This window comes from Guyanagaster necrorhizus (genome assembly GCF_019112545.1).
Source record: "Guyanagaster necrorhizus MCA 3950 unplaced genomic scaffold BT62scaffold_19, whole genome shotgun sequence".
Classification (NCBI taxonomy): Eukaryota; Fungi; Basidiomycota; class Agaricomycetes; order Agaricales; family Physalacriaceae; genus Guyanagaster; species Guyanagaster necrorhizus.
In genome coordinates this window covers 695,817-837,526 of record NW_025064898.1, presented here as the reverse complement: position 1 = coordinate 837,526, position 141,710 = coordinate 695,817, and the positions used below count along the sequence as shown (strand labels likewise).

At 42.5% G+C, this 141,710-nt stretch overlaps 15 protein-coding genes across 15 annotated transcripts; 7 read left to right on the top strand and 8 right to left on the bottom strand.

The window, feature by feature from the left end:
- Positions 1-34,420: 34,420 nt before the first annotated feature.
- Positions 34,421-35,047, top strand: BT62DRAFT_921495 (uncharacterized protein; the record flags this gene model as incomplete). Its single annotated transcript, XM_043184304.1, has 5 exons — positions 34,421-34,448; positions 34,480-34,492; positions 34,557-34,685; positions 34,720-34,936; positions 35,030-35,047. The coding sequence occupies 5 exons, from the start codon at positions 34,421-34,423 to the stop codon at positions 35,045-35,047; spliced, it is 405 nt and encodes a 134-aa protein (XP_043037760.1).
- Positions 35,048-35,113: 66 nt separating this feature from the next.
- On the bottom strand, positions 35,114-37,001 carry BT62DRAFT_934432 (uncharacterized protein; the record flags this gene model as incomplete). Its single annotated transcript, XM_043186731.1, has 7 exons — positions 35,114-35,368; positions 35,420-35,472; positions 35,522-35,685; positions 35,731-36,358; positions 36,411-36,436; positions 36,484-36,716; positions 36,773-37,001. 7 exons carry the CDS (start codon positions 36,996-36,998, stop codon positions 35,286-35,288), a joined length of 1,413 nt encoding a protein of 470 aa, XP_043037759.1. The 3' UTR covers positions 35,114-35,285.
- Positions 37,002-37,024: 23 nt separating this feature from the next.
- Positions 37,025-44,460, top strand: BT62DRAFT_934431 (uncharacterized protein). The gene is made up of 28 exons (XM_043186730.1): positions 37,025-37,217; positions 37,272-37,506; positions 37,557-38,341; positions 38,390-39,003; positions 39,054-39,470; positions 39,520-39,620; positions 39,679-39,880; positions 39,935-40,011; positions 40,068-40,215; positions 40,263-40,427; positions 40,480-40,584; positions 40,635-40,840; positions 40,897-41,089; positions 41,141-41,287; positions 41,334-41,771; positions 41,817-41,927; positions 41,977-42,120; positions 42,172-42,265; positions 42,319-42,491; positions 42,539-42,632; positions 42,683-42,847; positions 42,896-42,980; positions 43,032-43,167; positions 43,224-43,401; positions 43,453-43,790; positions 43,839-43,984; positions 44,033-44,183; positions 44,237-44,460. The coding sequence occupies exons 1-28, from the start codon at positions 37,097-37,099 to the stop codon at positions 44,303-44,305; spliced, it is 5,838 nt and encodes a 1,945-aa protein (XP_043037758.1). The 5' UTR covers positions 37,025-37,096; the 3' UTR covers positions 44,306-44,460.
- Positions 44,461-45,367: 907 nt separating this feature from the next.
- On the top strand, positions 45,368-48,046 carry BT62DRAFT_971626 (kinase-like protein). Its single transcript, XM_043189030.1, has 9 exons — positions 45,368-45,516; positions 45,569-45,639; positions 45,688-46,010; positions 46,066-46,157; positions 46,206-46,360; positions 46,408-46,486; positions 46,542-46,624; positions 46,676-47,139; positions 47,190-48,046. The coding sequence occupies exons 1-9, from the start codon at positions 45,412-45,414 to the stop codon at positions 47,942-47,944; spliced, it is 2,127 nt and encodes a 708-aa protein (XP_043037757.1). The 5' UTR covers positions 45,368-45,411; the 3' UTR covers positions 47,945-48,046.
- Positions 48,047-48,137: 91 nt separating this feature from the next.
- BT62DRAFT_934428 (uncharacterized protein) lies at positions 48,138-51,648 on the top strand. Its single transcript, XM_043186729.1, has 4 exons — positions 48,138-48,300; positions 48,352-49,815; positions 49,865-50,340; positions 50,400-51,648. Exons 1-4 carry the CDS (start codon positions 48,166-48,168, stop codon positions 51,502-51,504), a joined length of 3,180 nt encoding a protein of 1,059 aa, XP_043037756.1. The 5' UTR covers positions 48,138-48,165; the 3' UTR covers positions 51,505-51,648.
- On the bottom strand, positions 51,570-53,252 carry BT62DRAFT_934427 (HAD-like protein). Its single transcript, XM_043186728.1, has 6 exons — positions 52,942-53,252; positions 52,828-52,893; positions 52,654-52,770; positions 52,495-52,599; positions 52,347-52,448; positions 51,570-52,298 (listed from the first exon to the last, which is right to left on the bottom strand). The coding sequence occupies exons 1-6, from the start codon at positions 53,128-53,130 to the stop codon at positions 51,696-51,698; spliced, it is 1,182 nt and encodes a 393-aa protein (XP_043037755.1). The 5' UTR covers positions 53,131-53,252; the 3' UTR covers positions 51,570-51,695.
- A 163-nt stretch (positions 53,253-53,415) lies between these two features.
- BT62DRAFT_1078043 (proliferating cell nuclear antigen) lies at positions 53,416-55,060 on the top strand. Its single transcript, XM_043179350.1, has 5 exons — positions 53,416-53,534; positions 53,587-53,853; positions 53,914-54,419; positions 54,476-54,703; positions 54,760-55,060. The coding sequence occupies exons 1-5, from the start codon at positions 53,483-53,485 to the stop codon at positions 54,823-54,825; spliced, it is 1,119 nt and encodes a 372-aa protein (XP_043037754.1). The 5' UTR covers positions 53,416-53,482; the 3' UTR covers positions 54,826-55,060.
- Positions 55,061-55,497: 437 nt separating this feature from the next.
- On the bottom strand, positions 55,498-56,353 carry BT62DRAFT_1078042 (uncharacterized protein; the record flags this gene model as incomplete). Its single annotated transcript, XM_043179349.1, has 4 exons — positions 55,498-55,694; positions 55,758-56,100; positions 56,157-56,177; positions 56,234-56,353. 4 exons carry the CDS (start codon positions 56,351-56,353, stop codon positions 55,498-55,500), a joined length of 681 nt encoding a protein of 226 aa, XP_043037753.1.
- Positions 56,354-57,124: 771 nt separating this feature from the next.
- BT62DRAFT_900863 (nucleic acid-binding protein) lies at positions 57,125-57,646 on the bottom strand (the record flags this gene model as incomplete). Its single annotated transcript, XM_043183437.1, has 3 exons — positions 57,125-57,249; positions 57,307-57,409; positions 57,461-57,646. Coding segments are annotated over 3 exons (414 nt in total), but the record flags the coding sequence as incomplete, so codon positions are not given.
- A 419-nt stretch (positions 57,647-58,065) lies between these two features.
- Positions 58,066-62,615, bottom strand: BT62DRAFT_901051 (calcium-translocating P-type ATPase; the record flags this gene model as incomplete). Its single annotated transcript, XM_043183444.1, has 10 exons — positions 58,066-58,279; positions 58,338-58,701; positions 58,750-59,749; positions 59,808-60,622; positions 60,681-60,760; positions 60,824-60,977; positions 61,035-61,344; positions 61,409-61,516; positions 61,574-61,711; positions 61,767-62,615. 10 exons carry the CDS (start codon positions 62,613-62,615, stop codon positions 58,066-58,068), a joined length of 4,032 nt encoding a protein of 1,343 aa, XP_043037751.1.
- A 2,659-nt stretch (positions 62,616-65,274) lies between these two features.
- On the bottom strand, positions 65,275-67,567 carry BT62DRAFT_971612 (glycosyltransferase family 20 protein). Its single transcript, XM_043189029.1, has 4 exons — positions 66,630-67,567; positions 66,377-66,584; positions 65,932-66,327; positions 65,275-65,874 (listed from the first exon to the last, which is right to left on the bottom strand). Exons 1-4 carry the CDS (start codon positions 67,286-67,288, stop codon positions 65,530-65,532), a joined length of 1,608 nt encoding a protein of 535 aa, XP_043037750.1. The 5' UTR covers positions 67,289-67,567; the 3' UTR covers positions 65,275-65,529.
- Positions 67,568-67,697: 130 nt separating this feature from the next.
- On the bottom strand, positions 67,698-68,875 carry BT62DRAFT_971611 (60S acidic ribosomal protein P0; the record flags this gene model as incomplete). The annotated part of the gene is made up of 5 exons (XM_043189028.1): positions 68,835-68,875; positions 68,712-68,787; positions 67,944-68,662; positions 67,769-67,897; positions 67,698-67,718 (listed from the first exon to the last, which is right to left on the bottom strand). Exons 2-5 carry the CDS (start codon positions 68,776-68,778, stop codon positions 67,698-67,700), a joined length of 936 nt encoding a protein of 311 aa, XP_043037749.1. The 5' UTR covers positions 68,779-68,787; positions 68,835-68,875.
- A 186-nt stretch (positions 68,876-69,061) lies between these two features.
- BT62DRAFT_934422 (uncharacterized protein) lies at positions 69,062-72,202 on the top strand. The gene is made up of 3 exons (XM_043186727.1): positions 69,062-69,264; positions 69,316-69,716; positions 69,767-72,202. The coding sequence occupies exons 1-3, from the start codon at positions 69,209-69,211 to the stop codon at positions 72,124-72,126; spliced, it is 2,817 nt and encodes a 938-aa protein (XP_043037748.1). The 5' UTR covers positions 69,062-69,208; the 3' UTR covers positions 72,127-72,202.
- Positions 72,156-73,024, bottom strand: BT62DRAFT_981831 (uncharacterized protein; the record flags this gene model as incomplete). Its single annotated transcript, XM_043189634.1, has 3 exons — positions 72,156-72,331; positions 72,382-72,598; positions 72,647-73,024. The coding sequence occupies 3 exons, from the start codon at positions 73,022-73,024 to the stop codon at positions 72,156-72,158; spliced, it is 771 nt and encodes a 256-aa protein (XP_043037747.1).
- Positions 73,025-73,155: 131 nt separating this feature from the next.
- Positions 73,156-74,529, top strand: BT62DRAFT_1008449 (uncharacterized protein; the record flags this gene model as incomplete). The annotated part of the gene is made up of 8 exons (XM_043177443.1): positions 73,156-73,202; positions 73,250-73,393; positions 73,438-73,479; positions 73,536-73,552; positions 73,606-73,679; positions 73,730-73,885; positions 73,941-73,994; positions 74,041-74,529. 8 exons carry the CDS (start codon positions 73,156-73,158, stop codon positions 74,527-74,529), a joined length of 1,023 nt encoding a protein of 340 aa, XP_043037746.1.
- Between the last annotated feature and the right edge of the window lie 67,181 nt (positions 74,530-141,710).

Genomic DNA, 141,710 nt, shown 5'->3' with positions numbered 1-141,710 from the left:
TGAAGACATCATTCATTATCTACTGGAAAGTCATAGAAGAGTTTATTAGTCCAAAAAACATGACTGTGAGCTTGAAGAGCCCTCAGTTGGTTCTGAATACTGCCTTCTACTTATCTCCTTTCTTGATTCATATATTGTTGTATCCCCAGTGGACATTGAGTTTGGTGTAATATCTGGTGCCTCTGAGTTTGTCTATTAGTTCAGAGATTAACAGGAGTAGGTATCAATTTTTAATTATCATTTTATTTAATTTCTGGTAGTCTTGGACTGGTTAAAGTTTTCTGTCTTTCTTCTTTACAAAGAAGAACAGAGATGCCATAGGGGATTTAGATAGTCAAATCTGCCTGCTGAAGAGATTTTCTTTTAGGAACTTGTTGAGTTTCTATTGTTCAGTATTACTGAGGAGATATGTTTTGCAGTCAAGGTTGGCATTTGCATTTGATATAAGTTTGATGGCCTGATCCCAGGGTTTGAGCTGTAGTAGTTCATTGAAACTTTCTTTCTTGAACAGGTCTCAATAGTTATAGGCTCATTCAGAGACTATTTCTTCAAATATCCTCTCCTTTTTTCCTTCATTGGCCTTGGCAGTGAGATTATTGGCATGGTGTATAGCTTGTATATGGGCCTCTTGTTGCATATCAATGGCAAGGATGGTTTTGCCATCTTCTATTTTCTTATCCCACTAGTCTTCTGGATCTTTATCTGATAATTCAAACAGGAGTTTGCAGCATTTGCACTATGCAAAAGTGATTCATCCAATCTTCCAGTTTACCAGTGGGTTGTGATAGATCAGCCAATCATGGTCTAGGAACACTTCTTTTGTTCCTAGATCAGTGATGGCTAGATTGATCCATTCTGTATAATCACTGATTATAAGTTGTAGTTCAATGAACTTGGTAATTAAGCCAGCCTGGTTCTTGGCTTTATCTGCATTATACACTAGAATGGAGGCCATGGTTGCTTAAGTGGAAAGCTGATGCTTGTTGATGAAAGTGCAGTTGATTGAGCTCCCAGTGCAACTGCTGTCGATTAAGGCAGTAATAGCATAGGTGATCCAGTTTGTAAGAGTTTTGATTTGTGCCTTAGCAGTTAGATTGTGCTCAGGAGTCTTAGTTTGTCAAACATATCTCTAGAGTCTGTGATGATCATCCAACCACTCAAGTGCATAATACTATTTGGTCCATCACATTCCTCCTACTATTTCATCAATAATTTCTTTGGCCTTAGTTTTGTGTACTCAATTTTTGAGTACTGCTCTAGCCTCCTTCTCAGTTCTGGTATTCTTGATGGCTCATCAGGTTTATTTAGTATTGAATGGTTTAAGCTATCCAATGGAGTCTCTCCTTCTATTTGGCTTATAGGCTTTTGAGCTGTTTTATTTGATGATTCATAGTTAGTGTGTGAGGTGGGGAATCTGGGTATATTCAAATACACACATAATTTAGGCATAGGGGTAGCTACAGAAGTACTATCAGACTGTTCAACAGCTGTATGTCACACACCATAAAGTCTTTTGGCTGATCTAATAGAATTGCTCACTGGTCAGCTCTATCTTTTACTTTCTCAATCTTTGTTTCTGCTTCAAGTTCTTCTGTCTCCTTCTGTAATTTAGTGATCTGTCCTAAATATCTTCATAGGTTCACTTTTTCTTTAGGCAATCTTTTACCATGTATCTCTTTTGTTCACAATTAAAACACTTTCCTTCCTTCTTGAGCTGGTCAATGTCTATGGGCTTGCCAGCTTTAGTATAGGTGGTCTCTGTTTCTGTCTTCTGAGTGCTGTAAGAAGGTGTTCCTGAGGTCATTGATTCTGCTGGCTTGGAGTTTTCAGATTGATTCTTCATTATCAAAGGTGGGTTTGGCTTCCAGTAGTCCTGCAGATTGGACTGTTCCACCTTCTGCTATTATTATTCTTTGTACATTTCGATAATTTGCTCCTTTTATTTATCATACTCTTTCAGAATGAATTTTTCAATGGCTGAGATCATGATGATGTAAGAGTTAGAAACTCCTCTTTTTAGAGCTTCTACTATTCTTCTGTCATCAGCAATATCATTCTGGATTCTGACCAGTTTAATAAGCTGAAACAGCTTATTGAAGTATTTGATTGCCACCTTTTCTCTCATCTTGTATTTCTTGATCTTTAATTTATATACTTCTTGTATCATCAGGTTAATGAATTTATTGTTCAGCATTTGTTTAAAGACTGGCCATAAAGAGAACTGGTGATACTGTCACATGATGGAATAGAAGTTGGATGATATCAAGATCCACCATATTTTTGCCTTGTCTTCAAAGTAAGAGGTGGCAAAAACAACTTTGTTTATGTTGGTACTGAGATAAGCAACATAAACCTCAAAGTATTGTTTGCAGTCAATGAGAAACTGGTCAATGTTATTAGAGGCTCTCTTGAAGAGGCACAGCTTTCAAAGGAGATTTAGCTTGCATTAGAGCATGGTAGCATTTTCCAGGAGGGGCCCTATTGAATTAGGCCACTGATCAAAGGGTGGATATTGCCAATCAGATAGCAGCCTAGAGAAAGAGTGGAGAGAATTGTCATCAGCAACCAGATTCTCTTGTAGAATGGTCTTTTTTTCCATGATGACTTCATTCTATATAGTGAATCTGTTATGATTTTTCCTATTTTCTTCCTTTTTTCCTTTCTTTTCCTCGGAAATGACCCCTATCTTACTTAGTCAGGGTGCTTAGCCAGTGCTCAGGACCATGGGAATGCTTAGCTCAGCAACCCAGTTGGTCACTCTCCTATCGCGTTGTTGTGTGCTGTGAAGAGAGAGACAATACTCCTTTCATCCTCGACTTGCAGTGCCACATCTGCAGCACAACAGCAAGACAACAGCTTTTGTGGAGAGCCTGGCAATGGTAGGGGAAACAGCTCTACAGCAGACAATATCTTTTGTAAACAGTTATTTATAGCAAGATAACAGAACAGTATTTAAGTAGTCTAGTTCTTGCTGTAACACCCCAGTCTTGAACTAAAGTTTTACTTCACCATCTTATCTCGAGCTCCTGCTACTTGCAATGCCTTGACCCCACAATGCTATTATCACATCAGTGAACTCAGTCAGTTTAACCTAAAGTGCGAGGTTCTGAACTGTTTATCACATGTTGATAGTCACGTGGAATTTGGGCTTAACAGAATCTCAGTTTGATTGCTTCAGAATTGCCTTGGACTGGCTCCTTGCCAGTCCTGCTTCTTTTAGCTTCATCTAGCAGTGGTTATCCTTTGAGTAATCAACTCTCTTTGTCAGTCCAGGGATTTCAGAATCTGATAGTCTGAGTGAACAGCTGTGGTCAGAAATGAGAGAGCTGGATCGCCAAAGACTGGATGGACAGTGTGGAATATAAATATTGGCTTTAGCTTGATTGAATAGATGGTGCCATATAGACAGCTCATTTTGGAGCTATGGATAGCATTCATAGCATTGATTGGATGTCAAATTTTGACTTGTAGGCCAGCAGAGCAGCAAGCTGATCTTCAGGATGTCTTCTGTTATAGATGTCAACTGCATGTTTTATGGCTGAATACTGTAAAATTTCCTGCTGCTCCAGCAATTCTGTGTTAATATATAACTGTTCTATATGCAATGCAAGCTATTTGGCATCATGCTATAAAAATATAACCCCTCTTTCATAGAGATCCTGGTACTCCTCTTCTCTGTTTCTTTGTATTTCTTTCTTCAGAGCCTCCTTATCTATATCTTCCTTAGCATACTTCATAGATTCTTTCAGTCTAAAAGGATCTTTATTCTCACTCATTTCTCTTTTATCTTCTTCATAAGAGAAATTGGTGAGCTGGTCAAAGATGCTCACCACAGCTAGTCAAAGAGTTGCTGGAGAGCTGGTGGTCATATTGGATGCTGAGGCCTGCTCTATTGTTACTGGTCAGAGCAGATCATTGAATGGGTCATCTAGCCTCAATGTCAACATCATATCAAGTGCTACCATGTGCTTGTGCTGCCTCCAGGTCTTCACAATAGACTTAGAAGTTTCTATAAAACTCCAGATTGAGAAATTGTCCTGTGGCCTTCTCACTAAGAAATCTCCAGAGACTGTGGTCAGGAATATAGGCATTCAGAGATACTTGAAGCCTATAGGTATTAAGTATAGACTCAGTGTCCAAGAGGATGGTATTGGGGCTGAGGATGCAGGTGAAAGGAAGACAATTCTGCCTTCTTGGTGATAGGACTGGCTGGTTCTGCCCATAGGTCAGTGGAAGTGCTGAGTTCTCAGAATGGGGACTGGGAGGACTCAGTTCATAGTTTATACCTGCTGAGGGAGGCAGAGCCCAGGTGGGTGGCTTCTTGCTTATGCTTCTGTCATCATCTCCTTCTGACTTCTTGTTCTTCCTCATACTATCACTGAGCTTCTATCCTGGTCTGCTCAGCAAGCTCAGCTTGGGCCTGCTCAGGGTCTCCTCATGCTTGCTCTTCTTGTCACTGCTGCTGCTGTTGTACTGCTGTGTTATAGTTAAAAGAGACTCAGAGGTCCTAATCTAAGAATATTCTGTAGATGATTTGGTCCCAGACTGCTTCTCCTTATTGTTGGACCTCTTCACAGGCTGACTGGTTGCTTTCCACCCTCTGGCTGCTGTGGTTGTGAGAGGATGAAGCAGAGGAGAAGTTTTTGTCAGGGTTGCATATAATGAGTCATATTCTGAGTGCAGTGAAATACTTTGAGATCTTAGAGCCATCCAAAGGGCATCAAGAGAGTCTCTAATATGGTCTCCAATGCTGGGTGTTCTCATAGTGGTAGAAGAATCAGGGGACAGCAAGTTGTTAAAGAAGTCCTCAGAGAGATTCTTGTTCTTATAGTTAGGGATAGAGAGTGAGACTCATGAGTTTCAGAAGCCCATGAGTTGATTGTTGCTATTTCTGCTGTTGGATTATCAGAGTTGAAAGAGGTATCTGTGTTTTTCCTCTTCTTGAATGTTTCCTAAATGTGGGCTGTGTTAGAAATGTGCCAATTGGCTGGGCTTGAGTGCACATGTGAAGACCAGTGAAGTGCATGGGCATCAACAAAGCTATTGGCAACATCCCCCTTGAGTTGAGCCTAAGGATTTGGATGGACAGAACAGAGTTCTGTTGGTGGAGTGAAGAGTATCCTTCAGAGCAGAGTCCATTGGATGAGGTAGAAGGGAGTTGGAAGTGAGCATGAAGTGTGAATGGCTATCCAAGTTGATATTCAAACTGAGTAGTTACAATGGTTATACATGGCTTTATATACTAATGGTAGCTAATTCTGAGTCAGGTTCCATTGGGTTCTGATGTCAATATTTGCTACTGAGTTCAGAGTCTAGATATTACAATGTGAAATATGGATGTGAAATGATAATAGTGAAAATGAAATTAATAGATAATAGAGAGTGGCCAGAATCTGGTGAGTTTCTGTGATTATATTCATGGTTGGTTGAGGTGACACAGAGGCTGGCAGCATGTGTGTAACAGGCTGCTAGGCCTGGCTTTGGGTATGATTTCTGCTGTGGGCTGGAAGGAGGGTCAGAGAGTATGAGAGATGTCATGTAGAGGAAGATCAGAGGTTATGTTTTATAGAATACATTAGATTTGCTGAAATTCTTGATAGTGTCTGACTGTCTAAGCAGTGATTGATTAGCATTTTCAACAAAGTTGGATGATCACTAATAATCTTAATAGCATTCTAATAATGGAAGCTAGAAGATCAAAGAATTTGCAGTCAAAGTTGAGAGAGTTCAGATTGATGGATAGCATTTGATTTTCTCTGCTCTTATTATGCATAAGAAAAAGAAAGCTACAGCTTTGAGCTAATTATTAGACCTAAGCTGTATATGATTGTAAACATATGATAAACTGATATCACTTCATGCTTGAGTGTTCTATCAGAGTTCACTAATGTGAATATTGATCATTATACTTTAAGTCTTTATGATTGGCTCAAAAGTAGAATAGTGTGAAGATAAACTTTAGCTTAAAGCTGGAGTTACCCCAGTGAGAGCTGTTTTACTTATATACAATCTGTAGTTGATGATATAAATACTACTGCTAGTTATGTCTTTTGTGGCTATTATGCTCATTGCCCTTGAGTGTCATTACCATCTACAATAGTATAGTTGTGCATCATCAGACAATGCTGTTGCATCAAAAGACAATAACTGATTAGGCTTGTTGTGATGACTAAGCCTGTCTCATAGTCTTAAGCACTGGTGTAGATGCTCTGACTAAGTATAAATAGGGGTTAACATGAGAGAAAGATGAAAAAATCTTAATACTTCTCTTCAAACACTATTTAGTTTGATCTATTATCTGTGAGCTTTGTTGTGCTGACTAGCTTTATTTCAGTTGTCATGGACATGCTAGTAGTGAGGCCCATAATCTGTTGAAGTTAATAAGGCAAATGCATAAATGTGATGAATGAGAAAGAGTTCAAAAGAGAATAGTGCTAGAATAGGATATTATAATATTACTATATAGATAATGAGTAAATGTAATTAAACAGAGATAGATATAGAAGATACTTATATCTCAATATTGCAGTTAAAAGCTGAGATATGTAGAACAGTGTGTGATACTGAAAAAGAAAAGAAAATCAAATAAATAAGAGAATATATTCATATCATACTAATTCTACATCTAATATAAAGGATATCTCTCTTGTCACCTCTCTGATAGACTCTATTCTGTCATTTTAATTCTTTGGGCTTCTGTTAGGAATGTGCCAATTGATTGAGCTTGTGCACATGCAGAGACTGTGTTAGGAACATGCTAATTGAGTGGGTTTGAGTGCACATGTGAAGACTGGCAGAGTGCATGGGTGTCAACAAAGCTATTGGCAATATCACCTTTGAGTCAGGGCCCAAGGATTTGGATGGATGGAATGGAGTTCTATCAGAGAAATAAAGAGGAGTATCCTTCAGAGCAGAATCCAATGAACAAGATAAAAAGGAGTTGAAATGAGTATAAAGTATAGATGGCTATCCAAGTTGATATTTGAACTAAGTAGTTACAATAATTATACATGGCTTTATATACTAATGGTAGCTAATTCTGAGTTGGGTTTCATTGGGTTCCAATGTTAATATTTGCTACTGAGTTTGGGGTCTAGATATTATAATGTGAAATATGAATGTGAAATAATAATAGTGAAAATGAAATTAATAGATAATAGGAAGTGAGTGGAGTCTGATGGATTTTAATGATTGAATCCATAGTTGGTTGAGGTGACACAGAAACCAGTGGCATGTGTGTAGCAGTATCCTCTCATTAGTGTTCTTGCTCTTAAGAGTGCAGATCCCAATGGCCAGTGAGACCATATGGAAAATTGTTGGTAGTCATAGGAAATTTTGCAACTTGATTAGATATCACCACTATTGCTTAAACTTTTGCAACTATGTTGTCTCTCACTGTATATCATTGCTCACACACTCCTGAGACTTTGGTGAGAGAACCCACCCCCAATGGTTCTGAAGAGACTAAGAAATTATTCTGTCTAGAATGGCAAACCACAGAGGAAGAGTATATAGAGGCTGTAGAAGTCCACTTGGAGTGAAAAAGAGAGTAGGAGAGAGAGGAGAAGGTCTGAGCAGACTGTGTGGCCTGAGAGGCATAGAGAAAGAAGCAGTAAGAGGGGTTGGAGAAGAAGAGAGAGGAGGTTTGGCAGGCAGCAGAGAGGCAGACAAAGAAGGTGAAGGAGATATTGAGAGAGGCAGCTCAAAGGGAGGCTGAGGAGAGAGAGGCTGCAGTGAGGGCTCAGGCCTTGGAGATAAGGTAGGAGAAGATGGTTATAGAGGATGGATTGCAAATGACTCCCACAGAGGCTGTTGATTTTTGGCTGCATCAAGTGCTGATGAAACAATTTGGTCCTAGCTCTGGTCTTCACTTTAAGAGGGTGACTGGCCATACATCTCTGAAGTCCAATGATGAGCAAGACAAAGAGACTGAGAGGGATAATGAGTTGGAAGAATCTGAGGAGACCCTGGAGAAGAGAAAGAGTGTGTGAGAGAGGAAGAGAAAGATGGCAGGTCTAGCAGAGAAGAGCTATAAATACAAGTTCAGATTGAGGAGTGTAGTGAATAGTAGTGAGACAGAGATGATGGCCAGTCCTAAGAAGAGAGCAAAGTTGGAGGTTGTGGAGTCAGTGGAGGGGGAGAAGGAATTGAGCAGTGAAAGTAAGTGTGTTATGATTTTTCTTTACTTTTATCCTTTATTTGAGGGATTGACCCTTATTTTTGCTTAGTCAGAGCACTTAAATCAGTGCTTAGGACCATAGAAATAGGCTTAGTCAGCACAACAATGCTCAGTTGGTCATTGTCCTTTGACATGATGATAACTGCTCAATGACAGATAATACCCTTTTGTAGATAGCTTAATGACACTGAACAAAATGCTCTATAATGCCAGAATGCACAATTAGATAGTTGTATCTTTAGACAGATGATGACTAGTATATAAGTAGCATAGCTCTCACTGTAGTATCCCCAGCTTCAAGCTAAAGTTTTATTCTTCACTATCTTATCTTAAGCCAATCTAAAGACCTTGTGATACAGAGCCACATAACACATCAAGTGAACTCTGACATCATTGTCCAAAGTGCAAGACAGTGTCAGCTTATCATGTGTATAGGTCATATGTCATTTGGGCTTAACAATTAGCTTGAATCTTCTAGCTTCTCTTCTCAAGTCTAATTGTGCTGAGAAACTGAATGCTGCCCTCAATCAACTCATCAGGCCCAAACTTTACTCACAAGTTCTTTGAACTCCTTGCTTCCATCATCAGAATATTATTAGGATTATTAGTGATCATACAGCTGTGCTGTGAACACCAATCAATTACTGCTTGGGTGATTAGACATTATTAAGAATTCTAACACATCTAATATATCCTATGCAATGTCACTCCCAATCCTCCCCTCTATGACATCCCTCCCTCTGCCAGACAGTCCTTTCAGCTTCTGGAAGGAACCATATCTGAAACTAACCCTGAGGACACACATTTGCAGCATCCTCAGAAAGAAGAAGAACATCGATACTCACTCTGATCCCTGACAGCAATTGTCAGAGATGATAGCAACCCTTGGGCTATAGGGTTTTGAAGACCATAATCCAACATGCCTTTCTTATACATTGAGCACACAAATATCACCAGCAACATCTATATGATAAGAGCAACTCTCTCAACTGCACTCTCTGAGCCTAGCATTGGATGCCATGCCAGAGACTCCCTTAATGCTACTGGAATAGCTCAAAGGAGTCAAAGTATCTCTCCAAATGATGGCTACAACTCATTATATGCAACACCAACAGGAAGCAGAGAGGAGTTCTCTGCTGAGCTATATGTTAGAAACCAGAGCACCAACAGTGAGAGAGGAAGAACAGGCATCATCAGAACTGATAATGTATATTTTGCTGATAACAGCAACAAGCAGCAGTACTGAAGGAATGCTGTCTACAAAGTCAAGTGAATAGAGCAATACTAGAGATGCTGCAAGGCTCACTGAGCAAGAAGCATACAAAGCCCACTAAGTCCAGTACAACCAACTGACCCAGTTGACTCAGTTCCCCTCAGTTCTCCCCCCAGAGGATGAAGTTTGATATACTGACTCTCTTGCTGAGTACATCCAGAAGCAGACATGAGTCAAGTATGAGACAGCTTCAGAGGATGCCCTCTTCAGATAGTATCTCTGAGCATGAGACAGAGCAGACTGAAGGAGAGGCTCAGGAAGCCCTGGAACCTCCACCATTGATTATACTCTTGTCAACTCCCCTACTCCATTCTGGGAGCCTAGCACTCCTGCCATATCTGAGCCCAACCCATGGGCAGCACCTTCTAAAGGCATTATCCATATGGATGATGTCTACCAATGAGCATTGCTTGACCTCAATAATGACTGCCCATTATCATATGAGACTGACTCAATTGCTGAGACCAATAATATTTCAGGCCAGAACAGAGACCTTCCTAGTCATGGAGGAGATCTCAGGGGTGACAATAATGTGCTTGGTAATGGCTAAGTGACTAAGAGAGGTGAATGAGGAATGAACTCTCAAACACCAACACCTAACCACTCAATACACAATCACTAAATACAGTTGAGGTTGGTTGTTTCAAGTATAATAGAAGCACTCTTGCAGTCTTAAGTAAAATCAAAGAAACAGTCAATAAAGACAGTTATTCAACTCTATCTTGTTTTCAAAGATGCAATACTTGTGAGAGTAGTTTATAGCAATGTTTAAGTATAATTAAGACTTAGAATCAATGCCAAATTGTGCTCCAAATCAACTTAGAATATTCTGAAACCCAATAAACTCTGAAACCCAAATACTAAGTCTATTAAGCACTTAGGCTTAACTAGCTGCACTCTTGGCTGGCTAGCAGTCCTCAAAACTGAAGAACTTGTATTCTGATGCTGAAACCCTTATAGTTTGAAACCCAAATTAATTCAAAACCCAAAATACAGTTATTATTCTAATCTAGTCCTCTCTAAGTGATAAAGCAACTTAAATAAATCACTAAGTCAAAGCAGAACTCAAAATCCATTATCCCAAGGACTAGCTACAGTGGGCTAGAAGGCCTGAACATGGGGGTGGGTCGCTTGCTTGCTATTTTCCCCCCATTCTCTTCTTTTATACACCAACAACAGGTACAGAATCTATAAATAAAGTATTCAAAATAATATTTCTCCTGTTTAAAGCGGAATCACACTGTTATTCCAGAATGGCAGCACTCCTGGACTCCCCTAGGCTTGCTCAGACCCACCTGGCCACCACACAGCTTTATTTTAAGCCTACATTGCCTGTGGGTATCTAACTCCTTTCTGTCTACTCAAAGTTTTAATCCTCTGAGTTATTCTTAGTAGCTCAATCAATCAGGCCCAGTCAGGCTTGGTCAACTGGTCCTATCCACTCTATTCCTCTCAATTCTAAGTCTCTTAGATCATCTGATACTGAGAAAATTTAGACTTAGGCATTTCAGTCAAAACTCACAGTGCTAGCCACAGATCATTGGGTGTCACTTCTTACTGCTCCTGGATGATGCTATCTCTACTCAATACTCCACAACTGGCTATGGTATTATACCTCTAGCTGTCTTAGAATATACTTGTCTTAGTGGCATGTAAAATTGGCCTCATTTGAGATACTATTTCTAAGTCCAACTTGGACTTAGTATTTTCCAAGATGTGGTGTCAAACTTTTCTAAGTTCAAACCTGACTTAGGATTTTTATCCTTAGGCTATGTTATTTTTACAAAGTCCAATTTGGACTTAGTATTAGTAACTCACATGACTATCAGCTCAGAGCCTCAGCCATAGTCCTCTACTGGCTAATGATCCTCAGTTACTAGCATATTCTAGTGTGTTATGCAGAATTTGCAAATTATAGGGCTGAACATGTAGCCTGCATATCAATGAAGAGTACATCGACCCCATTGGAGACCTCAAGTGGGTCCTGAATGGACATATCATATCTCTCTTCCTCTGACCCTGTTTCTATTAAAACTTCTGCCAATATTGCAGAGCAGTGGCAGTGGAAGCAGCAAGAAACAAGGTCCTTAAGGAGCAGCAATAAAATCAGCAACCTTCTCCTTGACTTAGACTAAGTGATGCTGAACCTAGCATCCAGCAGCAGCCTGGCCAACCTAGACATCTATGACCCATGCAACAGTTCTCTTTTCAGAGAGGATGGAAGTGAGGTGAATGATGAGGATGACAAGGGCCAGGATAAGGATCCCCTCTCTGAGTGAGAGAGCATATTTATGAAACAACTAATAGAGGAAGAGTTAGCCAGAAGCACACAGAAGGAGTGCTAGAGTGAATTCTTATAGCTGTACCAGAAAGAGGCAGCTAAGTTATAGATAGATAACACCTGGTTGATGTTGTCCATAGGCTTAAGGTATATCACCACTAACAGAGTCAAGCATGCAAACATCATTCAATATGCAGCTACTAAGCAGGCCATTTCTATTTACAATAAAAGATATTTAGGACATCAACTTGTGCCACTACCAGTATATAAGTCCAGATTCAACATCACTCTAATGCCATAGATACCAAGTGTAGCATCCAGCCAAGCTGTTTATATGGCACCCTCAATCCAAATGATATCCTCTCAGTACATGTTCACCACTTTGGCCATCTGCAGTATGGCATCTCAGCTTACACAAAGCCAACCTAGGCCAAGGGACCTCTATTAGAACCCATGAGCTCAGCTGATGTGCTGATCTTTTACCAGCCAACCACTGCCAGACAAGGCCAAAGATAGTGGCAAAGCTCCAGAAGTGCCTCTGCCTGAAGAAGATGATTCTGAAGCCCTCAAATTGGGGTTCACTATTCAAAATGGACATATAGTATGCAAGAAGGCTCTGTTACTGGAAAGTCTCATCACCCATGATGGCTCTCTCCATTCCATTCTAGGACCTCTGATATTCTGGAACATCCCACTATTTAGCAGGATCTCAAACCTGATGATGGTGCTTGCAGCCAATGCCACCATACTTAATTGCAAGCTAGTGCTTGTATATGAGCCTCATTCCTTCTAAGGAGCATCTGAAGATATTGACTGATTCGTCACTGACTGCAACTAGTACTTTCAGGTATTTGCCTTGTACTTCCTCCTCAACATGTTGTACAGGAAATGATAGTGGCAGAAGGCAGAACAGATAACTCTGTCTACTGGGAGACAGAAGCATCAGGGACAGGATGTAAAGTCTATCTCTCTCAATCTGACCACATCTGCTAAGCCCAGTGGCCCAGCCCCAACTTTCTCCTATGGCAAGAAGAAAACTGGTATAGGCACAATATTCACTAGAATGGGTAAGCTAATAGATGTGGATTGGCTCAAGAAGGAAGATAAGTGCTTTAGCTGTAGCTAAAAGGGCCATATGGCATGGGACTGCCTATAGAAGAAGAACAAGTGCACTCAAAAGGATCTCAGAGCATTGATTGCTGAGTTACAGAAGAAAGAGAAAAGCATCAGACCAGAAATGAAGATCAAGGAGGTAAAAAATAAGGCTGAGCAGTGAGCAATGCTGCTGACTCAGCCAAGATAATGAGTGGTGTGTCACAAGCAGATGCTGGACAGACTGATATTATCTCTGTAGTACCATCTATATCTAAATTATGCATGTATTCAAATATACCCAATACTACCACTCAATCATTGGAATTGCTTAAAGAAAACACTCAACCACCTATGGGCTGAATAGGAGCAGCAAGCCCCACTAATTGGCTCAAGCCATTCAATACCAAATGAACTTGGTGAGCCATCAAGGATGCAAAGGACAAAGCTGTAGTAAAAGCTGTACTTAAAAACTGGATCCACAAGACTCAAGCTGAAGAAGTAGTTGATGAGATGATCAAAAGAATAAAGAAGGCTGAGTGCTGTCAAGCCTTGGAATGGCTTGATGAGCTCTAAGAACTGCAGAAGTTTATCTGACAATTTAAGACTCTAGACTGAGACCTCCTGGCCAAAGCTCAAATCAAAACACTCACATCTCAAAGTATTCACACAGTAACTGCATTGATCAACAGTGGCTGCACTGGCAGCTTGATCAATTGTGCTTTTGTCACTAAGCACAACCTTCCCATATGGGCCACAGCAGCCCCAATCTCAGTCTATAACATGGATAGAACTAAGAACCAAGCCAGTTTGATTATCGAGTTTGTTGAGCTAAGGCTCACAATCAGTGATCATTCTGAGAGGATTGACTTAGCTGTAACTGATTTAGGAACTAAGAAGGTTTTTCTTGATCATGATTGGCTGATTTGATATAATCCACTAATCAATTGGAAAACTGGCCAAATCACATTCACAAGATGTCATTGTCAGAAGATCTCTTTTGAATTACCTGATGAAGATTCCAAAGACTGATAGAATGAAGAGATGGAAGATGGTGAGACAATTCTTGCTGTGGACCTGCAGAAGGCTATACATGTTTGTGCTATGCACTACACCAATAACCTGGCAGTGAAGGCCAATGCAGAGAAGGAGAAAAGGACATTCAAGAAGATGGTATCCAAGTAGGCATAAGATTATAGTGACCTATTCAAAAAGGAAAGCTTTGATGAGCTACCAGCTCCAAAGCCATTGGATCATGCCATTGAGCTGATCCTCAACACTAACATCAACTTGGATTGCAAGACATATCCTCTTGGCAATAATGAACAGCAAGAACTTGATAAGTTCTTAGATGAGAATTTGTCTAGTGGATACATCTGGCCATCAAAGTCTCTGATGGCCTCATCTTTTTTCTTCATCAAGAAGAAAGATGGCAAACTTTAGCTGATACAAGATTACTGGAAGCTTAATAAAATGATGATCAAAAATTGTTATCCACTTTTATTAATCTCTAAGCTGATGGATAAACTCTGCAGTGCCTGATACTATACCAAATTGGATGTCTGCTGAGAGTACAATAATATGCATATCAAAGAAGGTGATGAATGGAAGGCTGCCTTCTGCACTAACTGAGAGTTGTTCAAACCTACTGTCATGTTTTTTGGACTCACCAACTCACTGGCAACCTTCCAATGGATAATAAACAATATATTCAAGGATCTCATCATCACAGAGAAGGTCACAATTTATCTGGATGACATCCTCATTATGTCCAAGATGAAGGAGGAGCACTGGCAGTGTTATGTGCATGCTGCCAGCCTCCATGTCATCTCAACTAACCATGAATTCAATCATGCTACTCACCAGACTCTAGCTGCTTCCCATTATCTACTAATTTCATTTCACTATTATCATTTCACATCTATATTTCACATTGTAATATCTAGTCTCCAAACTTGATAGCAAATATTGACACCAGAACCTAATGGAATCCAACTTGGAATTAGCTACCATTAGTATATAAAGCCATATATAACCATTGTAACTACTCAGTTTGAATATCAACTTGAATAGCCATTCATACTTTATACTCACTTCAACTCCTCTCTACCTCATCCAACAGACTCCACTCCAAAGGATACCCTTCACTCCATCAACAGAACTCTGTTCTGTCTATCCAAATTCTTAGGTCTGACTCAAGAGAGATGTTGCCAATAGCTTCATTAATACCCACACACTCTACTGGTCTCCACACATGCACTCAAGCCCAGCTGATTGGCATGTTCCTAACAGTATATTTAAACTCAAACTCTTGAGTCAAAACTTTTATCATGTTCACCACATTTACCCAACCCACAGAAGCCAATCCTGAATAAACTCAGCCTACTCATCACAACATGTTTTTTATGAAAGACATCCCATCATCCATCTCAAAGAAACAACCAGGTCTTTTTGGATCAGCCTCCAGTGAAGGACAACCTTCCCATAAGAAAATCTACACTGACTCTAGCTTCACTGCCCACCAACCTAATTACAATGATTCCCTTAACCCTTTTGATGCCACCAGCATCCCAACCAATGGAGCCCAATGGGTCAGCCTGATATACAGCATCTGAACTGATACTCTGACAGACCTCTTATCTCTGGGCAATGTACATGGAAATTCAGACAGCCCAGACTCAGAGAGCAGAAATGAAGACACCCCTACTCATACTTCCATCTGACAGAAACCAGGTGGTAACTCACCAAACCCTTTTCCAAAAGGACCAAGAGGTCTAGATGGTCCCAATAGCTCCAGCAGCTCTGACAGCTCTGCAGGAAACAACAACCCAAATCAGCAGGACATGTTTCTAGAATTCATGAACCTGTTACAAGGAGTCTCTGCTTCCCTCAATAACTCTAAGCCAGCAACCATTCACACTAAAGTCAAGGAACTGAAATCATTTGATGGCTCCAACTCTCACAAACTGAAGGTCTTCATCATCTCTCTTCAGTTCAACTTCAATGACAGACCTACTGCATTCACAATCAATGCTAGCAAGATCAACTATGCCATTTTCTTTTTGGCCAGCATCATGTTTAACAGGTTTGAATCAGACATTCTTAACCCCAATCTGCAGAATCTGCCAGCCTGGCAATTCTCCTACATGGCTTTCTTGAATGAGCTTCATAGCAACTTCAGCCCCTTTGATGCTATCAGAGATGCTGAGAATGCATTAAAACACCTCCAAATGCATAATAGAGATCAGATCATAAAGTATATAGTCTAATTTAACCAATATGCCTTGCAAATTGGGTACAGAGACAACTCCCTCTGCCACACCTTCTACTGTGGTCTCTGTACCTGCATAAAGGATGACATGGCTCACCATAGGAAGCCCAGCAACCTCCATGACATGTGCCTCCTCACCTGAGAACTTGATGCCCATTACTGGACCTGAAAGACTGAAATTGCTCATGAAAACCAGAATAATAAAGCCTCTAACCAATCCTCCAATCCCAAATCTAAGGGATCCAACTCTTCTCCAGACTCTGGCTCTACACTGAAATCTACCACTATCAAGTCCTATGCTGACAAGCTAGGCAAAAATGGCCATCTGACTCAGGAAGAAAAAGACTGTCAATACCAGAACAACCTCTGTATGTTCTGCAGAGCCAAAGACAAGACCAAGGATTGCAACAAGTGGAAGGCAGCAGCTTCTACCAAGGGTTGTGCAGCAGAAGTAGACACCATTCTCAAGGAACTGGCTCTAATCAAGTTGGAAAACTAAGAAGCAACCCTGTTCTCTCCATGCAAGTTCAGGGTTGCATTGACTCTATTCACACATCAGAGATCATCACTCTCAACACAACATCTGTTTTCAACCAATCCTTCCATCTTCCACTTTCAGCAGAATTACCAACTAGTATAAAGCCCAATGGGTCTCCAGCTTCTACCATTCTGCATTTTCTTGCTCTTATTGATTCTGATTCTAGCCACTGCTTTGTTGACACTAAGTACATAGCTGCTAATGATATTCCTGTTAAAACCATCCCCAGTATGCAACTCCAATTATTCAATGGTTCTGTTAGAAACCACATATCTCAAACTGCAACTATTTCTATCTATTTCCCTTCTAGAGACACCTTCCCCTTTGAGTTCTATGTCACTCATCTGGATTCATCTTGCAATCTTGTCCTAGAATACAACTGGCTCTCCTGCTATAATCCACTGATTGACTGGGCTGAGAACAGTATCACTTTCTGCTCAAGCTATCAGGATTTCATTCTAACCAATTTCATGGCCTCCACTGCATCCCCAGAACTTCTGTGCTCACAGAACAACAGTCCACCTCTCTCTGAGCCTTCCAGCTCAATTCCAGGACTTCTATGCCCACTAGACTCAATCAGTCCAACCTCTGGGGCTTCATCCCATTTCAAATCTCCTACAGGTAGCTGACAGGCTCAGTTTCCATATAAACCCATCTATTTCTATCTCTTTTCAGAGTCTTTTACTATAAAAGCACACCCAAAGATCTCCATCATATCTGCTGCTGCATTTGTTCAAGCCAGTGCAGAAGAAGGTGCTCAGCAGTTCACACTGCAGCCTTTCTTGCCTAATATTGGAGCCAAAGTCACATCCATAGAACTAGAAGATCTTTTATCAGTGCCAGTAGAGTACTACAATTTTGCAGACATCTTTAGTGATACCCTCTCTGAAAAACTACCTGAACACAGGTTGTATGACCTCAAAATCAATCTTGAGGAAGGAACATCTCCACTGCTTGGACCCATTTATTCTCTCTCAGACTCCAAACTCAAGGCTCTACAAGAGTTTATTGATAACCTGCACAATGGGTTTATTACCTCATTTCACTCTCCACATGGGGCTCTAGTCCTATTTGTCAAGAAGAAGACTGGTAAACTCTGACTTTGCATCGACTACTATAGCTTAAATAAAATCTCCAAGAAGGATCACTATTCTCTTCCTCTCATTTCTGACCTCCTTGACTCTGTCTGCTCTATGTGCATCTACACTAAGCTCGACCTTCGATATGTCTACCATCTCATTTGCATAGCTAAAGAGAATGAATAGAAAACAGCCTTCTGGATCTGTTATAGTTTCTTTGAATAGTATGTCATCCCTTTTGACCTCACAAATACTCCAGCAGCATTCTAATGATTTGTGAACAATATATTCTCTGACATGCTTGATATATCAGTAGTGGTCTATCTTGATAACATCCTCATATATTCTAATAACCCAGAAGATCACCAGAAACATGTTCATGAGGTTCTACACAGATTTAGAGCTCATGGACTCTACTGTAAAGGTTTCAAATGTGAATTCAACTGGGACCCTGTGGAGTACCTAGGCTACATCATATCACCTAAAGGACTTTACATATCTGAAGAAAAAGTCAAGATCATTGTTGACTGGCTGGTGCCATAAAAAGTTAAGGACATCCAATCCTTTCTTGGCTTTACCAACTTCTACCATCACTTCATACATGGATATAGCAATATCATCATCCTCCTTACATGACTCACCCACAAGAGAACTCCATGAAAATTTGATAACAAATACTTGGCTGCCTTCAATGATATGAAACAGGCCTGTATACATGCTTCTATCTTTACTCACTGGGTCCCTGATTGAAAGATAGTGGTGGAAACTGATGCCTCTGATTATGCCATTGCAGCTATCCTCTCCATCTACCTTAAAGATGGTGAGATTCACTCAATTGCTTTCCACTCCTGGAGCCTCCACAATGCTGAACTCAACTATAATACCCATGACAAGGAGCTCCTGGCCATTTTTGAAGCTTTTAAACATTGGCAGCATTACCTTAAAGGCTCTATGGACTTTATTGAGAATGTCTACCCTAAAAAGGAGGATAGCCAATATGCTCAAGTTAATTCCCACAATTTTCAACTGGTGTTCACTCAAGAACAACTTTCTGCATCACTCCATGCAACCTACCTTGAAGGCCCTACCCTCTGAGCCAGTGCTATTATGGACATTGACAAGCTTCATATTGATATCACATAAGCACAATCTTCTGACCCTACATCCTCTGACAGTCTCCACCAAGCTAAGGCCACTTCAGAATCCTTCCTCTCTCAGTGATCTATTGATGAATCAGATATCCTCCACTTTGAAGGCCATAGCTATGTCTCAGAGTCTGGAGATCTCCATCTCCATATACTACAAAACAATCATGACCATATCTTAACAGGCCATTTTGGTCAAAACTGGACATTAGAGCTCATCTGGTGAAATTACATCTGGCTAAAGATGTGCAAATATATTTGACACTATATTAAGTCCTGCATAGTTTGTGGACACAACAAGGCACCTAGACACCACCCCTATGGGTTACTCAAACTTCTATCAGTCTCTGAAGGGCCATGGGATTTCATTTCCATGGATTTCATTAAACAACTACCAGACTCCAATGGATTTACCACTATCCTAGTAGTCATTGACCAGGCTAGCAAGCAAGCCATCTTCATCCCCACTCACAACATCATTAACTCCATGGAGCTTGCCCAACTTTTTTGTTATCTATGTCTTCTCCAAACATGGAGTATCTAGTCATATCATCTCAGATTGTAGCTCTAAATTTGTTTTCCAATTTACTCATGCTTTAGCTATAGCTCTTGACATAGAACTCCATCTTATTTCTAGTTACTATCTGAAGGCTGATAGACAAACTGAATGGGCAAACCAAACTCTGAAACAACACCCTCCTACCTATTGCTGAGTTCATCTACAACAATGCCTCTAATGTATCCACCAGAATTTTCCTATTTTTTGCTAATAAGGGTTACCATCCCAATATTACTATTCATCCTGAAAGGGTCATTGTCTCTGCTCAGGCCTGAGACTTCACAGTCAACCTTGACAAACTCCATCAAATACTGAAGGATAAAATTTCTAAAGCTCAGTCTTGTTACAAGGTCCAAGCAAATAAGCATCAGATTCTGATGCTCCCATTCACAGTAGGTAATAAGGTCTATCTCAGTTCCAAACATATCAAAACCACTCACTTGACCAGAAAATTCTCAGAGAAATACCTTGGTCCTTTTGAAATCATAGCCCAATCTGATTCCCACTCCTTTATGCTGAGGCTTCTGCTGGATCTTTAGTCCATTCACCCAGTCTTCTATATATCACAATTGGAATCCATAGAAGAAAACACTATTCCTAACTGAATCCAACCACCACTGCCTCCAGTCAAAGTTAATGGAGAAGAACATTTCAAAATAGCTCCAATTCTCAACTCTAAACTAGACTGCTGATTCTGCTGCCCACTGCTGTACAAGATCCAGTGGCTAGGCTACAAAGGTACCAATGAAGAGTTTGCTTCATTACTGGCCTCTGAGTTTTTCACCAACAAATTTATTAAAGAATTTCACTATCAATACTCAGGTAAATCAGGATCTTTATTCAAAGTTACTCAATTATTTTATTCTTGATACAACACTACTCCTGATGCCACCAGTGCTCCACCTTACTATTTTAATTCTAACCACTAATTACCACTATTCAATCACTCTTTTTACACTTTCAAAGTCAAAAATCATGTATTTACATTTTTGTCTACTATTAACATCTGACACCCTTTTCTATATATATTTTATACAAAATCTTTACAAGGAAGCAGAATCTGACAGACCCACACCAGAACCCAAACTCTTCTCTCACCTCTTCAATTCCTCTATATCCTCATCTAGCCTCTTCAATATCACCTCCTGCAGATTTTTCACCTCCTGATCCTTCTCATTCTTGAAAAGCAGATGAGCCTTCTTCCAGGCCTCCAATTCAGACTCTGAAAACAACTCCAAGAGAGACAACATATCATCTAACCTATAATCATCTTAGAGATCTGCTACAGTACTGCAGACATCCACCATCTCATCTGCCAACTCATCTATATGACACATCAACTTGCATATTAACTTTGAAAGTTGGTGGAGGCCAGCAGAGATCTCCATACTGCTGATCACCTCACTTGCAGTGATGCCTTTGTTGAATGAACAGACAGTCTTCTTAACCTTGCAATGAGCACAAGTCTGCCTATGGCTAGCATCTTCAGTTACTGAGTGTGCATAACAGGGTGCACTATCTTGATGGCAGCACATGCAACTCCCTGAAAACAGAACTAAGACAAGCCAACCAGAAACAATAAGACACTTACTTTCACTGCTCAATTCCTCCTCACCCTCCACTGATCTCACAACCTCCAACTTTGCTCTCTTCTTAGGACTGGCCACTATCTCTGTCCCACTGCTATCCACTACACTCCTCAACCTGAACTTGTGTTTATGGCCCTTCTCTGCTGGACTCACCATCTTCCTCTTTTCCTCTCACACTCTCTTTCTTCTCTCCAGAGTCTCTTCAGATTCTTCTAACTCATCATCCCCCTCAGTCTCCTTGTTCTACTCATCATTAGACTTCAGAGGTGTATGGCCAGTCACCCTCTTAAAGTGAAGACCAGAGCTAGGACCAAATTGTTTTATCAGCACTTGATGCAGCCAAAAATCAACAGCCTCTGTGGGAGTCATTTGCAATCCATCCTCCATAACCATCTTCTCCTACCTTATCTCCAAGGCCTGAGCCCTCACTGCAGCCTCTCTCTCCTCAGCCTTCCTTTGAGCTGCCTCTTTCAATGTCTCCTCCACCTCCTTTGTCTGCCTCTCTGCTGCCTGCCAGACCTCCTCTCTCTTCTTCTCCAACCCCTCTTACTGCTTCTTTCTCTATGCCTCTCAGGCCACACAGTCTGCTCAGACCTTCTCCTCTCTCTCCTACTCCCTTTTTCACTCCAAGTGGACTTCTATGGCCTTCATATACTCTTTCTCTATGGTTTGCCATTTCAGACAGAATAATTCCTTAGTTTCTTCAGAGCCATCAGAGGTGGGTTCCCTCACCAAAGGCTCAGGAGTGCATGAGCAACAATATATAGTGAGAGGCAACATAGTTGCAAAAGTTTAAGCAATAGTGGTGGTATCTGATCAAGTTACAAAATTTTCCATGGCCATTAACAATTTTTTATGTAGCCCCACTGGCCATTGGGATCTGCACTCTTGAGGGCAAGAACACTAATGGAGGGATACTGTTACATGTATGCTGCCAGCCTCCATGTCACCTCAACCAACTACAGATTCAATCACCAAAATCCACCAGACTCTGCCTACTTCCTATTACCTATTAATTTCATTTTCACTATTATCATTTTACATCCATATTTCACATTGTAATATCTAGACTCCAAACTCAGTAGTGAATATTGACATTAGAACCCAATGGAACCTGAGTCAGAATTAGCTACCATTAGTATATAAAGCCATATATAATCATTGTAACTACTCAGTTCAAATATCAACTTGGATAGCCATCTACACTTCATACTTGCTTTAACTCCTCCTTACTTTGTCTGTTGGATTCTGCTCTAAAGGATACTCCTCTTTGCTTCTCTGATAGAGCTTCATTCTGTCTATCTAAATCCTTAGGCTTTGACTCAAGAGTGACATTGCCAATAGCTTCATTAATGCTCACACACTCTGCCAGTCTCTGTATGTGCACTCAAACTCACTTGATTGACATGTTTCTAACAATATGTTCCTTCCTTAAGGTTGCTTTTGAGGTTGTATGGTCTGTGTTCAGATAGCTTTTCAGAGAGAGTATTGCTGAAAATGTCTGCAAAATCATAATACTCTACTAGCACTGATGAAAGATCTGCCAGTTTTGCAGATGCAGCTTTGGCTCTAATATTAGGTAGAGAAGGCTGCAGTATGAACTGCTGAGCATCTTCTTCTGCACTAGCTCAGATAAATGCAGCAGCAGATATGATAGAGCTCTTTGGATATGCTTTTATAGTAAAGGATTCTGAGGAAGGATAGAAATAGATGGATTCATACAGAAACAGAGCCCACCAGCTACCTGGAGCAGATTTGAAATAAGATGAAGCCTTAAAAGTTAGACCAATAGTCTGGTGAGCACAAAAGTCTCAGAATTGAGCTGAAAGGCTCAGAGAGAGATGGACTATTGTCCTGTGGGCACAGAAGTCTCAGAGATGTGATAGAGGCTGCAGAATTAGTTAGAGTGAGATTCTAGTTGCTTGAATAGAAAGTGATACTGTTTTCAGTCTAGTCAATCAGTGGATTATAGCAGGAGAGCCAGTTGTATCCTAGAACAAGATTGCAAGATGAATCTAGACAAGTGACATAGAAGTTGATGAGGAAGGTGTCTCCAGAAGAGAAACAGATAGGAATGATTGCAGTTTGAGATATGTGGCTTCTGACAGATCTATTGAATAATCAGAGTTACATGCTAGAGATAGTTTTAATAGAAATATTATTAGCAGCTACATACTTAGTGTCAACAAAGCAGTGGCTAGAATCAGAATTGATAAGAGCAAAAAAATGCAGAATGGTAGAAGCTAGAGACCTATTGGGCTCTATACTAGTTGGTAATTCTGCTGAAAGTGAAAGGTGAAAGGATTGGTTGGAAACAGATATTGCATTGAGGGTGATGACCTCCAGTGTGTGAATAGAGTCAATGCAACCCTGAACTCATATGAAGAAAACAGGGTTGCTTTTTAGTTTTCTGATTCAGTTAGAGCTGGTTTCTCAGGAGTGGTGTCTACTTCAGCTGCATGATCCTTGGTGAAAGCTGCTGCCTTCTGCTTGTTGCAATCCTTGGTCTTATGTTTGGCTCCACAGGACATGCAAAGATTGTTCTGATGCTAGTGGTCTTTTTCTTTCTGAGTAAGATAGCCATCTTTGCCTAGCTTGTTGGCATAGAGCTTAGGGGTGGTAGATTTTGATGTGAAGCTGGCATCTAAGAAAGAAGAGTTGGATCTCTTGGATTTGAGGTTAGAGGATTAGTTGAGGGCCTTATTGTTCCAATTTTCATGGGCAATTTCAGTCTTCCAGATCCAGTAGTAAGCATCAAGTTCTTGAGCAAGAAAGTGCATGTCATGAAGATTGTTTGGCTTCTCATAGTGGACTATATCATCTTTGATGTGGGTGCAGAGACTATGGTAAAAGACATAGCAGAGAGAGTTATCTCCATACTCAATTTGTGAGGCATACTGATTGAATTAGACTATATACTTTATGATCTGGTCTCTATCATGCATCTGAATGTGTTCTAATGCATCTTTGGCATCTTCAATGGTGTTGAAGAGGCCAAAGTTGCTACAAAGCTCATCTAAGAAAGCTGCATAGGAGAATTGCCAGGCTGGTGGATTCCATGGATTGGGATTAAGAATGTCTGGTTCAAATCAGTTAAGTGTGGTGTTGGCCAAGAAGGAAATGGCATAGTTGACCTTGCTAGCATCCATTGTGAATGTGATAGGTCTGTCATTGAAGAGAGACTATGAAGGCCTTCAGTTTGTGAAAATTGGAGCCATTAAAGAGTTCTGGTTCCTTGACTTTAGTTTGAATAGTGGCTGGCTTAGGGTTATTGAGGAAAGCAGAGACTCCTTGTAACAGGTTCATAAATTTTAGAAATACATCCTGCTGGTTTGAATTGCTGCTTTCTACAGGGCTGTCAGAGCTGCCTGGGCTATTGAGACCACCTGGACCTCCTGGTCTATCTGGCCCTCCTAAAAAAGGATTTGATGAGTTACCACCTGGTTTTCATCAGATAGGAGTATGAGTAGGGATGTCTTCACCTCTGCCCTCCAAGTCTGAGCTGTCTGAATTCTCATGCATGTTGCCCAGAGATAAGAGGTCTATCAGAGGGTCAGTTTGGGCACTGTATATCAGGCTGGCCCATTGGGCTCTGTTGGTTGGAATGCTGGTAGCATCAAAAGGGTTAGAAGAATCATCATAATTTGGTTGGTGGGTAGTGAAGCTAGAGTGGATATAGGTTTTCTTATAGAAGAGTTGTCCTCTACTGGAGGCCAATCTGAAAAGGTCTAGTTGTTTCTTTGAGGCAGAGGCTGGAATGTCTTCTATGAAAAACATGTTGTGATGAGTAGGCTGAGTTTGTTCAGAGTTGGCTTCTGTGGATTGGATGAATATAGTGGATATAATAAAATTTTCAACTCAAGGGTTTGAGTTCAAATATACTGTTAGGAATATGCCAATTGATTGAGCTTGTGTATGCATAGAGACTGCCAGAGTGCATGGACATCAATGAAGCTATTGGCAACATCACCCTTGAGTCAGTGTTAGACCCAAGCATCACATGAGCAAAACCACATGATAAACAGCTGTCCCTTCGCACTTTAAGGGATCAGCTGAGTCCATGGATTTGGTCTTCCTTCTCTGTGACTCAAAGTCTGTGGTAGACTCAAGGTAGAATGGTAGTTATAAACTTTAGCTCAAAGCTGAGTTTATCCAGTGAGAGCTGCAGGTCTTAAATACAATGCAGGCTACTCTAATAATACTACTACTAATTGTGTCTTTCTGTGTCCATAGTGCCTATTGTCCTTGAGTACCACTACTGTATATAAAAGGCCAATTGTATCATCAAGTGTCGTTGTTGTATTGAGAGATAATTAGGCCAGTTGTGATGATAAGCCTTTCTACAGTTCCTGTTTTAGTGTTGACTAAGCATAAATAGGAGTAAAAGCATAGAGAAAAAGATAAAATCATAACATTACTCCCTCCTTAAGACCATCATCCCAATAGTTCAATTTAGGGATAATTTGTAGTCCTGTATTGCATTGTCAGCTGTCATGTATTTTTCGTTAACCCATTAGTTTGATTCAGGCCTGTAGCCTTTCCAGCTGACCAAATAGTCCACAGTAGTCATCATGCCACCTCCTTTGGCTTTAACTTTTTGGAGTTTATGGTTTAGAACTTGATTGATTTCATATTGTTCTTCATCATCGATTAGGTCTGGTGAAGGAGGGGGTGGATGTTCCTGGTTGGGAAACACTAGCATGATATATGAGGATAACAGTGTTTCATTGAATACATCATGTATTTTCCAGGTCATTGATAGCTGTAACCTGTAGACGCTTTGTCCGATTTTGATGAGAATCAGGAAAGATCCTGTACATTTGTCAGAGAGTTTTTTCTTGGGGCATGGGAGATGTAGATTGGTGGTATCTAACCATACTTTGTCATTGACAGAGTATGTGTGTGTGAGTTGACAATGTTTGTCATACTGGATTTTCATTGAGGTTGCAGCTTTTTTAAGTGTCACTTTGGTTTCAGCATGGATTTTTGTCATGATATTTGCAAAATCTGACGAGGCTGATGTTAATGTATGATGCTGACTTGTTTGACTGACTAGAGGATGTTGGCCATAATTGATGAAAAAGAGAGTCTTTCCAGTTGCCAAGTGTATATGGTTGTTGTGTTAGAATGCAGCAAGAGCTAGCCACTCAATCTAGTCGTCTTGTTAGTAATTGATAAAGAGGTGAAGGTATTTTTCCACTTTTTGGTTGACATGCTCTGTCTGCCCATCAGTTTGGGGATGATATGCTGTTGACACATTTTGTTTAATGTTCAACAGGCGATATAGGTTGGTGATGAATTTGGAGACAAATTGAGAGCCTCAATCAGAAATGATGACCTGTGGCATGCCATACTTTGCATAGACCTCATCACGTAGTATTTTTGCCCACCCTTCAGAGTTGAGTTCTGTGGAGCAGGCAATTGGGATGATTGCCTTTGAGAATTAATTGACAATGACCAATATGGCATCATAACCATTGCAGTCGGGTAGACCCATAATCATGTCTATGAAGATGTGGATCCATGAGGATGATGGGACCTTATTTGGATATAGTGGAGCTGCACAGGGTCTCATTGATACCTTACTCCTTTGACAGACTTCACATTCTCAGATATATTCAGTGATGTCATTCTCCAGTTTGGGCCACCAGTATTCATGCAAGACTAATTCCTTTATCTTGGCGATTCCTGGATGACCAGCGGTCATGTGGTCATGGTATGTAGCAATGATTTCCCTATATAGATTTTTATCTCATGGAACATAGATCTGTCTATCGTAACTGATAAGCCCACTTTCTCAAGTTAACCCTCACTCGTGGTTTAGAGATGGCACAATGCATTGGTCTCATTTGTGACTATCTCAGATTGCGCTTTTGATATGCTCATGTATTTCTTTCTCCATTGGCATTATCATGGCTCAGAAATATTCAGACGATAGAAGGATGACCCCTTCATTATTGTCTCTCCCCTGGTTATGATCTGTGCGGCAGCTCAGGAGGTCAGCCTTCTTATTGGTTACTCCTGCTTTGTGATGAAGGGTGTACTGGTATTGGCTGAGTTCTGTGACCCAGCAGGCCTGCCAGCAGTTTAGCTTCTGGGGCTGTCAGAAGTATCTGAGATTTTGATGATCAGTCCAGATCTCGAAAACTTCAACAGCGCTGATCAGGTAATGTCGCCATTCTTCTAAGACTAATATTATTGCCAATAATTCCTTGTCATAGATCTCATAATTCCTTTCTGTGATAGTGAGGGTCTTGGAGAGAAATGCCACAGGATACCACTTCTCAGCCTGTTCCTGCAAGAGCACCACGCCAATCACCCCTTCACTGGAATTAGCCTCTACTCAGAATCTTCCATTCTAGCTGGAAATAGTGAGTATGATGTCTTAGGCAATGCATCGTTTTAGATCATCGAAGGCCAATTGTTGAGTGGGTCTCCAGATCCATGGGGTGTTGCTGGTGAGCTGGGTCATGAGGCATACTACCTTGCTGTAGTCCTGAACGAACTGTCAATAAAAATTGGTGAAGCCGAAGAAGGATTGCAACTCCTTCTTCTTGTTCAGCTCTAGCCATTTGATTACTCTGGCCACCTTAACAGGGTCCATCTGAATGCTTCCTTCACTGATGATAACACCCAGGTATTCTGTTTTGAGTATCTCGAACTCGTATTTCTCTGCTTTGAGAAATAACCAGTGCCTTCTCATGAGATCTAGCACTTGCCATACTATCCTCCAGTATTCCTCCCTCGTTCATGACATGATTAGGATGTCATCGAGATAAATCGTAACCTTTTCTGTGGCGATGAGATCTTTAAAGATATCATTCATCATTCATTGGAATGTTGCAGAAGAGTTTGTGAGCCTGAAGAACATTACGATGGGCTCAAACAGCTCTTGGTTTGTCCTAAAGACAGTCTTCCACTCATCCTCTTCCTTGATGCAAACATTATTATATCTCTATCTGACATCAAGCTTTGTGTAATACTTGGCACCCTGAAGTTTGTCCATCAGTTCAGAGATAAGAGGAAGAGGGTATCGATTCTTGATGGTTATTTCGTTAAGTCTCCAATAGTCTTAGACTAGTCAGAGTTTGCCATCCTTCTTTTTTACAAAGAAGAATAGTGATGCCATGAGGGATTTAGAAGGTCAGATGTGTCTGCTGGACAGGTTTTCATCAAGGAACTTGTCTAGCTCTTGTTGTTTCTGGTTACTAAGCAGGTACATCTTGCAGTCAAGGTTGGCACTTGCATTCAGGATCAACTTGATCATGTGATCTCAGGGTTTTGGGGCAGGGAGTTCATCAAAGTTCTCTTTCTCAAAGAGGTCGTGATAGTCTCGCACCCATTCAGACATCATTTCCTCAAAGGTTTTCTCCTTCTTCCCTTCATTGGCTTTTGTGGCTAGGTCGTTGGTATGATGGATGGCCTAGATATGCATTTCCCTTTGTAGGTCGATAGTGAGTATGGTCTCTCTGTCTTCCATCTCTTCATCCCACCGGTCCCTGGATCTTCATCAGGCAGTTCGAAGAGGATCTTTCAACATCAACATTAAGTGAATGTAATTCGCTCAATTTTTCAGTTTACCAGTGAGTTGTGCCATATAAGCCAGTTATGGCCTAGGAAGACCTCTTTGGTCCCAAGGTCGGTTACAGCTAGGTCAATCCACTCCAAGTGATCTCTGATTGTAAGTCAGATTTTGACAAATTCAGTGATCAGCCCTGCCTGATTTTTTGTTCCATTAGCATTATATATCAGGATAGGGGCTGCAGTCACTCAGATTGGGAGTTTGTGCTTATCCACAAAGGCTTGGTTTATGGAGCTTCCGGTGCAGCCACTGTCGACCAGAGTGGTAACAGAGTGTAGTGCCCGTGAAGTTAGGGTCTTGATCTGAGCTTTAGTGGTTAAGTCTCGCCCTGGGATCTTAGAGTGGCAGATGAATTTTTGGAGTCCACATAACTCATTGAGCCACTCGAGGGCTTGATGTCACTCTGCTCTTCTTAGTCCTTCCACTACTTCTTCATCTACCTTCTGGGTTTGAGTCCAGTGGACCCAATTCATCAGCATGGCTTTTGCCACTGCTCTGGTTCCAGCTTCTTTGACAGCCCTTCAGATCCATTCAGTTTCGAATAGCTTGAGCCAGGTGGTGAGGCTCTCTGCCCCTGTTCGGCCTGTAGGCGTTAGAGTTTTTTTCTTTTATGATTCATCAGTGTGTACAATAATTGGTCAGAGTATATTTGAATGTATATGTATCGATGACATGTTTGTAACTACAGGAATTCTATGAGTCTGACTAGCAGCTGTGAGGGGCACACCTATCAATCCTTTGGCCAGCCTGGTGGAATCACTCACTGGCTGGCTGGGTCTTTTACTTCTTCAATCTTTGTTTCCATGCCAAGCTCTTCTTCTTTTTATAGCTCGGCGATCTGCACTCGTATGTCTTCATGGGTGTGTTTCTTTTTTTGGGCAGTCCTTGACCATGTGGCCTTTCTGCCCACAGTTGAAACACTTTCCCTCCTTCTTTATCCAGTCTATGTCCATTGGCTTTTCTGTCCCAGTGTATGTGGTGCCAGTTTCTGTCTTCTGGCTCCCATAGGATGGGGCCGAGGATATCCCTTGTGATTTTCCAGCAGTTTATCCCATCTTGTTCAGGGTTGGTGGGGTCGGCTTCTTGTAGTCTTGCAATGTCGATGATTCCACTTTCTGTCTTTGTCATTCTTTATACATCTTGATGATTCACCCCTTCCACTCATTATATCCAATAGGCATTAAGAGTTTAACACCCATGGTGGAAATCATTATGAGATATGAAGAAGGGACCCCTCTTTTGAGGGCCTCGACCATTCACCTGTCGTTGGTGACATTTTCTCGTATCCCTGCTAGCTTGGTGAGCCTTTCCAGCTTGTCAAAGTAGTCTGTCACTACTTTATCTCCCATTTTATACTTCTTGATCTTCTGTTTGTGTACTTCTTGCACTGCTGGATCAATAAACTTGTCATTGAGCATTTGCTTGAACACCAGCCAGAAGGGATACCAGTAATGGCCCTGTGTGATGGACCAGAAATTCAGAGTGATAAGGATCCACCAGGTTTTGGCTCTCTCCTCCAGATACAAAGCAGCAAAGATGACTTTGTTTATGTTGGACTCTAGGTATCTGACATATACCTCGAAATATTGCTTGCAGTTGATGAGGAACCTGTCGATATCATTGGAGGCTTCTTTAAAGGGGTGGGGTTTTCGAAGCAGGTCAGGGCGACATTGAAGGACATTGGCATTTTCTGGTAATGGTCTCATGGGATTGGGCCACCCATCGAAAGATGACTGCTGCCATTCAGTGGATGGACCAGGAAAGGAATAGAGGGAGTGGTCATCAGCTACTGGACTCCTCTTCGGTTCTTCCATCCGGATGATGACCCCATCTCAGACTGTAAATCCAAGGCAGATAGTCTTGGGATCATCTCTTATGGACTCCTTTCTCATCCTGCTGGTCCCTGCTTGGTCCAGAGATGGTTGTCCCCCCAGGAGTCGGCTTCTCTGGCCCATCCAGGGAGTTGGGTACCTTGTGCTCAGCTGGACTCAGGTTTCAGCAAGCCGAGTTGCCATAGTTCATACTGAGTAGTTGGAGTTTGTAAAAGTACTTCAAGATGATGGAGCCTAATATATGGCTCATTTTAGAGTGATGGAGGGGGTACCTGGCATTGGTCATATAGTGCGTAGTGCTGGATAAGCCAGAGATCAGCTGACTGGGTATTCAGGGTGCCGTTGATTGTATTGTTGGGTGGCATAGTCTGTTGCTGCCCACTTCAGAATTTCTGTTTATTTATTAGTTTCTGAATGCATGTATAATTGTCCTATTTGTGATACTACCCAAGTAGCATTGTGCCATAAGAACTTTACTCCTTACAGGTAATACTCCTAGTATTCCCATGCCCTTTCCTTCTGTGTCAGTCTTTTTACTTCTTCTTTGTTCATCTCTTCCTGTTCATTGTATGGTGGCCCTCTGGAGGGTTCACTGTCCTCTGTTTCATCATCCTCATTATCCTCGTCTTCTTTGAGGAGAAAACTGATGGGCTGGGCATAAATGCTCTCTGTGACCTCTTGTAGTATTGTCACCTTGCTCCCCTGGCTGGGTACTCATTCTAGCAGTGATAGTGACTTCATAGTTAGCAGCGGGTTGGCTTCCAATAGACAGGTCATACTGGTTTCCCCCTGTTGCTCTTGTTGCCTCCACTCGCTCACGATAGAGGTGGACGTTATGCCTATAGTTGTCATCGATGAGCTGCCTGACCACTCTACTTCCAAGAAAGCCTTGGAGGGTGCGGATGGGGATGTGAGTGTTTCTGGGGACCCATAGTCTGTAGTGTCCAAGGACAGACTCGTCGCTTCCGAAGGTGGTATTGGTGCTGGGGATGTGGGAGGAGGAAGGATACTCAGGGGTTGGAGCCCTTGGGTATTGCCGGGTCTGAGTGCTATCTGCCCAGTGTTCTGAGAACCCACTGCTTGGGGTACTAGACTCTCGGAAGACAGGGGCTGGTGCTGAGGGGTTGGCTTATATGAGGGTGAGAATACTGATACTCTTGGATTGTAATCTGTACCAGTTACTGACATTGGCCCTATCCAATCTGGCCCTTTCAATGGCCCACTGCTCTTCTCGGTGAAGCTCATCATACTGAGCCACCTCTTGCCTCTGCTGCTCACTGTCTGGGCTTGTCCTCTCTGCCTCATGATGTACTGGCTGTGGCTCATTCCACTGCCTTCACTCCTCCTGTCAAACAGCATTGTTGTAGTCAAATAGGAGAGAGAAGTCTCAGGCTGGGAAGTACTGACAGATGGTTTCTTCTCATACTTGTCATCATTGCTTTTCTTCTGTGAGAACCTGCTCCATCCAGGAGCTGATCCTGGTGAAGGGACAGGGGCTGTGAGGCTGACTTTGAGGAGTTCCAGGGCAGGATCGTCGAGCCATTCAAGAGGCATCGAGAGAGTCCCTGGTATGGTCAGCAATCCCATGGGTACAGGAGGCAGAATTGGAGGAGGGGGACTGCTGGAAGAAGTCCTCTGAGAGGTCTTTGTCCTCATGGTTGGGGGCCGGTCTTGGTACGAGTATACCATACCTTCTTGGAATGCCAATGTCTGTGTTTTTGGGTCGGGGGGAACATTGTTCTCTCGTTTCTTTCTCACCATTCCTCTGATGCATGCCATTAGGCCTAGCTTCTGAAGGCTGGTAGGTTGTTCTTCGGGATTCGGAGATGTCATGGAGAGGGAGGTCAGAGGTTATATTATGTAGAATGTCATGGATATGTAAAAATTCATTGTAATGTCTGAGGGCCCAGGCAGTGATTGATTGGCATCCTCAGCACAGCTGGATGATCACCAATAATCCTATCAATGTTCCAACAATGGAAGCAAGGAGTTTGAAGAACTTGTGATTGAAGTTCAGGTCAGTAGAGGTTGCAGGGGGCATTCAGTTTTTCAGCACAATTGGGCTTGAGAAAGGAAAGTAGGAAGCTTTGAGCTAATTGTTAGGCCCAAGCATCACATGAGCAAAACCACATGATAAACAGCTGTCCCTTCACACTTTAAGGGATCAGCTGAGTCCATGGATTTGGTCTTCCTTCTCTGTGACTCAAAGTCTGTGGTAGACTCAAGGTAGAATGGTAGTTATAAACTTTAGCTCAAAGCTGAGTTTATCCAGTGAGAGCTGCAGGTCTTAAATACAATGCAGGCTACTCTAATAATACTACTACTAATTGTGTCTTTCTGTGTCCATAGTGCCTATTGTCCTTGAGTACCACTACTGTATATAAAAGGCCAATTGTATCATCGAGCATCGTTGTTGTATCGAGGGATAATTAGGCCAGTTGTGATGATAAGCCTTCCCACAGTTCCTGTTTTAGTGTTGACTAAGCATAAATAGGAGTAAAAGCATAGAGAAAAAGATAAAATCATAACAGTCAGAGCCTAAGAATTTGAATGGACAGAACAGAGTTCCATTAGAGTGGCAAAGAGGAATATCCTTCAGAACAGAATCTGATGAACAAGATAGAGAGAAGCTGAAGTGAGCATGAAGTGTAGATGGCTATCCAAGTTGATATTCAAACTGAGTAATTATAATGATTGTACATGGTTTATATACTATTGGTAGTTAATTCCAAGTCAGGTCCATTGAGTTCTAGTGTGAATTGTTCACTACTGTTTTCAGAGTCTAGATACTACAATATGAAATACAGGTGTGAAATGATAATAGTAAAATAAAATTGATAGTTAATGGGAAGTGGGCAGAGTCTAGTGAGGCATAGTGATTAAATCTATGGTTGGTTGAAGTAGTGTGGAGACTAGCAGCATGCACATGACAGCTTCAACTCAAGGATGACATTGCTAATAGCTTTGTTGATGTTCATGCACTCTGCTGGCCTCTATGCATACATCCAACTTCATTCTTTTGGCACATTGAAATGCTGAGAAGTGGCACTAAATAAATCAACAATATGCAGGATGCACACCATCAGCTTTCTTTAATCTAATAAGCTGTCTCCATATCATGATGACACTCTCAAGACCCTCAGTAGTATGGTAGGACTTGATGTTGTCCTAGGCCTCCTTGGCTGAAGTTGCATTTCAAGTCAGATGGTATTGAGAAGGGAGGATATTGCTAACATTGGTAGCCAGAGCTTCTTTATCCCATCTAACCCAACCCTTCACTGCATTGGAGTTAGAGGACCCAAGTGGCTTGGGCTTGCTCCTATCAGTGACAGCTCAGAGCTTCTTCTTGGTGAGATCCATGCACTGGGCATAAACTCAATCAAAGTAATTGGTGTTGTCAAGGGGAGCAAACTGGTATTTAGACCATGCAGCTATGACAATGGATGTAGTGATGGAAATAATAAAATAACAAGATGTCAGATAGACACAGAATAATAGTAAAGCATGAATAAACACAGGAAACACTATAACAAGAGGCCATGGCACTACTGACAGCAAGCACAAGCAAGATGGTGAATGAGTGGGATAGGGGCAGGACCAAGAAATGAGTGATAGAAGTTAGTGGGGCTCAGGGCCTATAACCTGTTGGAATTTAGGTGCTAGTGATTCAGAAGGTGTATTGGACTCAAAGGAAGGGTATATTTCATCATATAGAGTAAGGACAGTGGTGGTTCTGAGTCAAGTCAATAAAGTACAAAAAAGATGTCAAAGTATAAGATAAGCAGTAAAATATATATAAATAGAATATGATATTAAAGCTGTGAAAACCAAATCTCAACAATATGAGCTCATATGCAGCTACCTGGTTGATTGATCAGACTAGGCCCCAGTCTTTATTGACATGCTGATCATTCAGGTCTCTATTCCCAGACCTGGAAACCTCACATACTGAACAGAGAGGTCTGCTAGTGCTCCAGTCTCTGCTAGACACTGAGACATCATGCTTGAGAGAATTGTGCCCTTATCAGGTAATTACTTGCTCATTATATCTTACTATAGTTGTGGTTACAAGGTAGCTAACTTGGTAAAAAAAAATGATAAACACACTCATTTCTCTACCTGGTACAGCTGCCTAGTGTATCAACATTCTTAACAGAAGGAAAAAAAGATGTGAGAGGCCACAGAAAAGAAGAGATTGAGGCTGGAGGCCAAGAAGCAGGAGAAAGAGGCAGCATGGGCACTTGCAGCAGCTGCAGAGTCATAGAGTGAGGGTGTCATGCTGATGGGGGTTTTCACAAGGTTTTCAGCTCTTGTGAGGCAGCAGATCATGATGGCAGCTGTGGAGACAGAGAAGGACAAGTCAGTGGCTATCATAATTCCCAAGAAGAGGGTGAAGTTAACTATAATCATCAAGTCTAGTGGTGAAGAGATGGGGCAATCAGGGCTAAAACAGCCTACTAAAAGGATAAAGTTGGTGCCTGAGATAAGAGAAAGGGATTGGAGTGGACTGCAGATAGTGAGTTTTCATTTCTTGTTGGTAGTTTTGTTGACTGGTTGTAGAATGATGTGAGCATTGTTAATTGGACAGCTCCAAATGTTTTGTCTGCAGCACTGGTTGTACTTGTGAGCAGTGTCAGATCAAAAAAGCAAAATGTACCTTCAACAAGGAGGAGGGTGCAATGATTTACAGTTCCACAGAGGTTACGAACCTCCTCCAATTGATGGCAGAGAAGATAGACCTAATAAGCGGTCTACTCTAGGCTACAATTGTAGGTTGTTTTTTTTGTACATTTTTTATTATGCAAACATAGGATAGGACTCCGATAGGAGTATGGCATAGCTAGCGCGCCACCAGTACGTTCAAACTAATCGTCGTCCTCCATGGTTAGAGTTAGTCTGTCTCGACATAGTCGAGCTACCGCTTCTCCATCGATAGGAATAGCGTTTCCTGAAAGTGAAACTATTAATCCCTATCCACGGGGGAGCCGTGAAAACACACCTTGAAATCCTTCCACGTACTTGGGGAGAGGTGTGCCGGGGCTGGTGAAAGACCTGAAAGATCCTCAGTAGTTTCACAAGAGGGACTAACGGTGCAACACACTGTGATCCCCAGAATCCGTAGTGTACCATACCGAGCGCGCGAGTGGTATATTCATAATCGTGGGCGAACCCTCCAGGGAAGAAAAACTCGATGACAGTTGACCTTGGAGAAGGATTCATCCACAAAAGCGACGTAAGACCATTTCCATGTACACCCATCATAATCTATGACAGTGAATTTGAGCACAACAAATAAAGTAGGCTCCTTACGGTCGTTCTTGCAGCCAATCTAATCTGCTCTTTTCGTGATAACTTGTCCATGCTAACAACGTTCACCTCGTATCCATATTCATCGCGTAGCTTATAGAGCTCTCTAACCAATCTATCGTGGTCCTCCGGAATCAACATACGGCGGCCCCATTCTTGTCTCGAGATATACGTTATAACGGGGGTGCTCAGAGTGCCACTACCAACGGCTGGTTCCAAGCCAGTGTATTTGACGACGTTGTTGCGAATTGGCATCCACCAATAAGCACTGCCGGGTAAAGGGAAAGCCACAGCAGCCGTTCTTTGGAAACGGGCATAATTGTGACCCATCATCGTGGCAGAACGGTCGGCTATGAGGACTCTTTCGAAAACAAAGGGCACTCCCATTGATATGCGATCTTTCCAGTCGTCTATGAATTCCATAGTAAGCGACGGCCAGGCTGATCGAATAAACCATTGGTTCATGGCTGCATAGTCACGCCAACGGGCGGCGTCAATGCGGTTAAACATGATGCGACGTGGAGGCGGAAGTGTTGTGTTGCCATCGTGGGTGATATAGTGGTCAAGAGAGCTGTACGCTCGCCAAAGTCCAAATCCTAGCTCAGCAGACCAATGATAGTAGTGGGTAATGCTACAATAATGCTTTAGTATAAGAATGAATCAGCACTCATAAAGGCACACACAATTGCTGGGGATCATTTATAAGAAACTAGAGAAATGTTAGCAGAGATGGAACAAATAAAGGGGTCGACGTACTGTTACTCCATCGATGACTTGGGCGGCGGTTCCAAATACAGCCCTGGCCTCCTTGGAGCTGATAATTTGGATGTCCTCTTTCGTGGGGAGACGAGACTCTTCTGCTTCCTTGCCGTTTAAGATTCGGATACCTTTAGAATAGAACTTGGAGACGTCAGGGATTTTCTGGGGGGCATCGCAGACGACATAGATGGTGCCATTATAAAGATAGAGCTTATCGAAAATGGTCCAGCCTGCAGGAATATGTTCAGAGAAAGAAACAACAGGGGGTCAAAAAGGAAATTCTCACCGGGAGCATGAGAAATAAGTTGGGTCTGCGGAACAGCTGAAGTCCCCCAAATTAACTGGGCGCCAAAAGGAGCCACATTGCTGGGCTCTGCGATGGTAATGTCTCCGTGGAATGTCAGAGGAACTGTCTCTATTCTACTCCGTCCTGAGGAAAAGAAATAGAGAACAGAAACGAGGACAACACAGACAAGGGCGAATTCCCGGCGCGTGGGGGGAGAAAGAGACATGTGTCACGCGTCACCGTCACGCACCAATTTAGCTTCACGTTCCTCAACCAAGGCAACAGCCCACCGTTCCCTGCATTGGCTGCGCGCATACATCGACCATGGACGGCAGAGACCAGTGGTATACGGATGGTAGCTCTCAAAGGGCGACAGATTCTGTCCACGAGTCTCACAAGCTCCTGGCCGTCTACCCTATGGCATCCGCGACGCCATCGACACACGGTGCGTATTATGCTTCTCGTGTAGACATCGTTGAGCTCACAGGTATCGATGCAGTTGCGCGTCATTTGAGCAATATGAGCTCTGTTGTCACGCCGCCATCATTCGTGCAGCCAAATTACTATTCTATGCAGCCGACTGGGTATCCTCAGGGCAATCCTCCACCATACACAGAGTACGCTCAAGAGTTGACATATCTCAACAACTCACATAACGTTTCTGCTGATGACTCTGGATACTGGGAGAGTACGAGAAATGACGCAGTCCGTTTGATACAAGAGCAGGCCGGGCCGTACGTTGTCTTTTTATACCATGCTGCTGAAAACTCAACGGACGTGTTAGCTCATATCCTTACCCAAATAACACACACTGGACTCCCTCCGGTGTCCCAGCATCGACCTATTCGACCAATTCACTAGCCCAATCGGTGTTCCAGCGTACGACTCCGACCTCGGCCTATCCGACCCCTCCTCCTCCTGCTATCCCTTCTTCCTCCTCCTCTTCTTTGGCCTTCGCTTTGGGACCTCTGCCCCCACGGAATGTGCAACCGCCTGCCAAGGTCTATACTCCCGAACAGTCGCAAGGGTTCATCAACGATTTTTTGGTCAAGAAAACGCAGGAAATCAAGGTTCGGGAACAACCCCAGCGTCCATCGACACCTCCTCGGCAACGGAACCCATCTGCTCAGGAAAGTCCTGACCCCTTAACCCTCGAACCGGTTACGCCTCGTATGCAATTAATCACCGTCACCCCTAGCAAGCGAAAACCAGTTGTTGAGCTCGTATCATCTTCAGTTAAACGCATACAATCCAAAGATTCGCTTCATACGCCCCACCGGACATCCGGGGCATCCCTTGCCTCAACGCCTTCCAGCTCTCGGACATCCATGTCATCCGTGCCTATCACCTCGAGTACTGTAGCAGGCCAGTCTACACCGAAACGAACCAAGACTATGGCATATGTTGCAATGCCTCGCAACCCTTGGGCGACTCCTTCTACCTCAGGCAAATCTTCGGTGTCACGAAGATTGAATGATTCTCCCAACGACTTGGGCGGATTTGGATCAGAAGACGGTCCATTCTCTAGTCCGATGAGAGGGACCATCCATGGTAATCGAGAGGATCGAGGTATGTTTTTTCGTCATCTGTATGACTGTCGTTCCTTATAGTGAATAGCTCCCATGGAAAAACTTGAGTCGTTGCTGGAAGATATATTTGAGGCCGAAGATGCTTTGCCTGCTGATCTCGACCTTGCTGATCTCGACATGGATTTCTTTTCGCCTGCTACAACCGATACTTCGCGGCCTCTTCTGCATCCAAATATTGTTCGTAAACTGAGCAAGTACATCGGACAAATTGCCAGGCCAAACAAGCGCGTTCGGCATGGCGGATCTAATGTCGCTGGAACGCCACGTAGTAAAGGCCGGCTGGCGGAAGCCACGATTCAGTCGCTTTCCCGGATTCTCAAACTTTTAGAGAGAACCGTCAGGACAGGAGAGAATTTGGATCCATTTGCTTATTCCGGCCACACAGCACAAGCATCTCCTCGCAAAGTCAGCCCAAAGAAACCCAAGGCACGGAAAACTGATCAACGTTCAAAGTCAAAAACCCCGGTAGGTGGTGAACAAGAAGAGAAAGTGGATGCCGTGCACGTCGACAACCCACCAAACTGCTCTCCGACAGAGAGCGACTTTGAAAACTTAAGTATGCAATTAGAAGCAGCTAAGGACAGCGTCCTTGCGGCAGAATGCTGTATAACTTTGTTGGGAAGTGATAGACTACCAAAACAGGTATTGTCCTCTCATACATTCTTTAGCGAAGTACGCTTACCGCCGCGAAGCTTTATTCAGAAGAACTTATTACAGCCTGTCTGAGCACCTTGAAAAACCAGCTCAACAAAGTCATTTACCCGTTTGCTGAAGCGTCTTCTGAGGCTGCCACCACTACCGCCAATCCCCTCCTTCTATATGTTATCAAGAACCCCACCAGTGGTGAATCAAAACGAAAAGTGTTGAATGAAACTTTCCAAACGTTGTCGGCATCCTTGTCTCGTATAAATGCTTTGATAAATGCGGAAAGCGTATCGATGTCGGATTCTATTGTCATTCAAGCGGTGTATATTGCGATTGGGCCTTTCTTTGTGGTGGAAGGGGACAGTGACTCCAAGGGGAAGAAGGACCAGAGTGTCGTCATCCGCACATTTGGGAAGAGTGCTATGCACGGTTTAATGCTTGAAGCGTTATCACTCATTCGTAGCGTGAGTTTCTATAACATTCCGTGCGCGGCATCCTAACGTGTCTGGTAAGATATTCGCAAGCCATGAGGGACAGCGGTCATGGATCATTGAAGAGATCTTATCTTCCTTGATCAAGCTGTCAGACTCCAAACAGAAGGCTGGTTTGTTTCGGTATATTTAGTACTGGTTTGCTTCGTTCACCCTTGTTCTGACTGTACCTCTTGCTCAGTCTACGTGATGGACGCTCCATTCGCACGGTATCGGCCCTACTTCTCCAACTGGTGCAGACGTCCACGCACGATGTCCGCATTCAGGCGAAAAAGATAGAGAAGGCTAGACAGCAGAAGGTTGCCCTGCGTCGTCAAGAAAGCTTCTCTGAAAGCCAAAGCCAGATTAGCCGTGAGCCGTTCTTGGATGAGCACGATTCCGAAGTATTTCTCATCGTAATATTACCTTTCTTCCAAACTGAGGGACTGATGTACCAGGAAATTCGACTCTATTCTTCTGGTCTAGATTCCGCCTCGAAAGCAGCGAAGGCAATCATCATCTTTCTGACGCAACGGTTGGTGTCAAGTTTGATTCTACACAAAACAGCCTTATTGATTTGGATCTTCACAGATCCGGGAAGGGAAAAACTACCAAGAATACGAATGAGGCTGAATATAGGCTGATCTTCGACAACTTGATTTCGGATGTGCTCGTCGTTTTGTATTGGCCCGAGTGGCCTGCAGCCAGCCTTCTTCTCAGTGTTGCGTCCAAATTTATGGTGCGTGACGCGCCATACCATCTACCACCGTCTCATCAAGGATTCAGGTAGCAGCTTTAGACGATGTCAAGACGAGTCAAGCCGATAACAATGCGGCCAAGACCATGGCATTGGATCACTTGGGTGTTATTGCTGCTCGCATCCGGTCAAGCGTACTTAAAGTCCAAGACGGAGCCGGCCACAAGCCCAAAGGTTTAAAGCCATTCGATGAGGTTCGGGCCTCTTTCCAACAACTCTGCTTTTCATTCACTATAGCATTCGCAGATTGTAAGCACCGTAGACTTGAAAGAGCTTGAGAAACTCTTGAGTGTACACCATGACATTTCAACGCACCTTTCCAAACGTTCTCTGGAAGATCAGGCTTACGACGTAAGTATCATTTTGGCTCTATCAAATGTGAAACTGAGTTTATATCGTAGAGCGCTCAAGAACTTACAGCGGCAACGCTCGGACATGAGCTTGCGAATACCTTGAAGCACTTAGGCACTCTTATAGGTGGAGATGACGATGGTGAACTAGCTATCCGCGACCGGGATACGTCCAAATTAGAACCATTCGGTCAGAAAGTAAAGGCCGCGCTCCAAACCGTCTGTAAAGATCAATCAGGTGATATATTTGACATAGGGTGGGTATTCAGTGGCTCTTAAGGGCATACAACATCTTAATGCCATCCTTGAACAGATCCCAGGAGGAAATCTCTCGCATTGATCGCTATGCAGAAGAGATAGGCACTATTCAAAGCCTGCGGAATTCTTTCCAGCCCATTCTTAACATTATACTAACCGCTTTGGATGCACCACCCATCTTCATGCGTACGAAAGCTCTTCGTGCTCTGGGACAGATTGTCCTGAGCGATGCTACGATCCTTTCAACGGTAAGGGTGACTCTGTGTACAAAGTTATCATCTTAATCCTGTTCCTCATAGCCCGGCGTTCGTAGGGGTATCGAAAGCCATCTATTGGACAGTTCGCCAGCTGTTCGTGATGCGGCAGTGGAACTGATAGGCAAGTACATGGTAGATCGCCCAGAGGTCGCTGGTGACTACTACCAGAAAATTGCTGAGCGTATAGCTGTGAGTCCATAATATTTACGCGATGATATCCATTGACTTGCTCAAGGACACCGGCTTAAGTGTCAGAAAACGGGTCATCAAGCTGCTGAAATCCTTCTATGGCGTGACCCGTGATTCCGAGCAACAAATAGATATCGCCACACGTCTGGTGCTCAGAATGCTAGATGAAGACGATACGGTAAAAGAGCTAGCTATTAAGACACTTGAGGAGCTATGGTTTCCTACTGCCATTCCTCTTCCGTCCGCGTTGAAGTCGAAGCCAACGAACAATGTTGACGACAAGAGTGCACTTCTCGCCAAGGTGTCTGTTATCATGGCTGTGTCCGGTCATTTTAAGGACCGGCAATCTCCTCTTGAAGACGTTCTGCATAAGATCATGGCCGGACGGCAGGAGTCCGAGGTACCTCTATTGCATTCTCGTTACACTGAGATTTGTGAATCCCTAATCGATGGTTTGGTGGATGCGTCAGATTTGCCCGGTTTTGTGCGTACCATTCTTTTATGTATCTTCTAGTCTTACGCTTTGCAGACTGTGCTCAACTGCATCAGAACAATACATCTATTTGCTTCAGCATATCCTTCGGTCCTCTCCGGATCTCATGCTTCCACGCTTCTGCCCTACCTGAAAAATCCCAGTAACGTAAGAACTCTCATAATGTACATATCCTTCTCATTCAGCTTCATTTTAGTCCGAGCAACAAGTGACCACCGATTACCTCCTCAAAATATTCCGCATTTCCATACCCAGGTTGCCGAAGACGACGAGCAAATTAGGACAAGAACTTCAAGCAGCTCTACAGCCCATGATTATAAAGCCAACTGCTGGACTCCAGGTGAAAAAATTCATCATTCATATCACCGAGATTTTTAAGTACTCTTTATAGGTTCTTCAAGAATGTATTGCCTGCATGTGCACTGTTGTGCACAACCTAACCCGCGATTTTGTGCGGATAGTGGCACTGCTCAAATCTTGCAACGGTCTGCTTATCCTTTTGTTTTACTTAAAGGATACGATCTGATGGTTTATGCAGGTCGGCTCCAGAAGGCCATCAGCGGACCGGCATTGGAACAACAAGACTTGAAGGGTATGAAAGCTTTGTCCATACTAATATTCATTGTGTCTCTCCTCGCGGAACATATGAACTTCGATGAACTTCGATCAGAGCACTCCGAACTAGCCGGGGAGTTGGATTTAATAAGCAAGGCATGTCCCAGGCTCCGGAACCGATTCTTCTAATACCTTATCCGTAGGGTTCGATCCTGGAGCACATCTATAACAGTCTCCTGAGTTTGCATCAAAAATACGCTGACCCTGATCTTCGCGGTCGAATTCTTCAATGTCTCGGTAGGTGCTGTCACCATGATTTATGGTCATACGTTAACGCCGCATATCAGGTTTTTTGTTTAGATCTCAACCCACGCTTATGACGGAAGAGCGATCTGCTAGCATTATGGATGGGATATTCCAATCCGGAAGCGAGGAAGCCCAAGGAAGATTGTTGAAGTTGCTACAGGAGTTTTTGGTTTCTGAGGCGGCGAAACATTCCTCCAAAGAGAAAGGTAAGAGCTTTCTTGTTTAGCGATAACTGCGGTATTCATTTTAAAAAGAAAGCGCCGGAAAACGAAGTACGAAGGCATCTGATGTGGATATGGATGAACTGATTGGTAACACGGATGGATTTGCGGATTCAGGGTAAGTGACATTCTCATAGTCAATCTGATAACATCACTGAGGTTTTCCCAGCGTAAGCTCTGCTGTCGTTCAGCGTTACTTGAACCATATCTTGGAATCGGCGTTGTCACTGCAGCCTCAGATACAAGCAGCTGCTATTGATATACTGAGCTTTACCATCAAACAGGGCTTAGCCCATCCACTTCAGGTATGTACATAGTTTATCTCGCCGTTGCAGCTCCCACTGACGTTTGCGCTTCGAAGTCCTTCCCTGTCATTATCGCCCTCGAAACTTGTCCATCGACACCGTTGAGCCATAGAGCCAACGCTCTACATTCGATCTTGCACACGAAACACAACTCGCTGCTCAATACCCGATACATTAACAGTGCCCAGGCTGCATTTGATTATCAATCAAAGATCACGTCCGGTGCCGTGAGAGGTTAGTGAGCCTGCACAAATGTACCATATTGTCTTGCTGATAATTTTGAAGGCTTCAAGATCCAATCATCGATGCCTATTGCTTTGTTGCAACAATGGTACTCCTTAGCAAGGGAAAAACGTTCGGGGCGACTAGACTTTTTGAAGTCACTGTCGAAAGTCTTCCAAGACCACTCCTCGACTTCCACGACTCAATCTGATATTGATTTTGTGCGATTTATGGTGGAGAATTTTGCTTCCTTTGATTATAAGACGCAGGAAGAAGTCTTCATCATTGTCAAGACCTTGACTACCGTTCTATCGACGAACGGGACACAGATTCTCGAGATCGTTTCACCTTCGCATTTGCTTTCCCATGTGAAGAAGCAACCAGCATCTGAAGCCAATGCGGTAAGCTAAATGTATATCGCCGCAGGAGAATCTGACCATGATTGACAGGCGGACATGAATGTCGACCCTGTCGAAGGATGTTCAACCGTCGAACCAGCACAGAACAAAATTCCCCTCATGCGTAGCACCGTCATCATTGGAATGATCATGGTGCTAAAGACTCACTTGAAGACATTGTATTCCTTATCTGAGGAGTAAGTTTTTTGTGCTCCGTCCACAATCATTTTAATTGTCCGCTCTAGGAAATGCAACAAGTTCGTCTTGGGAAAGAAGAGTATGATCGGTGATAAAGCATCTGTGAGACGGCACCAGAAGGGAATATCTTGGGATCGATTGCCTTTTGCGACGAGGCCGATATTGACCTCCAGCGATGCTGATGAGCAGAAGATCACAGTAAGCCAAGTATAAACCGGCGACATCTATGTTTGCTGATGATTGTGGTATAGTTTCTTAGCATCTGGAATGAGGATGGTCTGACTGCTGAGCCGGAGGATGACACCGTAGAGTTTACTTGATGACTTGATGCTAGTGCTTTCTCATCTTTCTGCTTATTCGGTTACATGCTGCTGTTACATTCTATCATTATTCTCTGTTATCGTTGTTCTTCGCATATTAGCATTTCGTGTAAACACCAGCCTTCTCAATGGAACTGATGAAAACCATCTGTTGCTTTCCTACTTCACGGCTGGAGTTCATGTCGCCGATCGATGAAGGAGTAACAGGTAGACCCTCGCTGGAAGGCATTCCACTGCACCATTGTTCGGGAAAAAAAAATGTTGCACGTGTACATACATCGATGAAGGGACGGTCAGCAGTTGGGGAAAAATTCTTTCGTGCTAAAAGGAACTCCATATACCACAGAAACAAGCCACTGGCAGAGCGTAATAGCGCCCACCTCTGCTGCTCACTCGAGCTCCACCAAGGAATAGCAACCAAGGGGAGCTGTTTACAAGCTCCTCAATCGATTAAGGCATCTACCGAGCAAGTCGGCACTGATCAGAGAGGCCTACAAAAAAGCTCCCTACCCTCGGAAACCGCTTTTAATTTACGACGATCATCCTCACCGCAATGACGCATGAAGGAGGACTGTTGTATCCGTGGGTCTCCATTCTACGGACCCAGGTCCAGGCAACCCATGGCATATGAGGAACCCCCAAAATAGGTGGGAGCCCATGTCTCGGGCATGCTGCCGTCAGTCATGAGGGTAGATACATCAACCGCAATTTTTCGTATGACAGCAAACATATTCAAGCCGATAGTCTGTTCGCCCCGCTCTCCCGGATCATATTATGGATATTCTTGTGAGAGATTATCAACATTATGTTCCTATAAGATAGAGACCGGGCTCACTGGCATGTATCTGGCCGTGGAACAAATCCAAGACCACCGCATCGTGATATTTTGACCGCGGCTATTTGCATCTACGGATGCCACATTCCTATGCTGCATATGATAGATTTCTCCGTTTATAACATAGAAGGAATTTAAAATTCTTCATGTCGATCGCGACATTGTCACTGAATTGGGTAATAGATTGGTCATGTGACCGTACTACCGCGAAGTTGATCTTTTAACCTGAACCTCAGAAACGCCGCTTACGGGGTCCTTGCCCACGACCACCATGTCCTCTTCCTCCTCTTTTCTTGACCAATACGAATCCTTAGATGTTATAGGAAACGGCTCCTTTGGGATAATACGAAAAGTCCGACGAAAAACAGACGGCCTGGTGGGTCGACTGCCACTAACAGACGGCTCTCCTTGTTGACGGCGCGATCCAGATATTTGCACGTAAAGAACTAGATTTTGAGCGCATGAATGAGCGGGATCGGAAACAGATTGTGGCAGAAGTGTACGTCGTCTCTAGCTCACTGATAGCCAGGAGACTTATCCGTTACAGAAATATTCTCAAGGACCTCCACCACGACCACATCGTTCGCTATCATGATCGCCATGTCGACCGTGATGCCGGAATTCTCTACATAATCATGGAATACTGCGGAGGCGGTGACCTCTCTAACATTATCAAGCAGGCCCTCAAGCATAATCGACCTATCCCGGAGGACACGATATGGAACTACTTTATGCAGATTCTGCTGGCTTTGCATCATTGCCACCATCCCAATGCGAATGGACACGGACGCTCGGGGAGCACAGGGAGCACAGACGGCGATAAAGAGAGGAGAGCGCAGATATTACATCGCGACCTTAAGCCGGACAATGGTGCGTCTGTTAAGCGCGGTGACAGCCCCGTGCCAACTTATCAGTGTCTATCTAGTATTCTTGGATGAGTCCGGTGCAGTGAAGCTCGGTGACTTTGGGCTATCTAAAGCCCTCGCCCAGGCTAGCTTTGCCAATACTTATGTTGGTGTGCGTGTGCTCCCTCGGCCATCTTTACGTACCCTGACGCGAAACCAGACACCATACTACATGTCGCCAGAACTCATGCAAGAGAAGGCATACGACTCTAAATCGGACATATGGTCACTGGGATGTCTAATATACGAACTATGTGCACTGAAGCCGCCTTTTCATGAGGCAAAGACGCATAGTGAGCTGAGCATACTCATCCGGTGCGTCTCTACGCCGTTTTCTACCGTATTCGCTCATCATCGAACAGTAACGGCCGGGTACCACCACTACCCAAAGGGTATTCCCAGTCTTTATCCGGAATCATCAGGGCCATGCTCAGTCTAAACGTATGTTGGCGCGTCGTCAGGATGAAGTGTTTCATGATGCATTTTCTGTCTACAGCCTGCCATGCGGCCATCTGCGGCCCAGCTTTTGCAACACGAACGTTTGGAGCTTGTATTCAAAGTTTCGGAGACAGAGCGAATGTACGTGCATTTGTTTTGCGCCGAAGTACGTCAATTTAAATGATCATGTAGACTCCAAAGTGTCAAGGTTCATAAGCACAACCTGTCCCTGCGCGAACGCGAGTTTCACAGCCGAGAATCCAAGTTCCTCAGCGAGATTGCCGCACGAGAGGGGGCTCTTCAAACACGTGAGGCAGGGCTTTCTATGGCGATCAAGCATGCCATAGCAGCGCGTGAGGAGGAGCTGCGGGTCCTTGTTCAACAAAGGGAGGAAGAGGTAGCAGTGGCCATTGCAAGACGAGAAGAAGAAGTAGCGGCGGCGATGAGGCGACGAGAGGAAGAGATCATTGCCAGCGTCAATGCCAGGGAGAAGGAGATATTCGAGGCCTGGAAAGAAAGAGAAGACGCTATGGAAGCGCGAATACGATGGGTGGAGATACGGGAAAGGGAGCTGGAAGAGGAGGCAAAAAGGGTGGAATGTGTGAAGAATGAAGTAGAGGCGAAGATGCAGGCCTGGGAATGGGAAAAGGAAAAAGGTGGGCTTGTATCATGGTCTCGACTGGATGACGGTATTAACTTGTTCCAGGGAAAAAAGGGCACCAGACGAGGCCCTTGGAGGAGGTGAAAAACCTTCTTGAGCCTTTAAGTAGACTCCACATGGTGCAACCGTCGACACCTGCGCCACCTAAACTACAAGCGCCGATGCTTCCGACGCCAGCATCGGCGATGCGAGGTGTGGTGCTCACAGACACGGGGGAGCTACTCGCGACACCCGCACCTGCAGAGCTATTTGTCAATACCCCGAAAGTGGGATTGAACTTTGTGCGTATATTCGACTTTGAGGACGACCCAGAGGATGGAAATGAGGAGACGAGCCCTGTGCCTGTGACACCAAGTCGCAAGCGGACGTCGACTTCGACGCGTGATTTCCCCTCTACGACGTCAAAATCCACGACATCTTCTGCATCGAAACCACCACCGACGCGACTGCGCCGACCATCGATAACGCTGTCGTCGACTTCGTCGAGTTCGAATTCAGATGGGGTGAAACCTCAGCCCCTGCAGCATCCACATTTGAAGCCTGCAATATCTCCGCCACCGATGTATGATCTGGCCGACGAGGAAAACCTACCTAGCCCGTTCCTGAAAAGGGCTGAGCGTGCAAATAGCATAGGGCCGAAACCGAAGAAGCGACCGAGTAACGGGAACCTTCTTCGAGCGGTTGCTGCGGCAAACTCTGCTGTCAGAAGCAAGTCAACCGATGATGCAGTAGCACGACCGTCTGTTGCGAGTGCACGAAAGGCAGGCGAAGAGGCGCGTAAGGCGTTGTACAGGACATAGTACGGGGGGAGTATTTTTATTTTATGGTCAACTTGCTTCCATGTTGTGTTCGATTATTGTCAATACTTAATTATTTTATTTGTTATGGATGCCGGTATGCCGAATCCGGGAACGGTCACGTGAATGCACATGACGGGAGGTTGGAGTTTAGAATTCTGTTTTTGGACATTGCTATTGTTCTTTGTCTTTTCGACCGCCTGTCGGTTACGCTCTCCGCCGTCATGGAGAACATCAATCCATCTTTTCGCTCGACGACGCCACGCCTCGACCTGCGCTGGCTCGCTCTCTCGTCTAACAACGACGCGGCAAGGATGCTCATTAGCCCTCCGCCGGAGGAGGAGCTCAGGATGAGCAGGGTGCGTGTGCTGTGCTATCCGTCGTTGCCATTTTTACTGACCTTTCCGCAGAATACGCCAAGATCGAGCTCACAGACGAAGCGTAAGAGACAGGCGAAGCAGCCGCAACAGTCGACACCAAATCCTAAACCACGGAAACAGCTACGAAGTCGTACACCTAGTCCTTCACGTACTCGTTCACCATACAAGACAGTTTTGCTACAGTCGCCACACGCGAATAACCCCAATGCCGACTACATTATGCCTAAAGCCTACCCTCGACGACGAAGCACTACTCCCGTCGTTCCCTACGAGCCACCCACCAACATCTTCACTTCGCCACGTGAGGTCGTCGTGTCCCCCGTTGTCCGTACGCCTAGGCGACGTACGAAGCTCACCGTCACCGTCAAGAAAGAGCCTCCGGCAATCGACCTTTCCGAACCCATGCCCCCGCCGAGTCCCACCGACGACCCTTTGTTACTCAGTGGCCCGCCAAAGGAATATCTGCCCAAGACATCACTAGCGAAACCGTGCTGGAGTCTTCCTCCGTTGTCACCACAGCAGTCTACCTCTAGTCCACCCAATGAAGATCCCACCTATTTCCAGTTCGAGTCACCCCCGGACACCTCCTTGGGCATGGACGTCGACGAGCCATTCAATAATATTCTTTTTGGAGACAATTTGAGTGGTGACGGGTGGAGTGACAGTGACGACGACGTCGAGATGCAAGGCCAGGGTGAATACACTGGCAAATGGAAAATGAAACTCGTCAAAATCAAGAATGATCCCCCCAGTAGTGCTACCCGAACCCGGATGGAGCACTGGGGACGTCCCATCAGCCCTTATCCCTGCGCGAAGCGGCGTGTCAGCGGCGTGGTTGAAGAAGACGATGATAGCGAGGCCGAAGAACCTGTCATCGCAGACAATGCTGTCCTGCAGCAACGCCATCATGGCGATGCTTCCGGTAATTCGCCGCCCTCTATTGACAACGAAGCGATCGAAGAGAACCAAGTCGGACCAATCTCCGTCGGAGTCGAGGAAGCAGACCCGGACTCAGACGACAGGCAGGAAAACGCGTCGCAGGCGACGCAGATTAACCATGAGGATCTGGATGAGCAGGAAGAGCGCGAAGTTAGGGAGATGTCAATTGGACCAGACCAAGAAGAGCCTTCAGTCCAACCAGTCATGTTTGAACTACTCGATAACGATGCAGAAGAAGAGGAGAGGCAGGTTAGGGATATATCGATTGAACAAGACGTTCCTGTTCATCCAGAACCCATTCTCCCTGAACCTATTGTTGACTCTGTTCCCGCCACGGTCAACGTCTTCACAGAGCAGCATGTTGAACTTGATACTCCGATGGCGGAAATAGAGTCTCATTCAATACCGCTAAATGAGGTTCCCGATGCTGAGGTCCAAATTGCGGAGGCTGTGGATGACTCTGATAGTAGCGACGAGGAGATTGATATGGGTGTCGTCAAGGTCACGAGCAGCGACCCTCGTGCTGCTGCGCGGGCAGCCGCCATTCTCAAACAGGTAGGTCAAGTTATGGGCTGATGTTTCGTCTGCTGACAGGAATTATTAGCACGATTATGAATGCTATACCAAGACCAAGTTATTCTTGAAGGGACGCGAAAGAAAGAGACGGCGTAGGACCATTGACGGAGGCATTGCAAAGAGTTCGCCCATATGTCTGGGAGGTGCATTTGTTACTCCAGTAAAGGGGCGCAGGAGAGAAACGTTGGGTGGAGTTATTGGAGATAGGGTTTACCTTCCTGGCAGTCCCGTCATGACTCTGGAAGGGCTGTTACGAGACGCAGAAATTCAGGTCGCGAGCGCAAAGAAGCCTTCCTCCAGCAAAGATCCAATTGAAAAACCATATGCTACTGTGAAGCGACCGAATGTCTGGACCAAAGACAATTGGAGGCTGCTCGACATGTGCTTCACGGAGGAAAGATACGAGACCGGGGATGGGAATATCATGGCTGACGTTGATGATGTGGACATTGATACTGTCGTATGGCGATTTGTGGAATTGATGCCTGATGGCCGGTGGGCTAAGTCCGTGTTTTCTCACCTTGCTTGTTTTCCTGCATGTTTACTTATAATATCATTCACAGGGAGGATCTAGAGCGCAGGTCACGAGCTATAGCGAAGAAACAACGCTCTGGAAATGCTGCCCCACCTCTCACTCCTCGGGCAAGTCCAGTACGGTGGGAGTCTCCTGCCACTGCGAGTCCGCTAGACAAATGGGGTCGTCACGCAAGCATGAATGTTCCGAACTTTACACCGTTGGGGAGGAGAGCCATGCCTCCTGCGCGAGTTAAGAAATCTCAGGCTGCGGTTAGGACGTCGACTCCATCCTTCAGGTTACCGGAACCTATCTCGACCGGAGCGCCATTTGAGACTTTGGATCGTCGAGCGGCGCAGAAGCCACCAAAGAAGGTACCACCGTTGTTCTTTGCCCCAAGATATTCGCATTTGCTAGAGGAGGCGCAGGCAGTCAGTCGCGGTGTACCGCCTAAGCCTGAGGTTGTGGCAGAACAGGAACAGGAACAGAAACAAGAGAAACTGATTGAAGAAGTCTTGGACACCAGTACCGACGAATCGGTCGATGCAAGCGTGGATCAATCGGTGAACGACGCTAGTATCGCCTCAAGCGTAGACGATAGCAGAGAGGAAGCGTTTCCCCAAACTCCGGCATACAAGCAACATGATGCTCCTGCACCACGTACAACCATGGGCGGCCGGGTAAAGGGGTTTCTATTTTCCTACCTCCCGATGATGAGCAAGACAGCGCCTGTTGCCAAACGTTCCTTTCCTTTCCAAGCCAAGAACCAGCTCCCACTTCCCCCCCTTGAACTGCTTGAGAAGCCTCGTGGACCCATTTCGACACCGGTTCGTGAGCCTGCGCCCAAGCAGAAGCATCCCAAAGAGCTGGTCGACTTGCAGCATATTCAGGTCAAACCAAAGTCGATGATACCGAAAAGGATACCGCCCAAGAGACTTGTGGAATTGACTCATGTCAGCCCAGTGAAGTCGGTCGAGCCTGTCCGTAGGCAAAGAACGAGTAGTGGAGGGAGCGTTAAGGATCTTGTAAAGGGCTTCGAGGCAATGGAGAAGGAGAAGAAGATGCCTGGCGCGGGTGAACTAAGAAGGGTGAAGAGTTTTAACGTCACCAGATCTAAGGTTCAAATGGAAGTCCGACCCAAATGGAGGCCTTGAAGGTCAAGTTTGCGCACTCTGTACGACTTATAGTTGTTATGATAGATGGTTCAGTAGAGCTTTATGGTATGTCCAAGCTTTCTTGTGTTTATTATATTGTATACGCTGTGTTAACAGTTGATTATTCTTAATGCCTATGGTTCCATGAAAATCTAATGTATTGAGATGGGTGTGAATGCAATCAACGTTCTTCACTTCGCAGAAGGCGCAGGAGATTGGGCTTCCTTGCCCTTCTCTTCTTTACCCACCTCTACACTGGACTTGGGAGGCCCACCCTTCATTTGGTCGATAGCGTCCCACAGATTGCCGGGCACTTGGGCCGCCATCATCTGCCGGTCCTGCTCCAGCAACTTGTCCAGCTGTTCCCGATTTTTCTCAATGTATGCCTGCTCCTCCAGGTAGTTGCGCTGGGCCTCCTTCCGCTTCTGCTCGAGATAGGTCAGTGGTACTGGCTCAGTGTGGCTGCCCAGGCCAAACATGGCGGCAAAAGGATTCGGTGAGCCCTTCTTCTTCTTCCATTCATCGACATGCCTCTGTTTTCCCTCTGCCTCCTTCTTGGCGTATTCCAGGGGGATATCCTTCCCTTGATACGCCGATATGATAGGACGGACGTCGGCGGGTTTGTAGATGGCTAATGATTCTAAGAAGGGGATCATAGCTACCAGTCCGCGATCGTTTTCGTTCCCATGCCATTTGGGGAGTATTATCGCGTTCTCTGGATGGGTGGAAACGTGCTCTGCGTTCGTGTCGAGGACGACAACTTTTGACAAATCGCGATTAAGATATGATAAGTCCTAGGAACAGGTTATTTACGATGGTCTCGTCATTATATCCATTCACACCTTTACAACATGTCCGTTCAGCGACCTGGTGGCTTCTCGATGGAGACGGTGGGATATGAAAAATCCGTATTTGTCCAGTTTATCGAGTATAGGTGCGGCAGTCTGCGTATGGTTGGAAAGGGTAGCGTAGAGGAGTAACCAAACGCACATAAAGATGTTGAGTAGTAAATATTACCACTTCATAGAATTGAGAGATATAAGCAAGGAAATAGTCTACGCCAGGTCGTTTTGCCGTTCGCCATCCATGTTGACGCTAGAATTGGATTTTAGACGATGATGATAAGGGCATCAAATGTGGCAGACGTACATCCCATATCGAAGTAACTAGTAGGTCGTCGATAGATACAATTAATGTATATGGTTTTTGGTGCGGAGCTGGATATGGGGGAGGCAGAAGTTCTGGCCATGCAGGTTCACTGAAGAACTAGTACAGTGAGGAGGGTTGTTAGACTTGAATCGACACCAGCCAGCAGCAGCATACCCCCAGCATATACTTGAACCGCGCCTTCGTTCTTCCCCATCGTGTTGAAGGAGCATTTTCGGAAGTCTAGGAAAATTTTATTGAGAGCAGGGGACAAAAATTCCAGCAACGTACCAATCTTTTGTCCTTCAATTCATCTTCACTCCAGTCTCTCGACATGTACGCGACATTGAATCCAAACAGCACCGCTAATAGAACAGCCGAGATCCTTCCTACCTGCTTCCGCTGAGCCTCTGCAGATGTTACCGAGTCCCGCGACCGTGCACCCGTCCGCCGAGGTTCTTCCTGTTCTTCTGTTGGCATGATATCAAGGCTGGGGAATGAGCTGGGCGGAGGGTGGTCCTGTGCGTCTTTCTGTGGAGGCTTTGGAGGCCCTGGCGGTATCTGTGACATACGTCGTGCAGCATATCCGATGGAGCGTCGTGCAATAGGCCGCGAAAGAAGAGCGAACATGAAGATGAATAAGTGAAGTACAAGGAAAATATTCCAGGTTTGTGTATGACCATATTTGTCTCAGAAGCCCTCGGCACACGGCATAACACGCCACTGTTATGCGTGACGTGACGCCCCGTGAGGTCCCTGCGAAAAATCGACGCGTCTCTTTCTTACCACCACCATCCACCCCTCAAACGCGTCTTTTTCCTTCTCGCCCACCATGCTCGAGGCCAAGCTCCAGGAAGCCAGTGTTCTCAAGAAACTACTAGACGGTGGGCTTTCCACTATATTGCTGTTTGACGCGACTGCTGACCCTTCCTGCAGCCATCAAAGAGCTCGTCACTGACGCTAACTTTGAGTGCAATGAGGAGGGCATCAACCTCCAGGCGATGGACAATTCTCATGTCGCATTGGTTGCTGTGTTACTAGAAGCGCCCGGCTTCAAGCGGTATAGATGCGACCGACCAATGCCCCTGGGCGTGAACCTCGCCAGCCTCACCAAGGTCCTCAAATGCGCAAAGGACGATGATGAATGTACAATCAAGGCCGCTGATGAAGCTGATGTGCTGAATTTGGTATATGAAGCCAAACGTAAGTAGCTGAGGGGACGTTCTATATCCCTTTGTACTGCATGCTGATAGCGACTGGCAGACACCGACCGCATAGCGGAGTATGACATGAAACTGATGGACATCGACTCTGACACACTTGGGATACCAGAAACTGACTACGATGCACGTGTAACAATGGCGTCCGTTGAGTTCGGCAGGATCGTGAGAGACCTGTCTTTGCTCGGCGAAAGTGTGCGGATCGAAGTTAGCAAGGAAGGCGTGAGGTTTGCTAGTGACGGAGAGGCTGCCAATGGAAGCGTGCTTTTGAAGCCTACGGAGGGCGTTGGCAAAGTGCCTAAGAAGGACGAAGACTCCGAAGAGGAGCAGGGTGAGGAAGCAAACGGCGACGACGAAGACGAGGAGCAGGCCGAAGATGGAAAGAAGACCAAGAAAGAGAAGACCAAGGTTAAGAAGGAGAAAGACACTGAAGACGTTGAGATGGAGGATGAAGAGGAAAACGGCAATGAGGACTTTAAACCCGAGGGTGACGACGATGAAGAGAAGAACTCTGATGACGAGGAGAGCGGAAAGAAGAGAAAGAAGAAGGTTTGTCAAGTCGCGTTCATATGTGTTACATTTAACTGACGCGCAATGGCCATCAGCAAGCGAACGGGACGAGCAGCAAGAAGGCCAAGACCGCATCGTCATCCTCGAAAGGTAAAGGAAAGAAGAAGGAGAAGGACGACGATAAAGACTTTGAGGGCGTCATCATCGAGTTGAACCAGCATGTCTCATTGACGTTCTCGCTGAAGTACTTGGTCAACTTTTCCAAGAGCCAGAGCTTGTGTGGAAAGGTCCAGCTGATGATGAGCAACGATGTGCCGTTGCTGGTGAGCTACCTCAACTCTCCTTTGTTTTGGATCGAGCTAAGTGTCGCGAATTGCAGGTGTCGTACGAGTTCGGCCAAGGACACATCCGGTACTACCTCGCGCCAAAGATCGGAGATGACTGATCATGGGCATTTACAAAAATTTCGACCTATCTATCTATCCTAGTGTTCTCTCGTTTCTTCTTTTTTCTCTTCTATGTTGTGTTATACTGGATACTTGGTTGCCCGCCACAATAAAACATCTGTTTGTCTCGTCCAACTGTTTCTTTGATCGCTATAAGATTATCAGTGCGAGAGGGTAGTAGATTCTGTATCGTAACTATACTATACCAGAGTTGTTCTAATGCTGCGCATGCCCATCTTCAGGTTCTCCCATTCTAATGCCCTTCGCGTGGGGAACTTCAGTCCCTTCACATTCGAGATGTATGGTTTCGGTTTCCGGGATTGGACTAGCTGAGTAAGATGTGAGAGGCTCCTCTGGGCTCGAGGATCGACGGCACTTGCCGCTGGAAGGTGTTGTCTGAGTAGATGAGCTTTGGCAAGTGGGGGTGGCCTCTCTCTCCCTGCTTGAGGCAGCAGGTAAGCTTTCAAGGTCCAGGGAGATGACTTGGCAAAGAAGGTTTTCACGTCCGTCTGAAACGTTAATATCTGGAGAGGCTTCTTGATCTGAATACCCATCTCTTTGTACTGCTCTTGGTGCTATAACGGTATCGTACCAAGTCCTGTCAGGGTACAAAGAGGGCGTCATTGATGCTGTCCATAGATGAGAAGGGAATTTGAGGAGGCACAAGAGGCTCATAATTCCCTTCCTTTGGATATGTCATCCTTCGAGTCCGAGGATTGACACTCCCAGGATGGCATGTCGAGGACAAAGAGATCATCGTCCGGGAAGCCTGCTTTGTCCTCCAAGACAGAACGTGCGCCAAGTAAATCTTCACAGGCCTGAGGGTTGCTTGTGCTAAGATTACTGAAATCTGTTTCGCGTCTGGCCGCTGACTCGACAAAGTTGTGAGCCGTTACGAGTGACCAGTCCATCGTCCGGGAAAACGTTTAACGGTGGTCTCGGTGGAGACTTCCATTTGTTAGGGTCTCGTGTATAACACGAGCTTCTTTCTTGATATCACTTAAAGGTGGCTTGCCAGTAAAGATTTGGGAAAATGCCATAAGAGCGTGGTGACGGTGCACTGTTGGTCCTACCTCGACAAGAATGCATCCATAGGCATAGACATCCCTAGCTGTGATGTATGATTGATCAAATAGTGTAGAATTCATGTACTCGGGGGGGGGGGCTTCCTTTGCACATCCTAGAAGAGCTGTCGGGAGCCTGTGATTCCCGAACAAGGAAAAGCCAAAATCTGCAGAACAGGAGCACAAATCATCCATGACAAGAATATTTGCCTAAGGCTAGTGTCGTTTCAAAGGTGGCACAAGGAAGATGAACGAAGTTAACGCACGGCGATATCAACTCCACAGTCCTGAGTCTCCAGGTACAAGCAACATTGCGAATCAGACTCTGAATCTGAGATGGCACATCGGGTTCGTCGTCGTCAACTTTGATTTGAATCCAGCTATGCAGACGCGGACGCAACGGTTCCGTCGGGAGAGTGGTGCCTTGGCTGATTGTAGAGGTTTTGGTGTAAGGTATCGGCATGGTTGTATGTACAAGGTGAGGCACAGGCGCTTATCAGGTAATGCTGCACTCTTCCGACGGAGCGTTCCTCTGTGTTCGGTGCAAATGGAGATCAACGAGGAACAGCTATACAAGTGGACGAGGCCACGAGCTAGTCCGGATGGCAAAGTTTCAATATGTCGAAGTAATCGAGGACGCGTCTCCTGGGCCTTCGTTAAAATGGAGAAGACAACAAGATTTCCGGCACAGGATTAGCGGGGAAGAAGTCGATAGGCTCACCGACAATGTCGTCAGAGTCGTATAGTATCTGCGTTAGTATATCAACTTTCAAGATTGAAATGAAGAAAAGCATACAAGAACAATATCGTCCTCCACCTGATCTGCGATAGAGAGGAAGCTCAAATATTACTCACATAACGACGGAAAAAGCGTCGCCTTGTTTCGATGTACCGAATACGCCGGAGCGAGGTAAGCCACACGAACTTGTTGTCGTCCGCGAAATATCGAGTCTGCTGCGCGCGCATTCAAATTCAAACGTCCATCAACGTATCATCTCTCATATTCTTATGCAATGCGTGCACAACACAGGTCCATGACATTGCGACGTCCATTGTTACAGCCAGGCAAGAATGTTTCAGGGCATGAATACAACATGAATACCGTATGATAGCCTTGGCGGTGAATATCCTCTACTGAGTAAAGTACAGGCATAGAAACGCAGATTACACTGAGCCTAGAGTCAGCTACGAAAAAAAGGCCCAGAGGAAAGCACGTACATCATGAATGCAACGCTTAGATATCGTCAATGTCGACCTCGCCCTCATCTCCAAACTCAAATGTACATTCGCCATCTTCCTCACCAAACGTATCCGTTTCGTTGATTTTTGCGTTCTCCGGCAACTCACCGTACGCTTTGACTGCAGCCAAAACATATCGACGACGAGCGCGCTAAAAAAGGGAGGAAAAAGACGCACGATTTCTTGCCTCGTCAGCGGTATACTTGACAATCACATCGGCTTTGTCATCTTGGAAGTCCCGGAGCGAAAGGAGGACAATATCTCCTTGGTTAATCCATACCTGCACGCTGTCAACAAACTGCCCTGGACACTGTCGAATGAAGAGACGTACCTTTTTCCTCATCTTTCCTCGGATATGTGCTAGCCGCTTCTCGCCATCAAAGCACTGGGCTTCCAGCCGTCCATTCCCCAGCATCTTTGTCACTTGGGCGTATTCCTGCCCATCCTCTCGGAATACAAGTTCACGCTTGTCATCGTCATTTTCATTCTTTCCTCGGCGACGATTTTTGCCTCCCTGGATAGTATCGATGTAAAATTCCAATGCCGAAAGAAATGTGTTATGCGCACCTTTCCTTTATTCTGAACCCCCAATGTTGAGTCAACTGAAAACCGATGCAAAGATGAAGCAACGTACCTTGGGCATATTGCGGTCGTTGGTGTTTTGATCTGGCTGATGCGCTAGTGGTGAAGCGACAGCACACGCAGAATAGTGGTGATGGTGGTGGTTACCTGCAAGGCCGTTATGCATTACCTAAGCCATGACTCGATTTGGTTGGAGTCACGGAAACGTACGGTGCCGCTCTAAAATGTATTAAAAGCGTGTATGATATTTCTAGTGACTAGCTGACATGACGAGTATGCTACACAGTGTGTGATTGATATGAGAGCGCAAGATATAAATCTAAAAAGCAGACCTAGGAAAGGATGAGTGAGCAATCACACCATATTCTGCTGACCACCGAATTTCTTGTACACGGGATCGTTCCTCGGGGTATCTGGATGTAATTGGAGTTTACCCTCCCATAGTGCGGCAGATGACACAGATGGGTCATTGTGCGCAGGATCCGACAGATTACCGGACTTGATGTAGCTGTGACCAGCAGCTACAGCGCCCGCCATCATTGTTGGTGCCATTGTAAGGAGTGACGATCTGGAAACCCAAACGCAGTCTGTGAGATGTCCTTCAAAACAAAAAGAATAATACTAACAATCTCATGGGCCCTTGGTCATCAGACAAGGTTGCCCGGCGGCTCTTGACCACAAACGACGACGAACGAACTCGACCACCTCTCAGATTCGCAAACGTCCCGAGGTTGTCTCTAACGACAGTGATCGCACCAGTCCATCCTTCAGTGTCAGCATTCTTAGTCGGGAGAATTTCGCTTCCTCCAAGGAGTCCCAGCTTCTTGAAGACCTTCTCAAATGGTTTCGTAGGCATCAGCCGAACAGCTACACCCAGTGGTATCGAAACAACGCCCAAAGCTAGAGAAATACCCCATTCCCGACCGCCAACACGGGTGACCTCAAATGCAGCACCTCCGACAAAGACGATAAGTATTTGCACAGCAATTTCTATTCAAAAAGACGTTAGCATGACCCCAAAAAACAATACCAACTTACCGATAAGTGTGATACCAATGAAGTAGTAGTTTTTCGTAATCCCCTCAAATACGTTAAGCTTTCTGTCTAATCGTCGGCAATTGACCGAGTTGAAGATTTGCGCGAAAACAAAGGCGTTGAATACCAAAGTCTGCACAACGGTATCGTTGTGATCACTCCCATCGAGTCCAAGAATTTGAAGGCCAAGGAAGTGGAAGACCAGCGAGATGGTGATCTGATAGATCGATTGGAACAAAATCATTTTATACATGTCCGCAGAAAATAGCGGCGCAGTCTTTTTATCTGGCTTACGATCAAGCAGCTTTTCTGTTGCGGGATCCGTAGCAAGAGCTAGTGCAGCGAAAGTGTCCATGATGATATTGATCCACAGCAGCTGAACTGCCGTAAGGACAGGCTCCTCGTCAGTAGATGCAACTGCCGTCACAAAAGTGATAATAACGGCCGTAATGTTGGTAGATATCTGGAACTGCAAGAATTTCCGGACCGCGTCGTTGACACAGCGTCCCCAAATGATAGCCTTCACGATCGATGAAAAGTTGTCATCCATTAGAATGATATCCGATGCCTCTTTCGCAACTTCCGTCCCTGCAATACCCATCGAGAATCCGACATTTGCAGTCTTTAGTGCAGGACCATCGTTGGTGCCATCACCGGTGACACCGACAATTTCACCGAGCGACTTGAGAGTCTCAACAAGGAGCTTCTTGTCCTCCGGAGAAGAACGCGCCAATACTTGGAGTCGAGGAACGATCTCAAGCATGTCATTGCGGTCAAGTTTCCGAAAAATGGGTCCTTCCATGATGATACCGCCACTAGTATATATTCCGCACTGTGATGCAATTGAGCGTGCAGTAAGGACGTTGTCACCCGTGCACATCTTTACAGTAACGCCAGCCTTGTGACACTTAGCGACGGCGTCGCGGACACCGTCACGAAGCGGATCTTCAATGCCTGTGATACCGATGAGGGTTAGATCATGCGCGAGGGAGGCGTATTCAACCTATGAATTACGATATTAGCCACACAAAAATTCATTGTGTACAACAAAGCTAGCATACTTCATTTTGCTCATCGTGGACAGAATTGGGAGGCGGCCAAGCGTCAAAATCCCTATAGCACAAGGCGATCGTTCGCAAAGTCTGGTTCGCATAGAAAATGATGGTGCGAGCAATGTTATCGGCTGAGTGGTCGTCAATTGGTGTTACTTCAACGTCGTCCTGCACGGGGCTGGGGTTCCCAGGCTTCTGTACGACGACATAGTGGGTACACTTCCTCGACAAAATCTCACTCGCGCCTTTAACATAGAAGCGCCACTTCTTCTCTCCCAGTTTGACAACGACTCCCATCGCCTTGCGCTCGCTAGAAAAGGGAATCATTTGGATGATGTTCGAGCCGTCTCGAGTCTTCTTGAAATCTGCCCATCCCAACTCTCGTGCAAACTTGAGGAGGGCTGTCTCCGTCTTGCTACCAACGAAAATGATCGCTCCAGATTCTGGATCGATGTCCTGAAACGCAGTCGAGTTCACCGCGATAGCCTCGTTAAAAAGGGATCGTAATGCAGGAGTCATAGTATCATTGAGCTGCGATTGATCAATGGAAAAATCGTGAGGATGCTTGCGGTGACCGGGCTCTTCCTCGCCGACGTTCGTGCGTGTTTGATTCTCCTCTAGCTGGCGTACAAACTTGGCATGGACGCCGACAGACCCAGCAACAACAGTCATTACGTTTTGTGTAAGGGTACCGGTCTTGTCTGTACAAACGACTGATGCGTTCGCCATAGTTTCGCAAGATCCCAGGACCCGTACCAATAAGTTTTCGTAAGTCATTCGTTTCGTCGCAAAAGCCAGTGCGAGAGTAACCGCTAGCGGTAGACCTGCAGCAGAAGCGGAATCATTATCGATAAATATCACCGTAATCATATCAAAACAAACCTTCTGGAACAGCAACAACAATCAGTGTTACTGAGATGATCAGGATATTCACAAAAGCAATCCCCTTTTCGTTCGCCGAACTGTCCGAGGCATCAGTCAGAGTATCATATAAACATTTTTTTAAAAAAATGAATTGAACAAACCGGACAGGTTCGCCAGCACCCAACTGCACGAAAAACCGAATCATTAAAGCGGAAAATAATATCAGCCCTGCCAAACTGCCAAGTTTGGCAATCAGTTCGGCTAGAAAATTCAGCTTGAGCTGAAGAGGCGTATTTTCCCCACCGCCTCGCAATGCTAATGAAACCGGAAATGAGATTAGTGTTCCAAAACTGACATGATGAACGTACGTACCCATCATAATTCTGCCATTAAAACTTTTAGTTCCAACAGCAACAACGACATACTTGCCAACACCTTCCAATATCTTCGAACCGCTAACGATGAAACAGTCTGTATGTGCCAGGTCGGCTGCGTGACCCGCCGCCTCTTCTCGTTTGTGGAGCATAGACTTGCATTCTTCGAAGGTGACCTTCTTGATCGCGTCTGATTCGCCCGTGGCACCAGACTCGTCGCATCTGACGTTATGTCCTCCTAAGAACACACCATCGCAGGGAACAATCTCGCCCGGCTCCAGTAATGCGATATCACCGACTACAACTTGCTGAGAGTAAGGTGAGTCGAAAGAGCAAGTCGGACCAGTGATTACATACTTTGATATCAATAACTTTCTCAACACCGTCACGAATGACCTTAACGCCACGTTCCTCCTTTCGTTCATTCAAAGATTTGAATTGGCGCTCCTTCTGCCAGTCGTTCAAAGAACCGACGACCACCTTTTATCCCACGATGTCAGAAAAGGCTGTGCGAGAACGATGAGGTGACATGCTTACGACAATGATGATAGCAACCATAATGGCAACACCTTCCACCCAATCGACCGGAGGACCGTCGCTTGCATCTCGAGTGACACCGAAATCTTGAAAGAACCCGAGAGCAAGAGAGACAACAGCAGCAATAGATAGTAAAATCTTGATTGGAAAAGATAAGACGATATGATATGTGTTACACGAGAGAGGAATATACCAAAACTTTGTCCTTGAGGGCTGTCCACATAAGCTGCAACAAGGATTTGCTACGACGCTCGGGCAATACATTGGGCCCGTAAACGCGCCGACGGTCATCGAACGAAGCCGCGAATGCAGCTTCGTCGTCAATATCAGAGGCATGGGTGGAATGAACATCCCCGCCAGGCTCGGTGAGAGTGATGGCAGGCACCTCCCTCTCAGGATCATGTCGGTCGGAAGCACCATCCCCAGCGCCTGGCCGACCATCAGCACGCCCTGGACCTGAGCCGAGCCCATGGATGCTATCGGAGCCCAGACCGCGCAGTAGACCAGAGGTTCCACCTATGTCCTGTAGGGTATCCAAGTTCTTGGGGTCAAGCATGTGAGCCAGCTGGTAAGGCTTGAAACGGAAAGGTGTGGGGTCAAAATTGGCATCTTGCTTTAGTTCTGCTCGATGACCGGCTGGATCTTCCTCCTCCTCATCGTCTTTTTTCATTTTCGTTTTCTTCTTCCCTTTCTCCATTGACTGATCTTTCTCCTCTTTCTGCACCTCAGGCCTCCTCTCAGGCGACGCGCTCTGTGTCCTTTCACGGGAGGGCGAACGCGACGCGTCGTACTGCGTGTAACTGTGTGTATCAGAACCAGAAGCAGACTTTTCACTGCGATGCTCTTCCACAACTGTTCCTTCATTCGAGCTTGTGAGAGTTCCCACACTAGCCTTACGGTTGTGTATGGGCGAGTCAGGTGAAAGAAGGCTTGAATTGAAACGAAGTTCAGGCTGGTTTTCCCGTAAAGCGAGCGTTGTTGGGTAAGGACCGGAAGAGCTGGAAAGAGTGGGTGATGGCGGGACAGACGATGTGTCGGACATATCTGAAGGTGTCCCTGGCGAGTGAACCTCGACGGAATTACGCGTCTGCCTAGGGATATGCAGCGGCGACAACAAACCTCGATTGCTGCCATCGTTTGGTGTAAGAGGTGTGGAAATGACGGCCTCGTTGCCGCTGGATCTCTCGCCTGTTGAAGTAGCATCCTCGATGATGATTGCAGGGCTCGTCGAGTGATCATGGGACTCCATTGTGTGTTGTTCGACTGTAAGAGGAGCTAATGAGAGTCCTCATGCGTTGTGGGAGAGGCGAAGGGACGGGAAGGAAGTCGTGGTTGTGCTGTGGAGGTCGTCATTGTGGAAAAGAGATATTCTGGAAGGCTTGGCGCACTGCCTCCGGCACATCTCCTCCTTTTGGAAATTCATTTTAAAACTCATCGTATGCTAAGCGCCCCAACGGTTGCATGGCGTCTATCACAATTCGCGCCATGTACCACTGATGGAGTATCTGGCCGGGTACTGTACTGAGTTATTATCTAAAAGCTCGAATTTCTACATTTTTTGTCTTCGGCAGCCAAGCCCATGCGGAGCGGCCTCCGGATCATCAGACATTTTTCCAGTGATCACTGCGGGGGTTTTTTTTTTTCGGCTTGGAAGTATTCTGCATTTGGAGACAACCCTTCTCCATGGACTGCTGTACTGGCGCTGCCTTTGCCAGTCACGGCGACGCTATGCTCATTGTTGGGGCTAGTACGTCAGTTCACTGCCTCGTTACCAATGGAAAAATTTCAAGAAATCTTAGCACCCCCACGGCTTTAGGAGTCTTTGTAGAGCGACTTGTGCTACACGCGTCGGGCCTTTTAAGGCTCAGAAGGACCCCCAGGACTTGCACTGCCTCTCGGAACACAATGTATTGGCTACTGTACTGCTAACTGCTTCTGAATTCATTCTACGCCATAAGGAGACATCTTGTCACATTTTTCTCACTTGCAACCGATATAGCGCCAAATTTTGCGCATAGCATCTTTACTATCCAGGTCAATTAGGTCCCCAGATCTCGCGAAGCGAATGTTTCAGTTCCGAATTTATTGGTCCACAAGCACGACAGTTCTCCTCGAATTTCCATCTTTCCAAGTTAGCGCATAGCCTCGCTCCCTCCGCGACTCGTCCCACTTTTTGGTATCCATACAAAGTCGCACGGTTGTATCTGTTTTGGTTTAGCCTTCTATATGCATGTGCATATTATACGTGAATGACCTCATAATGTAACGTAGCGACTCAAAAGCTTCAAGGCTCGTAACTCAAGACTTCAGCCGAGCTGGTCTGGTTCTATTTAGCAGGGTTCTGGCCAGCCCCCGCTGCCCGCCACAATGACAGGCACACCAGATATATAGAGGAATATCGTCAGCAATAAGCAAATCGAGATATATCACTTTTGAACTACATCAGAGGTCTCACTAGGGTCAGCTATGGTTGGGAAGACCGAGGACAGTCACTACAGCGCTATCGGACATTAAATTCGCCAACATCACCTTTCCGTGATTGTGATCAAACTGCGCTCGCGAAAAAAAAAAAAAAAACCAAACTGCAGCGTTTTCCGACGAGGCCGAAGCTCGCTGCGTCCGGCCTGACAAACCGTACAAAGACCTTCACTGGTACGGCGTTAATAATTATATCGCAGCAATTTTTCATTTGGCTACACCGCACCCAAAGTTCTACCTTTATAAAGCATCAGTTGGGTTTAAAGGCCTTACCGCAGCGTCTAACTTACATAGTTTTCTTTCACGCCGAACAAGCTCGTTGTACACACGTTTATGGCCAGGCCAGTAAACGTTGAAGGAGGAACCGGACTCTAAGGACAATAATAACACCCGCTTTTCCGAGCCTGTTCCACGTGTTCTACTCTATATCAAAATAGTTGTGGAAATCACCGTTGAAGAGCTCTAAGGAAGAGAAAGGGAGAAAACCACTTTGACCCGAATCCTAGTCGACGACTGACACTTTCTGGCACTGTATTTTTCACTTTTGAAACGGCCCGTAATCTGCGAAGACTGGTATGACTCATATTTTATGACGTCATCGTCACTGATCAATGATCGGCGGCCATAACCAAATCAGTATAATTGCTCCGTCCCAGAACTAGAGCCCTCGAGCACTCTCAGAGCGGAATCGTGTGAGTCTAGAACTGGTGAGATAGTGATGATAAAATCAGATTAAACACCTTGGGCTTGACTTTGAGGGCCGCGGTTCATCAAACTTCCTTAGTAAGGACTAAGTAGTATAGCTACCGAGATTCCACATTACTGAATCTCTCATGGCCTTTGACAATCTCTGCCGCAGCATTTATTATCGCATGTAAGACTCATTCCGGTATTCACGTCGTGTCACGCCCGGATGAAAGATCAGTTCCCCGTTCAGCCTTCTTGTTAACAGCACTTATAAATATCACTCAACAGCACTTTAAGTATGGTGTGTTTCTTCAATTTTTGGGATATACATCTACCGCTATTGGTCCAAGGAGAATGGCACCAACTTTCTCAGCCTCGCTGCCAGATTCCCAAATTCCAAAACCATTTGAGAAAGGAGTGAGTATAGTCTTCCCCATTGTTCATGCAGGGATTGTTCGCCCAGTTTGTCGTATTGAAAGACATAATATCATCAATTCAGAGAACACGGACCATGATACCATGAAACCTAGGATGTGATCTATCTGTTTCATATCCTAACCACCATCGCTTCATGCTCGGGTTGCCACTACAAGTACACGGTATATTCTACATCAGCGACAATCTCTGGTAGGTTTCAAGTATCTGTGATCATGGCTGGGACGCTCTTACGGGTACACGAATCCTGTCATTCTATACTCGTCTCTGCATGCAAATCAATTTCAGTAGAGAATACCATAATGACGTATTTGCATCTTGTATAAGAACTTTCTCTAGACACTCAGACTCGACGCTCAGTTGCCGTTCGGCGTAACCAGCCCATCCCTAATGATCCCATCCTCAATCTTCTGAACCGTCTCCGCATCATCCTCAAGCTTGATCTTGCTCATCTCCTTGATGAAGCTACTTCCCCAAAACGATGCACTATATTTGTTCACGTACTTGAACAGCTTGCGATGGTTTTCCGCTCGGACGCCCGCATCCATCGTAACAGCCTCATGGATCGCGTCAGCGACTTGTTGCGAGTCCCACGGGTTGATGACGATTGACCCGTTCAGACTCTGCGCAGCACCAGCAAACTCCGAAAGGATCATGACTCCTTGTCTTGCCTGCTGACAGGCAATGTATTCATATGACACCTGGAAATTGCTATGAAGAACTGTCTTGTAAAAAAGAAAACAGAGGGAAATACGGACCAGGTTCATCCCGTCCCTTGTACTTGACACTAGGCACACGTCACTGACCGCATACAGCGCACATAGCTCATCGAATGGCAAACTCTTGTGCATGAAATGAATCGGCATGAACTCGACGGTTCCAAAGCGGCCATTGATCCTACCAACGAGTTCGTTAACCGTCGACCGTAGATTCTGATATTCCTCCACATCCTGCCTGGACGGAACCGCTAGCTGCACGAGAACCACCTTGCCGATCCACTCTGGATGCTGTGCCAAAAACAACTCCAAGCCGTGCAATTTTTGCGGTACGCCCTTGATATAGTCAAGCCGATCGACGCCCACAATGACCTTGACACCGCCAAACCGTTGTTCCAGCTGACCAATTCGAGATTTGACGGATTCTTTTTTGAGATTCTGGAATAGTCGTTAGAGAGTCGGCTGTGCGTTGGAGTCGGTTACTCACATCAATGAACGACGCGGGCTCGATACCGATGGGAAATGTACCGACGTGGGCCAATCGGCCTTCGAACTCAACACCATTGGGCATGGTGGGAAGACCAAGGATACGTGTGCATGAAGAAAGAAAGTGTCGGGCGTAGTCGTAGGTATGGAAGCCGATGAGGTCGCAGTAAAGGATCCCAAGAAGGATTTCACGCCGGACTGGGAGAATTCTAAAAGGTATAAGCGCACGCAGCGAATGAGCGATTGAGGCTCACCTGTATATCTCACTGCTTGGGAACGGGGTATGTAGAAAGAAACCAATCTTGATTCCCGGAACAGCCTCTGACTTGGTAACCGTAACATCTTCGCCTTCAATGCCCTCTGCAATCTTGGACAGCTCTTTCTGGGTGTAATTGCTCCCCGTCGGTGCGCCGTCAATCAGACCGCGTAGGAGCATCGGCAGCAGCATGAGATGATAGTCTTGCACCCACACCATCGATCCTAGAGTGAGCTGCATCCTGACAGCCTCTGCAAACTGAAGATTCGCCTGACGATACGCTGACCAGTTTTCTTCTTCAAAGTTCATCTCGCCGGGGTGGTAATGGAACAAAGGCCATAGAATGGAGTTGGAAAAGCCATTGTAGTGACGATCCGCAACGTCATCGTCGAGATACACAGCCTGGCAGGAGTACTCTTCCATGAGGCGTTTGTCGACGTGGGGACGGTCGCGGATGGGAATGAAGAATCCTGGCCAGCCGATCCAGGTGAAGTTGAGCGACTTTTTGAAGCCAGAAAGGGCTGAAACGAGACCACCAGAGGACATTTTGAAGTGGTACTCGCCTGCAGCATCCTTGGTAATGGTGATAGGAAGACGGTTGGAAACGACGATGAGGTGGCCGCCCTCCATGGCTGGGTGGATGGGAGAGCTGGACATGGGTAGTGACAGGACAGTTATATGCTCTGGACGTACTCGGCTGGACACGCCTAAGATTCCCAGCAAAACGCCAGATCAGGAAATTATCGGATTTGGGTCCTGGTCGAAGAACGTGTTTCCGACGCCGGCTTCTGTACGAAATACTGGCGATACCGTATTATTCCGTTACTAGATTCTAGCGCGTATCAGGGAGAAATCAGGGGGACAGAAAGAAATTAGGCAACCTGGGCTGCGTATTATATACTGTAGAGAAAGATAGTAGTGGAAAGCAAACACGACCCGGTCGTCATCTATGACGACCCCATCGCGACTTCGGGAACTTCCGGTCCGCCAATGCCGATCATTTTCCAGACAGATTCAGGCAAACACAATATGGTTATTCGAGTAAAGACTACGATACATAATATATTTAATCGAACAGACCGAAGCCCTGCAACCAACGTGCATCAGATACAATCAACGCCGAAGAATAATTCTCACCATGTCCTCGTCAGATTCTTCCTCCTTCTCTGGCTCCTCCTCAACAGCAGCAGCGGCAGGAGCAGCCTCGACAGCAACTGGGGCAGCAGCAGCAGCAAATGCATCGGGGTTGGCAAGGTACTCTTTGACCTAGAACAAATAAGCACATGGAAAACATACAGATCCGACAACAGACCTTCTCGGATCCATCGAACGTGTACTCGGTAGCCAATGAAACGGCAAGGACGTTCTTGTAAGCATTCACGAGCGAGTGAGCAACCGATACGATGGTGGGGTAGTTGAGAGCAAGGGAAATAGCCGCGATGGTCTTGATACCACTCAAGAACCTGTCCACGAGCTCTTGCTCATCAACATCCAGAACCTCGGGCGAGAACGAGTTTCCAGAGTCGAAGATCTGGACAACCGTCATTCCGTAGGTGAAGGGGGAAATATTAAGCATGTTCAACAGAGTTGCCTCTGAAGTTCCTACACGAGTACCAGCTTGCACGACCTTGACGTCAGAAACGATTTCAATTGTACCACGGGCAATCTTGGTAGGGATACCGAGAGCCTGGAAGAAAGACGTCTTTCCGGGTTCCATACCGGTGTTTCCAGCAGGAACAGTGACGTCCTTGGGGGCAAACGCACCAGCACGAGCGGGAGCAGCGACCTTGTTGGCAACGATGAGGTCACGAACGTCCTTGAGATCTCCAGAGGTGAACACGAAACCGATGTTGCCCTTGACGTGGGGAAGAAGACGCTCGAACTGGGGGTACTCAGAGAGAATGGAACGGAGAGCACGTCGGACCATAGTGTTCTTGCCCATCAAAACAACACCCTTGCCTCGGAGAGAGACACGGATCTGATGCATCTGGTTGGATCCGACATTGTCGACGTTGACCAGGAAAATCGATGCTGCACGATTGTTAGCACGTTATGCAAATTGTTGTCTGTGGAGACGCACGGTACTTGGCTAAGAGTTCCTTGAGTTTTTGGAAGTATACTTCCTTGTCAGCGCGAGAAGCTCCCATTTTGTTGTTCTACAGACAGATGAGAGGTCGTCGCATTCGTATCAATTAGGACATACAATGTGTTGGAATTATAGAGATAGTGCCTCCCTATTGGTCTCTGCTCATCATCAGCAACGGTTCCAACAGACACATTTGACAATACTCACCACGGAGTGCCAATGGATTTTTCAAGACGACTAAGGTGAAGAAGACGAACGCAGCTGGGTTTTCTTTCTGTGTACGCATACCGTGGGAATTATGAATAAGGTTTGCGGAATCGCGGCATTTTCCGTTCCCCTACGACTCGACGACGACGAAGTCCTACTAGCCGTTGTCTGCCGCTGTGCTCGACGGCAAGGCCCTTCCAGTCGCAGGGACGATTTCGCTCGCTGACAATCGTTGTCGCAGCTATTGTATTCCGCGCCAACATCATCGTCTCACATGCAATGGAATGTTGAGATGGGTTCAGTCGACAGCCCGAAATTTGGACGGCTGCGGCATTCTTCGGTATACCTTACTTCCCTGCTGGATGCTACAGCCTTTTTGATAGTCTTTTAGTCGCTATTTTGTATGCAGAGCATGTCACGGTAATGTGACTATAGCCGGCTCGCGTCGCGCCCTTGCAGAGCGGAATTATTCTCTTTCGACTCCCAGCACGCATCTGTCGTCGGATGTTTCGTCGAGCTCTCTTGTGTCCAGCGGTACTCTGCTTACACTATATCGTGAAGTCAAGCAAGCGCATCAGGTTTCCTCTCTCAGTCACAGCCAGCTTAGCAAGCTCATACGTTTGTATGGAAAGCTCTCCACGGACTTGGATGCTTCAGAACAAGGAGCATCTTCAACCATACATAGGGAATTCGTGCGCGAGGTTGCATCGGACATGGAGACGCTGGGGTACGAACTTGGTGAAGAGGATCGGTGTTGGGTATTACGGGGATTGCTCGCGTCTTCCTCGACAGGTATCATCTTTCGTCATGTCCTTATTCTCTGACTGACCATCGACACGAAGATCCAACATCTCTTTGGCTTGCAAGACACCATTACGAGCATCTTCGAATGTCACCCATCGACGTTAACCTGCATCTCGCCTATTACAGAACTCTTATGTCCTCTGGAAATCCACAGTCTGTAACGGAAGTGCTTCACCATGTATCCATCATATTCGAAAGATTTCCCAATCCAGCGTCCGAGATCATAGAATTTATCTGGCCGATAATCCTGAACCAAGATATTCCTGACGTGGCCGGAGAGCATGTTCTTAGCATGGTTTGGACTCGATTGACCCAGTTCAAGGGAGCCAATTCACATTTGAAGCGTGCACCGACTTTGGGTACCACCCGTGTCCTGGATGCCCATTCCCAAAGTTATGGACCAGCAACAATCAGTATTGAGCACCTCGCCGTCGGGTTTGGGATGGCATTTCTCCCCCATTTCTACGTGTCACTTCCGCTTTCCGTTCAACAGTGGGTTAGAGTCCAGGCGCAGAATGTTTTTAACCCCCACAACGACACTTCATGGAGATGGAGGCAGTTGAAAATCTTTCTTGTTCACTCATCTAAATCAGCCAAGACTCTTGGCCAGCACTTGATTCCGTTGACGGATAAGCCCGACGATCCGGCACTAGGCTGGAGCACAGTGCTTGTGCTGGTTTCTCTAGAAACACTTGTGAAAGATGGGAAATGGCCGTCCTCACCAGTCATACAATCCACAGTGCGTAGGTTGTGGAGACTCTGGCAGTTGTCTGTGCAGGACAGCCCTCGGCCACAGTTCGTCGAACGGGCAGTCGTAGCCTCCTTCCTTCGACTGGGCGCTCACACAGCCGACCGAAGCCTCGTTGATATCTGTCGTCGCTATATCTTGTCTGAGGATCTATGGACGACACGGAAGGATCACACTAGAGCTGAAAAGATTCAGATCATCTCCCTCGCAGCGGACTTTGTGGTGTGCTACTTTCGGTCCATCAGCCCTAGCTGGGACGATGCACTGCGTGTCCTCAGTATGGCCTTTGACGGACCGAATGCGAGTGATGTATTAGAAGTGGTTTTTCGGATGATCATGACCTCAGATACCCTTAGCGCTTTTGCGTTGTATCTCCATTCTCAAGAAGCAGATATCACTTTGGCTCCCAGCATTGTATGTGCGCTCGGGTTCCTGATGGCTCCTATTCAGCCGGAACGTTCCATACTTTTTCTTTACGACACTAGACTTCTCCGTCAGCGGCGTACACAGCTGCTAGAAGCCATCAGTCGGTCCCTTTTTCGACATGGCGTGTGCCATTTATCTGAATCTTCCGCTGGTACCATAGGCGATCACCTTCTCCATCTGCCAGATTCGGAATATCCCTTTCTTCTTATCAGACGGAATCAAGGGCATATACAGCACACCCTTACTGTGATAGGTCAATCTGGATACAGCATGAAGGCCTTTGGCGCGGTTCAGCGCATTCACCGTTCAAATCCAGGGTTCTTCTCTATGACCTTCCTTGCGGGTTTTGCCCAACTGTTGGTTCGGCGAAGGCGGTTCAAACTCGCAGTAGATCTTTACATGACATTGCTTGGGACGGTCAGTGATGCTGCGCAGCTTGAAATACTTCGGCAGCGGCTGGTATACAACATCGCCCGGAATGGCGGGACCTTGGTTGCGAGGACCATCGCGAGATCGACATCGACCAATATTCGTGAACGAATGGCATCGCACTCTGGATTCAGATTAAGAGATCCCCCTCGTTCTACAGCAATGAACGTGTTTTCGACGCTACGCGAAACGCCCAGCGACGTTGCAAGCATCAAGTTGGCTATCTACATCCTCACAAAAGCCAAACGCCCCGTCGCTGCACGAAACTTGTACGCCCGATCACTTCAATACCTGGAGGTTCCGGCGCGAACTCATATGGGAAACATGATCTTGCACCGCACATTCCAGAGTTTTCGCGTGCGTAATGCGCAGCTCGTACGGAAGGTAATCGCCAACCGGGACTATTTCGTGAAGCGCTATGGCTTCGTAGAGGACCGGGTCACGCTCAACATCATCTTGAAAGCGGTTCTGCGTTGGACGACAGTCGTCGATGCTGCCGCGGTGAGGATGCTGTTTGATGAGGTGGTGAGGCTGGGGTACCCGGTCGACGCGCGCTGGCTCCCACGAGAGGGGGATGTACCATTTTCAACGCCATCCCAGTCGAGGATTAGGTTCACGATTCCGGATTTGGATGCAGAGATTTCATTCGAGAGGCATGTAAGACCGATGTATAGGATGTTCATTACGGCATTCTTTCAAAGAGACGATGCGGAGGCTGCTAGATTGGTGGTCGGAATTTTAAAGACGGAGGTGGAAAAGAGGCGTGCGCCTAAAGGACGTAACATTCGTACATAAGTATAAGAGTGAATATTTGTACACTGCTCTCAAACGATACTGCGACTGTTTGTCATGAAGCCTATGCTGGCTTTGAGGATATGCTCAATGATGGCTAGCTCTTCGTCGTTGCGAGGTCCGTAGATCATTAGATATTCCTTTGGCAAGGGAACGTACTTGTTGACTCCGCTCAATGGGTGACGCTCTCCCCAACCTTTCTCGATAACTGAAGAATATGGTCAAGCTAGGATCAAGAGAACACCGAGGCAGACGTACCAAGCTTGCAATCTTGGGGCGACAGAACAAAATGCATAGAATGGTCTGGTGGATGAATATGGCCGATCTCGAGCGAGGCCTGCTCGGCAGTTTCATGGGGAGCTGGGATGGAAGAACGGATGTGCATTCCTTGGACATGGCGCTCGTGCGGCGACGTCAGGAGCTCTACCAACGACGAATTGTCTTTACTGAGTTTGGCGAAGAGCTTGTCCAGTTTCTGCATGGGGTATCAGATTAAGCAGCATTGGGTAAAACAAAGACTTGCTTCTCTCATATCAGCGTCAGGCAACTGTACAAGCTGTCTGTGGGGAACGGAATGCCATCCAGTAGCCGGCCTCTCGCCCTGTCGCTGAGGAATATCAACAAGCCAAGCCTCTTTATTCGGGTCTTGCTGGTACTCTTTCGTCGACACGGTCTCGCGACCAAACGGCCAGATAGCGAGAGCCATGAGCCATCCGATAGGGTTGTACGGGAAACCGCCCTCTCCAAGGCTCATATACTTGGCGTAGTTGTCTATCATCCATGGGGTCGACAGTGCGACTGCGGTGGTGAAGGCAATGGCTCGAGGATACCGCTGCAGGATACCCTGGGCATTGAGGAGCACCGGACTGATATTTTGTGGGTTCAAGTACAGATTCATCATGGTGGGCGATAATCGATAATAATTCGTTCCAGAAAATCGTCTCAAGTCTGGAAGAGGTACGACTTTCGACCGGCGTACACGTGCCGTGCCACTCACCACCTTTACGTCAACACTTTTTTTTGTTTTCTTCTATGCCTCCATTTCCTGCGGGACCTCTCCCAAAACCTGCCCGTGATTCGTGAGTTTTTGTCACTTGTTCATCTCTTTTTTGCTCACAGCTTTCAGTCGAGTTCACGGGCACATCACGGGCGTACCAATTGGCTCGATATTCCCCGGTAGACTACAAGTTCGTGCAGCGGGATTACACAACCCTCCTCGCTCTGGCATCTTTGGCACTTCGAAGGAAGGCGGGGCGTACTCTATCGTTGTGTATGTTTTGAATTCTTCACCACAACTCGCGCTGATTATCGCAGGTCGGGTGGCTACGAGGACGATGAAGACCATGGAACATATTTGTGCGCTCTTCTTCCTTTTTACACACACAGCAAGCTCTCATCAACGACGCGTCTAGCACGTATACTGGTTCAGGTACTTGCTATCAGCCCTGACATCAAACAAGGCCCTGCTTATATTTGGACTAGGTGGAAGAACCCAGGGATACAATACAGTACAAGTCGCAGACCAAGAGTGGAACCTGGGAAACAAAACTCTAAAGGTGTGTTTGACTATTTTACCAAGAGACCCATTGCTGAAATATCCACAAAGGCGTCTCTGACAACGGGAAACCCCGTTAGGGTTATCCGAGGACAAAACAACTCTCGTTACGCACCAAGTGAAGGGTACCACCTCCGTTCTGATCCCACTTTTCGTGTCTTATTATTATATAGGTACCGTTATGATGGCCTGTACAAAGTCATCAAGGTCGGTGCCTTCATTTCTATTCCTTCCCATCTGATGCACATCTTAACCTATATAGGCTTGGAGGCAACGCGGTCGAACGGGTTTCAAAACATGTCGATTTCTATTCGTCGTTCGTACTCATTCCCCCCTTTTAATGGATACTGATCTCCCCCTAGTTACTTGAAGAGAATCCCCATCTCGGCAAACCGCCCGGCCCAGATGAACTCGGTCTGCTCCGCTTTGATGATGACACTGCCTCAGACTCTGGAAGCGAGAAATCTTCGATGCGTCGAAGCTCATCTGCTGTGACCACAGGCTCTTCGAAAGGCCGTCCCTGTGCCAAGCGTCGCCGATCATCTAGTACTCAGAAGCCTGTAGCCTCATCAAGCCATATCGCCCCTGCTCGCTCTGTCAATCCCCCAATCCATGCCAGATATGAAGGAACACTTCGTGGTCCTATCATGGTCAACCCCAAACCCACAAAATGTCTCAAAGTGGAACAACCCGACAAACATGTTCCGGCCAATTGTTCTCCTCAGATCAATGTCAACGTACCAGCCACCCCTGTAGAGGAGAGGATACATACAGAAAGAGAGCTATATGACAGGATCAAAGGCAAGCAGAGTTTTTTTGGAAGATACTGCATGGCAGATCTATCATCTTAAACTTTTTGTTTTGATTTTTGGTATAGCACTGTTCTTTTATATTGCAACTGTATTTATCTTGCATTTCTTCATCCATCCTGTATTCTGTAGTCCTTGTTTACTTGCTAGGCCAATTTTTGTGAAACAATGTATTGTCAAGAGGTTCAGTTGATATTAGTGGATTTTAAATTGCAGTTTGTGGTGGCTAATGCCTGCAGAACAATATGAGAAGTGGAGATGACTCAAGCAATGTGATCTCTCACCAATTGTTAGATCTAATGAGCATGTGATCTGAACACATGATAAACTAGTGCTGTATCACATTTGTATAATCATGCTAGAGTTTGCTGAATGTGTTCTGATAGATAAAGTGTCACAATTTTTGCCTCTAAATCATGGCCTGCTGATGCTTACCAATCCTGACCTCAGGCCAACCTTACAAAAGATGGTAAAGATATGATGACACTATGGCTACATCTTATTCATTGATGCACAATAAGATGACAAAAAACAATATAATAACCATCACTATCCTATATCTTGAACACAATAGAAACTGTGGCATATGGAAAACTCACTATAGTGATGGTATAGCAGAGCAACAATAACAAACAAAAGTAAGGGCACAGTTATTGTTATTCCAGACAATGAGTGGAGGACATAGAAAGCAGACAATAGTTGCCTGTAGGGCATAGAGTCCTTTAGACAGTATTTAAGGCAGTAGTACACACTAATGTACTCCAGTCTTGAGCTAAGATTTAATACACCTACTATACTCTCTGACTATCTGATGCAAATACTCTTATCACAACAGCAGATTATATCTATCAGCCACAATCCTTTATCCTCCTTTGTGAAATTCTTATTGCTTACCTTGTTATTCTCATTATACTTTTATACTGAAACCAGACTCAGACTCAGAACCTAGAATTAGACTTCAGCAGAAGCAGTGTGAGACATTTATGAGTGTTTAGTAGAGACCTAACATAAAGTGCTTCAAGGCCAGAGACAAGCTAGACTTGAAAAAAGATAGTGTGAAATAAACTTATAGCTCAAAGCTGGATTACTACAGTGAGAGCTATTCTACTTATATACTGTCTTGCTTGTAATAAATATAACTACTATCTATTATGCTATTCTATGCTATGATACTGATGCTGTCTGATTATTGGGAGTGAGACAATAGAGAATTGTCTGTGGGCAAGATGACCAAGTACAATGGTATCCCATCTATTATGATTATCTGATCTTTTCATGTCCTTTGAGAAAGTGCTCAAGATAAGATAGATGCTCTGATAAGATAAGAAAAAGAAAAGAATATGGAAAAAATTATAACATCACCCTCTCCTTTAAGACCATTATTCTAATTGTTAGACCCAAGCATCACATGAGTGAAACCACATGATAAACAGAAGCTACCTCACACTTTGGGTAGTCATCTGAGTTTACTGATGTGATTTACAGTCATTGTGTCACAAGGCCAAAGAGTTGGCTCAAGAGTAGAATAGTGTGAATAAACTTTAGCTTGAAGCTGGAGATTTACCAGCAAGAGTGAGCCTTTTTAAATACAGTACATAGTTTGCTATTAATACTTGTACTTATTGTGTGTTTTTCTGTCCTGGATGCTCTTTGTTCTTGAATATCATTACTGTACATAAAAGGCTGATTGTGCATTTATTGTTAGATGTCGATTGCATTGAAGAACCATGATGAAGTCAGCCTGTTGTAATGACTAAGTCTTCCCATAGTTCTAAGTGCTTGTTCTTGATGCCTTGACTAAGTATAAATAGGGGTTAAAAATAAGGAAAGAAGAGAAAATCATAACATTACCCCCTCCTTAAGACCATTATCCTGATGGCTTAATTTAGAGATAGTTCATAATCATAGATTGCTTTCTCAGCATTCATCAGTTTCTTATTTACCCACTGATTTGATTCAAGGCTATAACCCTTTCAGCTGATAAGATAATCCACTGTTGTTATTGTTCCACCACTCCTTGCCTTGATTTTGTGTAATTTATGATTCAGGACTTGGTCAATTTCATAGTGTTCTTCATCATCGATCAGGTCCAGTGGTGGTGGAGGAGGTCGTTCCTGGTTGGGAAAGGCTGATATAATATAGAGGGACAACAATGTCTTGTTGAAGACATCATGGATTTTTCAGGTTGATAGTAGTCAAAGTTTATATGCACTTGCATCGACTTTTGAGGTGATTTGGAAGAGATCTGTTCACTTATCAGTGAGTTTTTATTTGGGCTGTGGCAGATGAAGGTTTGTGGTGTCCAGCCATACTTTATCATTGATGGAGTAGTTATAAGCTGGTCAATAGTGTTTGTTGTACTGTGCCTTCATGGTTGTTGCAGCTTTCTCCAGTGCTACCTTTGTTTCCATATGAATTTTTATCATTGTGGAGGCAAAATCTGAGGAGGCTGGTGTAGTTGTTTGATGTTGTTCTATTTGGGTGACATTTAGGTGTCATCCGTGATTGACGAAGAATAGGGTTTTCCCTATTGCTGAATGGACTTGGTTATTGTGTTGGAAGGTGGTGAGTGCTAACCATTTCACCCAGTCATCTTGTTGATAGTTTATGAAGAGTTAAAGATATTTTTCAACTTCTTGGTTTGCTTATTCTGTTTGTCCATTGGTTTGTGGGTGATATACAGTAGATGCATTATGCTTGATACACAGAAGTCAGTAGAGATCATTCAAGAACTTGGAGACAAATTGTGGTTCTCTATCCAAAATAACAACTTGAGGCATGCCATACTTTGCATATACTTCATCTTGTAGGATCTTTGTCTATCCTTCCAAGGTCAACTCGATCGAATAGACAATCAGAATGATCACTTTTGAGAAGTGATTGACTATAATGATGATTGCATCATACCCATTACAGTCTGATAGTCCAGTGATCATATCGATCAAAATGTGGATCCATGGGGATGACAGGACCTCATTCGGGTGCAGGAGGGCAGCCTGGGCCTGCATTGATGATTTACCCCATTGACAGGTTTTGCATGCTTTGATATATGTAGTAATGTCATTGCCCATTTTGGGCCATCAATAGTTTTGCAGGACCAACTCTTTGGTCTTAGCTACTCTGGAATGACCAGCCATGGCATGATCATGGCAAGTAGTGATGATCTCACCTCAGAGCCTCTGATCTCTTGGAATGTAAATCCATCCATTATAGCAGATTAATCCTCTGTCCTTTGTCATTCCTCATTTGTGATTAAGAGAGGGGTCCACTCATTGGTCCCACTTGTAGCTATCATAAGTCATGCTTTTTATACATTTGTGAATCTCCTCTTTTGTTGGCATTATCATAGCCCTAAAATGCTTAGGGTATAGTAATGTCACTCTCTTATTATCTGCCTCTTCTTGATCATGATCAGCTCTTCAGCTGAGCAGATTGGCTTTTTTGTTAGCTGTTTCTGCTTTATAATAGAGCATGTACTGATATTGGCTTAGTTCTATAACCCATCAAGCTTGTTGGTGGTTTAACTTCTGAGGCTGCCAGAAGTATCAGAGGTTTTGGTGGTTGGTCCAAATTTTAAAGACCTTGATAGCTCTGATCAGATAATGTCACCATTCTTCAAGGGTGAGCATAATGGCAAGAAGCTCTTTGTCATATATTTCATAATTTCATTCCATTATAGTGAGTGCCTTTGATAGGAATGCAACTGATTGCTATTTACTGTTCTGCTCCTGGGATAATACAGCCCCAATGGCCCCCTCACTTGAGTCCGCCTTGACTCGAAACTTTCCTCCTTGTGTTAGGATAGTGAGTATGACATCCTCAGCTAATCACCTTTTTAGGTTGTTGAAGATAGTTTGTTGAGAGGGTCCTCAGTTCCAGGAGGTGTTGCCAGTCAGCTGTGTCATTAGGCATACTATCTTGCTGTAATCTCAGATGAAACATCAGTAGAAGTTTGTGAAACTGAGGAATGATTATAACTCCTTTTTCTTGATCAGTTCTAGCCATTCAATCACTCCTGCAACTTTGATGGGGTTCATTTGAATACTTCCCTCTGAGATGATGACCTCTAGGTATTCCATCTTGAGTATCTTGAACTCACACTTCTCGGCTTTGAGGAATAATTTGTGCTTTCTCATAAGGGCTAGTACTTGTCATACTAGCTTTCTGTGTTCCTCTTTTGTCTTGGACATGATTAAGATGTCATCAAGATAGATGGTGACTTTTCCAGTGGCGATGAGGTCTTTAAATATGTCATTCATCATCCACTGGAATGTGGCTGGGGAGTTGGTGAGCCCAAAGAACATGACTATTGGTTTAAATAATCTGTGATTCATCTGGAATGCTGCCTTCCACTCATCTCTCTCTTTGATGCAGACATTGTTGTACTCCCACTGGATGTCAAGTTTCATGTGGTATTTGGTGCCCTGAAGCTTATCCATTAGCTTGAAAATCAGCAGAAGAGAATATTGGTTTTTAATGATCATCTCATTAAGCTTTCAGTAGTCTTGGACTGGCCAAAGCTTGCCATCCTTCTTTTTGATGAAGAAGAAGGATGATGCCATGGGGGATTGGAGAGTCTGATACACTCATTGGACAAGTTTTCATCTAGAAACTTGTTGAGTTCTTACTGCTCATTGATGCCAAGAGAGTAGGTTTTACAATCCAGGTTGGTGTTTGCATTCGGGATGAGCTCAATAGCATGGTCCCAAGGTTTTGGTTTTGGCAACTCATCAAAACTTTCTTTTTTGAATAGGTCTTTAAAGTCATGTGCCCAGTCAGATACCATTTCTTCAAAGGTTTTTTCCACTTTTTGCTCATTGGCTTTGGTGGCCAAGTCATTAGTGTGATGCATCACCTGGATGTGTAGTTCCTGCTGGAGGTCTACAGCAAGGATTGTTTCTCTGTCCTCTATTTCCTCATCTCACTGGTCCTCAGGATCCTCATCAGGAAGTTTGAATAGGATCTTCTGATATTGGCACCTTGCGAATGTGATTCACTCAGTTTTCCAATTGATCAGCAGATTGTGATGTATAAGCCAGTCATGGCCCAAGAAGACTTCCTTTGTTCCAAGGTCCATGATGGCCAGATCTATTCATTCTGAGTGATCACTGATTGTGAGTCTGAGTTCTATAAATTCAGTGATTGAGCTGGCTTGGTTCTTCATCCCATCAGTGTTATAGACTGGGATTGGGACAGCAGTAGCTCAGGTTGGAAGCTTGTGCTTGTTGACAAAAGTGCAATTGATGGAGCTCCCCATGCACCCACTATCGATTAATGCAGTTACAGTGTGAACAGAATGAGACATTAAAGTCTTGATTTATGTCTTGGTGAGTAAGTCCCATCTGGCTGTTTTGAACCATTAGATGAACTTTGGTGGTTCTTTTAGTTTGTCAAGCCATTTTAAGGCTCAGCACCATTTGGCTTTCCTAATGTCTTCAATTATTTTATCGATGACTTTCTCAGCTCAGATTCAGTGGACCCAGTTTTAGAGTACTGCTTTAATGGCTTCTTTGTTTTTGGCATCTTTGATGGCTTGCCAGGTTCACTCAGTGTCAAATGGTTTGAGCCAAGTATTAGGGTTCTCTATCCTTGTTCAGCCCAGAGGCAATTGAGTTTTTTCTTGTGATTCTTCAGTGTGCATGACAGTACTTGGTAGTATATTCAAATGCATAGTATGAGTAGGCATAGGTGTAACTACAGGGGTACTATTAGTCTGACTAGCAGCTATGGATTGCATACCATAAAGTTTCTTGGCCAGCTCAGTGGAATCACTCACTGGTCAGCCCCATCTTTTACTTCCTCCACTTTGGTCTTCTTCCCAAGTTCTTCATCTTCCTTCTGTAACTTGGCTATCTGTATGCATATGTCTTCTCAAGTTCTCTTCTTCTTTGGGCAGTCCTTTATCATGTGGCCCTTCTATCTACAATTAAAACACTTCTCTTCTTTCTTCATGTGGTCAATGTCCATTGGTTTCTCAGCCCCAGTATATATTATTCCTGTTCCAGTCTTCTGAGTGCTATAGGTGGAAGCTATAGAGGATCCTGGTGATTTTCTGGCAGTTGTCCTCATCACTTTGTTTGGGGTTGGTGGCATTGACTTCTTGGGGTATTCTTGCAGTGTCATTGATTCTGCTTTCTGCCTTTGTCATTCTTTGTACATCTCGATGATCTGTTCTTTCTATTCATCATAACCATTTGGCATCAAGATTCTGATGCTGATTGCAGAGATCATCATGATGTACAAAGAGAGAACTCCTCGCTTGAGGGCCTCGACCATCTGCTTGTCATTAGCTACATCCTCCCAGATTCCAGTGAGCTTTGCCAAGCATTCTAGTTCATCAAAGTAGTCTGTGGCAGCCTTGTTTCCCATTTTGTATTTTTTGATCTTCTATTTGTGTACTTTTTGTACTGCTGGATCAATGAATTTGTCATGCAGCATCTGTTTGAATACCAGCCATGAGGAGTACTGGTAGTGTTCCTGAGTCAATGATTGAAAGTTCAGAGAGATGAGGATCCACTAATTCTTGGCTTTTTTCTCAAGATAAGAAGCCATAAAGATCACTTTATTCATGTTAGTTCCCAGGTACCCTATGTAGACCTTAAAATATTATTTGCAATTAATGATAAATTGATCAATGTCATCAGATGCCCCTTTAAAGAGGTGAGACTTTCATAAGAGGTTAGGGCAGCACTAGAGGACAGCCATGTCATGGGGTAGAGCATCCATTGGATTGGGCCAATCAGAGAATGGGGGTCACTGCCACTCATGTGGGGGCCCAGGGAAAGAATGGAGTGAGTTATCATCAGCAATGGGACTTCCATGAGGTAATGCTTCTTTTTAGACAATGACCTCATCTTGAATAGTGAAGCCCAGTTGAATTGCCTCTGGGTCACTCCAGATTGGTTTCTTCTCAGGATTACTTTCTGTGGCTTCATCAGGTGGAGGTTGCACCCCTAGGAGTCTGCTCTCTGTGCCAACTCAGGGGTTTCAGTAGCTGGTCGGTTTTTCTTTTGGCACTGGCTGTAGCTGTGACAGCTGAGTTGCCATTGATTGGGTCAAAGGGATGGAGTATGAAAAGGTGCTTCAGAGGGACAGGGCCATGTATACAGCTTGCTTTAGGGTTACAGATGACAACAGCAGCATTGGGCATATGGGTGTCAGCATCTGATATGTCAGTGGTCTTTGAACCTGATCTTCAGGATGTCTGTTGTTATATTGAGTTGCAGTGTAGTCTGTTGCTGCATGCCTCAGAATTTCTGTTCATTCGTCAGCTGTAGAATGAAGATATAATTGTCCTAATTGTGATGCTACCCAGATAGCATCACACCATAAAAATTTTACCCCCTGCAGGTAATACTCCTGATACTCCTGCATCCTCACCTTCTTTATTTTCTGCTCCAGTTCTTCTTTATCTGTGGTTTCATATGCAAATCCTCCACCAGAGCAAGGTGGATCACTGCTTTCAGTTTCTTCCTCCATGTCCTCATCATCCTCTTCCTCCTCAAGGAGAGAAACAGCAGGTGGGTTGTAGAAATTCTCTCTCTTCTCTAGCTGTATTGTCATTTCACTGCTCTGGCTGGATGCTCAGCCCAACAGTTGAAGGACCTGGTATATTGTCATAGGTGGCAGCAGGTCAACTGCTAATGCTGGAGTCATACCGGTTTCCCCCAGTTGCTCTCACCACCTCCACTTGCTTGTGATAGAGGTGGACGTTCTGCTGGTAGTCATCATCAATAAGCTGTCCAATAACCCTACTTCCAAGAAATCCTCAGAGTGCATGGGTAGAGATGTGGGTATTTCCAGGATTTGTCACTTCCAAATGCAGAGTCAGTGCTGGGGGTTTGTTGGGCCAGAGGATATTGTGGGGTGGAGGGTCTGTGGCTTCTTCTGGTTCAGGTGCCATCAGCTCAGTACTCAGAGGTTCCACTCTAGGAAGTGCTGGGTTTTCTGAAGATAGGGGAGGAGGGAGAGAGATCCACTCATACTGGTGTGAGTACATTGGTGACCTCTGGTCGAAGTCTATATCAATTGGAGACATTGGCTCTAGCCAGTCTGTTTCTCTCCACCTCTTGCTGGTGGTCCCTGTTCTGCTCATTGTACTTGGTGGCCATCCTCTTTTGAAGCTCCTCCACTGCATTTCAGTCCTCAGGCTTGCTGTGTACTGGCTGCAGCTCATTCTGCTGCCTATGCCCTTCTTGTTGGATAGCTTCATCATAATCAAAGGGGACAGTAAAGTCTCAGATTGGGAAGTACCAGGATATGGCTTCCTCTCATCGCTCTTGTTATCATTGCTCGTCATTATGCTGGTCAGGGTCTTCTCCCATCTGGGTGCTGCTGGCTGCAGGGGAATGGGAGCCATGAGGCTGGCTGCCAGATGTTGGTGCATAGGATCTTGAAGCCATCTGAGGGGCATCAAGAGAGTCCTGGGCATGGTCAGCAATCCCATGGGTCTGGGAGATAGAAGAGGGGGAGAGGAACTGCTGGAAGAAGTCCTCAGAGAGGTTCTAAGCTTCAGAAAGGTTTCCTGATATAAGGATTCTGTATCTTCTTGGAATGCTATGATCTCAGTCTTCAGATTGAAGGGAGTACTGTCTTCTCTCTTCTTCTTGACCATTTCTCTGATGTGAGCTGCTAGGCCCAGCCTCTGAGGGCTGGTAGGTCATTCTTTGGGATTCAAGGATGTCATGGAGGAGGAGGTCAGAGATCATGTTTCATAGAATGCATTAGATGTTTTGGAATTCTTGATAGTGTCTGATAGCCTAGGTGGTAATAGAATGGTGTCCCTTGCACAGCTGGATGATCATCAAGAGGCCAATCAGTGTTCTAATGATGGAAGAGATGAGTTCAAAGAACTTATAGTCAAAGTTCAGATTGTTGTTACTGAGAGGGGGCATTTGGTTTCTCAGCACAATTAGGCTTGAGAAAGAGAACTAGGAAGCTTCAAGCTAATTGTTAGACCTAAGCATCATGTAAGTGAAACCACATGATAAACAGAAGCTACCTCACACTTTGGATAGTTATCTGAGTTCACTGATGTGATTTACAGTCATTGTGTCATAAGGCTAAAGAGTTGGCTCAAGAGTAGAATGATGTGAATAAACTTTAGCTCAAAGCTGGGGATTTACCAGCAAGAGCGAGCCTTCTTAAATACAGTATATGGTTTGCTATTAATACTTGTACTTATTGTGTGTTTCTCTGTTCTGGATGCTCTTTGTCCTTGAATGTCATTACTAAAAGGCTGATTGTGCATTTGTCATTAGACATCAGTTGCATCAAAGAACTATAACAAAGTCAGCCTGTTATAATGACTAAGCCTTCTCACAGTTCTAAGCACTTGTTCTTGATGCCTTGACTAAGCATAAATAAGGGTTAAAAATAAGGAAAGAAGAGAAAATCATAACACTAATGGGTTAATTGATAGAAATTTCATAGTCATATGTGATGTCATCTGCATTCAGATCCCATTCATGAATCTATTGGTTGGATTCAAGTCCATAGCCTTTCCATTTGACTAGATAGTAGACAATAGTATGACTGCCACCACTACAGGCTCAAACTTTGTGGAGTTTGTGATTCAGAATCTGTTTAATTTTATAATGTTCCTTATCTTCAATTAGGATTGGTTTTAGGAAAGGCAGAATCTCTTAGTTGGGAAAGGCCAATGCAATGTAGAGGGTGAGAAGTGTTTTGTTAAATACTAGATGTACCCACCAAGAGTCAGAGAGTTTCAAGTGATATATGAAAGCACCAACTTTCATAAGTATGAGAAAGAGCCCAGTTCATTTATTAGTGAGTTTGCATTTTGAATAAAGGAGGTGAAGGTTGCTGGCATCCAGCCAGACTTTGTCATCAACAGAGTATTCATGAGCAGACTGCTGGTGTTTATTGTATTGTGTTTTCATGGCAGTGGCTGCTTTTTTGAGAGTGGTGTGTGTTTCAGTATGTATTGCAGTTATAAGCTGTATGAAGTCAGATGAGGCAAGGATCATAGTGTTGCATTAGTTTATGATTATAATGTGAGGATGATATCTATAGTTAATGAAGAAGAGGGTCTTGTTGGTCATAGAGTAGATTTAGTTATTGTGTTAGAATGCCACCAAGATAAGCCATTCAGTCCAGTCATCCTGTCTGCGATTGATGAACATCTGAAGGTACTTCTCAATTTCTTGATTAACATGCTTGGTCTGCCCATTAGTTTACAGATAATGGGTGGTTGATGCATTGCTTTGGATGTTGAGAAGGTGATAGAGATTAGCAAGAAATTTGAAGACAAATTGCAGACTTTAGTCTGAGATGATAACTTGAGGCATCCTGTGTTTTGCATAGACTTCATCATGTAGTAGTTTTGCCTATCCCTTAGAAGACAGTTCAGTTGAGCATGCAACTGAGATGATGGCCTTTGAGAATTGATCAATGATGACAATAATGATATCATAGCTATTGCAGTCTGAGAGCCTGCTAATCATGTCAACTGAAATATGTGTCTATGGTTCTGTTGGGATCTTGTTTGGATAAAAAGGGGTGGCTTGTATCTGCATGCTTGATTTGGTTCATTGACAGATTTCACACTCTTGTTATGTGCATGCCATCAGTCTCTGTGTCACCTCAACCAATGATGAAGCCATAAGACTCATCAGACTCTGTCACTTCCTATTACCTACCAATTTTATTTTATCATTATTATTTCATATCTGTATTTCACATTCTAGTATCTAGACTCTAAATATAGTAGTGAACAGCTGACACTGGAATCTAATAGACTCCAACTCAGAATTAACTACTGATAGTATATAAACCATATACAAGCATTATAATTACTCAGTTTGAATATCAACTTAGATAAGCCACCTACACTTCATGCTTATTTCAGCTTCTCTCTACCTTGTCTGTCAGATTCCACTCTAACGGATATCTCTCTTCACTTCCTCAATGAAACTCTGTTTTGTCAATCTATATTCCTGAGCCTTGACTAAGAATGATATTGCCAATAGCTTCATTGATGCTCATATGCTCTGTTAGTCTCTGTGCATGCACTCAAACCCAATCAATTAGTATGTTCCTAATAGTATATTCAAACTCAAACCCTTGAGTCAAAAAGAAATTTTTTATTATGTCCACCACATTTGCTCAACTCAGAGAAGCCAACTCCAAACAAACTCAACCCAGCCATTCCAGCATGTTCTCTATAGAAGGCATTCTGGCCTTCACCTCAAAAGAACAACCAGGGCTCTTCAGGTCAGCCTCTAGTGGAGGATAACCTTCCCATAGGGAAATCTACACCCACTCTAGCTTTACTGCCTACCAACCAAATTATGATAATTCTCTTAACTCTTTTGATGCTATTAGCATCTCAACCAACAGAGCCTGATGGGCCAGCATAATATACAGCATTCAAAGTGACTCTATGATAGACTCCTTATCCCTAGGCAATATGCATGAGAATTCAGACAGCCTAGACTTAGAGGGCAGAGATAAAGACACTCTTACTCATACTTCTGTCTGACAGGAGGTGGTAACCCATCAAATTCCTTTTTAGAAGGGCCAGGAGGGCCAGGTGAATCAGAAGGATCAGATAGTTTCAATAGCTCAGGTGACTCCAGTGGCTCCACAGAAAGCAGCAATCCAAACTAGCAGGACATGTTTCTAGAATTTATGAATCTGTTACAAGAAGTCTCTGCTTCTCTCAATGACCCTAAGCCAGCCACTATCTATACTAAAGTCAAGAAACCAGAACCCTTTGATGGCTTTGACTCTCACAAACTGAAGGTCTTCATCATCTCTCTTTAGTTAAACTTCAATGACAGACCTTGTGTTCACAATGGATACTAACAAGATTAACTATGCCATCTCTTTTCTGGCTGGCATTGCACTTAACTAGTTTGAATCAGACATTCTTAACTCCAATCCACAGAATCCACCAGCCTGGCAATTCTCCTATATAGCTTTCTTGAATAAGCTTTGTAGCAACTTTGGCCTCTTCAACACCATTGGAGATGCCAAAGATGCATTAGAACACATTCAGATGCATGATAGAGACCAGATCATAAAGTATATGGTCTAATTCAATCAGTATGCCTCATAAATTGGATATAGAGATAACTTCCTCTGCTATGCCTTTTACCATAGTCTCTGCACTCACATCAAGGATAATATGGCCTACCATAGAAAGCCAAACAACCTCTATAATATGCACTTTCTTGCCTAAGAACTTGATGCTCACTACTGGACCTGAAAGACCAAAATTGCCTGTGAAAATTGAGATAATAAGACCTCCAACTAATCCTCTAACCTCAAATCCAAGGGGTCTAACTCTTCTTCCTCAGACTCCAGCTCCACACTGAAATCTATCACCTCTAAGCCTTATACCAACATGCTAGGCAAAGATAGCTATCTTACTCAGAAAGAAAAAGACTGCTGGCACCAGAACAACCTTTGCATATTCTGTAGAGCCAAGAACAAGACTGAGAATTGCAACAAATAGAAGACTATAGCCTCTGCCAAGAGTCATGCAGCTAAAATAGACACTGCTCTCAAGGAACTGGCTCCAACCAAGTTGGAAAACTAGGAAGCAACTCTGTTCTCTCTATGTGAGTTCAGGATTGCATTGACTCTATTTGCACATCAGAGGTCATCACTCTCAATGCAACATCTGTTTCCAATCAATCTTTCTATCTTCCACTTTTAGCAGAATTACTAACTAGTATGAAGTCTGATAGATCCCCAGCTTCTGCCATTCTGTGTTTTCTTGCTTTTATTGATTCTGATTCTAGCCACTGCTTTGTTGACACTAAGTATGTAGCTGCCAATGATATTTCTATTAAAACCATCCCTAGTGTGCAACTCTGATTATTTGATGGCTTTGTCAGAAGCTGTATATCTCAAATTGCAATTATCCCTATCTGTTTTCCTTCTAGAGACATCTTTCCCATCAACTTTTATGTCACTCATCTGAATTCATCTTGCAATCTTATCCTAGGATACAACTGGCTCTTCTGCTACAATCCACTGATTGACTGGACTGAAAACAGTATCACTTTCCACTCAAGCTACCAGAATCTCACTCCAACTAATTCTGCAGCCTCCACTGCATCCCTAGGACTTTTGTGCCCATAAAACAACAGTCCATCCCTCTTTGAGCCTTCTAGCTCAATTCTGGGACTTCTGTACCCATTAGACTCTATCAGTTTAATCTCTGAGGCTTCATGCCATTCCAAATCTGCTTCAGGATGCTGGCAGACTCTATTTCCATATGAATCCATTTATTTCTATTCTTTCTCAGAGTCTATTATGAAAGCACATCTAAAGATCTCCATCATATCTGCTGCTGCATTTGTCTGAGCCAGTGCAGAAGAAGGCACTCAGCAGTTCACACTGTAGTATTCCTTGCCTAATATTAGAGCTAAAGCTGCATCTATAGAACTGGCAGATCTTTTATCAGTGCCAGTAGAGTATCACAATTTTGCAGACATCTTCAGTAATATCCTCTCTAAAAAGCTATCCAAACACAGGCCATATGATCTCAAAATCAACCTTGAGGAAGGAACATCTCTACTGCTTAGACCTATTTATTCTCTCTCAGAATCTGAACTCAAAGCTCTATGAGAGTTTATTGATGATAATTTGTATAACAGGTTTATTACTCCATTTCACTCTCTGCATGAGGCTCCAGTCCTGTTTGTCAAGAAAAAGACCAGTCAACTCTGACTTTGCATTGACTATCACAGTCTGAATAAAATCTCTAGGAAGAACTGCTATCCTCTTTCTCCCATTTCTGATCTCTTTGACTCCACTCACTCTGCATGCATTTACATTAAGCTCAACCTTTGACATGTCTACCATCTTGTTCACATAGCTAAAGAAAATGAATGGAAAACAGCCTTCTAAATCTGTTATAGTTCCTTTGAATGGCATATCATGCCTTTTGGCCTTACAAATACTTTAGTGGTATTCCAACTTTTTGTGAATGATATATTCTGACATGCTCAACATATCAATAGTAGTCTATCTTGATGACATTCTTATATATTCCAACAATCCAGAAGATCATCAGAAACATGTTTGTGAAGTTCTACACAGGCTTAGAGCTAATGAACTCTACTGCAAAGGCTCTAAATGCAAATTCAACTGAGACTCTGTGAAATACTTAGGCTATATTCTATCTCATTATTTCCCTTATATGACTCACTCACAAAAGAATTCCATAGAAATTTAATAATAAATGCTTAGCTGTCTTCAACAAGTTGAAACAGGTCTTTACACACACTTTCATCCTTACTCACTGGATCTTTAATCAATGAATAGTGGAGGAGACCAATGCCTCTGACTATGCTATTGCAGCCATCCTCTCTATTTATCTCAAAGATGGCAAAATTCATCCTATTGCTTTCTGCTCCTGAAGTCTCCATAATGCCAAACTCAACTATGACACCTATGACAAGAAGCTTCTGGCCATTTTTGAAGCTTTCAAACATTGGCAGCACTACTTTGAAGGCTCCACAGACTCCATCAATATTATAACAGACTACAAGAATCTTGAATACTTTGCTATCACCAAGATTCTGACTCACTGACAGGTCTGCTAGTCTGAATACCTATCTCAGTTCAACTTAGTAATCTGATTCCACCCTAGAAAACTTGGCAGAAAACCAGATACACTCACTAGATGATAGGATATCTACCCTAAAGAGAGAGATAGCCAATACATCCAAGTCAATTCCCACAATTTCTGACCTGTGTTTACCCAAAAACAACTTTCTGCATCACTCTATGCAACCTACCTCAAAGGCTCTACTCTATGAGCTAGTGCCATCATGGATATTGATAAACTCTACACTGATATCAAACAAGCATAATCCTCTGGCCCTATATTTTCCAATGGCCTTTGCCAGGCCAAGGCCACTTTTGAATTCTCTTTCTCTCAGTGGTCTATTGATGAATATAACATCCTTTACTTTGAAGGCCATATTTATATCCCAGACTCTGATGATCTCTATCTCTGTATACTACAGAACAATCATGACTATATCTTGGCAGGCTACTTTGGTCAAAATCAGACATTAGAGCTAGTCTGGTGGAATTACATTTGGCCAAAGATGCATGAATATGTTTGACACTATATTAAGTCCTGCACAGTTTGTAAATGCAATAAGACACCCAGACACCACCTCTATAGGCTATTCAAACCTCTATCAGTTTCTGAATGGCCATAGGACTCTATTTCTATGGATTTTATTGAACAATTACTGGATTCCAATAGATTTACTGCTATTTTAGTAATTATTGACTGGACTAGCAAGCAAGCCATCTTCATTCCCACTCATGACACCATCAACTCTATAGAGCTTGCCTAGCTTTTTCTCACTCATATCTTCTCCAAACATAGAGTACCCAGTCATATCATCTTTAATCATGGCTCTGAATTTGTTTCTCAGTTCACTCATACTCTAGGTATTGCCCTTGATATAAAACTCCATCTCACTTTCAGCTACCATCCAGAGACTAATAGACAAACTAAATGAGTAAACCAAACTCTAGAACAATACATCTGCATCTACTGCTTCTACCAACAGGACAACTGGGATACTCTCTTACTTATTGCTGAATTTGCCTACAACAATGCCTCTAACACATCTACTAGAATTTTCCCATTCTTTGCTAACAAGAATTATCACCTTAATATCACCATTCATCCTGAAGGAGACATTGTCTCCACTCAGATCTGAAACTTTGCAGTCAACCTTGATGAGCTCTATTAAGTATTAAAAGATGAAATTTCTGAAGTTCAGACTTGCTATAAGATCTAAGCAGACAAGCATTAGATTCCAGTGCCTCCATTTACAGTGGGTGACAAGGTTTATCTCAGTTCCAAACATATCAAAACTATCTGTCTGATCAGAAAATTCTCCAAGAAATACCTTGGTCCTTTTGAAATCATAGTCCAACCTGGTTTCCACTCCTTCACTCTAACACTTTCTATATACACTTTATACTACAAGAAATTTTTGTCTACAATCATAAGAGCTCAGCACTCAATGGACCCACACTAGAACTCAAGCCTTCTTCTCACTTCCTCAACTTCTCTACATTCTTATTCAGTCTTTTTAGCATCACCATCTGCAAGTTCTCCTGATCCTGATCCTTCTCATCCTTGAAGATCAGATGAGTCTCCCTTCATGTCTCTAACTCAGACTCTGAAAACAACTCCAAAGGAGATGACATATTATCAGACCTGTAGTCATTCTGAAGATCTGCTACAGTATTATGGACATCCACCACCTTGTCCACTAACTTGTCTATATAATGCATCAACTTGCATATTAATTTTAAAAGTCTCTGAAGGCTGGCAGAGACCTTTATGCTACTAACCACCTCACTTATAGTGACATCCTTATTAAATGAACAAACAGTCTTCTTAATCTTGCAATGAGCACAAGTCCATCCATGACCAGCATCTTTGGTTGTCAAGCATACATAATAATATATGCTATCTTGGCAACAGCATATGCAACTTCCTGAAAACAAAACTAAGTCAGAATCAATCAGAAACAAAAAGACACTTACTTTCACCAATTAACTCCTCTTCACTCTCTGCTAGTCCTGCAATCTCCAACTTTGCCCTCTTCTTAGAGCTAACTACCATTTCTGCCTCACTATCATCCACCATGCTATGAGATTTGAACTTCTGCTTCTCACCTCTTAACACTAGATCTGCTGCCCTCCTCTTCCCCTCTCACACACTCTTTTCCCTCTTTAGGATTCTCTCAGATTCTTCCAACTTTATCTCTCTTAGTCTTCTTGTTCTGCTTATCATCAGACTTCAGAGGCATACAACTAGTCACCCTTTTAAAATAAAGACTAAGACTAGGACTGAACTATTCTGCTAGAACTTGATGCAGTTAAAAATCAATAGCCTCTATAGAGATCATTTGCAACCCACTCTTTATCACCAACTTTCTTGGTGGTGCACCTCTGGTTGCCATCTCTCTCACTGCAGCTTCTACAGTCTCCTTCTCCAAAGTCTCTTGTTGAGCTACCTCCTGTGCAGCCTCCCTCTCTATAGCTTCCTTTCAAGCTTTCTTCTCCTTCTTTATATGCTTTTTTGCTGTCTGCCAGACCTTCTCTCTCTTTTTTTCCAATTCCTCCTTCTGCTCTCTTTTCTGTACCTTCTGGACTACACAGTCTGCCTAGGCCTTCTCCTCCTTCTCCTGCTCTCTCTTCTATTCTAAATGAACCTCCACAGCTTCTATATACTCATCCTTTACAGTTTGACATTCTAAATGAAATAATTCTTTAGTCTCTTAAAGGCCATCAGGGATGAATTTCTGCACTAAAGGATCAGGAGTTTTTGAATGGCAATAAGTGGTGAGAGATGATATTGTTGCAAGCTGAAGAAGATGGTGGTTAAAAACTGAAAGATAAAATTCCCATAGAATAAAATTTTTTTCACTATATGCCTCTCACTGGGCATCAGAATCTGTACTCTTAATGGCAAGAATGCTAATGGGGGAATACTGTTATGCACATGCTGCCAGCCTCTGCATCACTTCAACTAATAATAAAGTCAATCACAAGACTCACTGGACTCTACCACTTTCTATTATCTACCAATTTCATTTTACCATTATCATTTCACATCTGTATTTCACATTCCAGTATCTAGACTTTGAATATAGTAGCAAACAGCTGACATCAGAATCTAACAGGCTCTGACTCAGAATTAACTATTAATAGTATATAAACCACATATAAGCATTATAATTACTCAGTTCAAATATCAACTTGGATAAGCCACCTACACTTCATGCTCACTTCAGCTTCTCTCTACCTCATCTGTTGGATTTCACTCTGAAGGATATTTCTCTTCACTTTTCTAATGGAACTCCATTCTGTCAATCCATATCCTTAGACTTTGACTCAAGGGTGATATTGCTAATAGCTTTGTTAATGCCCCTACACTCTGCTGGTCTCTATGCATGCACTCAAACCTAATCAATTAGCCTGTTCCTAACAACCCTTTAACATACTTCTTGATGTCTTACTCTATTTTAGCCACTAATACTCTCTCAATATCAGCTCCTTCATTTTTATGATCTCTGAGTGTTTTGCAGTGGCATAATCATGAGACATAGTGATAACCTCCCCTCAGAGAGCATGGTCATAGGGAATACAGATTTGATTATCATAGTAAATCAAGTCTCCTGACTTGGTCATGCTCTATTTATAATTGATGGAAAGGGCAATCTGCTGATCTCATAGTTCCATTCATCATGTCACACTCTTGATCTGCTTGTGGACTTTCTCTTCTGTTAGCATGAGTATGGTCTGAAAGTGTTCCAGCTTCAGGAGTGTTACTTTTTTGTTATCTTCCTCCCCTTGGTTGTGGTCAAGTCTATGACTCAACAGATCTGCCTTCTTGTTTGCTATTCCCATTTTATAGTGCAAAGTGTATTGATACTGCATGAGTTCAGTAACCCAGCAGACTTGCTGTCAGTTGAGTTTCTGTAGCAATCAAAAGTAGCATAGGTTTTAATGATTGGTCCAGACCTTGAAGGTGTGAATGGCACTGATCAGATAATGTCTCTATTCAGCTAGTGCTAGCATAATACCCAGGAGTTCCTTATCATAAATTTTATAATTGTGTTTGGTGGTGATTAGTGCTTTTGAGAGAAATGCAACAGGTTGCCACTTTTCATCCTGCTCCTGCAAGAGTACTGCTTCTATCACTCTCTCACTTGAGTTAGTCTCAATTCAGAACTTCTCCTCTGTTGATATCATAAGTATCACATTCTCAGCTAATTGCCTCTTTAGATTATCAAATATGGATTGTTGAGCTATTCCTCAGATTCAGGAGGTATTTCTCATGAGCTGGATTATAGGGTGGATGATCTTGCTGTAGTTTTGGATAAATCAGTGATAAAAGTTTGTAAATCTGAGAAAGAACTGTAATTCCTTCTTCTTGATCAGCCTTGGTCATTCTGTCACTCTCACCATCTTGATGGGATCCATTTGGATGCTTTCTTCACTGATAATCACCCTAAGGTATTTAATCTTGAGCATCTTGAACTCACACTTCTCAGCTTTGAGGAATAACTTGTGTTTCCTCATCAGTTCCAATACTTGGTGAACTAGATGTTAGTGTTTGTCTTGATCTTTTGATATGATGAAGATGTCATTCAGATAGATTGTGATCTTTCCTATAGCAATGAGGTCTTTGAAGATATTATTCATCATCCATTGAAAGATTGCAGGTGAATTAGTTAATTCAAAGAACATAACTATAGACTCAAAGAGTCTGTAGTTAGTTCAAAATATGGTCTTTCACTCATCCTCTTCTTTAATCTGCACATTGTTGTATCTCCACTGAACATCAAGCTTAGAATAATACTGAGCATCATGCAACTTGTTTATCAATTCAAAAATCAACAGCAGATGGTAATAATTTTTGATTGTCATCTTATTGAGTTTTCAATAGTTCTAGACTGGTCAGAGTTTACCATCCTTCTTTTTGATAAAAAAGAAGAGTGATGCTATGAAAGACTTTGATGGTCTGATTTGTCTGCTAGACAGGTTTTCCTCTAGAAACTTGTCTAGTTTGGTCTGTTCTGGCAAACTGAGATTATACACCTTACAATCAAGATTAGCACTGGCATTAGGAATGAGTTTGATTGCATGGTTCCAAGACTTCAGTTCTGATAGCTCATTAAAGTTTTCTTTGGCAAACAGATTATAAAAGTCTCATGCTCATTTGTATTAAGTTCAAATTTCATATGATCAATAACACATGATAAACTGATAGAACCTCACACTTTGAGTTATACTATCAGAGTCCACTGATGTGTAATTGGCATTATATAGTCAAGGCAGTTACAAGTCACTCAAGATAAGATGGTGGAGAATAAACTTTAGCTTGAAGCTGGAGTTACTACAGTGAGAGCTATGCTACTTAAATACTAAATCTTTATCGTTCTAAGAATATTACTATCTAATTGTCCTTGCTGCACTTGCACAGCATATTGTTCAGTATTGCTAAGATATCTATAAAAAGTATTGTCTTGCTGTTGTGCTGTTACTGCTGTGCCTTGCTGCACGGAGATAAGAAAGGCTTCTCTGTCATTATGCTGTTGCATGACTTCACAGCAGCAACCAGAATCAAAGCAGTGCTGATGACTAAGCATTCCCATGATCTTAAGTGCCAGGTCTAGATGCTCTGACTAAGCAGAAATAGGGGTCAATTCTGAATAAATCAAAGAAAAAGAAAAGAAAATAGGAAAAATCATAACATTACTCTCTCCTTAAGATTATCATCCTGATGGCTAATTTAGGGATAAGTCCTCCAGTCCATTTGCGATGCTGGCATCCACAGTCCTTTCTAGTCCTCTAGATAGTGGATGCTCTAGTCTTATAATGTTGAATATAATCTCCTCTTGGTTAAACAAAGATCTATTAGAGTATCCTGCTGTCATTGCAGATATTGATGGAAGCTCCTCCTTATCATCATTTGTCACTTTAGTAGTCAGAAAATATCTTAGACATTGCTTCTTATTGTATGTCCTATCAGCAATCTGTTATTTTGCTGTTCATAGTTGTGTATCACTTTCTTGGCATCCATATATTTCTCATTGACCCATTGGTTTGACTCAGATCCATAGCCCTTTCAGCTGACTAGATAGTCAATGGTTGTTGTCATGCCTCTGCCTCATGCTTTAACCTTTTATATTTTGTAGTTTAGTATTTCATTAATTTTATAATGTTTCTCATTGTTGATAAGTTCTGGTGATGGTAGAGGTGGTCATTTCTGATTTAGAAAGGCCAATGCGATATATGGTGTTAATAATGTCTCATTGAAGATATTATAAACTTTCTAAGTTGCTGGTAATTGCAACTTGTATGTGGAGTTGCCAATTTTGGTGATGACTTTGAATGGTCCTGTTTGCTTGTCTGCTAACTTCTGTTTTGAGTATGGAAGGTGCAAGTTGGTTGTGTCCAGCCAAATCTTGTCATTGATTGAATAATTATAGGTGGATCACTGATGCTTATCGTACTGTTTCTTCATGGTTGACACAGCTTTTTTGAGGGCTGTCTTTGTTTTTTCATGAATCTTTGCCATTGTTATTGCAAAATCTGTTAATGCCAGTATCATTGTGTATACCCATTTGCTTTGTGTGACTGGTGGGTTTCACCTATAGTTGACAAAGAAAGGTGTTTTGCTAGTTGCTGAGTGAACTCTGTTGTTGTGTTGGAAGGCAGCTAAAGCTAGCCATTCAGTCCAATCATCTTATTGGTAATTGATGAAAAGTCAGAGATACTTTTCTATTTTTTAGTTCACCCACTCCATTTGGCCATCTGTCTGAGGATGATATGCCATTGAGGCATTTTATTTGATGTTGAGGAGTTGGTACAAGTCATCTAAGAACTTAGAGATGAATTATGGTCCTCTGTCTGAAATCACTACTTAAGGCATGCCATACTTTGCATAAACCTCATCCTATAGAATTTTCACCCATCCTTCTGATGTTAATTCTGTCAAACAGGCAATCAGAATGATTGTCTTTGAGAAGCAATTGACTATGACAATGATTGCATCATAGCCATCACTTTTGGGAAGTCTGGTTATCATATCCACTGAAATATGAGTCCATAGTGATGAAGAGACCTCATTTGGGTGGAGTGGAGCTGCTCGAGGTTGTGTTGAGGATTTGCTGCATTGATAAACCTCACAAGCCTTAACATATTGGATGATATCATGGTCCATTTTGGGCCACTAATATTCCCTCAAGATTAATTCCTTTGTTTTAGCAATTCTGGGGTGTCTGGCAGTTGTGTGATCATGGCATGTGGCAATGATATCACCACAAAGCCCCTGATCCCTTAGGATGTAGATTTGCTCATCATAGCAGATCAATCCCCCTTTCTTTTTTAGTCTTCACTCATAGTTGAGTAATGGGGCTATTCTTTGATCCCACTTGTAGAGATCTCTGGTGGCACTCTTGATGTGTTCATGCATCTCTTCTTCTATAGGCATGATCATGGCACAGAAGTGTTCTGGTTGTAAGAGTATGACTTCCTTATTGTCATCTCCTCTCTGGTCATGGTCAGCTCTATGGCTGAGAAAGTCAGCCTTTTTGTTTGCTGCACCAGCTTTATAGTATAGTGTGTATTTGTATTGTGATAGTTTTATGATCCATTGGGCTTGTCAGCAGTTAGGTTTCTGTGGGAGTCAGAAATATCAGAGGTTCTGATGATCTGTCCAGATCTTGAAGGTCTGAACCACTCCAATGAGATAATGCTGCTATTCAGCAAAGGTGAGCATTATAGCAAGAAGTTTCTTATCATAGATTTCATAGTTGCATTTAGTAACAATGAGCACCTTTGATATAAAGGTGACTGATCACTATTTGCCATCCTGTTCTTGTGAAAGAACTGCTCCAATAGCATCTTCACTGGAGTCAGCTTCCATCCTGAATTTTCCATTCTGGCTTGGTATGGCTAGAATGACATCTTCAGCCAGTCAGCATTTGAGGTTGTCAAATGCTGTTTGTTAGGAGATTCCCTAAGTCCATGAGGAATTTCTGGTCAATTGCATTATGGGTCAGACTATTTTGCTGTAGTCCCAGATGAACCATCAGTAGAAGTTGGTGAATCCAAGGAATGATTGCAGTTCCTTCTTCTTGATTGGCTTTAGCCACTCAGTTACTCCTGTCATCTTGACAGGGTCCATCCTGATGCTTCCTTCACTGATAATGACTCCAAGATATTCAGTTTCTAATACCTCAAACTCACATTTCTCAGCCTTGAGAAAGAGTTTGTGCTTTCTCATCAGGGCTAGTACCTGTCACACTAGCTATTGGTGTTCTTCTTTGGTTTTGGACATAATAAGAATGTTGTCTAAATAAATTATAACTTTTCCAGTGGCAATGAGATTCTTGAAGATGTTGTTCATTATCCACTGAAATGTGGCAGGTGAATTTGTGAGTCTGAAGAAAATTACTGTTGGCTTAAACAAACCTTGATTTGTTCAAAAAGGAGCCTTTCATTCATTGCCTTCTTTGATGTGCACATTGTTATACCCCCACTGAATATCCAGTTTGGTGTAGTATTTAGTGCCTCAGAGTTTGTCCATTAACTCTGAAATTAAAGGGAGTGGATAACAATTTTTGATCATCATCTCATTGAGCTTCTGATAATCCTATACTAGTCAGAGTTTGCCATTTTTCTTTTTGACAAAGAAGAAGGGAGAGGCCATTGGTGACTTTGATAGCTGAATTTGTCCATTAGATAAGTTCTCATTGAGAAACTTGTCCAACTTCTGTTGCTTGTTATTGCTAAGTGGGTAATATTTGCAATCCAGATTGGCATTTGCATTGGGGATCAGTTCTATGGTATGGTCCCAGGGCTTTGGCTCAGGTAATTTATCAAAACTTTCTTTTTCAAACAAGTCTCAATAGTCCCATGCCCATTCAGATACCATTTCTTCAAATGTCTTTTTCTTCTTGTCAGTGTTAGCTTTTGCTGCTAGGTCATTCATATGGTGGACAGCCTGAATGTAAATGGCCCTTTGTAGGTCAATGGCAAGAATCATTTCACTATTCTCCATTTCTTCATTCCACCAGTCCTCAGGATCTTCATCTGATAATTTGAATAAAATTTTCCAGCAACAGCATCAGACAAAAATGATGCAACTGGTTTTCTAATTGATCAGCAGATTATGTCAAATCAGCCAATCATGATCAAAGAATATCTCCTTGGTTCTCAAATCTGTTACTGCCAGGTTGATCCATTCTGAATGATCCCCAATAGTGAGCCTGAGCTCAACATACTTGGTGATCGAACCAGCTTGATTCTTAGTTTCATTGGTATTGTAGACAGAGATTGGGGCCATCATGGCCCTAGTTGGGAGTTTGTGCTTGATGACAAAAGTGCAATTGATGGAACTCCTAGTGCACCCACTGTTGATTAGTGTAGTGACTTTGTATGTGCTTCAAGACATGAGTGTTTCGATTCAGGCTTTGGCTAGTAATTCTTGGCCTGAAGTTTTAGATCATCAGATGAATTTTCACAGTCTCTGTAGCTTGTCAAGCCACTCTAGGGCTTGGCATCATTCTGCCTCTCTCATTTCAGTGATCATTTCATCAATTACTTCCTTAGCTCAGGTCCTGTGTATCCAATTCTTGAGTACAGCTTTTGCTGCTGCTTTGTTCTTGGTATCTTTGATGGCTCACCAGGTTCATTCAGTGTTGAATGGTTTTAGCCAACCAATGGAGTTCTCTACTTCTGTTTGGCCCAATGGCAATTGGGCATCTACCAAGGTTTCAGCTTGATGAACTTTTAGTGAAGACTTACTCTTTTTAGAGCTCTCTGCCTTTGTTTGGCCATTTCTTGGCATTTGAGTATCCATTTTTGGTTCCTTGGGTGATTCTATTATCTGAGTGGTAATGTCAGGTATATTCAAATGCATGCATAATTTAAATATAGGTGGTAAAGCTACAGAAATAAAGTCAGTCCATTCAACAGCTAGAGGTGACAGTCCACTTATTAATAATTTGGCCAAGTCAGTAGAATCACTTACTGCTTGGTCTCACCTTTTACCTCCTTAGGCTTGTCATCTTGCCTGAGGTTCTTGTCTTCTTTCATCAACTTGGCAATCTATGCTCATATATTTTCTCAGATGTGTTTATTCTTCTTCTAAAGGCAGTTTCATACCATATGGCTCTTTTAGCCACAATTGAAACACTTCTCTTCCTTCTTGAGGTGATCCACATCTATTGGCTGACCCATTCTGGTATATATTATGCCTATACTGGTTTGCTTCTCACCAAATAAGGAAGTTGGGGTCGAGCCTCCAAATTTAGTGGACATGGTCATACTGGGAGTGAAGAGCTTCAGGCCCTGTCTCTGATTCTTGTGACCACCCCACAATAGGGTGGCCAATTCTGCCTTCTGTTGTTACTATTCCCTGTACATTGTGATGATTTGTGCCTTCCATTCATCATACTCAACTGGGACATTATGTCTAATATCTGAGATAATCTTGAGGTAAGAGGCTGGTGCTCCTATTTTCATATATTTGACTATTCTTTCAGTATCAGATGTGTCATCCCAAACTCCAGTGAGCTTGCCAAGTCATTCTAGTTCATCAAAGTAATTGGTGGCTGATTTATCTCCCATCTTGAAGTCTTTTATCTTCTGTTTATAGACTTTTTGGATGACTGAGTCCATAAACTTGTCAATGATCATTTGCTTGAACACCAGCCATGAGGGATATCAGTGATAGAATCATGTAGTAGACTAAAATATTAGAGATATCAAGATCCACCATGTTTTAGCCTTGTCAGCCATATGAGTTGCTGCAAATATCACTTTATACATGTTGGCAAGGAAATATGAGGCAAACACCTGGAAATATTGATTGCAATTAACTAGGAAGTGGTCAATATCATTGGATGCTCCTTAAAAGAGGCAGAGCTCAGATATAAGAATCAGTTTGACCTGAAGAACTTGAGCCTCCACATTGAGGGCAGGCATCAGATTTGATAGTCCATTAAGAGGCAGTCCTGACCAGCCACTTGGAGGCCCTGGGAATGAATGGAGAGAACTGTCATTAGCAATGGGACTTCCTGATGGTAGTACTACCTTCTATATGATTTGTCTATTTTTGACAGTCTATCCTTGAGTGGTTGCTATGGAATCATTCTCCATGAGAAGAGGCTCTTCAGATGCCTTTCCTCCACTGTCTTTGGCTTTGTCTGATAGTGGTTGTCTAGCAAATGGTTTCCAAACTGACCACTGCCCACATCCCCCTTAAGGAGGAAACTGTTGCATGGGTCATAGGTCTCTGAGACAGCTGTGCTGGAGCTGCATGCTAGTTCTGGCATCATTGGGTCTGGGTTGAGGAGTAGGCTGCTGCTCAGGCTGCCTCTGCTGCTCCTCAACATCTGTCTTTGCTGTTGCTGCTGTCATTGCTCTGCAATACTGGCAGAAGTTTCAGTAGAACTATGGGTTAAGGAAAAGAGCAGTGAAGTTTCTGTCAAGGAACCTTCAAATGTCCCTGATGGGGTCGATATCCTTGTCATCTCCTCTGATGATTCCTCTGTCTGATGGTATCCCATCTCCCCAGATGGAGATATCATCAGTTTCTGTGATGGTGTCAGTCTCATAAGATAGTGGACAGCCATTGTCAAGATCAGAGGACATCTCTTGATAGATGTTGTCCTCCTGGCTGACTCCTTCAGAGGTTGCCCAGGGATTGGGCTCAGTGGTGGAAGTGGTAGGTTTCCAGAATGGAGAGTTGAGTATGCTGTTGGTGATGGTTCCAATGAGCATACTGGTTTAATTGCTGCCTATATTCCTTCTTTACTGTTCTGCTGCCTATGCTTAGAGATACCATCCAAAGAGAGCATTCTCCCTCATGATCTCATTGTTGACATGTGCTTGCTCCTGTCAGTGCTTGGAAAGGTTTCTGGGATGTCAAACTTGGTCCTCTCAGGAGAGGACTGAAGTAGCATTGGCTGGTTGTGCTGTTCCTGATACTATTCATACATCTTCTGTTCAGCCAGTATCACCACTAGCTATGCAGCACTCCAGCCAGTCAGCCTCAACAGCAGTGGCTCACTATTAGTGATGCTCATTGCTGTTGTCATTAAAATAGAGGTCATTATTGGCTCCTGTTCTATGGTCAGTGCTCTTGCTGTATACTGATGTGGTTCCTTAGGACTCATGGCTCCTGAGATTTCTGATCTCTTGAGCCATCTATGGGACATCAAGGGAGTCTCTAGCACAGCATCCAATGCTGGTGCTAAAGATAGAGATTGCTGTCCTTGTTGCTGGAGTGCTATGCTCAGAAGACAGGATAGAAGTGTTGGGTCTGGATCATCGAAACCCTGTAGCCCAAGGGTTTCCAGAGTCTTAGATGACTGCAGACAGAGGTCATAGAGGGTATTCATGCTGTTGATGCTGCTCCTCTTCTTCTTTAAGACATTCTTCAGTTGAGCTTCCAGGAATATTTTTGGGGCTGGATCCTTCCACAGGTCAAAAGAACTGTCAGGCAGAGGCAGAGATGTCATGGAGGGGGAGGTCTGGTGTGACATTTCATAGAATAGTATGGATATATTGGAACTCTTAGTAATAATGGATAGTCCAGGTGGTTATTGATTAGCATCCATAGCACAGCTGTATGATCACTAATAAACTGATCAGTGTTCTGATGATAGAAGCCAAGAGTTTGAAGAACTCATGAGTGAAGTTTGGGTTGGATGGATTAAGCACAGAGGGCATTCAGTTTCTCAGCACAATTGGGCTTGAAAAAGGGAAGCTAGAAGCTTCGAGCTAATTGTTAAGCCTAAATTCCATGTGACCAATAACATGTGATAAACTGATAGAATCTCACACTTTGGGTTATACTATCAGAGTCCACTGATGTGTGATTGGCATTGTGTAGTCAAGGTGATTACAAGTTGCTTGAGATAAGATGATGGAGAATAAACTTTAGCTTGAAGCTGAGGTTACTACAGCAAGAGCTATGCTACTTAAATACTAAATTCTTATCATTCTAAGAATATTACTACCTAATTGTTCTTGCTGCACTTGCATAGCATATTGTTCAGTATTGCTAAGATACCTACAAAAAGTATTGTCTTACTGTTGTGCTGTTACTACTGCACCTTGCTGTGCAGAGATAAGAGAGGCTTCTCTGTCATTGTGCTGTTGTGTGACTTCACAGCAGTGATCAGAATCAGGGCAGTGCTGATGACTAAGCATTCTCATGATTCTAAGTGCCAGGTCTAAATGCTCTGACTAAGCAGAAATAGAGGTCAATCCCAAATAAATCAAGGAAAAAGAAAAGAGAATAGAAAAAATCATAACAATTTGAGTACTAATTTCTCAAAGGTTTTAGTCTTCTTCTTTTCATTTGCCTTTGCTGTCAAGTCATTGGCATGATACACTGCTCAGATATAGATTGCATGATCCATGTCCATAGCCAGTATCATTTCTCTGTCTTTCATCTCCTCATCTCAGTGGTCCTCCAGATCTTCATTATACAACTCAAAAGGTATTTTGTGATATTGGCATCAAGCAAAAGTGATTTATCTGGTCTTCTAATTAATAAGCAGGTTATGCTGAATAAGCCAGTCATGACTCAGAAAGATCTTCTTAGATCCCAGGTTGGTTACAGCAAGGTCAATCTATTCTGAGTGATTTCTGATTGTCAATCAGAGTTTAACAAACTCTATAATTGACCCAGCTTGATTCTTTGTTCTATCAGCATTGTATACTGGGATTGGGGCTGCAGTAGCCCAAATAGAAAGGTTATGCTTAGTGATAGAAGTATGATTGATAGAATGTTTGATATAGCCACTATCCACTAGAGCTATAACAGCATGTGCAGATTGGGTGATCAGAGTTTTAATCTGGGCCTTAATGATGAGGTCTTTTCCAGTAGTCTTTTGTCACTGGATATACTTTTTGAGCTCTCTCAACTCATCCAATCATTCTAAGGCTTGGTTCCTTTCTGCTTTTCTCATTCTTTTGATCATTTTGTCAATCACTTTTTTGGCTCATGTTTGATGCATCCAATTCTTAAGTACTGTCTTGGCTTCAACCTCATTCTTAGCATTTCAGATGGCCTGCCAAGTCTATTTGATGTTAAATAGCTTTAGCTAGCTATCAGGGGACTCTTCTTCTGTTCAGTCTGTAGGCAATTGAGTTTTAGATTTTTATGATTCTTTAGGTGTGTTCAGGATGATAGGATCAGATATTTTTGAATGCACATGTAAATAGATATCTACAGAACTAGCATAAGTCTGACCAGCAGTATTCCAAGACACACCATTAAGTCCTTTGGTCAACTGAGTGGAATCACTCACTCATTGGCCCTGTCTTTTACTTTCTTGACCTTTATGTTCTTTTCAAGTTTTTCAAGTCCATCTGCCTCCTTTTGCAGCTCAGCTATTTGTGCTCTAATCTCTTTGCAGATTCTCTTCTTTTTTTGGTAGTTTCTAGATAGATGACCCTTCTCTCTACAATTAAAGCACTTCTCTTTCTTTCTTAGCCTGTCAATGTCTATGGGCTTTCCTTGTTCAGTGTAGATGATTCTAGTATCAGTTTTTTAGGTGGAATAAGATAGTATAAGAGTCAAAGAGAATATGTTAGACTTAGCAGAGATCAACATATTGGTCTTTCCTTGATTAGGCTTTCTGTTGTTTTGCCTATAGGTACTCTCTGTCTTCTGTCAGTGTTGCTTCTTGTTCATTGTAATGATCTGTGCCTTTTATTTCTTGTATCTCTTCAGGATGTTGAAGCTAATGTTGGAGATCATTTTAGTATAAGAGGAGAGAGCTCTGTTCTTCAGGTACTCTACTAGGCATCTGTCATCTTTGATATTATCAATGAGTCCAGCCAGCTTGGCAAGTTACTGAAACTTGTTGAAGTATTTGCTGGCTATTTATTCTCTCATTTATAGATTCTCTATCTTCTTCTTGTGGACTTCTTGAACTGCTAGATTAATAAACTTGTTGTGTACCATCTGCTTGAAGATTGATCAGGATAGCAGTTAATGATGCTCTCTGGTCATAGAACAGAGGTTCTGGCTTTTTAAAGTCCACCAGACTTTAGCTTTGTCCTCAAAGTAGAATGTAGCAAAGGCAACTTGATAGATGTCTGCAGATAAGTATATAGAATAAATCTCAAAATATTGTTCACAATTGATTAAGAAGTGATTAATGCCATCAGAGTGCCTCTTAAAGGGCCATGGTTTTTGTATGAGATCAGATTTACATTATATAAGGACTAAGTCATTGGCAAGTGGCCCCATCAGGTTTGAATAGTCATGAAAGAGTGGTATCTTCTAGTGTGACATGAAAAACAAATGAAGAGAATGATCATCAGCAATTGGACTTCTGGTGATTGGGTTCTCTGATTTTCTGATGATCCTTCTATTAACAACTATAAATCCTTGTTTAGTGGCTTTGGAATCATCTTCTTTGATCTAATCACTGAGTTCAGCTTCATCAGCAGAAGATTATCCTCCTATTAATTGGCTTCTCTTTGGCTTCTAGGGATATCTAATCAGATTCTCAGCTTGTAGAGTTTGTAATCACCAGCAGTGTATAGAGGCCATAGTGGCAGTTCAGATAGTTGGTGCCAAATAAACAGCTTGCTTCAGGAGAATGAGTGGCATGTTCAGCATTGATTGGATATTGAACCAGGATTGATAACCTGAGAGTTTGGCCAGAGGGTCTTTGGAGTGGGCTTGGTTATAAAGGAAAATAGCCTGTTCTGTGATGCTATACTGTAAAATATCAATTTTTTCAATGCCAGATGCTATTAGATACTTCTTTTCCAGTAGGGTCATGCTCCATCCTATGTCTCAGAGAATCTCTATGACCCTCTCCTAGTATATTCTCCTAAATTCCTTCTCTCTTTCTCATTGTGTCTCTTCTTCCAATAGTTCTTCATCTTCTAGTTCATAAAATCTCTCAGGCCAGTCAAAAAATGCCACATCCCAATCATCTTCCTTGCTGTCTTTGCTGTTCCTGCTGCCCTCTGCAGAGGAGTCATCATGCAGATTGAAGATAGATAGTGTCTGAGGTCAGTAGGAGAGGCAAGCTGAAGAAGGAGTCTCTTGCTAGACTCTCTTCTGCCTTCTGCTGCCTCCACTGCTGCATGATATTCTCAGAGTTGATCAGTATTTTGCTCATTGAGGAATACTCCAGCAACTCTGCTTCAGATGAGTTGCTAGATGGTTGACTCAGAGATATGGACTAGCAGTGGAGAATAGATTCCATAGGTGGATAGAGGTGTGTTGAGAGTTCAGAGAAGAGAAGCTGCTGTAAGAGAATCAGGAGGCTCAGATTCAGACTAGCTTGCCAATGAGCCTTGCAAGCTTGGCTCTCAGAAAGAACTCTAGAGTTCACTATGGTATCTATTTTATTTATAGTAGTCTCTTCTTTATTGTTGTCTGCTCTTTTCTTTATATTATTTTCATTGGTAGGCTTCTTTAGTGTTATACTAGACTTTGGACTCTGACTGAGTCTTGGCTGCCTGTATTCTATAGGCTCTTGCAACTTCTTGGTCAACACCCTGTCAGTAGGGATTGAAGTCACTATACTTATTGCTCAGAACACTAAGATTGGGACTCACAGAGTTTCTGTTGGAGATTGCATAGAGAGAGTCATAGCTGAAGCCTGTAGCTATCCTAGTGGCATCAAGAGAGTCTTGAGCATAGTTTCTAATTTTATGCTCTGGAGAGACAGTGGAAGAGGTGGGAGATAGTTCATCATTAAAGAAGTTGTTGGAGATATCCTCATCCTTATGGTCTGGGACCAGAGGGAGGTTTGGCAGATCATGATAGAGGATGTGTTAGTAGTATCATCAGCAGTATCTGTGTTTTTTTTGTTCTATCAGAAGAATTTCCAGATCTGTGATCCTGAGAGTGGTTTCTGATATGGTTCCTTGTGCAGGCTTATTGGTGGCTTAGGCAGACTTAGGAGAGAGATCATAGAGGAGAAGAATGGGTGTGACATTTCAGGTTTGGTGGTAAATTGTTCAGAGGCCATGGTAATACCTGATTATTCAGGCAGTGACAGACTGATTTCATTAGCAAAGATATACAATAATAAAAAGCCCAAGCAGGATGCTAATAATAGTGCTCAAGAGCTTGAAAAAGTCAGATGTGATGTTATGAGTTGATAGCATTCAGTTTTCTTTATCTCTAATGTGCATAAAGAAAGAGAAGTAGGAAGCTTCAAGCTAACTGTTAGATCTAACAGGTATATGACCTAAACATGTGATAAACTAGCACTGTATCATATTTATATAGTCATGCTAGGGTTCACTGAATATGTTCTGATAGATATAGTGCTTCAAGGTTAGAGACAAGCTGTCATGATTTTTGCCTCTAAATCATAATCTGTCAATGCTTAATATAATGACATCATGGCTACATCTTATTTATTAATGCATAATAAGATGACAAAAAACAATAAAGTAACTATTATTATCACACATCTTGAACATAATGGAAACTGTAGCATATAGGAAACTTATTATAATAATAGTATAGCAGAGTGACAATAATGAACAAAAGTAAGAACATAGTTATTGTTATCTCAGACAATGAGCAGAGAGTATAAAAAGCAGACAATAGTTGCCTGTAGGGCATAGAGTTCTTTAGATAGTATATAAGGCAGTAGTACACACTGATATACTTCAGTCTTGAACTAAGGTTTAATACACCTACTACACTCTCTGACTACCTAGTATAAATACTCTTGCCACAATGACAGACTATATCTACTAGCTACAACTCTTCATCTCTTTCTATGAAATCCTTATAGCTTATCTCATCATTCTCATTATACTGTTATATTGAAACCAGACTCAGACTCAGCATCTAGAATCAGACTCTGATGAAAGCAGTGCTAGAGATTTGTGAGTGTTAGTGGAAGCCTAACAATTAGCTCAAGACTTCACATGCTCCAGTCTAATGGCACTTTGCCTAAGATTAGCATATAAAACTCATACTCAGAAATATTGTTGCCACCTTCATTGCAGATGCTTGTCTGTTTATCATAGTAACAGAAATTATCAGATATTATATCATATGGTTACTGAAGAAATAAAGAAGAAGAAGAGAACTGGAGGAGTAGCAGAACTGACAAAGAGTGAATTTTCTTTATTGAGCCCTCCAACCAGTGCCTCACATACTCTTGAGTCAGAAGAGCATCATTGTCTGGCCATCAGCCTCAGAACCCACAAACATCAGCAGTATGAATTACATTGCCCAATCTCCAGGATCTGAAAGTGTATGAAGTGGAAGAGAAGAATCTGAATTCTTCCCTCTTATTATCCAACTGGCCACCTCTGATGAGAGAGAATCAGTATGAGGGGATGATAGCTATATAAGCCAACCCTCAATCAGAGATGTGGCCACTCCTACTACTGACTACCACTGAGAGCATATACCCTGAAGTCCCTCGATTCAAGAGCAGGATATCAGTCAGATTATCCTTGGAGTCAATATATACAGCCTTGAAGAGAGTGAGCTTCAGTCTGCTGAATCAGAAACAGTAGACTCATATAAGCCAGATAGAGGATATGAATATATTCTCAACTGGTGAACCTGCATGGCAGAAGAATCTGCCTGGACACTACCAGCAGCTAGAGAGTAGCAGATGGCAGACACCCACTGGTTAGACATTAGTGAAGGACTCTGATATCTTGCACTGCCAGAACACATCAGAGATCTGGTGGATAGAGCATAGGCATAGGCTAGAGTAGCTGAAATAATACAGAATGCCAAAGAGCACTGGGAGCCCCTATTTTCTTCTCCTTACTATGTGCCTGAATGACCACCATCAGCAGAAAGTAGTCTAAGCAGTTGGGGAAGCCAAAATCCTTTCTGACAGACTCTTTGACAAGTCTCAGCTATATCCATCCATCTATTTGCTAGAGCAGAACCTGAGAATGCTGGACCTCTGGCAAAGGAAAAGAAAGAGAAGAGCCAGCAGTACTATTTCTTCTTCCTCCTGAAGATCCACTGAATCATCCTCAGTATAACTGAAGGCTACAGTTCTTGCTTAAGCTCAAAAAGTCAGTCCTACCACCCTATCTATGATTTAAAGAAGCTGTACAATAATAATTTAAGCTAAACACAAAACAAAAAGTTCATGCAGTCAAGTGGCAGGCCTTACAACAGGCCAACTTCACTGATGCCAGGAAATTCTTTCAAAAATTTAAAGAGTTAGTATATCAGACCAGGAAGATGCATAATCATGAAGCTATGTTGGAGCAGATCAAGAATGCAGTCCAACCCAATCTCCATAACACTATTGCCTATAGGGACAATGATTTTCCCTCCACTTATAATGAATGAAAAAGAAGGATTTTATCAATAGACTATAATTATTGAGTCAACACTCTTGGTCATAGAGAAGCAAAAGCCACTACAAGTAGAGAAAAGATTGTCACTGACAGGTCAGCTCTGAAAGGAATGACTATAAGTGACAAGAAGATGAAAACTAGAACTGTGTACAGTGGTCAGAAGCAGCTGATAGATATTGATGCACTCCAAAGAGAAGAAAAGTGCTTCAATTGCAGAGAGAAAAGGCACTTATCTCATGCCTGCTCAAAACTCCACAAGCCTTGGCCTCAAAGATCAACCTCAAATGCTACATTGAGCAGTCAGCCTCTTGCCTCAGGCAACATTCAGGAAATGAAATTCTCAGATGAAGAATGGAAACAGCTAAGTCAGGTATACCAAGAAGAAATAGCTGGATAAAAAGCCCAGAAAGAACTGGACCAGGCCATTGAGAAGGAGAAGCAGAAGAAGGAAGAAACCAAATCTCAGAAGGATTTTGGCAAGTAACCTCTCAATGCATACATGGGCAGATTTTCAATATTTTCTTAACTAAAGCAGATGATATTAAAACAATGCATTTTAAACCAGACATTATATCTACTAGTACTAAAACATTTTCTATAGGAACTGGTAATAAATATTTGCTGCTCAAAAAGGAAAAAAAGTATGCAAAAAGACTCAAATACTCTTGAGAGCTGAATTAGGCAAGCAATGCTCTATAAGATGCATTTCATTATTCTGCCAAGAACTGAAAAAAAAGCACAGGAAAAAGTGAAATCTAAATCACATATATTACTATCAGAACCAAGGATAGAACTGGCTATTTAGCACAGAGCCTCTATAGAAAAGTCTCAGCCTGAGCAGACAGTGGAGTACCCAAGGAAAGAGCACTCTGAACCAAAGACTGTAACAGGATGGAGGAAGCCAGATACAGCAGCCTAAATACTACAGGCTGTAAAAGAATCTCCAAACCTGATAGCCTTAGTTGTGTTGAAAGAATAGATACATCCAAAATGGCAGGCTGAAGCTGATCAGAATCTGATCAATATACTCTAAAGTATAGGAGAAGATGAAGCACTGTGGATGCTAGAAGAAGTACAACAAGAGAAAAAATATATATGGAGAGAAAAGAATAGAGATGAAACTGTTCTCTGAATCCAACTAAAAACACTGGACACCCATCAAGTGATGAGCATTGAGGCCTTATTAGACAGTGGGTGCATGAGAAGTTCTGTAGATGAAAATTTCATCTGACAGAATAATGTTACAATTTTTTTTTCTTTTCTATAAATTAACTCCTATTTATATTTAGTCAGAGCACTTAGACTAGTGCTTAGGACTTGAAAAAGGCTTAGTCATCACAATAAAGCCAATCCATTATTGTTCTCCAATATAGTGATCAGCCCTTGATAATATATAATCAATCTTTTGTATATAGTAGTGATGCTTAAGGACAATAGGCATAAGGACTTGGAAATGTATAATAAGTAGTTTTATATTTAGTTCCACAAGTATACAGTATATAAAGGAGCTTGCTCTTACTAGTAATTTTCAGCTTTAAGCTAAAGTTTATTCATTCTCATTCTACTCTCAAACTATTCTATAAAGCTTTGAAGCACTTGGCAAACTAGACACAATAAGTAGACTTTGATGCAAAAGTTTAAATATGAAACCATGTCAGTTTATCATGTGTCCAGATCATGTGCAGCTTAAGCCTAACAGTTAGCTTGAAGCTTTCATTTCTCTTTCCTTATGCACAATAGTGTAAAGAAAACTAAATATCATTTATCAATCCAGAATCCTCAAACTTTGATCATGAGTTTTTTGAACTCCTTGCCTCTATTATTAGAACACTGTTAGACTTGCTGATAATCATTTAGCTTTGCCAAGGAAGACAGTTTATCATCACTTGAGCAGTCAGACACTACCAAGAATTTCAGAATATCTACCAAATTCTTCAAAATATCATCTCTGATCACTCTCTCCACAGCATCTCAGAATCTCCCTGAACCTCCTACCAGCCTATGATAGAATCCATACTCCAAGCTGAGCCTAAAAAAATGAATTCAGAGGATTCTATGCAAGAAGAAGGACACTAGTATCCCCCAGAACTCCAATAATCTGCAAGCAGAAACAGCCACTCTCACCTCATAGGATTCTGAAACCCATGGATCCTGCTGCCAGTCTCTGACTATGAGAACAAGAATATCCCCAACAATTTCTTTAATGACATGCTCTCTAACACTTCTGCTCCTACAGAGCATGACATTGGAAACTATGCCAGAGACTCTCTTGATGCCACTAGGATGGCTCTAAGACTCCAACCTATTTCACCTGCACACTCTGACTATAACTCTCTCTATGTGACCTCCAAGTCTAGCTCTCCACCAACTGAATACACTGACTCATATCTAGATTCTGAGAGACCAGAGAAGTAGTGGAACTCCACTATTGGTGACTAGATAAAGCAAGACACTCAGAATTTTACCAAAGAGAAAATCTGAGCTGCTAGTGAGCAGATTCTCCAGGATCTTAACTGGGCAGAACAGAAGTAGGCCTGACAAGAGGCCCTCTATTATGATAAGCTATACAATGCTCAGTGTAAACAAAGATAATGACAGCTTGAAGTTGCAGAATGGAGATCAGAAAGGTCTAGCATTAACAACTATCAAGCAGATTATGCTGGCTCTCCTTTCAGAGAGCCTAATACATCTGCAAAAACAGAAACTGACCTCTGAGCAGAGTCCACCAAAGAGGTCACCACCAGTGAAGCTCAAAGGAAAAATGATAATCTCTCTCCTTGAGACAATAATATTGCTAATATTAATGCCATTCTCTCTCACTCTGACTCTGTTCTCAATGCCTACAGGCTTTGAGTTTCTCTCAATGCTCACATCTTTAACCAAAGGCTCCAATAATATACTTGGTAATAGCTAAGTGACTAAGAAAGGTGAATGAGAAATGAACTCTCAAACACCAACACCTATCACTCAATACACAATCACCAAATACAGTTGAGGTCAGTTGTTTCAAGTATAATAGAAGCACTCTTACAGTCTTAAGTAAAATCAAAGAAACAGTCAATAAAGACAGTTATTTAACTCTATCTTGCTTTCTAAGATGCAATACTCATGAGAGTAGTTTATAGCAATATTTAAGTATAATTAGGACTTAGAATCAATGCCAAATTGCGCTCCAAATCAACTTAAAATATTCCAAAATCTAATAAACTCTAAAACCCAAATACTAAGTCTATTAAGCACTTAGACTTGACTAGCTGCACTCTTGGCTGGCTAGCAGTTCTCAAAACCAAAGAACTTTTATTCTGATGCTGAAACCCTTATAGTTTGGAACCTAAATTAATCTGAAACCCAAAGCATAGTTATTATTTTAATCTAATCCTCTTTAAATGATAAAGCAACTTAAATAAATCACTAAGTTGAAGCAAAACTCAAAATCCATTATTCCAGAAACTAGCTACAGTGGGCTAGAAGGCCTGAATGTGGGGGTGGATCACTTGCTTCCTATTTTCTCCTATTTTCTTCTTTTATACATCAACAACAAGTATAAAATCTATAAATAAAGTATTTAAACTAGTATTTCTCCTGTTTAAAGCAGAATCACACTATTATTCTAGAATGACAGTACTTCTGGACTCCTCTAGGCTTGCCCAGACTCATCTGACCACTGCATGGCTTTATTTTAAGCCTACAATGCCTGTGGGTACTTAACTTCTTTTTGTCTACTCAGAGTTTTAATCCTCTAAGTTATTCTTAGTAGCTTAATCAATCAGACCCAGTCAGGCCCAGTCAACTGGTCCTATCCACTCTATTCCTCTCAATTCTAAGTCTTTTAGATCATCTGATACCTAAAAAATTTGGACTTAGGAATTTGAGTCAAAACTTAGAGTGCTAGCTACAGATCATTAGGTCTCTCTTCTTACTACTCCTGGATGATGCTGTCTTTACTTAATACTCTATAACTGGCTATGGTATTACCCCTAGCTGTCTTAGAATATACTTGTCTTAGTGGCATATAGAATTAGCCCTAGTTGAGGTACCATTTCTAAGTCCAACTTGGACTTAATATTTTCCAAGATGTGGTGCAAAACTTTTCTAAGTTTAAACCTGATTTAGGATTTTTATCCTTAGGCCATGTTATTTTACAAAGTCTCTTTTGGACTTAGTATTAGTGACTAGCATGACTATCAGCTTGGAGCCTCAGCTATAGTCCTCTACTGGCTAATAGTCCTCAGTTACTAGCATATTCTAGTGTGTTATGCAGAATTCACAAATTATAGGGCTGGACATATACTCTGTATATCATCAGTGATTCTTGAGAGGAAGAGTTGCAGCTTCTTAATCTCCAATTTTATGCTAACTTCCACATCTATAGCTGAGACCTGGAGGTAGCAAGAGTGCATGGGGGCCACTGGTATAATCCTGATCTTGGAGCTACTCTCCAACCTCCTCCTCCAGCTAACCTCACTGGATTCAGTAACAGCAACAACAACCAGCTCATCTGCAATAATCCAGCCTCTGGCACTGCCAGCCTATAATCTGTGTAACAGTTTTCTCAAAGAGAACAGCAGGAAAGAGGGTGACAAGAACAACAACAAGGACAATGGAGAGAATGATGTTCCATTTGATTGAAAGGATTTAAAGAAATATACAAATGAGGACATAGACAAAGAAGTCTTACTGGAAGAGATTCAACACACATGGAAAGAGGAGTATAATCAGCTATACCAGAATGGTGTAGCATTCTTATAGTGAGACTGGACCTGGATAGCCTTGTCCCTAGGACAGAAGTATATTTCAGCAGATGAACTTGAAAGAGAGGACATTTTATGGTATGCTGCTACTGAATATACAGTCACTACCTATAACAGAAGACATCTGGAGAATCAACTCAACAAGCTGCTACAATATACCTCCAGATATGACATCCAACCAATGCTGTAGACACCATCCATGGTTCTGAAGCAAGCCATGTATATGGCTCTCTCAGTCTGAACTTACCAAAGCTGATACTCATATTTGATGCTGACAGTCTGATCCTTAGCAACTTGGCTCTCACATCTCTGACCTTGGCCAACTGCTCAATCTATCAGATTCCAAAATCCCTAGACCAGCAAGGGAAGCCATCTCTTCAGCAGACAACCACCATCTGATGAAGCTGAAGAAAGTGGAACAGAAAAAAATCCAGTCAAAGATAACCCTGAGGCCATCCAACTAGGATTCACTATCAGAAACAGGATAATCATGCATAAGAAAGCCATCCTATAAGAAAGCCCTATCACCAATGACAGTTCCCTTCATTCTTTCTCTGGACCTCTGACTGAATAGCACTATCTGCTGTTTGACAATTATTCCAATCTAATAGGCATATTACTCCAAAATACTATTATCTTTCAATGCAAGCCAGATCTCTTATGAACTCCTTAGCTTTTCAAAGGAGCATCTAATGATATTGACTGTGAATAATATTTTGAGATATACATTATATATCTTGGAACCAACATGAATAAAATAGCATTTACAGCCTTATACTTCAAGAGCAAAGCCAAGCAATGGTGAATGCTCATATTTTCTTTATTTTACTCCTCTACTAAGCAGTATCATTGATTCCCCTCTTGGCCAATCTTTAAACAAATAGTCTATGATAAGTTCATTGATTCAGCTGTCCAGGAAGTACATAAGAACAAGATGAAAGAGCTATAGATGGGCAATGATAAGATTGCAAGTGAGTATTTTGATGAACTAGAATGCCTAGGAATATTGGCCAGCATATGAAAAAGCATTGATGATGATAGAAGAATAGTCAAGTATCTCAAGATAGGCATTCTTTCATTATACATAAAGATGATCTCCAATATAGAAACCAACATTCTGAAAGAGTATGATGTGTGGAAGGACCAAATCACCAAAATGAATAAGGAATGACTTCAGCAGAAGGCAGTCAGTGTAGAAATTCAGCCTGATAAGAAACCCAACCCTTCCCCCAATGAGAAGATGAGTAGCACCACCACCCTGAAGAGCAGCACACTCTCCTATATGGCATAAAAGACTGGAACCAGGATGGCCTACACTGGAACTGTATTAGAAATATGCTAATCAAGTGGATTTGAGTGCATGTGTGAAGACCAGCAGAGTGTATAAGCATCAACAAAGCTATTGGCAATGTCACTCTTGAGTCAGGGCCTAAGGATTTAGATGAACAGAATGGAGTTCCATCAGAGAAGCAAAGAGGAGTATTCTTCAGAGTGAAATCTAACAGATGAGGTAAGGAGAAGTTGAAGCAAGTATAAAGTGTAGATGGCTATTCAAGTTAATATTTGAACTGAGTAGTTACAATGATTATACATGGCTTTATATACTAATGGTAGCTAATTCTAAGTTGGGTTCCATTAGGTTCTGATGTTAATATTCACTACTGAGTTTGGGGTCTAGATATTACAATGTGAAATACAAATGTGAAATGATAATAGTGAAAATGAAATTAATAGGTAATAGAGTCTGGTGGGTTTTAGTGATTGAATTCATAGTTGGTTAAAGTGACATGGAGGCCAGCAGCATGTGCATAACAGTATCTCCCTGTTAGCATTCTTGCCCTCAAGAGCACAGATCCTGATGGCCAGTGGAGTCATATGGAAGATTGTTGGTGGCCATGGAAAATTTTGCAACTTGATCAGATACTACCACTATTGTCTAAACTTTTGCAACTATGTTGCCTCTCACTGCATATCATTGCTTATACACTCCTGAGCCTTTGGTGAGGGAACCCACCTCCAATGGCCCTGAAGAGGCCAAAGAATTATTCTATCTGGAATGACAAACCATGGAGGAAGAGTACATAAAGGCCATGAAAGTCCACTTGGAGTGGAAAAAGGAGCAGGAGAGAGAGGAGAAGGTCCAGATGGACTATATTGCCTGGAAGGCATAGAGAAAGAAGCAGCAAGAGGGGTTAGAGAAGAAGAGGGAGGAGGTCTGGCAGCAGAGAGATGAGTGAAAGAGGTGGAGGAGGCACAAGGAGTATAGTGGATAACAGTGAGACACAGGTAGTGGCCAGTCTCAAGAAAAGGATGGAGTTGGAGGTTGTGGAGCTGGTTGAGGGCAAGGAGGAATTGAGCAGTGAAAGTAAGTGTCTTATTGTTTCTGGTTGGCTCATCTTAGTTCTGTTTTCAGAGAGTTGCATATGCTGCTGTCAAGATAATGCACCCTGTTATGCATACCTGGTAACTGAAGGTGCCAGCTATGGGCAGACTTGTGCCTGTTGCAAGGTTATGAAGACTGCCTGTTTGTTCAACAAAGGTGTCACTGAAAGTGAGGTGATCAGCAGTGTGAAGGTCTCTACTGGTCTTCACCAACTTTCAAAGTTAATATCCAAATTGATGCATCACATAGATAAGTTGGCAGATGAGATAGCAGATGTCCATAGTACTGTAGTAGGTCTCCAGGATGATTATGAGTCAGATGATATGTTGTCTCTCTCAGAGTTGTTTTTGGAGTCTGAATTAGAGGTCTGGAAGAAGACTCATCTGCTTTTCAAGAACAAGAAGGATCAGAAGGTAGAAGATCTGTGAGAGGTGATGTTGAAGAGGCTGAATAAGGATATAGAGGAGTTGAAGAGGCAGAGAGAGAGTTCAGATTCTGCTTTCTTGTAAAGATTTTGTATGGAATGTATATAGAAAAAAGCATTGGATGTTGGTAGTAGAGAAAAAAAAATGTAAATACAAGATTTTGACTTTGAAAGTGTAAAAAGAGTGATTGAAATAGTAGTCAGTGGTTAGAATTGAAATAGTAAGGTGGGGTGCTGGTGGCATCCAGAATAGCATTGTATCAAGAACAGAATGATTGAGTAACTTTGGATAAGGGCCCTGGTTTGTCTGAGTATTAATGATGGAATTCTTTGATAAATTCATCAGTGGGAAACTCAGAGGCTGGTAGCCAAGCAAATTCTTCATTGGTACCTTTGTAGCCTAGCCACTGGATCTTGTACAGCAATAAGCAGCAGAACCAGTGATCCAGTTTAGAGTTGAGGATTTAGGCTATTTTGAAATGTTCTTCTCTATTGACTTTGACTGGAGGTGGTGGTGGTTGAATTCAGTTAGAAATGATGTTTTCTTCTATAGATTCTAATTGTGACACATGAAAGACCAGGTGAATGGACTGGAAATCCAGCAGAAGCCTCAGCATGAAGGAGTGGAAATCAGATTGGGCTATGATTTTGAAAGGACCAAGGTATTTCTCTGAGAATTTTCTGGTTGGATGAGTGGTTTTAATATGTTTAGAACTGAGGTAGATCTTGTTGCCCACTGTGAACAGAGGCACTGGAATCTAATGCTTGTCTATTTGAGCCTTGTAATGAGACTGAGCTTCAGAAATTTTATCCTTCAATATTTAATGGAGTTTGTCAAGGTTAACTGCAAAGTCTCAGGCCCAAGCAGAGGTGATATCCTTTTCAGAGTGAATGGTGATATTGGGGTGATAACCCTTGTTAGCAAAAAATAGGAAAATTCTGGTGGATGCATTAGGAGCATTGTTGTAGGTGAACTTAGCAATAGATAGAAGGGTGTCTCAGTTGTCCTGTTGATAAGAGCAGTAGATGCAGATGTACTGCTTCAGAGTTTGGTTTGCTCATTCAGTTTGTCTGTCAGCCTCTGGATGGTAACCAGAAGTAAGATGGAGTTTCATATCAAGAGCTATGACTAAGGCATGAGTAAATTGAGAAATAAAGTCAGAGCTGCAATCTGAGGTGATATGACTGGGTACTCTATGTTTAGAGAAGATATGAATAAGAAAAAGTTGAGTGAGCTTCATAAAGTTAATGATGTCATAAGTGGGAATGAAGATGGCTTGCTTGCTAGCCCAGTCAACAACTACTAGAATGGTGGTAAATCTATTGAAGTCTGATAGTTGTTCAATAAAATCCATGGAAATGGAATTTCATAGCTATTCAGAAACTGGTGGAGGTTTGAGTAACTCATAGGGGCAGTGTGTAGGTGTCTTATTGCATCTACAAACTGTGCAGAACTTAATATAGTGTCAAACATATTCATGCATCTTTAGCCAGATATAGTTCCATTGGAGTAGCTCTGATGTCTGGTTTTGATCAAAGTAGCCTGCCAAGATATGGTCATGATTGTTTTGAAGTATATGAAGATGGAGATCATCAGAGTCCAGAACATAGATGTGGCCTTCAAAGTGAAGGATGTTGGATTCATCAATAGACTACTGAGAGGGAGAGAATTCAGAAGTGGCCTTGGCCTGATAAAGGCCATTAGAGGATATAGGATTAGAGAATTGTGCTTGTTTAATATCAGTATGAAGTTTGTCAATATCCATAATAGCACTAGCCCATAGGGTAGGGCCCTCAAGATAGGTTGCACAGACAGCTGCATGATCTTTGACAGAGGCTGCTGCCTTCCACTTGTTGCAATCCTCAGTCTTGTGTTTGGCTCCACAGAATATGTAAAGGTTGTTCTGGTGCCAGTGGTCTTTTTCTTCCTGAGTAAGATGGCCATCTTTGTCTAGCTTGTCAGCATAGGGCTTAAGGGTGGTAGATGGTGTCAAAAAGGCTGAAGTTGCTATGAAGCTCATCTAAGAAAGCCACAGGAGAATTGCCAGACTGGTGGACTCTGTGGATTGGAGTTAAGAATACTTGATTCAAACCAGTTAAGTGTGATGCTGGCTAAAAAGGAAATGGTATAGTTGCCCTTGCTAGCATCTGTTGCAAATGTGGTAGATCTGTCATTGAAGTTTAACTATAGGGAGATGATGAAGACCTTCAGTTTGTGAGAGTAAGAGCTGTCAAATGGTTCTAGTTCCTTGACTTTAGTGTGGATAGTGGCTGGTTTAGGGTTATTGAGAGAAGTGGAGACTTCTTGTAACAGGTTTATGAACTCTAAGAACATGTCCTGCTGGTTTAGATTGTTGCTTCCTGTAGGGCTGTCAGAGCTTCCTGAGCTATTAGGACTGCCTAGTCCTTCTGGTCTATCTGGTCCTCCTGACTCTCCTGAAAAAGGGTTTGGAGGGTTCCCATCTGGTTCCCATCAGATGGGAGTATAGGTGGGGGTGTCTTCATCTTTGCCCCCTGAGTCTGAGCTGTCTGAATTCCCATGTATGTTGCCCAAGAATAAGGAGTCTATCAGAGGATCAATTCAAGCACTATATATCAGGCTGGTCCATCAGGCTCCTCCATTAGTTAGAATGCTGGTGGCATTAAAAGAGTTAGGGAAATCATTCTAATTAGGTTGGTGAGCAGTAAAGCTAAAGTGATTGTAGGTTTCTCTATTGGAAGGTTGTTCTCCACTGGAAGCTGATCTGAAAAGGTCTGATTGTTTCTTTGAGATGGAGGCTAGAATGTCTTCCATAGAAAACATATTGTGATGAGTAGGCTAGGTTTTTTTGGGATCAGTCTCTATGGGTTGGATAAATGTGGTGGACATGATAGAAATTTTTGACTCAAGGGTTTGAGTTCAAATATACTGTTAGGAATATGCTAATCAAGTGGGTTTGAGTGCATGTGTAGAGATCAGCAGAGTGCATGGGTGTCAACAAAGCTATTGGAAATGTCACTCTTGAGTCAGAGTCTAAGGATTTGAATGGACAGAATAGAGTTCCATCAGAGAAGCAAAGAGGAGTATTCTTCAGAGTGAAATCTAATGGATGAGGTAAGAAGAAGTTAAAGCAAGTATAAAGTGTAGATGACTATTCAAGTTAATATTTGAACTGAGTAGTTACAATGATTATACATGGCTTTATATACTAATGGTAGCTAATTCTAAGTTGAGTTCTATTGGATTCTGATGTCAATATTCACTACTGAGTTTAGGGTCTAGATATTACAATGTGAAATACAGATGTGAAATGATAATAGTGAAAATGAAATTAATAGGTAATGGAAAGTAGGCAGAGTTCAGTGGGTTTTAATGATTGAATCTGTGGTTAGTTGAGGTGATATGGAGGCTGGTGGCATGCACATAACAGTCTGGCAAACCAATAGACATCAACTGCCTGAAAAAGAAAGGAAAGTGTTTTAATTGCAGACAAAAAGACCACATATTGAAGGATTTCTGAAAGAAGAAGAGAACATAAGAAGACAGCCAGATGCAGATTGCCAATCTCCAGAGAAAAGAAAAAGCACTTGGAGCAGAGATGAAAGTTGAAGAGGTAAAAGAGGAGGCCAACCAGTGAGCAATTCCACTGGGTCAGCCAAAGAATCTAGCAGGACAGCAAACATAGCTGCAGGATGGACTAATAGCCTCTTTGTAGATATAAATATGTCTAAATTATGCATGCATTTGAATATACCTGCATCAACTACTGTGTACCCTGCCAAAGAATCATCTAGAGAAAAAGCTCAAATGCCTACAGGCTGAACAGAAGGAGAGATCCTCAATAAATGGCTCAAGCTATTCAACACTGAATGGACCTGATGAGCCATCAAGAAAGCACCAATGGAAGAAGCAGCAAAGGCCATACTCAAAAATTGGATATACAGGATCTGAGCTGAGGAAGTTATAGATGAAATAGTCAAAAGGATGAAGAAGACAGAATGATGTCAGGCCTTAGAGTGACTTGATGAACTCCACAGACTCTGATAATATGTCTGATGAATCAAAACTCTGGAACAAGATTTGATCACCAAGGCCCAAATCAAGATCTTGATCAACTGAGCCACCCATACTATCACTGCTCTGATCAACAGTGGGTGTACTGGCAGTTCTATAAACTGAGCTTTCATTGACAAGCACCAACTTTCCACTTGAGCCATGATGGCCCCTATCCTCATGTACAATGCTGATAGCACAAAAAATCAAGCCAGTTTGATTATTGAATTCATCAAACTAAGGCTAATGATTGAGGATCACTCTGAATGGATTGATCTGGCAGTAACTGATCTAGGAACCAAAGAGATATTCTTAGACTATAACTGATTAATTCACTACAATCTCTTAGTTAACAGGAAGACTGGCAGAATCACTTTTGCATGTTGCAAATACTGGAAAATTTCATTTGAGTTATCTGATGAGAACTCTGAAGATTGATGAGATAAGAAAATAGAAGATAGAGAAACCATCCTTGCCATTGACATCCAGCTGGCATTACACCTCCATACCATGCACCATACAAATGACCTAGTGGTGAGGGCAAACACAAAAAAGGAAGAAAAGACATTCAAAGAGTTGGTGCCAGAATGGGCACAAGATTACTGAGATCTGTTTGAAAAGGAAAGCTTCAATGAATTGCTGGAACCAAAACTATAGGACCATGCTATTGAATTAGTTCTCAATACAAATGCTAATCTTGATTGCAAGATATACCCACTTGGTCATCACAAGCAACAGGAACTCAACAAGTTTCTAAAAGAGAACCTCTTCAGTGGGCATATCTGACTGTTGAAATCACTGATGGCATCCTCCTTCTTTTTTATCAAGAAGAAGGATAGCAAACTCTGACTGGTTCAGGATTATCAGAAGCTTAACAAAATGACCATCAAGAATTAGCATCCACTCCCTTTCATCTTGGAGTTGATGGACAAGCTCTGAGAGACCAAGTATTATACAAAACTTAATATCTGATGGAGATATAACAATGTATAAATTAAGGAGAGAGATAAATAGAAGGCAGTATTTAGAACTAATCAGAGACTCTTTGAGCCCACCATCATGTTCTTCAGATTAATAAACTCTCCCACAACCTTCCAGTAGATGATGAATGATATATTCAACAACCTCATCACCACAGGAAAAGTCACCATCTACTTGGATGATATACTCATTATGTTGAGAGACTATGCTGAACACCAGCAACTTGTTTGACAAGTCCTCAGCCTGATAAGGAAACACAAACTTTTCCTCAAAGCAGAGAAATGTGAATTTGAAGTGTTGGAGATGGAATACTTAGGAGTAATCATCAGTGAAGGGAGTATCCATATAGATTCAGTAAAAGTCACAGGAGTGATGGAGTGGCTAGAACCAATGAAGAAGAAAGAACTCCAGTCTTTTCTGAGATTCACTAACTTCTACCACTAGTTCATCTGAGACTACAGCAAAATAGTCTGACCAATAATGCAACTAACCAGAAATGTGCCATAGACTTGGGAGCAATCTCAACAAGCAGCATTCAATGATCTGAAATAATGACTCACTGAAGACATAGTTCTCATCATCCTGATCCAAAAAGAAAAATTCTATGTGAAGGCTGACTCAAGCAAGAGGGCCATTAGAGTGGTACTCTCTCAGAAACAAGATGGAAGGTGGTGACTGGTAGCCTTCTTATCCAAAGCTCTTACAGTAATGGAATAGAACTATAAGATATATAATAAAGAGTTGCTTGCTATTATACTTGCCTTAGAAGAGTGGTGGTATTATCTAATCAGCACAGCCCAGACCTTTGAAATATGGACCAACCACTAAAATCTACAATACTTCTGGCAATTATAAAAACTGAATCACCAACAGGCTTAGTGGGTAACTGAATTAAGCTAATACAGGTACACTTTTTATCACAAGACAGGCACTGCAAACAAAAAGATAAATCTTCTTAGCTAGTGAGCTGATCATGATCAAGGAGAGAATGATAATAAGAGAGTCACACTACTAAAGACTGAACATTTCTGAGCTATGATAATGCTAATAGAGAAAGAGATCCACAAATGGATCAGAAGTATGACTAGAAATACCAGCGAGTGAGACTAACATATGGCCTCATCTTTAAATCATAAGCAAGAAGTGACAAAGAAAGGAGGGATGATCTGCTATGATAGACATATCTATATTCTCTGAGATCAAGGCCTGTAAGATGAGATCATTACCACATGCTATAATTGTTAGACTCAAGCATCACATGAGCAGAAACATATGATAAACAGTCATCCCTTTGCACTTTGAGGGATCAGCTGAGTCCACTGATGTGTATTCTGATTGTTGTGTCATAAGGCCTTAGGATCAGCTTGAGTATAGAATAGTGTGAAAGTAAACTTTAGCTCAAAGCTGGAGTTTTACCAGCAAGAGTGAGCCTCCTTAAATACTATACAAGCTGTGGCTATTGATACTTCTATCTATTGTGTGTTGTTGAGTCCTTTGTGCCCATTGTCCTTGGGCATCACTACTGTATATAAAAGACTGATTGTGTATCATCAGGTAATGCTGTTATATCAAAAGACAATGACCAACTTGGCCTAGTTGTGATGACTAAGCTTGATCTCACAGTCCTAAGCACTCATGTAGGTGCCCTGACTAAGTATAAATAGGGGTTAATCATGGAAAAGTGATAGAATAAAGGTGAAATCATAATATTACCCCCTCCTTAAGACTATTGTCCTGATAGTTTAATTTAGAGATAATTTATAGTCTTAGATAGCCTCTGCTGCATTCATTCATTTTTTGTTTATCCACTGATTAGATTCAGAGCCATAACTCTTTCAGCTAATCAGATAATCCACTGTCATTGTCATACCACCTCTGCACACTTTGACTTTTCAAAGTTTATAGTATAATATTTGATTGATTTCATAGTGTTCTTCATCATTGATCAGATCTAGCAGCAGTGGTGGTGGCTGTTCTTAGTTTGAGAATACAGATGTAATGTAGGGTGTCAGCAGTGACTCATTGAAGATATTATGGATTTGCCAGTGCACTGAAAGGTGAAGGTGGTATGCAGAGGCTCCAACCTTTGCAAGGATGGGAAAGAAGCCAGTGCATTTATTATCAAGTTTATGTTTTGATCTAGGTAAGTGAAGATTGGTGGTATCTAGCCAGACCTTGTCATGGACTGCATACATGTGTGCAGGGTGACAGTGACAGTCATATTGGGCTTTCATTGTAAAGGCTGCTTTTTTCAGAGCAGCCTTTATTTCATTGTGGATTTTTATCATAGCAGTGGCAAAATCAGAGGATGCAGAGATCATGGTGTGGGTTCATTCAGTTATGGTGATATTTGAGTGTCAACTGTAGTTGATAAAGAATAGTGTTTTACCAGTTGCTGAGTGGACTTGATTATTATATTGGAAAGCTGCAAGGGCCAACTATTCCATCCAGTTGTCCTGTCAGTAATTGGTAAAGAGTTAAAGGTAGTTTTCAACTTCTTGATTCACTTGTTCTATTTGTCTATCTATCTGTGGGTGATAAGCTGTGGACACATTCTGTTTGATGTTTAGGAGCTGGTATAAGTCATCTAGGAATTTAGAGATGAATTGTGAGCCCCAGTCTGAGATAACCACTTGTGGCATGCCATATTTGCTGTAGACTTCATCATGAAGGATCTTCACCCATCCTTCTGATGTTAGTTCAGTTGAACATGCAATAGAGATGATCACCTTGAAAAATTGATCAACTATGATGATGATAGCATCATAGCCATTACACTCCAGAAGACCTGTGATCATATCTAAGGCAGTTGAGTCTTAGGTGTTTGTGATTTCTTTAGTGTGTTTGAGATAGCAGAGTCAGATATTTTCAAATGCATATGTATATAAGTTCCTACAGAGCTAGTATAAGTCTGATCAGCAGCATTCTGAGACACACTATTAAATCCTTTGACTGACTGAGTGAAATCATTCACTTGTTGGCTCTGTCTTTCACTTCCTCAATCTTCATCTCCTGCTCATTCTCCTTAAGTCCATTGGCTTCCTTTTGCAATTCAGCAATCTGAGCCTATATGTCTTTGCAGATTCACTTTTTCTTTAGGCAATTCTGTGACAGGTGATCCTTCTCTATAGTTGAAACACTTTCTTTCTTTCTTCAATTTGTTAATTTTTATAGACTTTTCTTGTCTGATATAAGTGATTCCAGTCCCAGTCTTCTAGGCAGAATAGATGGGTGTAAAAGTTGAAGGAGTCATATTGGACTTAGCAGGGTTCAGCATACTAGTCTTCTCTTGATTGCTGGATTTTTGATCATTCTTCCAGTAGGCATTTTCTGTCTTCTGTTGGTGTCTCTCTTTGTTCATTGTAGTGATTTATGCCTTCCACTCTTTGTATCCCTTCAGAATATTGAAACCAATATCAATGATTATTGTAATATAGGAATGAGATACCCTGTTCTTTAGATATTCTATCAGGCATCCATCATTCTCAATGTGGTCAACAAGTCTGACTAGTTTGGTGAGTCATTTGAACTCATCAAAGTACTTGATGGCTATCTTGTCTCTCATTCAAAGATTCTTCATCTTCTGTTTGTAGACTTTCTAAATAGCTGAGTCAATGAATTTGTCACATACTATTTGTTTGAATATCAGCCAGGATAACAGTTGATAGTGCTCCCTGATCATGGAGTAAAGATCTCAGCTTTTTAAGATCCATCAGATCTTTGCTTTGTCTTTGAAGTAGAACATGGCAAAGGTGACCTGATAAATGTCAGCAGAGAGATAGGTGGAATATACCTCAAAATATTGTTCACAATCAATCAGAAAGTGATTAATGTCATCAGATTGCCCTTTAAAGAGATAGGGTTTCTGTATGAGATCTGGCTTGCATTATATAAGAACTGAGTCATTAGCAAGTGGTTCTATTAGATTCAGGTAGTTGCCAAAGGATGGTATCTTTTAGTGTGACATGGAGAAAGAGTGGAGAGAGTCATTGTAAGTGACTAGGCTTTCAGATATTTTCTCTCCTAGTTTTCTGATGATCCTCTCATTGATGACTGTGAACTCCTGTTTAGTGGCTTCAGAGTCATTCTCTTCTGGCTGATTGCTGATTTCAGCTTCATCAGTAAGAGGTTGTCTCCTCATTAGTTGGCTTTCTCTCAGTCTCCAGGAGTATCTGATCAGTTCCTTGGTATGCAGAGTCTATAGTTGCCAGCAGCATGTAGAGATCATGGTAGCTGTCTGGTTAGTTGGTGCTGAGTACATAGCCTGCTTTAGAAAAGTGGATGGCATATTCAGCATTGGTTGGATCTTGAACTGAGACTGATATTCTAGGAGTTTGACTAGAAGGTCTTCAGAGCAGGCTTTATTATTAAAAAAAATAGTCTGCTCAGTTACAGTATACTGTAAAATATTCATTCTTTCAGTATTGTCTACTGTTAACTATTCTTCTCTCAACAGCATCATTCTCCAACCTACATCCTGAGAGAGTTTCATGATCCTCTCCTGATATAACCTTATGAACTTTCACTTCTTCTCATGTTGTATTTCTACTTTCAATAGTTCTTTGTTCTCAATCTCATAATATCCTTCAGATATTTCAAGAGAAACTGCAGCTGGATTGTCATCCTCCTCACTATTTCTACTGTCCTCCTTGGGGAAGTTGTCAGATGAGTCAAAGATGAATGGCACTTAGAGTTTCACTGTCATAGGTGAGTTGTCTTAGAGTGCTAGGTCTGAGGTCAGCAGGAGAGGTATATCAGAGAAGAAGTACCTAACTGGACTCAGTTCTCTTATCTGTTGCCTCCACTGCTATGTGATACTCTCAGAATTGGTCAGTATTCTGCTTATTGAGGAGTATCTCAGCAATTTAGCCTTAGATGAGTTATTGGATAGTTGAGTCAAAGATGTAGGCTGAAGGTAGAGAATAGATTCTATAGACAGATAAGAGAGTGTAGGAGTTTGGAGAAGGGAAACTTCTATAGGAGGATCAGAAACAACAGATCTAGACCAACTGATAATTGATCTGTGCTAGCTCAGTTCCCAAAAAGGACTTGAAAAATAGCTATAGTATCTGTTCCACTTATAATAGTCTTAGTCTTATCATTGTATGTATTTTTTTTAATATTGTTGCTACTAATAGGCTTATTCAGCACTGTGCCAGGCCTTAGATCCTAATTGAGTCCTTTTTAGCTGTGCTCTATATATTTTTGTGATATTTCCTTCTTCTTCATTGTGCCAGCTACTACAGTTGTCCAAGATCCTGATCTCCACAACTTGAAATCTTTAGTTGATGCAGGATCTATGGCTCTCAATATTAGTGCTAAAACTCATGAGGCTCTTATTAGGAGTTGTATAGAGAGAGTTATAGCCAAAGCCTGTAATCATCCCAGCAGCATCAAGAGAGTCTCAAGCACAGTTTTCAATTCTGTGCTCTGAGAGAGCAGTGGTAAGAGCAGAGGATAGTTCTATATCAAAGAAGTCATCAGAGATATCCTCATCCTTGTGGTTTAAGACTGGAGAAAGGTTTAGTGGATTGTGACAGAGGATATATTGGTGGTATTGTTAGTAGTATTGGAATTCTTCCAGTTCTATTGGAAGAATCTCTGGACCTGGGTTCTTAGGAGTGGCTTCTGATATAGTTCCAATCATAGGCTTATCAGTGATTTGGATAGCCTCAGAAGAAAGGTCATAGAGGGAAAGAATGAGTGTGACATTTCAGATTTGGCAGTAAATTATTCAAAGCTCATAGTAATAGACTGATTTCCTTAGTAGAGATAAATAATAATGAGAAGTCTGAGCAGAGTGCCAACAATGATGCTTAAGAGCTTGATAAAGTCAGAAATGATGTCATAGATTGATAGCATTCAGTTTTCTTCACCACTAGAGTGCATAACAAAAGAGAAGTAAGGAGCTTTGAGCTAACTGTTAGACCTAACTTGCATATGACCTAAACATGTGATAAACTAATGCTGTATCACATTTATATAGTCATACTAGAGTTCACTTATTGTGTTTCTTCAGATGAATGCTTCAAGGCCAAAGAAAAGCTGAGCTTAAGAGAAAATAGTGTGAGATAAACTTATAGCTTGAAGCTGAAGTACTATAGTGAGAGCTATCCTACTTATATACTGTTTTGAGTCACACTAAATATAATCACTGTCTATTGTACTGTTCTGTGCTATGCTACTTGTTCTGGCTAGTCATCAGAGAGTAGACAATGAAAAATTGTTCAAGAGTGAGACAATCAAGTATAATCATATTATTTACTATTGTGATTATCTAATTGTCCTTCTGCCTGTAGGTAGATGCTCAAGATAAAATAGGCACTCTGATAAGATAAGAAAAAAAGATAAGAGGAAGAATCATAATAATGATATATCATTTGAAGAAATCATAATGAGTCTAAAAGGCTGTTTTTCATTCATTCTCTCTAGCTATACAAACAAGATGATAGGTATGTCAAAGATTGAGCTTGGTATAGATGCATATAGTGCAGCAGAGTTAAGGAGATCAGAAATAAGGGGAAGAGAGTAGCAATCCTTCTTGGAGATTTTGTTCAGACTGCAGTAATTAATGTGAAGTCAGAGTTTGCTGGTCTTCTTCTTGACAAACAGGATCAGAGTCCCATGTGGAGAGTGGAATAGAATAATGAACTCATTATGCAGATTATCATCAATAAACTCTTATAGAGCCTTGAGTTCAGATTCTGAGAGAGAATAAATAGGTTCAAGTGGTGAAGATGTTCCTTTCTCAAAGTTGATTTTAAGGTCATACAGCCTGTGTTTGAGTAGCTTTTCAGAGAGAGTATTACTGAAAATATCTGCAAAATCATGGTACTCTACTAGGACTGATGAAAGATCTGCCAGTTCTGTAGATGCAGCTTTAGCTCCAATATTAGGCAAGGAAGACTGCAGTGTGAACTGCTGAGCACCTTCTTCTGCACTGGCTCAGACAAATGCAGCAGCAGATATGATAGAGATCTTTGGGTGTGCTTTTGTAGTAAAAGACTCTGAGAGAGAATAGGAATAGATGGGTTTGTATGGGAACAGAGCCTGCTGATGGCCTAGAGCAGATTTGAAATAAGATGAAGCCTCAAAAGTTAGACTGATAGAGTTCAGTGGATATAAAAGTCTCAGAATTGAACTGAAAGGCTCAAAGAGAGGTGAACTGTTGTCTTGTGAGCATGAAAGTTCTGAGAATATGATGGAGGCTGTAGAATTGGTTGAAGTGGGATTCTGATAGCTTGAGCAGAAAGTGATACTGTTCTTAGTCCAGTCAATCAGTGGATTGTAGCAGGAGAGCAAGTTGTATTCTAGAATAAAATTGCAAGATGAATCCAGATAAGTGATATAAAAGTTGATAGAAAAGGTGTCTCCAAAAGAGAAATGAATAGAGATAGTTGCAATTTGAGATATGTGGCTTTTGATAGAGCTATTGAATAATTGGAGTTGCACACTAGGAATAGTTTTAATAGGAATATTATTGGCAGCTACATACTTAGTGTTAACAAAGCAGTGGCTAGAACTAGAATCAATAAAGGCAAGAAAGCACAGAATAGTAAAAATTAGAGACCCATTGGATTCTATACTAGATGGTAATTCTGCTGAAAGTAGGAGATGGAAGGAATGATTGGAGAGAGATGTTGCATTGAGAGTAATGATCTCCAGTGTGTGAATAGAGTCAACACAACCCTGAACTCACATAAAGAGAACAAGGTTGCTTCCTAGTTTTCTGACTCTGTTGGAGCTGGTTAGAGGCAGTGTCTACTTCTGCTGCATGATCCTTAGTGGAGGCTGCAGCCTTCTGTTTGCTATAATCCTCAGTCTTATACTTGGCTCTACAAAACATGCAAAGATTGTTTTAGTGCTGGCAGTCTTTTTCTTTCTGAGTAAGATGACTATCTTTGTCTGACTTGTCAGTATAAAGCTTAGGAGTGGTAGATTTCAGTGTGGAGCTAGAGTCTGAGAAAGAAGAGTTAGTCCTCTTGGATTTGAGGTTGGAGGATTGGTTGGAGACCTTATTGTTTTAGTTTTTATAGACAATTTCAGTCTTTCAGGTCTAGTAGTGAGCATCAAGTTCTTGGGTAAGAAAGCACATATCACAGAGATTGTTTGGCTTCTCATAGTGGGTCATGTCATCCTTGATGCAAGTGCAGAGGCCATAGTAAAAGGCATGGCAGAGAGAGTTGTCTCTGTATTCAATTTATAATGCATACTGATTGAATTGGACTATATACTTTATGATTTGGTCTCTATCATACATCTGAAGATGTTTTAATGCATCTTTGACATCTGTTAGGAATGTGCTAGTCAACTGGACTTTCATGCATGCACAGAGACTGGCAGAGCATGTGAACATCAACAAAGCTATTGGCAATATTACCTTTGAGTCAGAGCTTAAGGATTTAGATGGACAGAATAGAGTTCTGTCAGAGAAGTGAAGAGGAATATTCTTTGGAGTGGAATCTGACAGACAAAGTAGAGAGAAGTTGAAGTGAGTACAAAGTGTAGATAGCTATTCAAGTTGATATTCAAACTGAGTAGTTACAATGATTATGCATGGCTTTACATATTAATAGTAGCTAATTCTGAGTTGAGTTCTATTGGGTTCCAGTGTCATTATTCACTATTGAGTTTGGAGTCTAGATATTACAATATGAAATATGAATGTGAAATGATAATGATGAAAATGAAATTAATAGGTAATAGAAAGCAGCCAGAGTCTGATAGATTTTGATGATTGAATCTGTGATTGGTTGAAGTGACACAGAGGCTGGTAGCATGTGTGTAACAGTATCTCTCTGTTAGTATTCTTGCCCTCAAGAGTGCAGATCTCAATGGCTGATGAGGCCACATGAAAGATTGTCAATGACCATGGAAAGTTTTGCAACTTGATCAGATACTATCACTATTGCCTAAACTTTTGCAACTATGTTGCTTCTTGCCACATATCATTGCTCATGTACTTCTGAGTCTTTGGTGAGAAAACTCATATCTGATGGCCCTGAAGAGACCAAGAAATCATTCTGTCTAAAATAGCAAACTGCAGAGAAAGAGTATATGGAGACTGTAGAAGTCTACTTGGAGTGAAAAAGGAAGTGGGAGAGAAAGAAGAAGATTCAGACAGACTGTGTAGCTTAAGAGGCATAGAGAAAGAAGCAGCAAGAGAGGTTGGAGAGAAAGAGAGAGAAGATCCAGTGGGCAGTGGAGAGGCAGGCAAAAAAGGCAGAGAAGGCATTGAGAGAGGCAGCTCAAAGAGAGACTGAAGAGAGGGAGGCCATGGAGGCCACAGCTGTTATGATTTTCACTTCTATTTATTCCTCTCCTCAAATTAATCTCTATTTATGCTTAATCAGAGTGCCTAGATCAGCACTTAAGACTGTGAGACTGGTTTAGTCAGCACAACAAGCCTAGTCAGTTATTGTCTTTCAATGCAATGATGCTGTCCAATGATACACAATGACACTATTATAGATAGTAATGATGCTCAAGGACAATAAGCATAATAGCCACAAAGGATACAATCAGTAGTAATATTTATAGTAGTATTAATCACTTGTATATAAGTAGGACAGCTCTTGCTGATATAACTCCAGCTTTAAGCTAAAGCTTATCTTTATATCATTCTACTCTTGGACCAATCATAAGATCTTATAGCATACCAATTAATATTCACATCAGTGGACTCTACTATTTCACTTGAAGTGCAAAGTGATATCAGTTTCTTATGTATTTATGATTATATGCAGCTTGGATTTAATAATTAGCTCAAAGCTTTCACTTCTCTTTCCTCATGCACAATAAGTATAGAGGAAACCAAATACCATCTATTGACCCTAACTCTCTCAACTTTGACTAAAAATTCTTTGATCTTTTAGCTTCTATTATCAGAACACTATTAGACTTATTGGTAATCATCCAACTTTGTCAGAGATGCCAATCAATCACTGCTTGAGCAGTCAGATACTATCAAGAATTTCAGCACATATAATGTATTCTTAAAAATGTAACTCCAGATCTCTCACTCTATGACATTCTCAATACCCCCAGACTCTCCTTCCAGCCTCTGACAGAAACCATACCTAAAGCCAGACTTAGCAGCTTGCATCCAGGAAATATTCAAGAAGAAGAGGAACACAGATACCTCTCTCAACCTCAATAATCCAACAATAGAAACAGCAACAATAGCCTCACAGGTTTCTGGAACCTATGGGTCCTGCCCCTCATCTCTAACCACAAAAATGAGGATCTCCTCAAGGACTTCTTTAATGACTCATCATCTCCTGATCCTTCCACTGCTATAAGAATATCCAGCATTGGAGATCACACTAGAGACTCTCTTGATGCCTCTCAGATAGCTTCAAGACCCAGAAGTGTTTTGCCACACTCAGGACATGGCTCACTCTATGCCACCTCAACAGAAACTCTCTCCATCACATCTCCCCACAGCTGCAGCAGCCTCAGGGTGGGCAATGACAGAGAAGCCTGAAAAGAGATCTGATATCAAGGGGAAGCCATCTAAGATAGAATCATCTAAAGGATATTTTTAGACTAGGATCTTAGAGTCCTTTTCAATTATGATACAGCAGTTTAACAGCAGCAGCAGTGACAAGAGGAGCAAGCTTGAGCAGATCCTGAGCAAGCCAGAGAAGCACTTGCTGAGCATGTCAGAGCTGAGGCCTAGCAGTAGTATGAGGAGGAGCAAGAGGACAGAAGAAAGAGATGATAGGAGCATGAGCATAAAGCTGTCCACCTGAGTTCTGCCTCCCTCAGCTGATACAAACTCTGGACTGAGTCCACATGCTCTCCATTCTAGGAGCTCAGTACTCTAAGAACTGAGACAGACTCTTGGGCAGAACCTTATAGCTCTGTCACTCTCAATGAGACCACAAGGAGGGACAACACTCTCTCTCTTCAAAGAGATGATATATCTTTCTCTCAAGCCTCCAGTACTGACATCATTCCCTCAGACACTGAGTCCATACTTGATCTGCATGATAGTTCTCTTCTCAAGGACAGTGGAGATGAAGGTGACAAGGACAAGAATAATGAGGACAGTGATCCCTTTGCCTTTTCAGAAGAATACTAATACTTAGAGGATCTGGCAGAAGAAACTGATGAGGAACTACTAGCCAAAGAAATACAATGATACAGGGAGAGAGAATACCAGGAGTTGTACAAAAGAGGAATGATCTTCTTGTAGAGGGATGCTAAATGGTTAGCCTCAGAAATAAGACAGAAGTATATATATGCAGATGGCAATAAACAGCAGGATATCTTACAATATTCTGTTATAAAATATGCAATTAACATTTACAACAGACAGCATCTGGAGGATCAACTCAACAAACTATCAGAGTATAAATTGTGGTTTGATATCAAACTAATACCATGGATGCCATCTACAGCATTCAAACAGGCCATTTATATGGTCTCTCTTGATCTGAACTACCACAAGCTGATTCTCATACTCTGCTCCTTCAGTAAAGACTCTGAGGTGGTTCAATTGAGATTCACTGTCAAGAATAGGGTGATCATATAAAAGAAGACAGTATCACAGAGAAGCCCTATCACTAACAACAATTCCCTCCACTTATTCTTCAGACCTCCAATCAAATAGTGCTGCCTGCTATTTGATAAATATTCCAACCCAATAGATGCACTACTCCAAAATGCAGCTATACTCCAGTGCAAACCAGATCTGCTCTGGATCCTCCAACTCTTCAAGAGCATCTCTGATGACATTGATCACTTTCTAATTGATTGTAAATAGTACTTTGAAGTATATATCATCTATCTTGAAACCAACATGAACAAAGTTGCCTTTATGATCTTATACTTTGAAAATAAGGCCAAACAATGGTAGACTTTGATCTCACTCTCCTTTTACTCCTCTATGCAATAACACCATCACTTCCCATCATGGCCTGTCTTTAAACAGATGGTCTGCAACAATTTCATTGACTCTGCAGTTTAGAACATCCACAAAAACAAAATAAAGAGACTACAGATAGCAGATGACAAAATCACTAGCAAATACTTTAACAAGCTAGAACACCTGGAAACTCTAACCAGAGTATGGGAAAGTATTAATGATGATGGAAGAATGGTTAATTACCTTAAACTTGAGGTTCTATTATTGTATGTCAAGATGATCTCCAATATAGGAACCAACATTTCAAAGAGATACAACATATAGAAGGACAGAGTCATTGAGATAGACAAGGAGTGCCTTCAGCAAAAGGCTATAAGTGCCAGTCTCTCATCTAATAAGAAGACTAGCACATCTTTCAATGAGAAAACCAGTACACCTCTCAAATTGAGTACTTCCACCACACCCTCTAACACTGCACAGAAAACTGGAACCAGTACAACTTACATTGAGACTGGTAAACTAATGGACATTGATCAAATGAAGAAGGAGGGAAAATGTTTCAATTGCAGACAGAAAGGCCACATGGCAAAGGATTGTCTGAAGAAAAAGAGGATATGAGAGGATATCCAAGCACAGATTGCTAAACTACAAAGAGAAGCAGAGGAGCTCAGATCAGAGACAAAGATAGAGAAGGTAAAAGAAGAGGCCAACCAGTGAGTGATTCTACTGAGTCAGCTAAAGAATTTGACAGAACAACAATCATAGCCATAGAATAGACTAATAGCCTCTCTGTAGATACAAATATATCTAAATTATGTGTGTATTCAAATATACCCACCTCAACTACCATCTGCTCTGTCAATGAATCACTAAAAACTAAAACTCAAATGCCCATAGGCTGAACAAGGGAAGAGACCCCCAATAAATGGCTCAAACCATTTGAAACCAAATGGATCTGGCAGGCCATCAGAGAAGCACCAACAGAAAAAGCAGCAAAGACAATACTCAAGAACTGAGTATACAGAACTCATGCTGAAGAAGTTATAGATGAAGTATTCAAAGGGATGAGAAAGACAGAATAGTGTTAGACTCTAAAGTGGCTTGATAAACTTCAGAGGCTGCAATGATACATCCAGTGAGCTAAGATACTGAGACAGGATCTAACCACTAAAGCTTAAATCAAAACTTTGATCAACTGGACCACTCATTCAGTTGTCACTCTAATTAATAGTGTGTGCACCAGCAGCTCTATAAACTGAGCCTTTATTGACAGGCATCAACTTCCCACTCAGGCAACAGCTATGCTCATCTCTGTTTATAATGCCAATGGAACAAAAAACCAAGCTGGCTCAATTATCAAATTTATCAAACTCAGGCTAACAATCAGAGATCATTCCAAGTGGATTGACCTAGCCATCACTGACTTAGGCTTAAAAGAGATATTCTTAGAACACAATTAGCTGATCTGCTACAATCCTCTCATCAATTGAAAAACTGGCCAGATTACCTTTGCATGTTGCAAATGCTGAAAAATGCCATTTGAATTACCTAACAAAGACCCTAAAGACTGATGGAATAAAGAAATAAAGGATAGCAAAACTATCCTTGCTGTGGACCTCCATCTGGCAATACACCTTTGTGCTATGCATCATGTGAATAAGCTGGCTGCAAAGGCCAATATGACAAAAGAAGAGAAGATATTTGAAGAGTTAGTGCCAGAGTGAGCATAGGACTATCAGAACTTGTTCAACAAGGAGAGTTTTGATGAATTACCTGAGCCAAAACTGTGGGACCACACTATTGAACTAATCCCCAACATAAATGCCAACCTTGACTGCAAAATGTATCCACTTGACCATCATAAATAGCAGAAGCTTGACAAGTTTCTAAATGAAAACCTCTCCAGCAGATATATCTGACCATCAAAGTTACTGATGGTATCCCCTTTCTTCTTCATCAAAAAGAAAGATGGCAAACTCCAGCCTATTCAAAACTATCAGAAACTCAATAAAATAACAATCAAGAACCACTACATGCTTCTTTTGATTTCTAAATTGATGGACAAACTTAAAGGGGCTCAGTACTACACCAAGCTCAATGTTTGTTAGGAGTATAACAATGTGCACATTAAAGAGGGCAATAGATGGAAGGCTGCATTTAGAACCAACCAGAGCTTATTCAAACCCACTATTATATTCTTCAGCTTAACCAATTCTCTCATGACTTTTCAATGAATGATGAATGATGTATTCAAGGATCTCATCACCACAGAAAAAGTCACCATTTACTTGGATGGACATTCTCATTATGTCCAAAGACCACACTAAACACCGATACCTTGTTTAACAAGTTCTCAAACTTATAAAAAAACACAAGCTTTTTCTTAAAGCCAAGAAATGTGAGTTTGAGGTGTTAGAAACAGAATACTTGGGTGTAATCATCAGTGAAGGGAGTATCTGTATAGACTCAATAAAAGTCACAGGAGTAATAGAGTGGCCAGAATCAACCAAGAAAAAAGAACTCCAATTATTTCTGGAGTTCACCAATTTCTATCAATAGTTCATTCAGGACTACAGCAAGATAGTCTGGCCAATGACACAACTGACTGGAAATGCACTATGGGCATGGAGACTATCTCAACAAACAGCCTTTGATGATCTAAAATGATGACTTGCTGAAGACATGATTCTTACTATGCCAACCAGAGAAGAAAAATTCTGTATAAAAGCTGACTCAAGTGAGAGAGCCATTGGAGTGGTACTCTCCCAGGAGCAGAAAAGGAGGTGGTGACCAGTCATCTTCCTCTTAAAGACCCTCACAGTAATAGAGAGGAACTATAAAATATATGACAAAGAGCTACTCACAATAATGATTGCTCTGGAAGAATGGTGACATTATCTAATTGGAGCCATCCAGTAATTTGAGATCTGGACAGATTATCAGAACCTCTGATATTTCTGACAGCTACAGAAGTTAAACTGATAGCAAGCCCAATGAGTGACTAAACTTAGCTAATATAAATACATGCTATTCCACAAAGCCAGTGTCACCAACAAAAAGGCTGACCTCCTTAGTCAATGCACAGATTATGACCAGGGAGGAAGTGACAATGAGGGGGTCATGCTGTTGAGACCAGAGCACTTCTATGCTATGATCATACTTATGGAAAAAGAAATCCATGAGCAGATCAAAAGTGCAGCCAGAGACACTGCCAAATGAGACTAACACATAGCTCTATCTCTCAATCACAAGCAAGGAATGATAAAGAAAGAGAGAATGATTTAATATAATGAACACATTTATATTTCTCAATATCAAAGGCTGCACAGTGAAATTATCACCACCTGTCATGACTATACCATGGCAGGACACCTGGAGATTGCTAAGACCAAAGAACTAGTCCTACAGGAATACTAGTGGCTAAAGATGGGACAGAATATTGAACACTACATCAAGAGATGTGAGATGTGTTAGCATGGCAAATCTTCTACCCAACTATGTGCCATGTCTTTACACTCCAATGAAATACTGGCAACACCATGGACCCACATTATAGTAGACATGATCACTGGTCTTCCAGAATGCAATGGGTATAATGCAATATTTGTAATTGTTGACAGATTCTCAAAGACTATCATTCCAATCACATGCTCAATAAAACTCACTTCTGAAGGATGAGCAAAGGTTCTCTATGATAAAGTATATGCCAAATACAGCATGCCACAGATCATCATTTCTGATCATGGCCTCCAATTCATATCTAAATTCTTAGATGATATATATTGCCTACTCAACATCTATTGCAACTTGTCTACAGCCTATCACCTCCAGACTGATGGCTAAATAGAATGTATTAATCAAAAAGTCAAAAAATACCTTCATCTATTCATTAACTACTGACAAGATGATTGGACTGAATGGCTAGCTCTCACAGCATTTCAACACAATAATCACATACACTTAGCCACTAGCAAAACTCCTTTCTTTATTAATTATAGAAGACACCTTCACATTTCTCACACTAAACATCTCTATATCAGAACACCTACATCTGCTGACTTTGCCACAACAATAATGAAGATCCACAATAAAACTTATACTATCCTCAAGAAAGCAGCAATGTTAATAAAAAACAGTATGATAAACATCTCACTGCAGCTGGCACATATTCAGTCAGTAATAAAGTCTGATTAGATACTACTAACTTTCATCTTCTTCAACCAAAACAAAAGTTAGCTGATAAACAAACTGGACTCTTTCTCATTCTCAGAAAGATCAGTGCTTTCACATATAAATTATGATTTTCAACCAACTGGAAGATACATGACATCTTCAATGAATCCCTTCTCACATCCTTCATCATGCCAGCCTTTTCTAACCAAGAATGTTCACTCTCACTATCCTCTAATCTAATTGATGATAAGGAGCATTATGAGATTGATCAAATTCTTAATTATAGATTATAAAAGGTCAAAGCACTTAGAAGAGAAACAACAACAACTATTGACTATTTAGTTAGTTAGAAGGGCTATAGCCTCAAATCCAACTAATAGATCAATGAAAAATAGATGCAGGCTGATGAAGCAATATGAGACTATAAACTATCTCTAAATTAAGTCATTGGAACAATAATCTTAAAGAGAGGGTAATGTTATGATTTTTACTCTTTTTTATTTCTCTTCTTGAATTAACCTCTATTTATGCTTAGTCAGAGTGTCTAAACCAGCACTTAAGACTGTGGGACTGGCTTAGTCAGCACAACAAGCCCAGTTGAACATTGTCTTTTGATGCAATGATACACAATAACACTATTATAGACAGTAATAACACTCAAGAATAATAAGCATAATAGCCACAAAGGATACAATCAGTAGTAATATTTATAGCAGTACCAATTGCTTGTATATAAGTAGGACAGCTCTTGCTAGTATAACTCTAGCTTTAAGCTAAAGCTTATCTTCACACCATTCTACTCTTGAGCCAATTATAAGACCTTGTAGCACACTGATCAATATTCATATCAGTGGACTCTGCTATTTCACTTGAAGTGTGAAGTGATGTCAGTTTATTATATGTCTATAATCACATGCAGCTTGGGTATAATAGCAGTGAGAGCTGTGGCCTCAGAGATAGGGCAGAAGAGAATAGTTACAGAGAGTGGATTGCAAATGACCTCTGCAGAGACTATTGATTTCAGGCTTTGATAAGTTCTGGTGGCTCAGTTCAGTTCTGAGCTCAGTCTCTATTTCAAAAGAGTAGTCAGCCATATCTCAATAAAGTCCAAAGATGAGCTAGATAAGAAGTCTAAGAGGAATGATGATTCAGAGGAGTCTGAGGAGGTCTTAGAGAGGAGAAAGATGTGATAAGGTAAAAGAAGAGCAATGTGTTATGATTTTTCCTATTTTCTTTTCTTTTTCTTTGAAAATGACCCCTATCCTTGCTTAGTCAGAGTGCTTAGGCCAGCACCTAGGACTATAGGAAGGCTTAGTCAGCAGCCCAGTTGATCATGGTCTTATCACACTGCTGTGCACTGTGAAGGGAGAGACAATGCTTCTTTTGTCCTCAAACTGTAAAGCAGCAGTAACAGCACAACAGCAAGACAACAGCTTTTGTGGAGAGCCTGGCAACAGCAGGGGTAACAGCTCTATGACAGACAATATCTTTTGTAAATATTTATTTATAGCCAGATAACAGAACAGTATTTAAGCAGTGTAGTTTTCACTATAGTAGCTCTAGTGTTAAGCTAAAGTTTATTCTTTACTATCTTATCTCAAGCTACTTACAATGCCTTGACTACACAACTCTATTAACACACCAGTGAACTCAGTCAGTCTAACCCAAAGTGCAAGGTTCTGAACTGTTTATCATGTGTTGATAGTCATATGGAATTTGAGTCTAACAATTAACTTAATGCTTATCATTCTCTTTCTCAAGCCCAATTGTGCTGAAGAACTGAATGCCCCCTGCCCTTAACCCTTCTGACCCAAACTTTACCCATGAGTTCTTCAAACTCTTGACTTCTATCATAAAAATCTTAATTGGCCTATTAGTGATCATACAGCTGTGCCATAGACACCAATTGATCATAGCTTAGACAATCAGATACTATCATGAATTCTAATGCATCCAAACTATTCTCTGAAATGTCACACCAGACCTCCCTCTCCATGACATCCCTGCCTCTGCCTGACAGTCCTTCTAATCTGCAGAAAGGCTCAGCTCCAAAAACATCTCTGGAAGCTCAACTGAGGAATGTCCTAGGGAAGAAGAGGAGCCACCAACTACTTCAATGAGTTAGAATGACTCAGTAAACTTGCCAGAGTACAGGAGGACACAGCTGACATGGAATGAATGGTCGAATACATGAAGAAGGAACTACTGCTCTCCTATCTCAAGATCATTTCAGATCTTGGGCATAGCATCTCAGTTGGCTATGAAGCATAGAAGACCAGAATCATCATTATGTGATGAGAATGATAATGACAGAAGGCAGAATCATCCACTCTATCTTGGGATAGACATAGAAACTAGAGACAGAGCTGGAAGCCCTCTACCTCTCAGGCAACCACATTATCTAGGTCTGGTGGCTCAGCCCCAACTTCTCAATATGCCAAGAAATGAACTGGTACAGGCATGATATATACCAGAATGGGTAAGCCAATAGATGTGGATCATCTCAAGAAGGGAGGTAAGTGCTTCAACTGTGGCCAAAAGAGTCATATAGCAAGAAACTGTCTGCAGAAGAAGAACAAACACACATGAGAAGACATTTGGGCACAGATTGCTGAATTAATAAAGGAGAAACAGAACTTTGGCCAAAATGATAAGATCAAGAAGGTAAAAGATGAGGCTGAGCAGTGAGTGATTCCACTGACTCAGCCAAGGATATAAGCAACAGGTCACAGACTGCTGGACAGACTGATAATTATCCCTCTGTAGAACTACCTATATCTAAATTATGCATGCATTCGAATATATCTGACCTTATTGCTCAAAAACATAAATCATCAAAAGAATCAAAATCATGAAAGGAGAATAACAAGGGAGGATGGGATGCTCCATTATGATGGAAGAATTTACATCCCCAGGAATCGAAATCTATGAGGAGAAATCATTGCCACATGTCATGACCATGTGACTGCCAGACATCCTGGCATTGCAAAGACCAAGGAACTCATTCTGTGGGAGTATTGGTGGCCCAAGATGAGAAATAACATCACTGCATATGTCAAAGCATGCAAAGTCTATCAGCAAGAGAAGACCTCAACACAACCCTGTGCAGCACCTCTACATCCAAACAAAATCTCATCATCCCTGTGGATGCATATCTCTGTATATATGATCACCAGACTACCAGACTGCAATGGCTATGATGCAATTCTTGTCATTGTTGATCAATTCTCAAAGACAATCATTCCCATGGCATGCTCCACAGAATTAACCTCAGAAGGATGGGCAAAGATCTTATGAGATGAGGTTTATGCAAAATATGGCATGCCTCAAGTAGTCATCTCTGACAGAGAGCCCCAATTCATGTCCAAATTCTTAGATGACCTTTACTGTCTCCTGAACATCAAACAAAATGCCTCCACAGCATACCATCCACAAACCAACAGACAGACAGAGCAAGCAAACCAGGAGATCAAAAAATATCTCTGATTGTTCATTAATTATCAGCAGGATGACTGGGTGGAATGATTGGCACTTGCAGTATTCCAACATAACAATTGAGTGCATTCAGTGACAGGAAAAACCCCATTCTTCATTAATCATGAATGGCATCCCAATGTCACCCATACCAAGCACCACTGAACCATGACCCTCATATCCACAGATTTTATCACAACCATGACAAAAATCCATGCTGAAACAAAGGCCACACTCGAAAAGGCTGTCTCATCAATGAAGGCCCAATACAACAAACATTGCCACCCAGCACATACATATTTGCTGGGTGACAAGGTCTGGCTGGACACAACAAATTTGCACCTACCATAACCAAAATATAAACTGGCAGATAAACAGACAGGCCCCTTCCCAATTATCTCAAAAGTAGGAAATAGCACCTACAAACTTTGCCTACCTATCGGTTGGAAAATATATGACATCTTTAATGAAACACTTCTCTTCCCATACATTGCACCTGCCTTTCCAAACCAAGAATGCCCACCACCTCCACCGCCAGACCTGATAGATGAGGAGGAACACTATGAAATCAATCAGGTACTAAACTATAAACTCTAAAAAATCAAGGCAAAAGGAGGGGAAATGACAACAATGGTGGACTATCTAATCAGCTGGAAGGGTTATGGCCCTGAATCAAACTAATGGGTAAACGAAAAACACATGGATGTGGATGATGCTATACACAACTATGAACTATCCCTAAATTAAGCCATTGGGATGATGGTCTTAAGGAGGAGGTAATGTTATGATTCTTCCATTTTCTTTCTCCTTATAACCTCTATTCCTGCTTAGTCAAGGTGTCTAATCTGGCACTTAAGACTGTGGGATGAAGCTTAGTCAGCACAACAAGCTAAACCTACCTACTCCTAAAACCAATGATGACTGCAGACAATACCCTTTTATGTATGGTAATGATGCTCAAGGACAATAAGCACAATGGACAGAGAAACCCACAATAAGCATGTAGTATTATTAGCAGGACATATACAGTATTTAAGGGCTAGCTCTAGCTGGATAGAAATCCTAGCTTCAAGCTAAAGTTTACAATCACCATTCTATCTCAAGTCTATCTCTGACCTTGTGCCACACTGACTATGATATGCAACAAGTGAACTCAGGTGATCCCCCAAAGTGTGAAGGGACATCTGTTTATCATGTGTATCTAATCATGTGATGCCTGGGCTTAACAACTAGAGAGTGTATAGAGGACCACATTT

Excerpts from the sequence above, each read along its gene's own strand:
- BT62DRAFT_934431 (XM_043186730.1), top strand. The coding sequence starts at position 37,097 with ATGGACGGCAGAGACCAGTGGTATACGGATGGTAGCTCTCAAAGGGCG. Across the intron at positions 38,342-38,389 it reads TGGTAATCGAGAGGATCGAG|CTCCCATGGAAAAACTTGAG; the intron begins GTATGTTTTTTC and ends TATAGTGAATAG. Across the intron at positions 41,288-41,333 it reads AAATTGCTGAGCGTATAGCT|GACACCGGCTTAAGTGTCAG; the intron begins GTGAGTCCATAA and ends GACTTGCTCAAG.
- BT62DRAFT_971626 (XM_043189030.1), top strand. The coding sequence starts at position 45,412 with ATGTCCTCTTCCTCCTCTTTTCTTGACCAATACGAATCCTTAGATGTT. Across the intron at positions 45,640-45,687 it reads AAACAGATTGTGGCAGAAGT|AAATATTCTCAAGGACCTCC; the intron begins GTACGTCGTCTC and ends TATCCGTTACAG. Across the intron at positions 47,140-47,189 it reads GGAATGGGAAAAGGAAAAAG|GGAAAAAAGGGCACCAGACG; the intron begins GTGGGCTTGTAT and ends AACTTGTTCCAG.
- BT62DRAFT_934428 (XM_043186729.1), top strand. The coding sequence starts at position 48,166 with ATGGAGAACATCAATCCATCTTTTCGCTCGACGACGCCACGCCTCGAC. Across the intron at positions 48,301-48,351 it reads AGGAGCTCAGGATGAGCAGG|AATACGCCAAGATCGAGCTC; the intron begins GTGCGTGTGCTG and ends ACCTTTCCGCAG. Across the intron at positions 49,816-49,864 it reads CAGCCGCCATTCTCAAACAG|CACGATTATGAATGCTATAC; the intron begins GTAGGTCAAGTT and ends AGGAATTATTAG.
- BT62DRAFT_934427 (XM_043186728.1), bottom strand. The coding sequence starts at position 53,130 with ATGCCAACAGAAGAACAGGAAGAACCTCGGCGGACGGGTGCACGGTCG. Across the intron at positions 52,771-52,827 it reads GGTTCAAGTATATGCTGGGG|TTCTTCAGTGAACCTGCATG; the intron begins GTATGCTGCTGC and ends TCACTGTACTAG. Across the intron at positions 52,299-52,346 it reads TGAACGGACATGTTGTAAAG|GACTTATCATATCTTAATCG; the intron begins GTGTGAATGGAT and ends ACCTGTTCCTAG.
- BT62DRAFT_1078043 (XM_043179350.1), top strand. The coding sequence starts at position 53,483 with ATGCTCGAGGCCAAGCTCCAGGAAGCCAGTGTTCTCAAGAAACTACTA. Across the intron at positions 53,535-53,586 it reads TCTCAAGAAACTACTAGACG|CCATCAAAGAGCTCGTCACT; the intron begins GTGGGCTTTCCA and ends CCCTTCCTGCAG. Across the intron at positions 53,854-53,913 it reads TTTGGTATATGAAGCCAAAC|ACACCGACCGCATAGCGGAG; the intron begins GTAAGTAGCTGA and ends AGCGACTGGCAG.
- BT62DRAFT_971612 (XM_043189029.1), bottom strand. The coding sequence starts at position 67,288 with ATGTCCAGCTCTCCCATCCACCCAGCCATGGAGGGCGGCCACCTCATC. Across the intron at positions 66,585-66,629 it reads CCAAGCAGTGAGATATACAG|AATTCTCCCAGTCCGGCGTG; the intron begins GTGAGCCTCAAT and ends TATACCTTTTAG. Across the intron at positions 66,328-66,376 it reads AGCCCGCGTCGTTCATTGAT|AATCTCAAAAAAGAATCCGT; the intron begins GTGAGTAACCGA and ends CGACTATTCCAG.
- BT62DRAFT_934422 (XM_043186727.1), top strand. The coding sequence starts at position 69,209 with ATGTTGAGATGGGTTCAGTCGACAGCCCGAAATTTGGACGGCTGCGGC. Across the intron at positions 69,265-69,315 it reads GACGGCTGCGGCATTCTTCG|TCGCTATTTTGTATGCAGAG; the intron begins GTATACCTTACT and ends ATAGTCTTTTAG. Across the intron at positions 69,717-69,766 it reads GCTCGCGTCTTCCTCGACAG|ATCCAACATCTCTTTGGCTT; the intron begins GTATCATCTTTC and ends ATCGACACGAAG.